At 43.7% G+C, this 144,179-nt stretch overlaps 2 protein-coding genes and 1 long non-coding RNA gene across 4 annotated transcripts; 1 reads left to right on the top strand and 2 right to left on the bottom strand.

Annotated features, from left to right (window-relative positions):
- Positions 1-33,611: 33,611 nt before the first annotated feature.
- On the bottom strand, positions 33,612-82,303 carry CDC5L (cell division cycle 5 like). Its single transcript, XM_048845727.2, has 16 exons — positions 82,132-82,303; positions 77,943-78,046; positions 76,834-76,995; positions 76,075-76,202; positions 74,853-74,952; positions 73,886-74,104; positions 72,307-72,451; positions 71,665-71,853; positions 69,867-70,015; positions 67,967-68,129; positions 66,273-66,437; positions 63,753-63,833; positions 63,087-63,332; positions 58,854-59,051; positions 40,047-40,259; positions 33,612-36,475 (listed from the first exon to the last, which is right to left on the bottom strand). The coding sequence occupies exons 1-16, from the start codon at positions 82,174-82,176 to the stop codon at positions 36,371-36,373; spliced, it is 2,412 nt and encodes an 803-aa protein (XP_048701684.1). The 5' UTR covers positions 82,177-82,303; the 3' UTR covers positions 33,612-36,370.
- On the top strand, positions 82,230-118,734 carry LOC142071500 (uncharacterized). Of its 2 annotated transcripts, none has more exons than XR_012667540.1 (2): positions 82,230-82,342; positions 84,835-84,988. It is a non-coding gene; the product is annotated as an uncharacterized LOC142071500 (long non-coding RNA). The 2 variants fall into 2 exon arrangements; XR_012667539.1 differs by lacking the exon at positions 84,835-84,988 and adding an exon at positions 118,372-118,734 and having other exon boundaries at positions 82,259-82,342.
- LOC125634668 (uncharacterized) lies at positions 83,215-94,888 on the bottom strand. The gene is made up of 3 exons (XM_048845725.2): positions 94,751-94,888; positions 90,040-90,690; positions 83,215-88,958 (listed from the first exon to the last, which is right to left on the bottom strand). The coding sequence occupies exons 1-3, from the start codon at positions 94,791-94,793 to the stop codon at positions 86,362-86,364; spliced, it is 3,291 nt and encodes a 1,096-aa protein (XP_048701682.2). The 5' UTR covers positions 94,794-94,888; the 3' UTR covers positions 83,215-86,361.
- Positions 118,735-144,179: the final 25,445 nt, after the last annotated feature.

Raw genomic sequence — 144,179 nt, 5'->3', positions numbered from 1 at the left:
AGAATTGCTGTACCAGCAGTGCCCTGTTAGTGTAGATGCAGGATATACTGACAGAAGGAGTTTTTCTGTCAGCATAGTAATGCTGAACGCCATCAACTGTGGTGACAGAAGCACTCTTCTGTTGGCGTAGCTGCCTCCACACTTGGATTTTTGCCGGCATAGCTAGTCAGCTAAGGAGTGGGTTTTTTTTTTTTCCACAGTCCTGACTGACAGAGCTATGCCAACAAAATTTTGTAGTGTTGACCTGACTGAGGAAAACTGAAAAAGCCCAAACTGTGCAAACAAAACATTGAAAAGAAAATATTTATTTCAAAAATTTGAGATAAAAAATATTTGCAAATGTTTTGAGTGACTAGAACCCATGGAACGAAGATGACGTCAAAATCTCTGAAAATGTTCACAGTGGTTTTTCTATTTATTGACCAGCTCTAGTTATGTTTGTAAAATGAATAGAGTAAGAACACTGGGGCCTCTAGGCGCTACCACAATATAAATTATGATAAGAAAAGACAGATTTCAACTGAATAGATACAAGTCATAGAATTATAGAAATGTAGGGATAGGGCACCTAGTCCAGTTCAGGGTGTTAGGGGGCTTATTCCTTCACCCACTTACTTCCCTGGTCCTTCTCGCATGAACAGAGAGCAACAATACCCAAAGTCCAAAGGTGCAAACAATTCGATGTTTAGTGGGGTGAACTTCCAGCAAGCATGATTCCAGTTTCCTTCCTTAGTGTTCCCTTTCCAAGCTCTGACACCACAGAGCCTTACCTGTGTCCCTGTTCCCATTCCCCCCCTTAGCAAAACATGATTCCAGTTTCCCCACCCCCATTCCCTGTTCCCATCCCCCCCACACACACTTCCTGATTGACTGCAGACTATATAGTAAAACTTGAGTTCTGCTTAGCTATACCTTAAGCAATCATTTTCCTGAAATTTAACTAACCAATCCTAACATATTGTAACATGATGATGTAACCAATTTATATCCCACCATCTTAATTAGTTTACACCCAGCAAAAATTAATTATACAGCAGACAGAAATATTCACAGATCCAGACAAAGACCATGCAAATAAACAATAGCAAAGTGGGAACTATAATGACAAAACAATACAGAAGTGAGGATTTCACATCCCAGCTATTGATAAGTGAGTTCTTGCCAGACAGGATTCTATCAAACTAAGTTTCCTTTTACATCTTCTAGGCCCTTCCCTTTCTCTGGAGGCGATAGGCAGTATCAGGACAGGATTGTATTCCTAGCAGCCCAATAGCACCTGATTTCAGTATGACTGGTTTGGAATGTGAGGATGAGACCGGTTGCTTCCCAGTTTAGGGCTGGCTCTGCTGCTTAGCCAAAGCCCTTAACCTAAGAACAGGGCCTCAGACTGTCACAGTAAGAGAAGGACCTTACACCGGCAGACGGTGATTTTGATTCTTTCTTTTATACCTCTATAACTAGCTAAGTGATAAGAATACACCTAAATTCTTAGAGTATAGGCCTTTACCGACAGGCCTGAATATCTATATCCTAACACAGGGGTGCCTTTTTACCGGCCATAAGGGCAAGCAAGTGGGGGAGGAGGCAGAGAAGATCGGGTGTGGGGGCAGAGTCTTGGGGGGAAGAGATGGCACGGTAGCAGGGCCTTGGCGGAAGGAGCGGTGTGAAGGTGGGGGCTCAGGGAGAAGGGGTGGCACGAGGGCAGGGCCTTGGGGGGAAGGGGTGGGGTGGGGGTGGGGTTTTGGGGAAGCGCAGCATGGGGGCGGAGCCATGGTTCGGGTGCTGGTGACTCCCCTCACTTTTAGGAAGCCTCTGTCATTCCTGGTCCAGTCCCTTTCACTGAGGCAGGTCTAAGTATTAACTAGTATTAACTATTAAGTCATTTCTTATTCTAAATACAGAGAAATATCACAGTATGCCAGATGCTAGAATGTTGAGTTTTCAGTGGCGACCCCTGTTTAATGCCTTGATAGCTAGTGACAGCTCAGGTTAAATGTTGCCTAAGCATTCTATTCTAAAGCCCTGCTCTGAGTTGCTTCTAACTATCCAAAAATTCCCCTTACTGGCCTGATGTGTTCCACAGCTAAGCCAAGATGTTCAAAAACAGAGGAAAAAATTCTTGCTCCACATTTTGAAAAGCTTTAGAACTGAAATGGCTGGGTGTAGGAAGCTGTTGTTTGACAGAGAAATAGCCCTTGCTGAGAAGAAGTGCTTTTGAAAGCTCCAGTGAAAAGTATGTTGTGATTAGGCTAGCTTAGGAGACTTTGAAAACCTCTGAAACCCTTCATACATGCGCAGTAAATTTTAACCGGAGCAATGAGCTGAAGGGAGGTCAGGGTCTATTATGCATGAGAGTGCAGTTAGCTGGAGATCTCTTCAGGTGAGCGCCCTGACCCACAGAAGCACTCGCTTCATTTATTATTGGTATTGCATGGTGCTCAGTGATCCTTTGCCTCTTTACTTATTCACTTCTATTATGTATAAGGCATCTTGTACATAATATAAGCGACTTTTATGGATTCTCTCTGCGCATCTTGTTTTACATAAATGAATTTACTCTGCATGTTGTCATTAATGCCTTTCCTGGGCTTTCATGTCTTATCTGGTGTAAACACAATAGTTAATACACCAGTACACAACACTATTGCTTAGCCATACCATAGCGAAAGGTGCAGAAATATTTTTGTAATACATTGTGCTATTTAAGGTCTAGACTGTGATTATGTCATTAATAACTCTTTCATGAGGCATGCACACCAGAGGGAATGGAATTAAGGTTGCACATGCAACTTTAACTTTGCATTTCCTTGCTTTTCTGTGCATAAAGTAAACTCTGGCTGAACAGTAACATTCTGTTACCAGGTTTCAGAGTAACAGCCGTGTTAGTCTGTATTCGCAAAAAGAAAAGGAGAACTTGTGGCACCTTAGAGACTAACCAATTTATTTGAGCATAAGCTTTCGTGAGCTACAGCTCACTTCATCGGATGCATACTGTGGAAAGTATAGAAGATCTTTTTATACACACAAAGCATGAAAAAATGGGTGTTTACCACTACAAAAGGTTTAGATAAGGTTTAGAATAGCTTTAGATAAGCTATTACCAGCAGGAGAGTGGGGTGGGGGGAGAGAAAACCTTTTGTAGTGGTAAACACCCATTTTTTCATGCTTTGTGTGTATAAAAAGATCTTCTATACTTTCCACAGTATGAATCCGATGAAGTGAGCTGTAGCTCACGAAAGCTCATGCTCAAATAAATTGGTTAGTCTCTAAGGTGCCACAAGTACTCCTTTTCATTCTGTTATCATTTAGATTAACTTAAATTGAGCTACGCCACTACACAGAGGAGGATCTGGCCCCACATAGTTTGCATATATGCACACAGGCAACTGTAGACACCCACATATAAAAACATATCCACATATATTATTCACCGTCACTGATCAGTTTATATTCATAGACAATCAGGAACACATGCACACACAAATTCAATGGAACCCTGTTTTACCCTTGATAAGTTAAAAAAGTCCAAAAGAAGCATAAATTACATGTTGTTTTCTCGCTTTGGAAAATGGTCAACAGCAAAAATGGATTAAATTTCAACGACTTGGCCTTCTTTATTCATACAAAATTCAAAAGAATTAGAGTTTAAATGAAGAGTCTGAATAAAACTCCATATATTTGTGTCTATGAAATGCAGTTCTTTTTAAGAAACAGACATCTGATGCCCTGACAAAGCTTATCAATGGAAGGGGAAGCTTTAATGGCACCCGTGGGTATGCATACAATTAAAGTGGAATTTGGTCTGGTTGACAACACAGCAATTCCAGCTTGATATATCCCCTAAGAAAGCATCCCCATCTCATCACAGATTTGGCTTCAAATTGCAGCATGAAAATATGTCCAATCAACGGGTTTAGTAGCAAAAGCAAAAATCTCAAGGAATTCAGAAATCATAAATTTGTTAGTCTCTAAGGTGCCACAAGTACTCCTTTTCTTTTTGCGAATACAGACAAACACGGCTGCTACTCTGAAACCTGTCATTATTAGGACTGCTTTCCAGATTTTCTGTTTTCTTTTGTTTTAATTCAGTAAAGGAAGTGGAGGCAAATAGTTTAATCACAACCATCCCTTGGGGCAATTTAGAATCATTTTCTCATTAGGCAATATGATGTGCAGTATAACTAACGTTTACTCAGATGACAACTAGAAAGGCCTGTGTAGGCACTGCAGTGAAATGCACTCTCCGTTACCATGAACAGTTGTGTGGGAATAAGCTCGACTCCTTGCATTTTGCTCTTTTGTCGGTGGGTGTTTGGAAAATGCTGCCTTGTGGTCAAACTGTCTTCTAAAAATAAGTGAAATAAAATGGTATATATAGGGGAACTCCAAGATTGTTAGGCCCCCAGGGAGCCTGATTACACAAAGCAGAGGGCGTGAAAGGCAGGAAGTATCGGGGGAAGGAGGAGAAAATAAAAATACAAGAGGTAGAAAATATGAGCTATACAAAGTGAGTGACTTTAGTGGGAGAGATGCATCCAGGTGCGGCAGTGATGGGCACAATATAAGTATGTCGATCGGTGGTGCTCACCTCCCCCCACAATCAGTAACGGAATCTGGCCATGTCCCCTCTTCCCCCCTCCACTATTGCCCAGCCAAGGCTTCCTCAGCAGTGGCGCTTGGGCTGAAGGCAGAGCTGGGGTCGGAGTGGAGCTGTGGCTGGGGCGGGCAAGGGAATGAGGGCAGAGCCAGGCTGGGGGCACAGCAGGCAGCAGTGTGGAGCTGTGGCTGGGGGCAGAGCTGATCTGCGGGTGGAGAGGGAGTGATGGTGGAGCAGGACTGGGTGCGAAATGGGGCGGAGCTGATCTGGGGGTGGAGCAGGGCTGGAAGAGTGACACTCCCTTTCTGCCCCCCCCCCATGGGGGCTGTTCCTGGCCCCACTGCATGCCCCCCCCCAAAAAAGTTCCTCTGCGCCCCCCTATGGGGGCATGCCTCACAGTCTGGGGACCACTGATGTAGACAGATAGGCAAACCAATGGACAGACAGTTGGATAGACAGGCAGAGAGCTAAATGAACTGGCGTGGGGTTGATAGCCATGTGACTTCCCTCTAGTGGTAGCTCTATGTGGGGGGTGTTAATACTTTGACTTCCATTTACAGTGATAGGTATCGCATGGGGTCCAGTGGTCTATCCTCCCATTGTCTTTGTTGTCAGGCATATGGTGCATTAACAGTGAGGCACCCATGGAACTCTGGCACTAGTTGGGGCACATACCAGGCAGATGGGGGCCACAATGGAGTACTTGGTATGAGGGGCAGCACCCAAATGATTGATAGAATTGTATGCGGCCTCTTAAGCAAAGCCAAGACCTTAGAAGTCATGCAGGTCACTGTATGCAAACGTTCCTGTCACTTGGCCTGTTCATTTACAGACTGGAAGATCCCTGCAACAAGTTAGCTCAGATGGGGCTGTTAACTAGAGCTACTTCACAGGGGCTTGTGAAGATCCTTTTTCAGATTCATCCGCTGATGGGTTGACCCGCTTCAGTTTCACTTTACTCTTCAGGGTTGAAACAAAGCAAAAATTCACAGTGGAACTCCTTCCATGTTTGGTTTAGTTTTGGCTGGAAACCAAGCAAAATCACTTAATTCTGACATGGTTTCCTCCAGAAGCTATATTGGTCCAGGTTTGGTTCAGACTCAGTCATAGCTTTTATCCACTCTATAGTTCATGTAAACTACAGGAAGAAACTGAAATGATGTGATTATATGTGAATCCTCAGGTCAACGGTTTTGAAAAAGAAAAATCTTTCAGTTCATTTGCGTGTGTGTGATGAACGATGTACCAGAATTTGAAATGCTCAGTAAATTAATAATAGGAGAACTGCTCTGTTCACCCTTAGCACCATAACCAGTGTTGTTCCCCCTGGACCTGTGAGGGGCTGATTAGGGGAGGCAAAAGATAACCAATGGCTCCCCGTTCCTAAGGAAGAAGATAGCAAGTGTGTGTAGTGGGGTGAAATTTCAACATGTCTCACATACTTCTTTGAGTTTGGTTTCTGTTTCTGATCTCATAGATGTAGGAAGGGCTATAGCTCTTGAAGGAAACAGAGACAAGGAATAAACACCTTTTGGCTGAAGCTACAGGGTGGGAGTGTCAGAATGTGATGCAAATATGCCCTGAGTCAGAGTGAAATCCAGTGGCTAGAAGTTGGAAAGTAGATCTATTCACAGAGGGAATAGGCAGACAATTAATTATCCACTGGAACAGATTATCAAAGGAGGTGGTAAAGTCATCCTCACTTGGAGGCTGTAAATTGTGACTGGATGGCTTTCTGAAATGTGCTCTAGTTAAACCACAAGTTGTTGGACTTGATAGAATCCTCTTAGCTAGTTTGGAAGAATAATAACCTGCATTGCATGAATCACTGGGTGAAATTCTATGGCCTGTGTTATGTAGAAAGTCAGACTAGATAATTGTAATGTCCCCTCCGGTCTTAAAATCTATGAATTGCATACTCCAGCTAGCATAATCACTAGCCATCACTAATCTGTCACTCATCCACTAATCTTCTACAGTGGCCTACTAGATACAGCACTGGCCTGGGACCACTGCCCCTCATACTGGCCAATATTGTTCACTTGTACTCCAGCTGTCTATATCCACCTTTTGACTTATACTTAGATTGAAAGCTAGTTGGGCCAGGGCCCATCTTTTCTTCTGGGTTTGTAGAACACCTAGCACAGTGGGTCCTGGTCCATGATTAGGGCTCCTAGGAGCTACACTAATACAAATAATTTTCTATTAATTATTATATTATGATTATGTATTTATTTTATTTATTAGATCTGCCACTGGCCTGCTGGATGATGTTGAGCAAGTCACTTAATCTTTCTTTGCCTCAGCTTCCCCATCTGTAGAATGGGGTTAATGAGATGTACCTCCTTTATACAGTGCTTTTAGAGCTACTGGTGAACAGTGATGTATAAGAGCTAGGTCGTTTTATACCAGGAGTGGCCAAACTTACTGACCCTCTGATCTGCATATGATAATCTTCAGAAGTTGGAGAGCTGGGTGCACCTGCTGGGGCTTGGGGCTTCAGCCCTGCAGCAGAGTGGTGGGGCTAGGGTCTTTTGTCCTGTGAGGAGGAGGGTTTTGGGGCTTCAGCCCTGCAGGAGGCATCTGCTGCCACTGATAACCAAACTTCCTGGAGCAGACTTGGTTGTTTCTAGGAGTTCAGCTAGCTGGTCTGGAGAGGGGAAAATCTTCTCTGAAAAGGCCTCGCTATACTCAAGAGATCCTGTTTCATTTCTGAGCCTATTTCATAGCTAGTTTCTATATTTTGTATACAGAGAACAGCACTTTGGTGGTTCCAAAGCACCATGCAGAGCAAAATCCTTCAAGCAATTGCATCAGCACAGGGCACAGTTGCCAACTTTTGTGTGGTACATAAGCACCCCAATTTTCACAATAAGCCAAAAATCAAGCTAATCACATTTCAAAACAAGGCCAAAACAAGCCAATCCCTAAGAACCCCAATGTGATTAGACCCCCCTTGCGTGCAGTCTGGGACTGTTGTGGGCCCGCTGTGCACCCCTAACTCTCTCCCCACTTTATCCCCCTTTACCCCTGCTTGCCAGAAGCCGATCAAAAGAAAAAAGCAACAAGCAACAAGCTACTAGCAAAAAACTAGCCAACAAGCAACTCACAAGTCAATTAAGCCAAAAACAAGCCCAATAGCTACATTTTTTTCCCCGTGGGTTTGGCATGTCTGGCACAGGGGTCTTTGTTTAGAATAGAACAAGTTTGCCAGCATGTTGCTGGAAATAAATCAGCACATTTTAAACCAGTACAGATGGCAAAAATCTTGGTCTTGGATTATAATGAAAAGTAAAACACACAGTTACCTGCAAGCATGCACCTAGGTGTATAAACGTTGTGTAGCTTGCTGGAAATGTTACCCAGCAACATATAAATTAAGAACCTGCTTATCATAGAATATCATAGAATATCAGGATTGGAAGGGACCTCAGGAGGTCATCTAGTCCAACCCCCTGCTCAAAGCAGGACCAATCCCCAACTAAATCATCCCAGCCAGGGCTTTGTCAAGCCTGACCTTAAAAACCTCAAAGGAAGGAGATTCCACCATCTCCCTAGGTAACGCATTCCAGTGCTTCACCACCCTCCTAGTGAAAAAGTTTTTCCTAATATCCAACCTAGACCTCCCCCACTGCAACTTGAGGCCATTACTCCTTGTTCTGTTGTCTGCCACTACTGAGAGCAGTCTAGCTCCATCCTCATTGGAACCCCCCTTCAGGTAGTTGAAGGCTGCTATCAAATCCCCCCTCACTCTTCTCTTCTGCAGACTAAATAAACCCAGTTCCCTCAGCCTCTCCTCATAAGTCATGTTTTCCAGTCCCGTAATCATTTTTGTTGCCCTCCGCTGGATGCTTTCCAATTTTTCCACATCCTTCTTGTAGTGTGGGGACCAAAACTGGACACACTACTCCAGATGAGGCCTCACCAATGCCAAATAAAGGGGAATGATCACGTCCCTTGATCTGCTGGCAATGTTCCTACTTATACAGCCCAAAATGCTGTTAGCCTTCTTGGCAACAAGGGCACACTGTTGACTCATATCCAGCTTCTCGTCCACTGTAACCCCTAGGTCCTTTTTTGCAGAACTGCTGCCTAGCCATTTGGTCCCTAGTCTGTAGCGGTGCATGAGATTCTTCAGTCCTAAGTGCAGGACTCTGCACTTGTCCTTGTTGAACCTCATCAAATTTCTTTTGGCCCAATTCTCTAATTTGTCTAGGTCCCTCTGTAGCCTATTCCTACCGTCCAGCCTACCTACCACTCCTCCCAGTTTAGCGTCATCTGCAAACTTGCTGACGGTGCAATCCATGCCATCCTCCAGATCATTAATGAAGATATTGAACAAAACCATTTAATATTCTCCTTCTGCCCTATGAGACAGAAATTACTTGCTGAAAGGTTACACGCACACACACACAGAGCCTCACTGAGGGTACTTCCACACTGCAACCAGAGGTGTAATTTCTGGATAGGGTAAGCACACCCATGCTAGCTTTGCTCAGGCTAACACATTAAAAATAGCAGTGTGGTCATGGCAGCATGCTGAGAACAATCCCATCTGAGACCCTCACTGTGTACTCGGGCGACTAGCCCCTCCTGCTGCTCTCCCTGAAGTGGCCACACTGCTATTTTTAACATGCTAGCTCAAGCAAAGCTAATGTGTGTGCACCTCTGCCTGAACTGGAAATTACTTCTCCAGCTGCTGGGTAGACACATCCTCGGTGTCAAGTCTTTGCTACAAAATGGCTGCTCTAATCCACAAGAAAAGTTACCATCCTAAATGACATGCAAACCAAAATGGAATTCCTATGTGGACACAGCCATCCTGTCCCATGTATTACTCTGGATTTCCTCGGGCATCACTGAGATCAGAATCCAGCCCCAAAATTTTAGGTCAAGCCATTTCCAATCACGAAAGAGATTTTCTGAAAGCCTCTAAGGGACTGAGGAGCACAGTTCCACTGCCTTTGATGGTACTTGTGCACCTAAATCCCTGGGATGCCTTTGCAAATCTTTCCCTAAACAATTTATATCATGATTTTCCAAAGTGGATAGTCTCCAAAATAAATGGTTTGAGTTTCAAAAGCACAGGCACCCAGCAGCTCCCATAGAAGCCAGCAGGCACCGATGGGCTGGCCATACGTTTAGAAATCAAGCCACTGATTTAGACCTCTAATTATTGACTCTGGCGCCAAACTGTAGGCAACTGCTTTTCAAAACTTTAACCCTCACTACAGCTCTCTGGGGGCAGGTAAGAACTAGCAACCTCAGTTTGTGGCTAGGGCAGCTAAATCACCGAGAAGTGAAGTGGCTTTTTCAAAGCCACCCAGCAAGTTAACATTAGAGGCTGGCTTAGAATTGAGGCATTGCTGGCTCATAGCCCCATACTCAAATCTCTAGACCATGCTGCCTCTCAGACAAAAAGCAACAGGTTAATATAGAAAGTGGCCCAGTCACTCGCCATTTCTGGAATAAGCAGAGTTCTTAACCATGGAGCAGCTAGGTCCCAATTCAGCAAAGCACTTAAGCAGATGCTGAAGGTCCCAATGAAGTCAATAGGACTATTCATGTACTTAAAGCAAAGCACGTGCTTAAGTGCTTTGCGCAATTACAGCCACAGGCTTTCCCTTAGTTTTGAGTTCTGATATATTTAAGGGTTACAGAGTTGCAACCAAGTCATATGACCACAATGTATACAGAACCTCCTCCACTGCCTCTCTGCCATATTCAGTAACACTCCATTTCCTTGCCGTTAAATCTCAGATCCTTCATGTGAACTACGTCTGTATGTCATTAAAGGAAATGCCAGATCATTATTTTCCTTGCTGTATAAACAGAGCAAAGGTACTAAAGATAGCAGCAGACAATTTTGCAAAATCACATCTTTTATTCTAGGTTGTGGCTAGAAAAATGGCAAACAGGATACACTCTCTGGCTCCGCAATGGTCACTGGTGTCATGACTCATGAGTTATTTTTACTTTCCTTATAACAGAACATCTGGCTCTGGTAATTAATCTTATTTGGTTTAGCCAAATGCGTGACCAAAATATATTGCGTGCCATGTTTTTGTAGCCATTTTGGTCCCAGGATATGAGTGAGACAAGGGGGGTGAGGTAATATCTTTTATTGGATCAACTTCTAGTCGTCGAAGAGATGAGCTTTTGAGTGAAACAGAGCTCTTCTTCAAGTCTGGAAAAAGTTACCCAAGCATCACAGTTAAATACAAGGTGGAACAGATTGTTCGGCATAAGTGGTTCACACATGTTGCAGGAAACCCAGGGCTGGATTTAGGGGCAGGAGACCCAGGCAACCACTTGGGGTGCTGGGCTTGGGGGCCCTTGGCTCGGGGAGTTGTTTTTGTTGTTAGCAACAAAAGGGAAAAGAGAATGTTTGAAGTAAAAAGTTTCAGGTATTTCGTATGTGGATTTGTTTTTTCACTAACTTCCTAGAATGTTCTGGACTTTTGTAGAATCTCCTAGAACCTTCCGACTTTCTGAGAACTACATGTAACCCACACACCTTCTGGGTGTGGTGGTCTGTCCCATCTAGTGGCACCGAGACCACTTAGAGATTAATGAGTTTGCTCTACAGCCTTAGCTGATGGCCAGATGGCTTTCAGCTCATGCAGTAGAGGCTCATGTATTTAACTCCTGAGGTCCCAGGTTCAATCCCACGCGCTGACAACCGGGGTCTGTCTGTGTTACATACATTTTCCTTGAACCTCCTAGAATGCTGTCAGCCATGCCCTCGCAGGTATATAAGGGGTGTAGTGTCGCCAGTCAGTCAGTGAGATATAAGAACCAAATGAGGTTAAGTGAGAGCCCAGCTACGATATTGTGAACCTTGTTTTATTGTTTAATTGTGAAAATGTACCTGTGTTTTAAGACTTCAAGAGTGTAAGTAGTGACTAATAAAGGACATATTTAATGAGATGCTAGAGATCTCTATCAAATCCCTATCTACACAGCAATATAAAAGAAATACTGTTACTTCTTTTACCGTGCTTAACATGTAATGTTTGATGACTTTCTAAGACTGCAGAACATAGACTTTTGTTCTCCCTAATACTATCTGTTTTCCCCTGTAGAAAATAAAAGATGCCCCCAAAGAAGCCTTCAGGAGCTCAGTATGGGAAACAAAAGGCTCAACTGAAATCTAGTTTGCAGCAAGGAGCAAATTTTATGGGAAAATATCAACATAGACTGGGCTTTAGCAATTCTCCCGGTACAGACAAAATTGAGCGAAGCGTAAATGCTGGAAGTCCTATTACTAAGGAATTAGCAGACTACCTGAAGATAAGGAATGAAAATGTGAGGAAAGTGATGGAGAATCGGACAGTTGTCCTGGCAGCATAAAGGAGAGTGATGATATGGCCGACGATCCTAAACTCTACCAATATTGATCGTACAATTTTGAACAGTCTGGGCAACATCAAGGATATGATTGTGGCTTTATGCCCCATATTCTTCATAGTAATATTATTATGATCAGTATGGCATAATTATAATGTATTTTGTTCAAGGCATGTGAGATATCATTGGAAAGATTATAATTTACTAAATATAATTATCCTATTTGTATGCATGTATCATTTTTGTATCTGAAGTTAGGAATATTGTCTATTCATCTATTACAAATGTGTTTATTTGTGGGGAACGCCCACTAGACAGAATGCAATCAGTCTAGATTGCTGGCTGGAAAGGGCCATTAGGAAGAACAGGTCTTAAAAGTTGCTAATCTCTCACGGGGGGAGCTTTCCTAGAAAGTCTTTCTGGGGATTCTGCAAACAGCCTTTGAGTTATGGCTGCAGGGTCATGTGATCAAGTCATCTGATACTGGACTCCATGATAATAACTAATACTTTTCCACTGACTGGGGTGGGGGTGGGAATCACACTGGAAGACAAAGGAGTCCCGCCATATGTAAAACCTATTTAAGGCAGGGGAGTGACATAATCTTGGCTCATTATTCACTGAATCTCCCCCAAAGATGACTGCTGTAAACATTTAAGAAACAAAGACAGAATGAGGGGAGAAGGACTGAGCCCAGGCTGGAAGGTCGTCTAGCCTGTGAATGAAATATCTGAAGTTTTAAACTGCAGGCAAGTGCAGCTGGCTTTCAAGAGTCACTGCAATCTGCCTAAAAAAGTTTCTCACCTTAAATGTTGCTACTTATAACCAGTTTCTTTAATATCTTAAGCTTAGATTGAATTTTGTTTTATTTGCTAGGTAATCTGCTTTGTTCTGTTTGCTATCCATTATCACTTAAAATCTATCCTTTGTGGTTAATAAACTTGTTTTTGTTTTCTCTAAAACCAGTTTGTGGAATTCATAACTGGGGGGCAAAAGCTGTGCATATCTTCCGCCACATTGAGGGAGGGGCCGAATTTCATGAGCTTACGCTGCACAGTTCTCTGTGCAGCACAAGACGGTACAATTTTGGGTTTACACTCCAGAGGGCGTATGCACTTGAGTGCTGGGCAGTTCCTTAGCTGAGCCTTCCCATGCAGAGCTGATCTTAGCATCTGTGTGTAATATAGGTGAGGCTGGGTGCATCCCTACCTGTGTGTGTGCTGGTAAAGTGCAGTCTAAAGCCTGAGGGAGGGCTTGGTTGGCTTGCCTCAGCAGTATAGTGTAAAGCGAACCCAGGCTGGTGGGTCATGCAGGCTCAGTGGTACCCCACTTCCAAGTGGCAGCCCGGGGGGAAACCCGTCACAATGATGTTTCCAGTAAATGAGCAGAAGCAACGCTTTTCAAAGTCATGCTGTGAAAGAGGTACTTGAGAATGGTGAGAAACTGAATCGGCATTGGCTAGTTTACTTAAAATCAACTGACAGAGTTCTGTTTTGTTGCAAAATATTTGACAAGAATGCCAATTCATTGCCTGCGCTTTTCAGGTACAACGAGTGGCATAACTTAGCTGATGCTCTGAAGCAACGTGAAAAGTCACTTAGCTATTTTATGGCCTCCTCCAAATGGTCGAGTCCAGGCTCAAGCTGAATAAATGCATAGACGCAGAAATCCAGCGTATTATTAATGTAGAAACCCAGCATTGGAGGAATGTGCTCGAGCGTCTGATCGCAATTACCCTCTTCCTTGCAAAGAATAATTTGGCTTTCCGGGGCTCATCAGATAAGTTGTTCACTGAACATAATGGTAATTTCTTCAGTTTGGAAGAGCTCCTAGGGAAATACGACAATGTCATGCATGAGCACCTCTGTTGAATAGTTCGTAAAGAAGCTATGGGCCATTACTGCAGCAAAACAATTAAAAATGAATTGATTGACCTTATGGTGCTTGATAACATATTGATGCAGCTCAGCAAAGCAAAGTAAAACGCCATAATAATGGACTGTATTCCCAACATTAGTCACAGTGAAAAGATGTCATTTACAGTAAGATATGTTGATGCTGAGGATGGCTGTATCCACGTAAAGGAACACTTTATCTGTTTCTGGTCTGTGGATGACTCTATTGGAAAAGGCCTAACAGAACTGTGTATGAACATTTTGAATGAGAATAAAATAAAGCTTCAGGACTGCCGCGACCAAGCGACAATGGTACGACCATGAAGAGAAGAAACAGTGGCTTCCAGGCAAGGAGCCTTGTGATGAATCCAAGCACTTTCTTCGTGCCTTGTAGCTGCCATTCCCTCAACATGCCTCATACTCTCTGTGCCCTACCAAAACCAAGTCATAACAAGTGCTTCATTGCAAATCACATGTGGAATGGGGGTTTTCAGCAGCATCTACCCGATTTAGGAGCACAAATACAGTTGACTCATTTAAGTGCTCCTAATAGTCCCACCCATTGTGAATTTTTGGCCTTTTCTCATCAGATAATTTTCCATGAACAAACCAGCTCTGTAGATGGCCGGATGATTATTTGGTGCATATTTATTAGCAAATAAGACTGGAGTTTTTAAGGAGTCAAAAGGAGTTAGGCACCCTAAATCCTAATGAAATTATGCCCCCAAATCCCAGTGCACTCTCTTGAAAAGCCCAGACTAAATCTTGCCATCATGTGATTTGTTTTGCTTTAAAGTGGCAGAACTTGAAACCAGAATTCATTCCCACTACACTTGCTCTTCCTCTTGACTATATTTAGATACATAGATGTACTTAAAAATAGTATCATTAAGGTGAGGACTAGAACAATAAAAAACATGGACTCAACAGAGACACTGGTTTTATGGCTCACTACAACAATTTGTAACCTACTAACCCTCCTTTGTCCTAGGACTGCCTGAGATGTTAATTTCCCACTTCAGTTTCCTCAGGGCCAGCCCTAGACCAAATGGTGCCCAAGGCGAGGAGCATGTTTGCCCCCCCCCCCGCCCATTTGTTAAAATCTTGAATACCTTATTTTTTATTGCATTTGTAGCCCATTTCATGACTTTGATGCACGATTTGGATGCATGATTTATCCCTGTCTTATAAGACAATATATTTGTACACTAGCATCTCTAAATCTGTATTTATTCATGCCATATATAAGCAAATACAAAAATTAGTTTCCTCTAATCTTATAAAAACTTGTTAATTTTAAGAATAACTGAAATGTACAAACAGCAACTAATTGAACTGTGCACCAACATTGGGTGGACCAGTATTAAATATCAACTAGCCAGTAACACTATTTAATTTTAGAAATGGAACAGGAATGCTAAGTTGTGTTGTTATGCTAATGATGTGAATGCATTTTTTCTCATAACTACACTTGTAAATTCAGTCATTCACTGAGCCCGATTCAGCAAAGCACTTTACTACATGTGTAACTTTAAGCACATGCGTAGTCTCATTGAAGTCATTTGAGTCACGAAGTGAAAACCATGACTAAACCAATAACTAGGCATTTAGCAGCACATGGCCACTCTCCTAACATGTCTGTCTCTCGGACTGTGAGCTCCTAGGGGAGACACCCTGCCTTCATCCTCTAGCTTCTGGCAGTCTCTGGTTGCTGAAACATCTCTGGAGGCAGGTTATCCAATAATTGCCTGCTGCAGTTTATCGTTTCCCCTTGTGCTGGCTGTTCCGAGAGACAGGATGCTGAGCTAGACAGACAAGTACCTTGATCCAGTGTGGCAGCTCCTATGTTCCAGGCTCATCATCACACAGGGAAACTTCACATCGGACAGACAGTTACCTCTCTAGCTGTGGAGTAGATGGCCACCATCGCATCTGAATGCCTCACAATCTTTAACATGCTCATCCTTAAAACACTCCTATGAGGCTCAACATTGCTCTTCTCCCTTTTACAGAAGGGGAACAGAGACACACCAAGACTAAACATCCTGCCCAAAGTCACACAGGAAGTTTGTGGCAGAGCAGGGACTTAAACACAGGCTTCCCAAGTCCTAGGCTTGCACCGTATCCACTGGGCCAGCCTCCCTCTTTAAGAGCCAAGGTGCATCTCAGTTGGGTACTGTCCTGTGAACCTTATGAGACCTAAGTGGCAGGCAGGCTGGGGGTTTGCAGGCCTGCTGTAATATCCTGACTACAGCGTGAGATAAAGTTGCAACTTCAGAGGTGGAGAGGGAATATGGTTGACCACATTGCCTAGGCCCTTCATAGAATTTTCTCTACAATACACCGGTACTGTACTTTGGAGATGTTCCCTCCTCCTCCACCTATGGAAAATGTTTGCAGGCAACATATAGCAGTATCAGAACATTTCCTATTAATGTGGTGTATACATTCCCTCCATTCTCCCCTCTCCTGATGATAGCTATAGGGTTGGCAACTTTCTACTAGCACAAAACCAAACACCCTTGCCCTGCCCCCGCCCCACTCTTCCTCCAAGGCCTTGCTTCTTCTCTGAGGCCCGGCCGCGCTCACTCATTTCCCCACCCCCGATCGCTTGCTCTCGCCACCCTCACTCACTTGCTCATTTTCACTGGGCTGGCTCAGGCGGTTGGGGTGCGGGAGAGGGTGAGGGCTTCGGGGTGGGGCCAGACATGAGGAGTTCAGGGTGTGGGAGGGGGCTCCAGGCTGAGGCAGTGGGTTGGGATGCGGCGGGTATGAGAGCTCCGGCTGGGGGTGTGGGCTCGGGGTTGAGGGGTTTGGGGTGTAGGAGGGTGCTCCGGGCTGGGACCGAGGGGTTCAGAGGGCAGGAGGGGGATCAGGGCTGGGGCAGGGGTTGGGGCGTGGGAGGGTTCAGGGGTGCAGGCTCTGGGCGGCGCTCACCTCAAGCAGCTCCCAGAAGCAATGGCATGTCCCCCCTCTGGCTCCTACGCATAGGCATGGCTAGGCGGTTCTGCGTACTGTCCCATCTGCAGGCTCCACCCCCGCTGCTCCCATTGGCTGTGGTTCCTTGCAATGGGAGCTGCAGCACTGGCGTTTGGGTGGGGGCACCACACGGAGCCCCCTGGTTGCCCCTACACCGAGGAGCCAGAGTGAGGACATGCCACTGCTTCTGGGAGCCGCATGGAGCCAGGACAGGTGGGGAACCTGCCTTAGCCCTGGCCCCTGCTGTGCCGTGAGACTGGACTTCTAATAGCTCAGTCAGCAGTGCTGACCAGAGCCGCCAGTGTCCTTTTTCGACCAGCTGGAAACTGGTTTTATACGTAAAGTCTCTCTCTCTCTCTCTCTTGCCTCCCCTCCAAAGGAAGTGAAGTAGGATGCTGATAGTGACAGCCACATCAAAAGCTTGAGCACCACTTTGCTCCCAGTGTGGGCACCTTCTAAACCCAAGGAATCCCTCCTTGGCAGTCCTTCAGGCTTCAGCATGGCCAGTGGTTGCATTATAAGCCTCCGGGAACCCTGCGGCTTTCTTTACTACATGCCCAAAGTGTGCAGTTATCTTATATCACTAACTACATACCCTGTCTTGGATTTCTCCTTTCTAATAGGACAGTGGGCTATAGCAGGCTCATCCAGTGGCCATACAAGTCCCGTTTAGTAAACATATCTTGGATAGCACAGTTCATCAAAGGGCCAGCCAGGCCCCTGTTGTTTTGTGTGGGTTGGGTTTGCCCTTTTGTCTTGTAGGCCAGAGAATGTAGTTCACCCATAATTTCAGTGGGCAGTGAAAAACAGATGCCTTCCCAGACACTCTCCAGTCACATGCATAGTTCATCATGCAGCATAGAGACTTTCCAAGTATTCTGTGTCATGAACTGGTTTGGAAGAGCAAGATCTTCGCTTGGAACCTCTAAAGTACATCTAAACAGAGTGGGTGGGATTTTTAGTAGCACTTAAGGCTCAGATCTTCAAAGGTATTTAGGCATATGGCTCCCTAGTCCGAATGGCAGTTGTGCTCCCCAGCACTAGAGTGTTGTTGAAAATCTCATCCATTTTCTGTGCTAAACAGCATGAATCTAAGCACTTCCCTCTCAACATCCTGGTCTTCCAGTCTTCTGGTTTTTCAGAATGTTTCATGGCGCCGACACTAGAAAAAGCCCCCACAACTGCAGCGTTCCTTTGCGTTCTCTGTAAGCAGCGTTTAAGGTATTCCCATAGGAGCAGGGAATGCTGGACTCCTGTGACTCCTTCGATAAGTTTTCTGAGTGTCAGAAAATCAAAGAGGAAGGCTGCAACACTAGTGAATGGAACAGAGCTAGAAGGTGCAAAGGGGCTGGTAGTCCTTCAGTACACCCAGGTGACTCTCCTAGGAAGCGTTTGACTCCACTGAGGTGAGGAAGGTTGGTCCAGTGGTTAGGGAATTAATATGGAACTTGGGACACCCACGTTGAATTCCCTGCTTTACCACAGACTCCCTATGTAACCTTGGGCAAGTCCGTTAGGTCCAGAATCTAGATGATATTTAGGCACCTAGCTCCTATTGATTAGAGTTAGGTGCCTAAATACCTTTAAGGAACTAGGCCTTAATCTCATACTACAAGAGGGGTGAGTCATAGATTCCCGGGCCAGAAAGGACCATATGATCATCTAGTCTGACCTCCTGTAGAACACAGGCCATAGAACTTCCCCCAAGGAATTTCTAGACTGGAGCATATCCTTCAGTAAAACATCCAATCTTGACTTAAAAATTGCCAATGATGGCATCTCCACCACAACCCTTGGTAAGGTGTTCCAATGGTGAATTATGCTCACTGTTAAAAATTTACACCTACCTTACAGATGTGTTGCAAGGATACAGTAAAGACTGTGATGTGTTCATATGCCATAGAGATGGCAGCCACGTAAGTACCATAGTATAGCACTATTCTTTTTATGCTTCTTACGATACATGCTGTACAGTGCTACAGAATGGAATGATGAAGGACCAGCATTATTGCAGCTCAGCCTGCCAGGAGTACTCTGCAAATACTGGGCTCTCAGAAAAATACTGAGTGAATATGTGATCCCCCCGCCTCCTTCCACCACCACACACACATACGCTGGCAGGACTTTGTTTAATCAACTCCAAGTCCTGGAACATTTTATGAACAAGGATTCAAGGGACCAATCAATCAAAGGCTCAGGTAGGGCATGTGCTGAGCAAATATGCTGATAACATTGGCAGCAAAACTAACATTTTAAATGCAAAGTAGACATGTTTGAAACGGTTTCAAACCTTGAAACTGTGTTATAAAAATAAATTACTGTAGTGCTTTGGTTCAACAGTTCTACCCACCTTGCTGCAGTAAAAGGCCATCTTTTGTGAGAGGAGGGATCATGAATTAATCATGCTAGTCTACATCCTAGTACTGTAAGGCGGCCATACCACCGTCCACTGTGATCTTCTTAGATCTCACAGGGTCCAGCCTGGCCAATGTTTTGATGGGAAACCGCAAAGGAAAACCTGGTTAGGCACACGGTCAGTTAGTCACTACGGGCTGCTCTCCTCTCTACACCAATGCACTGTGTTACTGGAGGTTTTTCAGCTGAGACGTACAACGTAGATCCCAGCCATGTTATTGACATGTGTGTGTGAGGGGTGATTTCCACCACAACATGGCCAAATTCTAACCAGGCTTTTTACAATGTGTCTACCTAACTTGCCCAGTAGTTCCATCTGGATCCCGTGGGCCAGATTAGCTGGTGTAAAATGGCATAGCTCCGCTGAAGCTAATGGAGTTATGCCAATTTACACCAGCTCACAATCTGGCCCTGTAGTCATCTTCTTGCTCTAAACTGTTGCCCCATGTCGCTGTGCATTTTCCAGCAACTGTGTTCTACCTGGCTGGATGAAAAGTTGATCCTCACATGTATCGTGTATAGCCGTGTGGATAGTAAAGCACCTGGGGATCCTTTCAGCTAAGCTTAAGCATCGTAGACATGCGAGGGCCCCTCTAACAGAAGACTGTATCCTTCAGGGAGGTTAGGTTCAGCAATGGCTATTAGCCAAGATGGTCAGGGATGCAACCTCATGCTCTGAATGTCCCTAGTTTTGATTGCCAGAACCTGGGAATGGACAACAGGGGCTGGATGGCTCACTCAAAAATTGCCTATTTTCTGTTTATTCTCACTGAAGCACCTAGCACTGACCACTGTCAGAAGCCAGGCTACTGGACTAGATGGACCAGTGGTCTGACACAGTATGGCCGTGCTTATGTTCTATTCTGCTCTTGGGGGCGAACTTGACATTATTATTTTACAGGGGCAAAAATGATGTTGGCTGCCAATAGAAGTGGCCCCTGCCCTCAAGGATTTACAGTGTAAACATCAGGCCTGATGTAACAGAAGGGATGGGAGTTAACAAAGCTGTTGAGTGGGGATTAGTAGAGGCATGTCAGTGGTAATGAGCGTTTGCTGATCACACCATTACTCAGCAAAGGCTAATGGAATAAAATTAAGTGACAAAATGCTCTTGTTGGTACATTTCTTCTAGGCTCTGTGGTGGAAGTCGGTCTTCAGCAGGCATTTGAATGCAGAGTGGGTCTGGCTTCATGGCTCAGCACTGGAGAGGTGTGCGAGGAGGGCAGGATGAGAGGAGATGAGAATCATGGGTGAAGCAGGATGTGGGAGAGCAATTCAGTAAGACAAGGCTGTCAGTAGCATCACTGGTATTAGGACACTTCATGCTTTAACAAACTGAGTGCTCTGTCCAGAACATTCAAGCTGGAGAGGACCTATTTTGTCTTCTAGTCATTGGTTGTCAGATTTCCCAGTATCTCTGGGATTCTTGCCCCTATTGCCAGGTGACTGTCACCAATACAGATTTTGATCACCTATACATAGAATCGTATAAGATTAGGATTGGAAGAGACCTTAGGAGGTCATCTAGTTCAACCCCCTACTCAAAGCAGGACCAACCCCAACTAAATTATCCCAGGCAGGGCTTTGTCAAACCTGACCTTAAAAACCTCAAAGGAAGGAGATTCCACCACATCCCTAGGTAACCCGTTCCAGTGCTTCACCACCCTCTTAGTGAAATAGTGTTTCCTAATATCCAACTTAGACCTCCCCCATTGCAACTTGAGACCATTGCTCCTTGTTCTGTCATCTGCCACCACTGAGAGCAGTCTAGCTCCATCCTCTTTGGAACCCCCCTTCAGGTAGTTGAAGGCTACTATCAAATCCTCCCCCCCCCTTCTCTTCTGCAGACTAAATAAACCCAGTTCCCTCAACCGCTCCTCGTAAGTCATGTGCCCCAGCCCCCTAACCATTTTCATTGCCCTCCGCTGAACTCTCCCCAATTTGTCCACATCCCTTCTGTAGTGGGGGGCCCAATACTCCAGATGTGGCCTCAACAGTGTCGAATAGAGGGGAATAATCACTTCCTTCGAGCTGCTGGCAATGCTGCTACTAATGCAGCCTTCTTGGCAACAAGGGCACACTGTTGACTCATATCCAGCTTCTCGTCTACTTTAATCCCCAGGTCCTTTTCTGCAGAACTGCCGCTTAGCCAGTCAGTCCCCAGCCTATAGCAGTGCATGGGATTCTACCGTCCTAAGGGCAGGACTCTGCACTTGTCCTTGTTGAACCTCATCAGATTTCTTTTGGCTCAATCCTCCCCTTTGGCTAGGTCACTCTGGACCCTATCCCTACCCTCCAGCGTATCTACCTTTCTCCCCAGCTTAGTGTCACCCGCGAACTTGCTGAGGGTGCAATCCATCCCATCATCCAGATCATTAATGAAGATGTTGAACAAAACCAGCGCCAAGACTGACTCCGGGGGCACTCTGCTTGATACAAGCTGCCAGCTAGACATCGAGGCATTGATTACTACCCATTGAGCCCGACAATCTAGCCAGCTTTCTATCCATCTTATAGTCCATTCATCCAATCCATACTTCTTTAACTTGCTGGCAAGAATACTGTGGGAGATCGTATCAAAAGCTTTGCTGAAGTCAAGATATATCACGTCCACCGCTTTCCAAATATCCACAGAGCCAGTTATCTCATCATAGAAGGCAATCAGGTTGGTCAGGCATGACTTGCCCTTGGTGAATCCATGTTGACTGTTCCTGATCACCTTCTTCTCCTCCAAGTGCTTCAAAATGGATTCCTTGAGGACCTGCTTCATGATTTTTCCAGGGATTGAGGTGAGGCTGACCGGTCTGTAGTTCCCCAGATTCTCCTTCTTCCCTTTTTAAAAGATGGGCACTATATTTGCCTTTTTCCAATCCTCCGGGACCTCCCCCGATTGCCACTTGTTTTCAGAGATAATGGCCAATGGCTCTACAATCACATCACCCAACTCCTTCAGCACCCTCAGATACATTAGATCCGAACCCATGGACTTGTGCATGTCCAGCTTTTCTAAATATTCCTTAACCTGTTCTTTCACCATTGAGGGCTGCACAACTCCTTCCCATACTGTGCTGCTCAGTGTAGCAATCTGGGAGCTGACGTTGTCTGTGAAGACCGAGGCAAAAAAAGCATTGAGTACTTCAGTTGCAGACAGAAGACAATTGCAGACAGAAGATGCCTCCATGAAGCCGGTTGTGTGTGACATCAGGGCTGAAGCAGGAGATCAGTGGCAGCCTTAAGTTACAGTTTCCTTCCTTTTGCTGGATTGCATCTCAACTGTCAGGTTATTTTTTTCGCAGGTACATGTGCGTGTGTTTCATTACAGCGCCTGCTTAGCTGTTCTTTCCTTGAACATCCTCCTAAGACACTCAGGCACACGGTGCCAAGCTGCACTCCGAATACATGAGCAAACTGCTTCCAGCTGTGAGCAGTGACAGGCTCCAAAGCTGCTTGTGCAGTTGTTGGGGGCTTTCACTCCCAAAGCCATAGAAAATCCAAAGGATGGGAGGAAACGGGAGGAGAAAGGACCAAGCCATAATGCTGTTTTCCATAATAAGCAGTTGTTTGAGCATCACTGCAGGTTGCTTTGGGAAACTGCAACAGCCAGGGTACATAGCACCAGCCAACAGGTTAAAAGAGTTAGTGACAAATACAACTGATCAGGCTCCGTCTTTCACACAAGCACTGGGTAGGGTGTAATAGCTCTTGGCCGTGTGGCTGACTGACCTAGGTAGGAGAAAGGCCACCCAGCCTATGCAATCCATTTTCATCTCTTGTAGCAGATCTGGCAGAAGCAGCCCTCCATTTTCTATACCAACTCATGGGACAGGACTTGTGTGTCTCTTTCCACTCAGCTAGTGTTCAGGCCTGTTACCGACTAGGTTTGACTGGCTGTCAAATAGTATTAGGCTCTATAGGATTCAGTTCAAAACTGCCCTCATTTTTTTGAAGCTCTTCTTTGGATTTGCTCCAGCCGACTTCATGAATGTTGTGCCTCTACCCTCCCCTTGTCTGGCACTGCCCCTTCTGTCACTTCACCCTGGCTGGCCAACCATGGGGGGAAAGCCTGACGTATGGTCTTGTGGACCAGGTACTTGCTTGAGACTTGAGATACCAGCCCCCTCCCCCACTTCGTTGAGCAAATCACCTCATCTACCCTGTGCCTCAGTTTCCCATCTATAAAATAGGTGTAAAGACTTCCTACCTCAAAGGGTGCTGCAAAAGCAAAATCCATTGTGAGGCAGATTTGACCCAGATTTCAAAATATATTTAGAACCTAAAGATGCAGAGAGGTGCCTAGTGGCTTTTTCAAAATTACCAGAACAGGTGAGGGGCCCAACACCCATTGAAATCAACGGGAGGGAGGTGCTAAGCTGCTCCGGCATTTTTGAAAATCCCACTAAGTGCCTCCCTGCATTTTTTGGCACTGAAATATGTTGGAAAGTCTGGCCCTTAGGATGCTACAATGTAGGGGACATTATGAGTACAGTAACTCCTTGCTTAACGTTGTAGTTATGTTCCTGAAAAAAGTGACTTTAAGTGAAACGCTGTTAAGCGAATCCGATTTCCCCATAAGAATGAATGTAAAAGGGGGGGGGGGTTGGGTTTAGGATCCAGGGAAATTTTTTTTTTTGCCAGACAGTAGAGTACAGTACTATAGTTGGGAGGTGCCCCCGCCTTACCTCACACAGGCACAGCCCACTGGCACTGGAGACAGAGGCAGGCGAGGAGGTTGACGGTGCTGTAGGCTTGGAGAAGCAGGTTGCACAGCAGCAGCGGCAGCTTCCCCTACTCTGCAAGCACCGGGGGGGGGGGGGGGGGGCTCAACCCTTGGTCCGCCCACTCCACTCCTTCCCCCAAGCCCTCACCCTTAACCTGCCTCTTCTCCCCCTCCCCCCCGCCCCACTCCTTCCCCTTTATTCCGCACGCCGCGTCCTCATTCCTCCCCTGCCTCCGGCCCACAGCAATCAGCGGGCTTGCGGCATTCGGGGGGGGGGGGGGGAAGAGGGGGGATACAGCGCGCAGGTTCCCCCTCCCGCCCTCACCTCCTGAACGCCACAAGCCCGCTGATTGCAGGAGGCAGGGGAGGGAGGTGTGCCGTGTCCTCGCTTCTCCCCCTTCCCTCCTGCCCGCAGCAAGCAGGTGGCCTGCAACGTTCAGGGGGCAGGAGGGTGGGGGGGAGGAGCGAGGACTCGGCGCGCCTTCCCCCTTCCTCACCTCTCTTGGTGCCTTTTTCTGCCTGGGACGCAGAGTCAGGTCCCCCTCCCCTGGCATGGGGAGGCTTAGGCACTTACTTCATTTCCTGGGAGAATGAAGCTCCTGTCACGTTCCACACAAAACAAGGCACGGGGGCAGAGGTGGAGTAGCAACCCCCCTTACAACTTTCAGCCCAGGGGTTAGAGTCCCCACGTGGAAGACCCAAGTTCAGTTCGCCCCTTTGCTTGATGGGAAGAAAGGATTTAGAACAAGAGTCTTCCACCTTTCAAGGGAGTGATCTAATCACTGAGCTAGGAGATATTCAGAGGTGGGACTCCTGCAATCTCGCCTATTGAAGCTGTTGCCCATTGGACAAATAATTAATGAGTGATAGGGCCAGAGAATGACACTATAGCCTGGTGGTGAGGGCACTCACCTGGGACTTGGAAGCCCCAAGGTCTAGTCCCCTGGCTGTAATGACTCTTTAATTGGTAAATAAAGTGGAAGAGCTCTGCTGGAGTTGAGTGCCTACAGCCGCTTAGCCCCTTCTCCTGATATACCAGAGACAGAGAGACCCATGCTTCATTATAGCCAATAGCCCACTGGTTAGGGCACTTGCCTGTTATGTAGGAGTCCCAAATTCAAATCCTTGCTCTGCCTGCTTTGGAGCAGAGCCTTGAACCCAGCTCCTCCAGCTGTTCCCCGCTACCAAACAGTGTGCTGCGATGGGTCACCCTCCATTTCTCCTGCTGAAGCTGTTCCACTTCCTATAAATAATGAAATGCTCATTGGGCCAGCAAAAGGGAGAGTTTGACTCTACAGCCTGGAATGTGGGAAAGGCACCAATACACATTCATTATTTATATAAAGTGGAACAGTTCCAAGAGGGGAGACCTGCCTCCAAACCCCTACTAGCCTGCTAGTTACAGCACTCACCTGAGAGGTAGGAGACTTGGGTCCAACTCCCTGCTCTGAATCAGGTGAAGGGGGGATTCAAAGCAGAGCTTCCCACCTCAGTGCCCTAACCAGTGGGCTGCTGGGTAACACTCACCCCCTCTTCTGCAGGGCCCTGCCGGTAGGTCTGCTCTGAGCATGCCACTTCAGGGCCATGGCTTGGGCTAGCGCTCCAAGCAGCTCAAGTGCAAGCAGGACTTAGGCAGGTTTGCACACGCCCATGGGCAGAAACCTCAGCCTCGAAAAGGTGAGGTGGCAGCTGTGTGGTGGTTTTGAGAACATCTGTGGCAGCTATACACTGGACTGAGTCTCCTACGTATTTTTGTGAATTTGGCTCTGTAAGTTCACACAGGGCAGATCTGAACCTGGGCCGCATGAGCCCCAGGCTACCAACTGAAGCACTGGACCATCCTGCCTGTAACAGAACAGCTGTGTGAAGCAGGCCCCACCTGCATTGGAACTGGGACAAAGCACAGAGAGCTGAACATTCAGTCAGCCTTCAAGGAGCAAGCTAGGAGGTGGGGGAAGCACTGGCTCCAGTTCATGCATGTATATCAGCCAAGGAAGGACTGAAAGCTGCTGTTGGAAGAGCCAACATGACTCTAAACTACCAGGCAGTAAACTACCCCTCAGCAACTCACCTGAAGGCATCCCCTGGAGATGGACTGCTCATCCTCCAGGGCTTCCCCCACTTAAACTATATCAGCTTACGTAGCAGATGTGCTAGACGTGTTGGGCTAGAAGTGTTGACAATATACGTTACTGCATCAGTATGGTAACACCCTGCATATGTTAGCAGTCCGGTTTTTTAAAAACTGCTTTCCAGCTCAGGTGAGCTCATTCTTTTAGCTTGTGTGCGCAGCGTAAGCAAAACAGGCTGGTGTTGGCTTTAGTTTCCTCCATGAGTTGGACAGTATCCATGTATAGTTGTGCCGTTCCTGGAGCAAACATGCTCTAAGTGAGCAATTATACCATGTGCTCACCAGCAAGCTAAGTGTTTCACAAGACAATAAACAGGTGCTGTGAATCTCCGTGGTTCGCTACTCATGCCTCCTCTTCATTTATTCTCTTCCCATAGGCCAGAGCCTAACCTAATGTACATCAGAACACTGGAGTCAATGGAGCTATGCTGATTTACACCAGATGAAGATGCAGCCCCATGTGTTTATTCGGGCGTAACTGCAAAGCAGGCAGAAGGGAGACCTTTCTTAAGCTGCAGGATCATTCTCTCTGTATATTTATTAACTGTCATTGTTCTTTTCTCTCTGCCAGGCTTGCCCCACAATTCTCCTCTCCCTTGGTGATCACAGCAATGAAAGAATCATATCATAGAATCATATCATACAATATCTGGGTTGGAAGGGACCTCAGGAGGTCATCTAGTCTAACCCCCTGCTCAACGCAGGACCAATCCCGCTTTCCCAATATCCACAGAGCCAGTTATCTCATCATAGAAGGCAATCAGGTTGGTCAGGCATGATTTGCCATTGGTGAATCCATGCTGACTGTTCCTGATCACCTTCCTCTCCTCTAAGTGCTTCAGAATTGATTCCTTAAGGACCTGCTCCAGGATTCTTCCAGGGACTGAGGTGAGGCTGATTGGCCTGTAGTTTCATGGATCCTCCTTCTTCCCTTTTTTAAAGATGGGTACTACACTGGCCTTTTTCCAGTCATCCGGGACCTCCCCCAATTGCCATGAGTTTTCAAAGATAATGGCCAATGACTCTGCAATCACATCCGCCAACCCCTTTAGCATCCAGCCCCATGGACTTGTGCTTGTCCAGCTTTTCTAAATAGTCCCGAACCACTTCTTTCTCCACAGAGGGCTGGTCACCTCCTCCCCATGGTGTGCTGCCCAGTGCAGCAGTCTGGGAGCTGACCTTGTTCGTGAAGACAGAGGCAAAAAAAGCATTGAGTACAAGAACACATAGAACATTTAGGTGGCTGCCGCATGCCGATGGTTTGTTCTATTAAGAATTCTGAAGAACAGTGTGATCAATTTTTTAGAGCTGTGGGACATGAAATAATGTCTCTCCTCCTTCGCCACCATGCAAACTGCTCCCAATTTATCTCAGTTTCCTCCTCAATTTAAAAAATGACGATCTGGCATTTTCTCTTTTCAGCTAAGAATACTATTAAAGCGCCAGGCAAAAGGTAATGAAAATCTTTGGCGTTTAGACTTTAGATGCTTCCCGAAATCAAACACAGCCAAACCAACATACAAGACAAAGACCAGGTGTGTACAGCCTTAGGGTACGTCTACACAGCAAAAACACAAAAAAAACCCCAAAACACCCCACAGCAGCAAGTCTCAGAGCCCAGGGCAACTGACTTGGGCTCATGCTGTGTAACTAAAAATAACAGTGTAGAGATTTGGGCTTGGGTTGAAGTCTGGGCCCTGAAACGTGGTGATGGGAGAAGAGTCTTAGAGCCCGGGCTCCAACCCAAGCACAAAATGCTATTTTTAGCCCTACTCAGTTGACCTGGGCTCTGAGACTTGCTACTGTGGGTTTTTGTTTTGCTGTGTAGATGTACCCTAAGGCTGTACACACCTGGTCTTTGTCTTATATGTTGGTTTGGCTGTGTTTGATTTAGGGAAGCCGGAAGGCGACAGGGATACCTTCCTGGCTTTGCCTGTAGTCTTTATATGCCCTTTGGTTTGAAATCAATCTTCACTAACATAAATATATGATCATCAGTCACGTTTATAGCTACCTAGTCTTTCTAAAGATATAGCTATGGTGGTAGTCTTGCCAACATCCTGTGACAATTACACTATGCTAATCAGGTTACATGTATAGTGCTTGCATGGTGGTTCAAAATTATAATGATGAGTTCTACTAAGACCCTGTGCATCAGTGGAAGAGTTAGCTAAATATTTAGTGAAACAAACAATTCAGTCGGTGCCTTTGCATCTGATGTGCGAGCAGGAGATTTATTCCCCTTGAACGGAGTTAGTTCTGGCACAAGATCTTGCAGGAGATCAAGTTAAAAGAATTCCTTTTTAATTTGGTGAGCTGTTGGCCTGGCTTATGAAACTATTAAATATAAGTGACTATCTATCTTTTCCCTCTCTTTACAGAAAGACTAATCAGATATAAACAGGGTGAAATCTTGGCTCCATTGAAATCAATGGCAAAGTTTCCATGCTTACAATGGTTTAAAATGTTATAGGCATGATGATTACACAAAATGGACCCCACATGTTTTTTTTTTTTTTAAGAGCATTTTTGTCCGATCCCAAGCAACATTCACCTGTAGCATATACTTGGCAAGGGATCTGACATATGATCTGACTAAATAAGAAATATAGTCTCCATTTCCATGCATCACAATTCATAAATGCTATCCATGTACATAAATGATCTTAAAAGAGGTACTTGAGTTTCCTTTGAGAAATCTTTAAGTAATTTGAATACATCAGAACCACTGTTACAACCTGTAAACGTTAAAATGATCTAATGAGCCAAGTCCCATCTAATCCGAGATGTGGAAAACCTTTGACTTTAACTTGAAAGGGAGATTTCTTGAGAAGTCCAACCCTGGCCCAACGACAGCCCCTAACAAATCCTGAGCCAAACAAAGGAAAGAAAGGAAGACAAAAAGCAACCTTGAGTTCAAATATGAAGCTCGAGAGTCAAGTGATCATTTCTCACACCTGTTATGCATTTTACTATCATGGATGAGGCACTGGTAAGTATTATGAGCCATCCACAAAATTAATTGTAAGAATATGGGCCTGGAGGAAAGGCTACCTCGGCTTTAGTGTGACGTGACTGTGCTATGCACCGCTACTCATCTTTTGTTAAATATTTTCAAGTCACTAAGGACTCCGTTCAGCAAAGCACTTAAGCACATGCTTAACTTTAAACACATGGAGTTGTCCCATCAACTTCAAGGGACTTAAGCAGTGCTTCAGTGCGTTACTGAATCAGGACTTTGCTGAAGAGGGACTGATTTGTTCATGCTTAAAATTAAGCACATGCTTCAGTGCTTTCTTAAACCAGGATCTTATGCTCTCCATACAGTCCATATGAGCTGTGCCATTGATTTCACTGAGAACAGGACCAGTCCCAAAGTTGCTAATAAATAGCTTTGAAAGTCACAGCATTAGAATGATAGAAGGGGGGAATCTGGAATCATTTACAGGGACCATGAACTGCTTTTGCTTTTAGAATTAATACCTGGCTATTTTTCAGCCAGCATTTCACAAAACTAAGACAATGGGGAAAATGCTATTTGATACTGCACTTTTAAATCCTACTTGCTATACAGGTGCTGCTTTGAACTCACAGCATGGGGGATAACTCCAAGCATTGGATTTTGGAGATGAGTGTGAGGGAGAGTAAGTCCAGGCCTTAATAATGCCATCCTGCCCGGCAACTGTGCTGTCTTGGGGAGTAAAAATCAAGCCAACATTTGCACACTAGAGTAAGTTATTACTGTAGGATTTGTAGACAAAGAAATATAAAGCATAAAAATCCATGTTTAGGCCACATTTTAAGGCACCTTTGAAAAGTGGCCACATTTTCAAAGGTGCTGAACTCCCTCAACAGCCACCATCCAGCCAAATTGGTGACGAAATATTGATTATGGTACCAACCAAATTTTGGCCTGCATGTTCTAGACTTCACTTACAGCTGCTAGACTGGCTAATAACTTGTAACTTGTCAAAATGATGGAAACTGTGTGGCTAAATGCAATGTTCACTGTGGAGAAGATAGATTTGCCCAGGCACCGATGGGAGTTAGGGACTTGCTTCATAGAATATGAAGGACTGAGGGGACGATGGATAGCTCAGTGGTTTGAGCATTAGCCTGCTAAACCCAGGGTTGTAAGTTCAATCCTTGAGGGGGCCATTTAGGGATCTGGGGCAAAAGTTGGGGATTGGTCCTGCTTTGAGCAGGGGGTTGGATTAGATGACCTCCTGAGGTCCCTTCCAACCCGGCTGTTCTATGACTTGATGCCTTTTGACTTTCAGTGGCAACCTAACTACCCTTTGTGCCTTGGAAAACCTGCCCCGTTGTCTTGTTTCTGAGCATGTTTAATGTGGTCATCTGCAGGATCCTGATCCTCAGCTGGTGTAAATCACCACAGTTCACCATTAACTTCACCAGGTGCCTGATCCAAAGCCCAATGAAGTGAATGGCAGTCTCTCAACAAACTTCAATGGGCTCTGGAGTAGGCCACAGCTGAGGACTGATCCTGTACAAAAATACCAAGCCTGATTCCAAGGGATGAAAAGAAAATCACTACACAATTGAATATTATGATATGGGGCTCCCTCACTCTCTCCTGTTGAAGTTGTTCCACTTTAATTTCACTGACCCAATTAAATTGTTTAATTAGCTTAGTGGTTGGAACATTCACCAGAGAGGGGACAGATCCCTGGTCAAATCCCTTCTGCCCCTCAAAAGGAGGGAGTTCAAGGGGTGATCTGGACAAACTGGAGAAATGGTCTGAAGTAAGCAGGATGAAATGCAATAAGGACAAATGCAAAGTATTCCACTTAGGAAGGAACAATCAGTTGCACACATACAAAATGGGAAATGACAGCCTAGGAAGGAGTACTGCGGAAAAGGATCCGGGGGTCATAATGGATCACAGGCTAAATAGGAGTCAACAGTGTAACGCTATTGCAAAAAAAGCAAACATCATTCTGGGATGTATTAGCAGGAGTATTGTAAGGAAGGCACAAGAAGTAATTCTTCTGCTTTACTTTGCGCTGATTAGGCCTCAGCTGAGTATTGTGTCCAATTCTGGGCACCACATTTCAGGAAAGATGTGGACCAACTGGAGAAAGTCCAGAGAAGAGCAAAAAAAATGATTAAAGGTCTAGAAAACATGACCTATGAGGGAAGATTGAAAACATTGGGTTTGTTTAGTCTGGAGAAGAGAAGATTGAGAGGGGGACATGATAACAGTTTTCAAGTACATAAAAGGTTGTTACAAGGAGGAGGGAGAAAAATTGTTCTTAACCTCTGAGGATAGGATAAGAAGCAAAGGGCTTAAATTGCAGCCAGGGCGGTTTAGGTTGAACATTAGGAAAAACTTCCTAACTGTCAAAGTGGTTAAGCACTGGAATAAATTGCGTAGGGAGGTGGTGGAATCTTTATCATTGGGGATTTTTAAAAGCAGGTTGGACAAAACACCTGTCAGGGATGGTCTAGATAATATTTAGTCCTGCCTTGAGTGCAGGGGAAAGGACTAGATGACCTCTCGAGGTCCCTTCCAGTTCTATGATTCTATGATCACTAGCAGCCAGCATGGATTTACTAAAATCAAATCATGCCAAACCAGCTTGATTTCCTTCTTTGACAGGGTAACTGGTTTGGTGGGTAGGGAATGCGGTCGACATCATATTTCAGCAAGGCTTTTAACACAGTCCCACATGACATTCTGATAAGTAAGCTGGATAAATGCGGGCTTGGCAGAACTACAATTAAGTAGATATATAAATGGTTAAACAACCTCAAAGAGTAACTATTAATGGAATGTCAGATCGCAGGGAGGTCTCTAGTGGGGTTCTGCAGGGATCTGCTCTGGATATGGTGTTATTTAACATCTTTATTAATGACCTGGATATAGGAATAAAAGCATACTGATCAAATTATCAGGTGATACAAAGCCACAGGGGGTTGCAAACACTTTGAAGAATAGAGCTAAAATTCAGAGGGATCTTGATAAACTGGAGAAGTGGGCTATAGACAACAAAATGAAATTCAATAAAGACAAATGTAAGGTGCTAACTTAGGGAAGAAAAACCAAATGCACAAATACAGACTGAAGGATAACTGGCTTGGCAGCAGCACTTCTGAAAGAGATCTGGGAATTGTGGGCGAGATCTGGGAACCTCAACATGAGTCAACACTGCGATGCTGTTGCACACACCCACACAAAAAGGAAATGCAATTTTAGGTTGCGTTAACGGGTCATAGTATGCAAGTCACAGGAGGTGATAGTACCACTCCACTCAGCACTGGTTAGGGCTCAGCTGGAGCACTGTGTCCAGTTCTGGTCACCAATGTATAGAAAGGATGTAGAGAGAATGGAATAAATCCAGCGGCGAGTGACAAAGATGAACAAAGGGATGGAATGCAAGCCATATGAGCAAAGACTGAAGGAACTGAGTATGTTTAGTTTGGAAAAGACATTAAGGGGGAACCTTATAGCAGTCTTCAAATACTTGAAAGGCTGCCACAGAAAAGGTGGAGAAAGGTTGTTCTCTCTCGTCACAGAGGGCAGGACAAGAGGCAACAGATTCAAACTACAAAATAGCATTTTTACATTAAATCTCAGAAAATGCTTCCTAACTGTAAGAAAAGTAGGACAATGGAACAAACTGCCTAGAGAAGTCATGGAATCTCCTTTACCGGAAGATTTAAAAAGAGGCTGGATGGCCATCAGTCTTGGATGGTTTAGAAACAACAAAACCTGCATCTTGGCAGCAGGTTAGACTACATGACCCTTGTGGTCCCATCTAACCCTGTGGTTCTATGATTCCAAGAGAGATGTGGGGCTTAGCACACATCCCTCTGGGCAGTGTCTCCTAACGGCTAGCTTAAGCAGCCCCCTGCCTAGAGTGGTGGCTTTGTGGACCACAGTCTAAGGCACCTAGCTCTCCCCGTCCAGTGCCTAGACACCTATCTCAGGCTTGTTGGGATCACAGTCGTGTTCCTGTGATTTTCTAGGCACCTCAAAAATTAGGTGCCATGACACGCAGTGGTGCGACACCCAAGCCCTTTTGTGGATCTGGGCCCAAAAGACAGGGAAAACAGTGAAACTGACTATACACAAAGTGCTGTCAAGGCAGGAAGCAAACAACTGAGAAAACCGAATAAAATTTCTGCAAACTTCTTTCAAATGCAATAACCTCAGATATGAATAACTACAGCAGGTACACACATTTCAGAGAGAAATGTGACTTTTCATGATGACTCTGTCCTTTAACTTGCCATCACAGAGCATACGGTCAGAGGCAGAAGGTTTGAGTACCTACTTGGCATGGAACTGTCAAGAAGAAATGCAGGAAACCTCAAAGACTCTGTTGCTTTCCTCAACAAGAAAGGGAAGAATCCCAACTGTGGTTGTGGTAAACCTAAAAGGGGTTTTGTTAAAATCTCCAGCTACTATACAACCACAAGAACTGCTGTATAACACACGATACGCATTACAAGATTTTCCTTTTATATATACACACCAAGGTTAAAATAACCAAAATGCAAGACTGATCATTATTTTCTTTATTCTTTAAAGACACTTTCTTTGATGCAGTTAAAAACAAAACAAAAACACACAAAAGTAAAGAAAATAATTTGACCTGTGTTAATACTTATGATGAGATCCCCACTCTAATGAATCTGTTATTGAAGAAAGAAAGATTTTGAAGGGCTGCTAATCCTCTCATCAATAATCAGTGGAGTCAGATACGGACTACTGATGCTTTTCCAAATTGCCCAATCCAGCAGTGAAAATGATGGCCACTGCTGATGCTTTAAACAGAAATCTGCACACCTAAGATCTTCATGCTGCCCTCCAAGGTTCTTCCCATAAGGGCTGCAATGTAATGGGCATGCTGTAATCAAGTAAATGTAGGATTTAAAATTACAGTAGAACCTCCGAGTTATGAACTGACCAGTCAACCACATACCTCATCGGGAAACGGAAGGAGGCAATCACAGGCAGCAGCAGAGACAAAACAAAACAAAAAAGCACATACAGTACAGCACTATGTTAAATGTAAATGACTAAAAACATTAAGGGAAAGTTTAAAGAAAGATTTGACAAGGTTCGGAAACTGTTTCTGTGCTCGTTTCATTTAAATTAAGATGGTTAAAAGCAGCATTTTTCTTCTGCATAGTAAAGTTTCAAAGCTGTATTAAGTCAATGTTCAGTTGTAAACTTTTGAAAGAACAACCCTAACGTTTTGTTCAGAGTTACAAACATTTCAGTGTTATGAACAACCTCCATTCCCGAGGTGTTTGTAATTCTGAAATTCTACTATATACACATTAGCACAGAGAACCTGCATGATCACACAGCAGTCTAATGGGGCTTTTCAGTGCTATCAATTAAATTTAAAAAGTCAGTTGTTTGTGGAGTACATGAACAAAAGAGCAAACAATTTTTTTTAAATCAGCAGGTATAGATAACTTGCATCCAAGACTTTTAAAAGAACTGGCTGAGGGGCTCCCTGGACTGTTAATGTTGATGTTCAATAAGTCTTGGAACACCAGGGAAGTTCCAGAAGTTGGAAGAAAGGTAATGCTGTGCAAATAGTTAAAAAGGGTAAAGACGAGGACCTGAGTAATTACAGGCCTCTCACTCGGATACAGATCTCAGGTGAGATGATGGAGCACCTTTTACAGGAATTCGATTAATAAAGAATTAAAGGAGGATAATATAATTAATGCCAATCAACGTGGGTTTATGGAAAATAGGTTCTGTCTAATCGGATAGCTTTTTTTGATGAGATTACCTGAAGCAGAAAAAAAAAGGGAAAAGGAACAAGGGATGTAGTTAAAAAATGTTAGAAAACAATATGAAAGTAACACTAAAAAACCCACGGGCATATACGTAATAGTAAAACCCAAATCTTCATCGTCTCAGATTAGCCAGAACAACAAAGAGAAAAAGATTTGGGATGGGATTCTGAGAAGTTGCTTGGTGTGTTAGGAACACAAGTCCCACCCTTATGATTTATAGGGAGAGTGTTAAGGTCAGACGGTTAGTAGCGCAAAAACAGAGGGTGCGATTCTGTGCTGAGCGTCTAAGAGGCGCAGTACAAAACTCGCAGCCCAGGAGGAGGAGGGCTAAGGCGGTTTCAGTAGTCCTGTCCATGATCTCCATAGCACTGTGTGCTGTGACCACGGCCCAGTTATACCCTCCTGCCCTCAACATGCAATCTATAGCTTGTGAGGGGGCCTTACAAAGCAGCCTGTGGCTGCCTTCCTCAGGTTCTTCCCTAGCTGGATCGAGTGCTTTTAGTACCCCTTTATGCTACTCTGGCCCTTTCACCCAGTTTATGGGGCCAAAATGTGGGTTAGGATCTCATCCAATAAATTAATTGTCAGCTAAACCAAGAGGAGATATACTATTACAGTAGGAATTTCAGAAGTGCTCAGAGCTGGCCTAATTCCGTTCCCCCTGAATTCAGAGGTAAAATTCCCATTGGTGTTGATGGGAGCAGCTAGGCTAATGCTGAGTGCTTTTGAAAAAAACCACCCTATTCCTCCGTGGGAAAGGTAAAGCTAACCTTATTTCTTCAATCCTTTTATGTATCCATATGACCACTGGATATCCAGATGTTAAAAAAGAGCATTGAGTGACAGATGCATAAAATAATTGGGAGTCTTTAGTTTTAGCTGGCTTGCCTGCAATAGCAGGGAACTGGACTGGATAACCCAGGAGGTCCCTTCCAATCCTATGTATATGTCCCCTACTTATACTACACATATGTCCTTACCGATAACATAGCTCTTAATTGTTTGACAGTAAAGTAAAAGAAAGGCTCTCTCATTAGCATGAAACAGATATTTCCTTTTCTTTTCTTTTTCTCAAGATTCCATTCCAAGTGAGAGACAAACATTTCTTTTTATATATTTCTTTACATTCCAGGTTTATTCAAGAGACATTATTCACAAGCACATATACTGCAGGTATATGTTTGGTAGATCTTAAGAACGGTAAGACACTAGGAGCATGAATCAGCAATAACCCTAGCAAACAACATGGCTAAAAAAATCCCAGTGTGATTTCTTCTTTTAATATCAAAGTCCTGGATGTTTAAATCCAAATCTCCAATACTGAACCAAGCCGTTCACACCTAGAACATTTGGTACAATGACAGTCCATTTACAAAAAACACAAGATGCAAAGAGTTGCAAATTTACCTATGCTTGATTTCTGACACATGGATGGCAAGATGCAGGAGAAGTATCCGTGCATTTGAAAAATGTGACATCGAACCACCAAGTAATTTTGTGCTTCAATATTTTGATTGAAAAGTCTCCTTATCCAGCATAAAGTCTGCGAATCTCTGCTGGAGCTCCTTCTCTCGCTCTTGCTGCCGCTGCACGTCTTCTTTTAGACACTAACAGGAAAACAAAATGTAACAACTGATTAGTTCTCCACAATTTACACTATATCACACTGAGTTAGCATGGGTTGTATTTTTCCTTGAGACCAGAGTGTTGTCTGAGATAGAAATGCTATTTGATTGGTTTAGAAACACAGGAATTGCTATCCTGGATCAGAGCTGTGGTCCATCTAGTCCAGTGTCCTGTCTCAGAGTGGCCAGTCCCAGCTGCTGCAGCGGAAGTGCGAGTAGCCTTACGCAGGTATGGGAAGATGTGCTCCCCACATTAGGTCTCCTCCTAATCCCTGGTTAAATTAGTTTAAAATCCCATGTCTTAGATTTAATGTCTCTTCCAAAATCTGTTTGTATTAGTTATATTTAGCTTTTTAACTCTTGCCAAGTTTTTGGCCTCAATGACATCCTGTGCCAAAGGAGTTCCACAGTTCAGTTACATTGCATGAAAAAGGATTTCATTTTATTGCCTTTGCCAGTTATAACTAGAGCCGACCGGAGGATGATGACAATTTTATTTTGCGGCAACTTTCAAGATTACAAAGTTTGCTTTCACTCCGCACTGGAGCAAGTTCAGAGTGATCAGGCTTTGTGTACACTTAAAATGCTACGCCGCTCTTGCCCTTCAGTGGAGGCACTCACTCGTGACGGGAGGGCTTCTCCCATCGCTGTAATTAATCCACCTCCCCAAGAGGCAGTAGATAGGTGGACAGAAGAATTCTTCTATTGACCTAGGGGTAGGGGTTGGGGTAGGGGTAGGGTCTATACTGGGAGTTAGATCAGCATAGCTACATCCCTCAAGGGCATGGATTTTTTCACACACCTGAGAGACGTAGCAATGCTGATGTAAATTTTCAGTGTAGACCAGCCCTGGGGTGAAAAACAGCTCTGAATCAGGCACAGCAGGGTCTTCCGCATCCCAGACCGTGCCAGAACCACTGAGCTATAGAGATTGCCCGTCTCTCTCTAAAGCTTCATCAAAACGGATATGTCTCCACAAAACCATTTTGGCTTTGACAAAATAGCAGATTCCTGACTTACTAGCTCTTGTATTAACCTAATGACAAAATTTTAAAGACCAGCCATTCTTATTCTGATTAACAAAAACTCTTCACAATTTTCCTGTGTGCACTATTAATTACAGTTTCCAACTCAAATGATCATTCAATACCAGTGGCTCCCAACCTATTGGCATACGACATTGGTTTGCCTGATTAAGATCCTGGCTGTAATGTCTCATGGCTGCCATCTCCCATTTGGTTGTGTACACTGCAGTCCACAATGAGAGCGGAGCTGCTGAAAAAACTCTAGCACACGCTACTGCCTAGAGCAGCGTTTCTAAAATGCGGCCACCGTGGCTGCATGTGGCCACTAGCGGATTTTTTTGCAGCCATGACAGCTTCTAAAGCAGGGGCAGGGACTGGGAGTGGGGAGCAAAGCAGCAGCCCCTCCCTGCAGTGCCCAGCTGTTGCTCCTGAATAGCTGTTACCAAGGGCAGTGAGATGTGCTGCCTTGGTGTTTACACTGGCACCGCCAGCAGGGATCAGCACCCTGCATGGTGCAGCCTCCTTGGAGACGAGTGGGGCCAATATGCTTGGCACCGGAGGCAGATCTTGTCAGTGGAGGCGGCTGCAGTGTTCGCTGGCCAGGGCACGTGGAGCCTGGGACTCCATAGGTGGCCAGTGAGTCCCTGACCCACCTTCCCTGGGGAGGGCTCTCGATGAAGGGCCTTGGGAGGCAGGGACAGAGAGATGGGTTTGTCAGAGGAGCCACCAGCAAGAGTTGGTGGCTGGACTCTGAGGCCACCAAAAATTTTGTTGTGAGAACCCCTGCACTAGAGTGCTCACAACTGAATGACTATGACCAGCTTTGGGTTCAGAGCAGATTCATTCAAGGAGGGGCACATAGAGCACCAGTCACCTGACCTACTAATATATGTAACAATATCTCTCTCAGAAATCAAAATCTGGCCACTTAAGAGCAGTAGAAAAATAATATACTTAAATATACTAATAATATACTAAAAAATAATGATACTTTTGAACCACAGGGCATACACTGTTCAATAAAACGGTGATGCATTTAGGACGGCAAGGCAGTGTACTCCAAAGATTTTGGATAAAATAATATGGGAAAAAGTGCAGGGAGTTGGCAGTTTCTTACATGAAATTCCCTACACAGGCATGTAAATACAGTTCTCGTAAATTGCCTTAAGTGAGACTGCTGATGAGACTTAACAAAACAGGGACAATTAGTGAACAATCAGCACCAGGTTTTTAAAGCACGCTGTAGAAAAGTAACTGCACAGAAGGGTGATGTATGGGTGATGTTCCACATTTCCTTCCCCCGAATGACTTCCAGATAGTTTGCTTTGTTGTAAAACAAAAACAAGGTCTTTCTAATAGCCAACACTGCACACACAGCTTGGTACCTGAAAATGAAAGTGGCTTCTTCCCGCTTCATATATCTTCTCCTACCATAAGCACTTGGAATTAAACCTAACTGTAATTTTTATTTTTAAATACAAGAGGGAGAAGAGAATACAGCTGCTGTTCTGTAGTCAGCTTGACCAGCTCAGATCCTATATGAAGCCCATATCTTCTTATCCCTATTTCCCATTTTTCCAGTTATATGCATAAGAAATCAGATATTAATTTGAAAACAATGCATTAGATACACTATCAATTTAAGTCATTCAATAGTTTAGTTTTTGAAACAGACCAGTGATGCTGGATGTCAACATTGAAAAAAATCCCAAAACAGAGTTATCATACATTAATTTGCCTCTGTAAATGAGTATCTACATTCCAGATAGCTACATGACCTTGGTGCTTTTAAATGACATACAAATGTGAAGGTCAAGTGTCTTCAACCTCTTATAAAAATATCCTCTCTTTTCAAACTGCTAAAGTTATGCTGCTTGTAGTAAGCATGCCTTTTCATGTGAAAACAACCTTATCCAAACTGGACCTTTTTCCTTGTGTAGAAATAGGTGAGGAAAGCAGGAACCTAATTTCCTAGGATGTTATACTACACAGTAATATGCTCATCCTGATATGGTTCCTCTACCACTTTTTCTTATTTAAACATGACCACAGCCTTATTACTCTTTGTTAAGACTAACATATAAAGAGATAACAGGCCTATCTACAGCTGGTGTAAATGGTCATAGATCCCATTGACTTCAGCAATGGATCTCAATATATTAGAAGAGTCAACTAAAAATAACTAGGTAACATAACTTCTGCTAAATCAAACAGTTTGTGTTGTATGAGATTAAAAAACCAAAACACAATAAAATAAACAAGGGTAGGAAGAAGCAACAATAAAAAGATCAGCCTCAGCTTTAACATGGCTCAGGATCTCAGATACTACAGTGATGGGAAACAGTGTAAGAACCTGGATAGTTACACAGAAGAAAAGAACTTGACATTAATTTAAAAATATGCATTATTAAAAAATTAATGTAGCCAACAAGCAGCAACAGCCCATGCAAATTTAACACTGTTAAACAAACACTTCTCTGTTTCTGTGCTCCTAGACGATCCACTGAAGTGGTGTTTAGGAATCCTACCTCCAGTCTCCTGGGAATAGCAGCGTCTTCATGTTTCTTTAACTCCTCAAAAGTACGTAACTCCAGGTAAGCCTGTTCAATCTGGTCCCACAAATCATTTAACTGTTTCATGAGTCCCATTGCCCGAGACTGGTAACCACCAAGCAAAATCTTCATCTTCTTTTCCATCTTGGCAGCCCTCTTAGCTTCTGTTGTCATATGACCTCTGTTTATCTGTAGAGAAGAAACCAATATGTGTATTATTCATGCAGAACAATGCTAAATCTTTTTATTTCTGAAGTGCACTGTAGGATAAGTACCTTCTATAGTGCAACAACCCAAGACAGACGAGACATTATTGTACTAAAACCTCAAAGCAAGGAGCAGATTTTCCTACTGTAACAACCCCATGAAAACGGAAGCATCATTACAGTCTATCAGAGTACAGCTTTAGACAAAGATTATTAAAAGCATTGTGCTGAGTGGGCAGCAAGGCCACTATACAATGCTTATCATGGCTACATACCAATTCCCAAGGGAATAGATGGGAGAGAAATCCCTACCCCTACTATAGAAAATAAAATAAAGGAGATTAATATTTTCCTCTTTTAAAATATTACATACTTTACCTGCAAAGGCAGCCAAAACCTTCAATCTGGCTCCCCTTACCTCCCTACCCCCACTATGCCCCATTTAACTTGCTCTTCTGCATTAAAAAAACTGAATGAAGAGCCTTAGAGCAACTCCCAGTTCATATTTCTGTAATAAAAGCACAGTTAAAAAACCACAGTTGCCCCTGCAAGAACACCACCACCCTGCTGTGGTGCTTTTCATCTGTGGATCTCAAAGCAGTGTAGAAAAGTGGGAAAGTAACATTCTCCCCTATTTACAGAAAGAAAAGAGAGAGAAAATGATTTGTCCAAGATCACCCAGCAGGTCAGTGGCAGAGCAGGAATAGAACTCTAATCTCCTAATTCACAATCCAGGGCCACATGCAGCTAACAGGGCGGGGGAATAGTAAAAGGGAGGTACCAACACACGGGGCGACTGGTACATCAGAAAGAAGTGGTGATCTCTCTCTGAAGCATCATTTTGGTGAGTGCCAACAGCGGGGCTCTGGGTCATGAGAAGTGTAAATGGGGAGAAAGAGTTAAATATATTGTAACCGCCCTAAATATATGAAAGCAGAAGAGAAGAGACTGTTTATACCCATTTTCCCTATGCTTTCATTTCCTCTTTGTTTAGTGGAAAGATATCCTGCCTAATCCCCTGCCCAAACTGGACTTTAATGCTATTCTAATGAAATTTTATATGCTAACAGCATGCACAACCACACCCCCCGCTCCAGTTGTGGCTCAATGATGCACTAAAACGAGAGAAACAAATCTGCACCATGGTAGAGGCCTGCTAGTTACCAGAATTGGATTCTTATTCCTGGGGTCTTGCAGTGAGCACTTTACATTGCTCCATGGTAACGCCTTGCCCCAAGAGAGTCCTGCCCAGGCCTCTAAGCTATTCGGATGGTAGCCACAGTTCAGAATTAGGGTTTTCAAATGACAAATGCTAATGAAAAAGATGAAATCCAAACACCTGCCACCTAGGACATTATATATGCAGAGGAGCAAGCACAGTAATGACAACTTTTACCATTGGAAATGAAAGGGATCATAACCTGTCACGTATTGTGAGATATATGTCTGCCAGCCACAGATAGTGCTGAGAGAGAGAGAGGCACCTTGCTTATCTGGGCAATATTAATCGGACTGTCAAAGTTTTGAAGGTTTGTTAATGCTTACACTCCTAGCCCAGCTCCAACTGATAGTATCAAAGAAATGCTCTGTGTTGAATCAGCAATCTATTAGCACTATGAAATATCACTGAACAGAGTCTGGGAGAGGTGTAGCATTTCACATCTCAATTTATGGACATATGGATTTACTTATTTTAGGCTATTTTCATGGAATACGTCTTTTTGCAGAAAGCGTTGTGCAAACAATTCTAAATTTAATAACGGGTAAAAGTCCATCTTCTCAAAATTTGGCTTCCCAGTACTAACGGTGCATCAAACAGTGCAGGAGATGGGAATAAATGATTCTTTTAAGCTGGCAACACGATCTGTAAATGCTAAATTACAAGTTCCCAACTCAAGCAGCAGTAGTTAGTGTGGTCTATTTTCTTTTAGAAATCAAGTGCTGTGTTGGTAAATATCACAAAGTCACGATTAACCCTGATTAACAAAAATGCAGAACACTGCATTGCTTTGCGCTAAGTCTACCCTCTGTTCTCCCAGTGCATGATGCAGTTTATTGTGTATGAAGACTGTAAGCACACTGGGCAAGGACCATTTTTCTAAGAGTTCTGTAGTGTGTCAAATATACTCAAATAGACACCTACATCCACACCAATCAATCACAACCATTATAGTCACATGATCCATGTTAGGACAAAGCAGATATTAATGTCAACTCCTGTAGAACTCAACTTATTAACGAGTTTTACCCTAGAACTAAACGTGCGAATTAGAGCCTTTAACATACCAGTATTTTAATAGGCAAAATACAGAAAAACAAGGGGATTGTAAGGGTGGGAAACTGTTAATGGGACAAGGGAGAGAGATTTACACTTCTGAGCTGCCTGGCTTGCTGGTAGGGGTTAGACTGAATTGGACTGTGGCTCTTTCCCATGTATGTTCAGGGTATCAAGAGCAGCAGTTTTCAAACTTTTTCAGCTGAGCCCCCACTTTGAGTTACAATTTTTAGTTGCACTCTCCTCCCCCAATCCAGACAAAAATAGACACAATACCTGCCCCTCCTCACTACCATGGTCTCTGGGGGTGGAGCCTGCGCTGGGCACGGAGGCTGCTGGGAGCAGAAATCAGCACAGCCACTGCAGATGCTGACACTGACCCACAGGCTGGGAGACCCACTGAGGTGAGTCAGGGGGTAGCGGGAGCTCCCTCCCCAAGCTGCCTGGCATCAACACTTGCCCACCCACCCCAGGGGGCACACCCCCCGGTTTGAAAACCTCTGATCAAGAGTATATGAAGAGGTGCTCCTTTCTCAACATTTGTAAAGATCTAAAGGGAAAAAAAAATCACAAATAAAGAAATGAGTCCCTAATCTTCCTGAGGTTACTTTATGACTAAAAAACTATGTAAACTTTAAATGTGCAGATGGTTAAATATATTATTACTTCATCAACAAATACAGCGACATAATAAATGGATCATTTTTCTGATTACTACTACTGAAAAACAAGTCTGGAATAATTTATGCTTGGATGCCACAGCATGGATAGATGCATATGTAGGCAGAGAACTCTGATATAATGAAACTCTACTTTTGGCAAAGGAGAAGAGAGTACCACATTGTTTCATTGTATTGCAGTGCACAAAAGCCAACCTCCACTTACTATGAAGTTGCTCACAGGAAGAGGCTGGAAAGGACTTCACTATAAGAGAGGAGGATTGGATAGCAGGACCAAGTGTATAATCTGTGCTTTATATAACTTCCCACTAAAACGCTGAAGACCACAGTCCCAGCAATAACAGCCATAGCTGGCCCCACACAAACAAATCCTCCTAATTCTAACACTTGATAAAGGCTGAAGTTGACAAAGGGCCCAGGGTACAAAGTAAAAAAGGGATTCAAGTGAGATTCTTACTGAAAATACAAGTTAGATCTCAGTCACCCATAATCCAATACTTTGAGATCTTCCGAAGGTCAGAATTGAACTCATAGTCTCCACTTCCTTCTGAATACAGATTCTCATTCTCACCTACATATAGATTCTCAAGCTGCCATTTATCGCATGCTTTCTGCACTGCTTCCTGCTTATCTAGGTAATCATAGACACTCCTCCCCTCCCCTCCCCCCCCACTGTAATATCTGGTGCCTCCTAAATATTTAAAAACAGAAACAATATATATTCCTTCCTTCCTAGCCTGTAACCAAGAAACTGGAGCATTCCTCACCTTTCCCTCTTCCACCCAAACTAGAAGACTTAAGGTCCTTGTGGATGGGTCAGGGACGAGGGGGTGTGTGTGCGTCTCAACATTTTGTAACAAATTCTATGTATCAAAAATTGCTGACTGCTGCATTAATGCCAAGAACTCCATATAATTTTAGTTCAAGCTTCATAAAATGTGTTAAGGCTCAGATACCTGGCTCAAATTCAAAGCTGTTAAAGAGGTGTGTTTAAATGCATTTTTTCATTAAAACTGATAAATGGATTTCAGTAAAGTCTGACAACTGTTTTCCTCGTGAAAATAACAGGAAAATTAAAAACACTTGAAGGATTTCTCTGTTTAGTTACTTATTTCCTACTGCTTCTGGGCCAATTTTGGTCATGCTGCCTGATGCACCCACTATCCTGGAACAGAACAATGTGCACAGACATGGGCAAAGTGATGCAATATCATTGGATCAGGGCAAAACCTCTGTATATCTTAAAAAGACACAGGAACCTTCCCTTTCCAGCCCCTGTGTACTATATTTCTCTCTACAGATGTGCAGTGGATCCTTTGATAGCAAACCTGGAGCCACCTACAAAAGCAGTTATCAGGGAGGCTTCAGCTGCGATCACTAAATATCAATATTCAACCTTTCCCTCTACCCCAAACTCCTGGCGCATGGTTCAGGGAAGGAGAGACCAGGAGTCAGTTCTGTGTGACAAAGGTAGGGAATGGGAGGGTATCTAGAATTAGTATGTGTTAGGGAAATGGAGATTTCATGTAAAAGTAGGAGGAGGGAAAATTGCTATGTGCTCCAGACAGGGCTGCAATCATATATTCCTAGATTAATAGATTCCAAGGCCAGAAGGGACCATTGTGATCATCTAGTCTAACCTCCTGTATATCACAAGCCATAGAACTTCCCCAAAATAAGTCCTAGAGCGTATCTTTTAGAAAAACATTCCATCTTGATTTAAAAATGGTCAGTGACGGACACAACTTGCTTGATAACTCTGGAGAATCAGGGTGTCACCACAAAGCTCTACCAGTATGAAGCACTTATAACCCTGTACCACATGACACTGGAACATGAGTTAAATTACACCGATATTTCAAATGGACCCACGTGGACCAAGACCTCCAGCATCTCAGGGTCCTCTGCTGCTGGGAGCTCTTTCCATGCCAGTGTCAGCAGTCAGCTGTAGACCAAACAAAAGGTCACAAGAATTTATTTTTTTAAAATAAAGTGTTTTTTCTTCCACACTCCTCGTATTCACAAATGACTGTGCCATTTTTTTCTGCAATAAATCAGTTTTGAGCAAAGGCCAAGTATGGAAAGTTTCAGTCCAATATATGAAAACTTCATGAAGTGATTGGGAAAGAGGGGGGGTTATGCAACCTTAGGTTTCTGTGCCAATTCCCACTTTAACAAAACAAAGCAGAGTCCAAGGATTTCTTGACTGGACGTACGCTGCGCAAGGATGAGGGGGAAGGATAGTCTTGTGGTTGAGGTACAGGACTGGGACTGAGGAGTTCTGGATTCATTTCTCACCTCCTCCATACACTCCGTGTGTGACCTTAGGCAACTTGCCAATAGCTCCAGGCCTCAGTTCCTCATCATCTTTCCTTCAAGCATCTTTTTGTCTGTTTTGCCTATTCAGATTGCAAGCTCTTGGGGTAGGGCCCATCTCTCACTACCTTGCTAGCAGAATGGGGCCCTAATCTCAACTGAAGACTCTAGGGCAGTGGTGGGCAACCTGCGGCCCACCAGGGTAATCCGCTGGTGGGCTGTGAGACAATTTGATTACATTGACCGTCTGCAGGCACTGCCACCCGCAGCTCCCAGTAGCCACAGTTCACCATTCACTGGATGGGAACAGCGAACCGCGGCCACTAGGAGCTGCGGGCAGCCGTGCCTGTAGACAGTCAATGTAAACAAACGGTCTCGCCAGCAGATTCCCTGACAGGCTGCGTGCGGGCCACGTGCCGCAGGTTGCCCACCACTGCTCTAAGCTCTACTGTAATAAAACAATAATGGTTTTAAATAATCAATTAAATTGATTTTCTTTAATTGTTCGGGGTAGGCTTTTGCTGCCTCTTCATTGGCGGATGCAGCTTCACCAGTAGTCTGCACATTTTTGAGGTTGAAGCGGTTCCTAAAACTGTTAAGCCAACCTTGGCTGGCTTTGAATTCCTTCTCATCAGAAGGCTGTTCCTCTTCGGCGAGAGGCTTGAACAGCGCATAGAGGCTAAGAGCCTTGTCTCGCAACGTGTTGCCATCGATAGGCACACGTTTACAGTTCATGTCTTCCAGCCATAAGTTTAATGCCTTTTCAGTCTTCACTAAAGTCTTATCACACATCTGGCTCGTCACCTTAGCAGTTATTGGAGCACTTGATGCCACGGCTTGACGAATTTCTCTCTCTCAAATCTTGATGGCACGGATGCTAGATTCGTTGCAGCCATATTTACGCACCACGTTGGAGACCGACATACCGTCTCTCAATAAGTCCAACACAGCCAGTTTTTCCTCCAGCATTGGAACAGATCACTGCTTCTTCGGTTGAGCACCAGGTGAAGTAGTTAGCTTGGTTTAGGGGCCATATTTTATGAAAAATACGTACAGTATCTTTAAACACTAGAATCACACTCAGCGCGGTGAGATGCTCACTATGAGAGGCACATAGGAACTGAGACCAACTGACGGAACAGCAGATTCACATCTCCCATCTCATGCTCACTCCGGGGCATATGCTCATTGACTGGAACGGTGGGCGGAATCGCCTGCACTATTTACAGGTATCTTGTTATTTTTCTTTTTTTTTGCCGAGCGCATATAGTTGAATTTGTGTAAGTTAAATGCGCGTATCATGCGACTCACCTGTACTGTATTCAGTAAAGGCATTGAGTTTGACATCTCTCAAAAATTATGTAAAGTGAGATTTAATCCTGATTTACTCAGGCATCTTGATTTTTCATAGAAAAATTACTCAATAAAAATCCAATCAAGTGAGGTATTACTGTATATAATTATATCCCAGAACTGAAAACAGACCAGATGTACATAACTCAAATGAGAAAAGGCCAGCTAACATTTTATGTTCCTATTTAATCCAACAATCAGGAGGCTTAAGGGTGAACCACTATTTTTCACTTTATTATATAGATTACATGCCACTACTGTTTATTAACACTTGTAGCAGTCTGTCTCCTGAACAGTTTGGCCAAGATCACAACTAGTAACTCAACAGCAGTCTATGAGTGAAATATGTTGCTGGAGGTGGGGATTCTTATGAGCCTCCTTCAAGTTTCATAATACATTTTGATAGGATTTTTTTTAAAATAAAGCCAATACAAGATTTATATAATGTTACACCCTTAACAATACGGTCCCCTGGCTGTTACCAACACACAGGCTCATAACTTTCTCTGAAAATGGTGACCCAATTGGCTAAATACTGGATTTATTTTATAAAAAGAAAAAATCTGTAGGAGCCAGATCTAAGTTAATTAGCAATCTTTATAAACACTAGATTCATTTAGCTCACATCTCCTTTTAACATCCCTATTTGGAAATTACCTGCTATAATTGCAGTACACTAAATAACCCGACCCATCATAATGGTTGATCCCAATAAAGATAAACCTAGAGAAGAGTGATTTTAATAAAGAGGTGTTGCCTTGGATTCTCGCTCTCTTTTTTAAACTTTTTTGAAATCTTTCCCCTCTTTAGTGTTTAAATTCTCTCATTCTCCCCACAACTCAATACCATACTGTAGGCCAGCAGTTCTCAATCAGGGGTCTGTGGCCTCCTGGAGGTCTGCAAGCCCTTCCAGGGGGTCCATGGAGCCCCACCACTGAAACCTGGTTCCCCAAGCCCCGGCGCCCCCTCACTGGGCTGAAGCTGGGAGTGGAGAAGGGCTGAGGCCCTGAGCTCTCCCCCTGCCCCTCCCTGACTGCAGCCAGGAGCAGAATGGGGCTGAAACTCTGAGCTCCCCACTTCCCCGCTGCTGCCGGGAATGGTGTGGGGCTGAAACCCTAAGCTCCCCTCCTCCTCCTGTTGAAACCAGGAGCAGTGCAGGGCTGAAACCCTGAGATCCCCACCCCATCTGCTGCTGGTGCCCGGGGCTGAGGCTGCTCCTCAGCTCCCAGCCCCCTTTGACTGCTCACGCAGTCGGTCAGAGCTGTCGAGGTGGCTCCAGGCCCAGGAGAGCCCTCAGGGAGTAACCACCAGCATACAGCCCCAGACAGGTGGGTGGCCTGCTGAGGGGAGTCGGCAGTGGAGATGGCGCTCCCTGCCTAGACCCTGCTGTGCAGAGCTGGCCATAGCCCCACTGGCCCTGGTCCCCGCCCCCCAAAATAGAAGTCAAACTACGCCAATGCCCAAGGGTTCCCACCGCTGGTCCAGAACCCCGAGTTCGCCGCCCACTGGCTGGACCCTGGAGTTTTTCCTATCACATTGAGGGAGGGCCTCAGGGAAAAAAAAAAAAAAAGGGTTGAGAACCCCTGCTGTAGGCAACGTTGGTTTATGAGCCTTTTACGACAAACAAAAGGTGTCTGGGGACTCCATGCTTTGGCATTCACCTTCACAGTCAACACTTTTCTAGAGAACAGCACTACTCTGACTGGAAAGAGAAATCTCACCACTCTGCCAGAGCACAGTACACATGCTACAGCACGCTGGTCTGCCAAACGAACAGGAATCAAACCATTCTTCCTGAACATGAAAACAACAAGGAGTCCGGTGGCACCTTAAAGACTAACAGATTTATTTGGGCATAAACTTTCGTGGGTAAAAAACCACTTCTTGCATCTGAAGGATTGAGGCAAATAGGTGGCCTCAAACCATTGATCATTCTGATTCTTGACAGACCAGAAAATAAGCTAATGTTTAATGGATAGTGTTTGTGAAATCCTTTGATGATCTATGTCAGTGCTAAGAAGGGTTATCTGAATTCCTAATCACAGATTTCTACTACAAATCACCTTTTCAAATGTGTAAGTTCTGTTTACCTAAACCATACCAGCTGCAATGGTTTGAGCAAAGAGTCCCCACCTCACTAATAGCAGCTGATTAAGCAACCTGTAACTGCTAGCCATTTTACCTCACATTTTATATATTTTTTTGACTGCCAATTTCCAGTGCTGTTTGGATTCTTGGCATATCATAAAGGATTCATGAGCAATGCCCCTGCTGAGCACTGACACAAATGAGTCCACCAACTGGGTAAAAGTCTGGTGCAATATAGAGCAATTCTCAAACCATTCACACATTATGGCCTCTCAAAATATTAACCTTTAAATGCATGAAAGGCAGCATGGCTATGGTTTAATGGACTAATTAGGAGATGGAAATACAGGACATCTACATTCCTTGCTCTGCCAGTGATCACTGTGTGATCCCTGCAAGACCACCTCTCTGTGAACTCATTTGCCCCTTCATAATATATAAGGTAGCATCTTCCTCACAAAGGTGCTGAGGATTAATTAAAGTTCATGTAGTGCATGGAATGTGTAAAAGCACTTTGCAGGTGCTATTGTAAGTCTTTCTCCCTCAAGGGGCAATATTCTTAGCTAGTTTCCAACAAACTCATTTGTCTAGCACCAGTGTCCCAAAGGTTAAAGTCCTAGAGAACTGCTCACTTCCGAATAAAACCAAATTTCTCCCTCATAGGCAGACTCCATGGTCCAGTGTTGATCAGTTCTTTAACAGACATCCTAACCCTGAACATGCTTGTGGAGTGGGGACCTTGTGATTGCAAGGCAGAAACTACAGGGAATGGCAAAAACAAAACCAAGTCTCAAATCTGTGACTTCATCTGAACGTGGAGGGCAACTGATTTTATTCTAGACCCCGGGAAAGCTCAGATAGATTCTAAGGCCAGAAGGGACCACTGTGATCATCTATCTGACCTCCTGCATAACACAGACCATAGAACTTCCCTGAAATAATTCTGGTGTGAACTAGAACAGATCTTTTAGAAAAACATCCAATCTTGATTTTAAAATTGCTAATGATGAACAATCCACCGCAATCCTTGGAACATTGTTCCAATGGTTAGTTATCCTCTCTGTTAAAATATACACGTTATTTCCAGTCTGAATTTGTTTAGCTTCAACGTCGAGCCATTGGCTCATGTTATATCTTTGTCTGCTAGATTAAAGGGCCCATTAAAGAGTTTCCCATGTAGGTACTTACAGACCGATCAAGTCACTCCTTTAACCCTCTCTCTGCTAAGCTAACTAGTTTGTGCTCCTTGAGAAGGCACATTTTCCAATCCTTTAATCATTCCTGTGGTTCTTCTCTCAACCCTCTCCAATTTTTCCAATGTCCTTGCTTGTAGCATAAAAGGAAGAAGAGTTCCATAACTACTCAGTGCTCTGGGTTTCACACGTTCACATTCTGAATGGAAAGGATGTTACACTGAATATATTATAAACAGGAGTAATAAAACTTGGCCTTTCTGTAGCAACTTCCAGCCAGAGCTCTGTGAATACTTTGCAAACATGGAGTTGCACAATACTGCTGCAAGGTAGGTGTTATGCCCATTTTAAAGACTGAAAAACTGAGGCATGGAGAAGTTAAGTGACTTGCTCAAAGCTATGCAGTGAATTTTTGGCAGCACTGGGCCCAAAACTCAGGACTCCTGCCTCTAACCACAAGAGTCTCCTCCCTCCCAAGAGAAAGTATCTTCTTATTGTGGGTGTGTCTGTTGCTAAGGAACATTATCACTACTTCTGACCCCTTTATTGCCTCCCCTCCACCTATGTTGCTGGTGGTTGCTTTGTTCCGTTCCTAGAAGGGCAAGAGAAAGAGGAACCAGGCTCCTATCCAGCCTATATGGCAAACATTTCAGATTTATTAGTACAAGATGTTTGCCCATTCAGCTATGGTTCCTTTTTCCTGAAAATGTGTTTATATTACTGGGAGACATGGTATCTCTGGGATTAGTCTAACCATTTGGGATGCCCATGATTGGCATATGCCTTCAGCAGCTATCATGTTAAACATTATTGTCAATGTATAACCATCATCAGATAACATGGAAAATGTGCCAGTTCTTCCTTAGTTTGCCTGATACGTAGCTAGGTGTGTAGACAAGATATCTGGAGGCTCAGGCCTTTAATGAACCTGTGGCCTGAAGAGAGGTGTGATTTTCTGCCCCCCAACTATTTCTCAGTAGATTTTATTCTCTACAGGTATGCAGACACTCTGCACACCTAGGCAACTCTATACCTGTTGCAGTGATACCTAAGGTAGAAATTTGAGTACAAGCTTTTATGGCTGTTACCACACTATCAGCTATTTCTCAGCCTTTCCCTCCTTGGGTATCACCATATTTTAGCCACCTGATAAACCAGATGAGACTGAAAGATCATGTACTTTTTCCCTATCTGTACTTGGACAATGAAAGGTCATTCCTATTTAAAAAGTGTCCTTTTCCCCCTTCTACCCTAACCAACATAATAATACCAGATCTGAAAACCCACTTGAAGTTTTAAGCTTTAGGGAAGACAAACCGGAGACAGTATTTTGTGTATGTCCAATAAAATAAGAGCAATTGAAGCATCCACTAGCACAGAGCATAGCATGTAATCCATAAAGTGAAACTAGGGTTTTCCAGTGAAACTGAATTCAGTCAAACTTGGCTGTGTAGAGGAGCAAAAATGGCCGCCCAGTCTGGAAAGTTACCATCTTTCTCATTCCTACCAAGTTCAAAGTAGCAACCAACAAAGAGAACTAGCTAATGTAGCCTCAGGGCATTGTGCTTACTCAGCAAAAGATACATTTGCAAATCTGACTGTGTGGAAAGTATAACTTACTGTACTTTGTGGATACAATGTAACAAGAGTTTCCTCCCCTACAGACTTTGAATAACATTTATAATTTAGCAATTAACCGAAATGACGACATAACTACCACAATGGAAATAAAATATTTATGTGCTGCAAGCCAACATTATGAACTCTCTTTCTTCCAAGACAAAGTAATGCTGGCAGAAAGAGTAACTTAGTTCTGAACTAAGAAGGAAAGAAGCTAACTTGTTAAAAAGATGCTCCTGCCATCTCTCATTGCACCTTAAGTGGTATACTTTTCACCAGAAAGTTACAATCGATGCATTAAGTCTAAAAATATTCTGCTTGAAAAAGGAGGGGGACAAGGTGTGGTATTATTTTGTCTGTACCGCTTGCCGAATACCAGTGTCACATACCTGTCACATCAGAAAATTCCAGTTCCTGGTGCCACTAGCCAATATACCAATATTCTAGAAAGAAGGGAGGGAGGGTGGGTAACCTTATAGTGAAAAAGAGCAGGACTGTGGATCAGAAGTCTCAAGTGCTGCTGCTGACTTCAAGTGACACCTTGGTCTATTAATGGCTGTGTGCCTCAGTTTCCCCATTTATAACATGATAATAGTACTTATTTACCTCAAAGGGATGTTGAGAGGCTTTATTCATTAATGCTTGTCAACTGCTCTAAAATCCCCAGAGTGAAGTTTCACACCACTGAAGTGAACAGTATTATTGAACCAAACATTCCAGCATTCAAACTATCATCATCATCAGGCAGTTTTTCTTATTTCTCATTATTGCTGAACAGCAAGATATCGTATCCAGGCATAAGCAAAAGCCTTTCCATAATTAACCTGCTCCTCCTGCAGAGTTCAATCACTAATGGCACAATCTGCTGTTGGTAATTGCGCAATCAAGTTCACAGAGGTGAATGTCACCTCAAAATACACTTGACTATTGTCACTCAATCAGGCAGGCAGTGGAACCAGGCGGATTATAAGAAGAGGACTATTTATCCACACCATAAATCTAACTGGTAATTTCTGTGCAGTGAAGACAGAGCTAGGAATAGCTGGACTTTGTTATATTAGAACTGTGGTGTATTAACAGGCCCAGATGGAAATGTTACACAATCACCACCTAACCTACAGCTGCCTCTAGCCAGTACTGCTACGCCTACATTTTCTCTGCATGAGATTTTAGTTCAGTCCTAGGGTTTAAAGGCAGCCCCAAAAGCTGACCATCGACAGATTTTGCTGCTGGCAAACTCAAACATCATACAACGTTTACTCATCTCTCAAGGAAGAGAAAAGTACGAGCAAATATTTTGCTGTATTAAAAGCGAGGCTGGTAACTCCACCTATACAGGTTTCCTGACATGTCCTGTTATAAGACTGTGTTCAGATGATTATATCTTTTGCAAAATGTAAACTGCTCGGTCTGATATTGTCCATGGTGGGTCTCTGCCTCAGGCTGAATTTTTGTTGTAAAATTTCTGCCATTTCAGAAAACGGGGCAAGGGAAAAATACGTTGTTTTGCCCAAATTCTGGCAAGGTTTTCTTCACAAAAGCTCTAGCATCTCCATGCTTTGGAGCTGGGACTTGAGATTTGGCAGGGAATTGGCCTTTGGGTCAGGGATGTGCCTTTTGCCATACCTGTGAAAATCCATCCAAATTTGGCCAAGTTATAAACCTTTGAAAAAACCCACAGTTCCCACATTCTCTGTTGAGACTTCCATCTGCATGGAACATGCTCCAGTCTGGGGCTGAGCAAGACTCTCTCTGCAATTGCCGATCTGTGTTGCAGGCCATGGTGGATCTGCATCTGCGTTTGGAACCTGAACTAAGAGCAGGGAAATTGTCTCTCCTGTGCTGTCAACGCTCCCCACCTCTGGACTCAGGCAGACTAGAGGAAGCTGCCTAATATGAATACCGAGGGGACAAGAACCAGACCTGTATGGGGATGGGGAGGAATAGATTGGGGCAAGAAGCTGGGGGGTTGAAGACTGGGACTGACTGGGCAGGGATAATGGGAGCCAGGGAGGAAAACAGGTGGAGAGGGCGAAGGTAGGAGCCAATAAGTTTCAGTGAAGTGGCAGGATGGGGGTAGAGGTCTGAGATTGGGCCAGGTGGGAGAAGATTGGCCCTAGTTAGACAAAGACTTGCAAGGGAGGGGAAAGGAGTGTCACTCAGATTGGACAAGGAGCTCAGGGAGTGACTTTGTGACTGGGAGCCAGCGGGGTCAGGAAACAAGCTGGACGGTAGCAATGGAAGAGACACAGATCCAGATGAAGAACCAGAAGGGGGGAAATGGGACTGGGACTGACTTGGTAAGGAGACTAAAGACAACGAAGTGGTTGGGGGCGGGTGGCAATACGGAACGACTGGGCACGGAGTTGGACTGGGGAAAGACAAGGACTTGCTGGGTAAGGAGCCTGGGATGAGAAGCCTGAGGAGTGAAGACAGACTGGTAAGGAGAATGGGACTCAGAAAAGGAGTTATGGGTGAGAAAAAGACAGGACTGAGACCTGGATGGGTTGGAGATGATGGGGTGGAAGAGTGAGTGCCCACTAGAGTACACTCCCCTCCAGAACCTGGAATGGAACCCAAGTTTCCTGAGTCTCACCAATAATCTGTGAAACTCACTGGCAAAGTGTCCCATCCCCCTCTAAAGCTGGTTCACATAAAGGAAACCATCTATTGTTATGAGTTACTAGGAACAAGTGATGGAGATCAGTGAGTTGGATTTAAAGGTTCCAACCCTGGGACGACACATCAAGAGGTCAATATAATGCAACATAATGGAATTTGAGGGTTTGGGATTTTTTTTATTTGTTTGTTTTTTGAAAGACTAGGAAATTACACACACAAAAAGATGTTAAAAGGTTGCAAAGTCAAGACTCAAAAATTAGGAAATGCCGGAACTAAGGTTTCCTGTGCCTTAATTCAACTCCTTGTACGTATGCATTATAATACAGTTCTTAATTATATAATCACATATTATTTTTTTTCCACAGGACCCTGCCTCATTCTGTGCACAGGATGGACCTGTTCTGGGGATGAATCAGGGTTGCATAGTGAAGGAGGCTGTTGTCGGTAGGGCCCCTGTCTCATCTGTTGTTGCAAAATTTAGAAGGAACATCGGGAATGAGACAGAATTGCAGGAATCGATAGGATGGTCTTATGGTTAAGGTAGCTGAATGCTGCCCTGGAGAACTGGATTTTATCCCTGCCTCTGCCACAGGGAGAGTCCTGTCACTTAAATCATACTTTTCACAAGCGGTCACTAGTTGTGTGTTGCTCATTTTCCGGGTGCATGACTTGAGACCCTGAGGTCTGATTTGCAAAGTGCTGAACACTCACAGCGCAACTGAAGCAATGAGAGCTGTACTTTGAACATGTGAAGTGCTATATAATGCTAAGTACTCAAAAATAAAAATCAGGTCCTAGTCACTTCAAACTGGGCCCCAAAATTAGCTGAGACTTTTGCCCTTAATCTCTAGACTTCAGTCCCCCATTTGTAAAATGGGGATAATAATAGCCGCTCATCTCATATTAATTTATGTTCACATCTCATATGTGAACATAAATTAATAAATATTTGTTTTGCACTCAGATACTACAGCACCTCAGAAAAGCCCATGATGAAAACAGAAAGTCTGTCTTCAGAGCAGGGTTTGAATAGCGTGTAGTAAATAAAGCATGGGGCCACACATTGACCAACAAGGAGAAAAAATATTGAATGGCTGTTCATTAAGTGAACACCATCCATCGTGTGCACTGATGAGCATGCAGAAAAATAAATAAGTAATCATGTAATTAAAGACTGTATAGTAATGCATGCATAGGCACCGGGGGCCGAACTAAGTTAGAAGAGGCATCCTTCATTCTAGCACTTCCTAACTTTTCAGTGCTTGACTTTACCTTAAAGTTGTAGTTTTGTGTGTGTAGTACTTCATTTTAATTCCAAAGATTATGTGTATTTATACATAAATTAGACAGAGTCCTCAGGTTCCAGGCAAGATGCCAACACGCCCTTGTCGCCACAAAGGCTGGGTGCTCCTGACCGAAGATATACTTTACTGTCACTGCATCGCAGCATAAAGCAGTATGCGGAGCAACAGTGCACTCTGCTGGAAGACACTGAACATAACCAGCATTCCTGTATTAATGGCACATGAAGGGAATGGAGGGATTGTCCACACTTGAAATACTACTGCAGCCCAACTCAGCTGCACTGCTGTAGCGCTTCAGTGTGGACACTACCTACGCCAATGGAAGGGATTCTCCCATCCGGCATAGGTAATCCACCTCCCTGAGAGGCGGTAGCTAGGTTGAAATAAGAATTCTTCAGTTGACCTAGTGCTGTCTAAACTGGGGGTTAGGCTGGCTTAACTACATTGCTCAGAAGCATGGATTTTTCACACCCCTGAGCGATGTAGCAGGGTCGACCTAATGTTTTAGTGGAGACCAGGCCTAGATAATTATAGAGTTACCTGGAGCTGAACAATTTGCGGCCTAAACATCTACCTCTTCCTGAAGCAGAACTGTCCTTGGGATTAGCTTCTTGGTTTGCACACTACACACAGACGCAAGGCACACTTACTTAAATTCACTGAGTCAACCTTGCAAAGTTCAAATCCAGCCTTCTGACCTACCTTGCATGCTGCTTTCTTGGTACCAGTGGTTTGAGGGCATTCACTACCAGCAACAATAGATGTGCTGATGAAGAATTTACATAAAAAAGAAATCTTCCTTTTATCATGGGAAAATAGGGTGCCTGCATTATTTAAAGGGACACCGTTAGGCTTAAAATTGTAATTGTAATAAATCACGTTTCCTTGAGTGTTACTGATACTACACAGTCTTTCAAAATAATTTTAAGCAAATCTTATTTTACACTATCAATGCTGTGTACTTTCTGCACTTATTATTTGTATGCATCAGTTTGTACAGCAACAAAGAGGAAGAAACAGTCATTGTCTAACGGCTCTAAATAGAAAAAAGCAATTAAGAGGGATGGAATGAAAGGAAGGTTATAGCCTTCCATATTAGGGGAAGAAGGAACCTGCAAGAGAACAAAGTAGCAGGAGAGAGAGCATGAAGGCAAAAGAAGAAAAAAAATCAATGGGCTAAGGAGACAGATATAGGAATAGTTGAGAAGACATGTAGGTGAGAGAGGGAGAGGAGTTATGCACAGCCTTGAAGCAGAGGACAAGAAGCTTTCATTTGATGCTGAATGTAAGAGTAAGCCAGTGGAGGGATTCAAGGAGGGGAGTAATCTAATCTAACAGGAGGGCAATGAAGAAGATTTTGGCCCTATGTGATTACCGTTAAGTCTGTGCTTACATGTTTTGCTGGATTGGGGCCTGTGATTACAGCATTTTGTATGTACCTGAAGTGAGTGAGATGACAACAGAGAAAGCTACTTTGTATAACTCTGACAACTGCAGAAAGAGTAGTTTCACTTTCTGCTTCCCAGGCCCTAGCGCAGAGGTGGCAAACTATGGCCCGCGGGACCCTCCTGCCCAGCCCCTGAGCCCTTGCCCCGGGAGGCTAGCCCCCTCCGTTCCTCCTCCCCTGCAGCCTCAGCTCACTGTGCCGGCACAATGCTCTGGGCTGCAAGCTCCTGAAGCAGTGCAGCTGCAGAGCCTGGCCTAACCCAGTGCTCTGTGCTATGCAGTGGCGTGGTTGGCTCCAGCCTGGCGGCGCAGCTGGCTCCAGCCTGGCGGCGCGGCCGTAGCGCTGCCAGCCACTGGTGCTCCAGGCAGCGTGATAAGGGGGCAGGGAGCAGGGGGGATTGGATAGAGGGCAGGGGAGTTTGGGGCTGGTGGTCAGGGGGTAGGGGTACGGGGGGGGTTAAATGGGGGCAGGAGTCCCGGGGGGGCAGTCAGGAAGGATGGGGGATTGGAGGGGGCAGCGGGGGGCAGTCAGGGGACAGGGAGAAGGGCTGGTTGGATGAGGCAGGAGTCCCGGGGGGGATGAGGGGGCCAATCAAGAAGTAGGGGGGGTTGGATGGGGCAGCAGGGGGCAGTCAGGGGCAGGGGTTCTGGGAGCAGTCAGGGGACAGGGAGAAGGGCTGGTTGGATGGGGCAGGGGTCCTGGGGGGGGCAGTCAGGAATGAGAGGAGGGGTTGGATGGGGAGCCGGGGGGGGGCGCTCAGGGGTTCAGGTTCCAGGGGCGGTCAGGGGACAGGTGTCACGGGGGGGCCGTCAGGGAACGGGGGGGTTGGATGGGACAGGAGTCCCGGGGGAGGGGGAGGCAACAGGGGACGAGAAGCGGGGGGGGGGGGGGGGGGGAGGAGGGTAGCGGGGATGAGAAATGGGGTGGGGGGGGTGTAGCGGGCCATGCCTGGCTGTTTGGGGAGGCACAGCCTCCCTTAACTAGCCCTCCATACAATTTCCGAAACCTGATGTGGCCCTCAGGCCAAAAAGTTTGCCCACCCCTGCCCTAGCACAATGCTGCAATATTCAGGCTGCAGACATCTCAGTGAAATATTGAAATCCAATCAAATTATTTTCAATGAACTGTTTTTTTCTCTCTCTCTCCTTTCTTTTATGCTGAACTTGCTGAAGAGGTGTTTTATTTTTATTTTACACTTGCACATAAAACCTAACCTACATACCAGGTCCAGAGGACCCAACATGCATAAAAAAGTCTGACGTTTTCTGTTTAAATGGACTGGAGTCATTGGGATCCACACTCTTCCCTCCATTTCTGGGTCACAGGCACTCATTGCCCCAGGCTGTCACTGAATCTTGTGAAGCTCTTGGCCTCAAAGAGCGACTGGATGTTTATAGGGATAACAAGAGAATAACCAGGCTTATAATAGTTAATGCTAAAAAAACTTGTGGAAGTGAACCTGAAGCAGGAGGTTTTATAAATCCATCCCCTACTATTAGGGGAGAAACGAGGACAGCAGAGCATCTTTTGATGCTCCAGGAGAGCTCCTTGATGCTCTTTTCCCTGCAATCCCATCTGTGATAGCTGAATCAATGATCTAGTCATCTGTAAATCAGTCAAAACAATGAAAGCTGGCATTAAAAAAAAATCAAGTGAAAAAGCAGAAAAATGATACTCACCTCAAGCCTTTTTTCAAGTGATTCTATTCTGTCTTTTTTGCTGGCCAAGTTAGCTCGTGTGTAGCGGTTCTGTCCTGGTAGGTATAACACCTGGCTATAACATTCTTCCCACACCTGGTTATAAGCCTCACTTGAGAGCTCTCCATGCCCCATTCCTTGCTTTACCACTTCCATCTCTTGTGCCAGTAGATCCTGGGCCTGTTGAAAATTATGAGAAATTACAATCACAAAGTACAGACAACGAGAAAACTCCTCTTGTTGTTTTCAATCCTTTAGAGTGCAATTTTCAGGGGTAATTTCTCTCTCCATACAAAAAGGCCACTTTAGGTTAAGCTAAATTTGAAATTCAACACAAATGCATTAAATTATAAATGAAACCTAGGCAATGGGGCTACTTATGCTGCAGCTATTCCTCATTTCACATAATTTGACCAAACCCAACAATCTGAGGTACCTAATAAAGCAGAGACAGGTTGAGGTGTCTAGCACTGATGCAACGGGCTGGGGGGGGGGGGGAGTTAAAAGTAAATATCTTAAGAGAGGGAGAAAGAACAGCTGCTTCAGCACATGCCTAAGGAATGTAAAATACCATCACTTTCTAGTTTCTTTTACTTGCTCTCCTTAGCACAGCTTAGAAAATCTATTCCAGCAGGAACGGATGATCTGTGCTCCATACAATATGGGCTACAATGCAAGAAAGACTACTTTGATTTCAGCTGAAGAAGATACAGCTTGATCTTATAGAAGGATCTGAATGTTCTACCATTTCCAATCCAGTTTATGAAGCATCTTAACAATGAGGAAGGAACTGAGAAGAGGAAAGGACTCACGCTGCTCCCCCACAATCAAAAACATGAGAAAATCCATCTGGAGCGCGTATGCCTCCAAAAGAGACCTATGGCACAAGTCCCAGTCTGTTGAAATGACACCAACAAGAGTCATTTAGACATTAAGATCAAACTGACAAGTAGATTTCAAGAGCTCCTCTCACACCCACAGAGTGGTGCGACTGTTCTTGTGACAACATGAAGTTTGAGAAATAAAGATTACTGCCAAGGTTTTCAAGAGTGACTAGTAAACTGGGGTACTTTAATTCTGTGGTGTGCACCTTGACACATCTTACAAGGGCCTGATTTTCAGAAAGTGCCAAGTACCTGTCTTCTGACAATTAGACCCCTTTAAGGCATATCAAGTTGGACATGACAAAATGAGGCACTAAACTCACTAGTCATTTTTGAAAATCTTGGCCTATTTCAAAGTAAATATTAAAACAGAACATTACGAAAAAAGTAAGAAATCCAGAGCTCCAGCACTCCAGCTTCAGGAAAAGCTCTCAACACGTAACTCAACATAATCTGATGGCATTTACTGTGGGACAGGAACCCCCTGCATAAAAGACAGAACTCTAAGGCTCCAAGGCTATCAAAGATCTGGAGCTCAATTCGTTGATCTGTTATACCAGTGTAACTCCTTCAACTTCAAATGTATTTACACTGACAGAAAGCTGGTGTAACGGCGTGGTGAAACCGACTGCTGGCATTAGCATCAGGTCTGGTATACATAACAAACACATAAGGGAAACAAAAACTGCCATGTGACACATACTATTGACAGAGTCATAACTACACCTTTTTTCTTACAATATTACACAAATGTAAAAGGCAAACTCTGAGTTTTCAAATGTAGTGATTCACTAGATAAATCACTGAACTTCAACTATACTTTATAGCAACACACCATCAAGAAGGCTACTTGGGTACTCTGAAATCATCTTATCTGGTGAATCTAACGAATAGCTAATTAACCACACAAGGCCGTAGCTCAGAAAGAAAGAAAAGGAGTAGCCCTAGTGTTATTAATATAGCTAAATCCCACAAAGGGTAATGTTTTTGCTAGTATCAATTTTCTGCCTTTGAAGAATTAGCCTATGTGGCTGTGAAAGCTACTTGGCTTTCACAGCTTTATTAGCTCAGGTATCACGGTGAGTATCATTAGTAGCCCTTTCCACGGAAGGGCAATCACTGAAGAAATGCGGTACCTTCTGGAGGAGGAAGTGGAAAAAAAAAAATCAGAAAAGCTATCACCACCTCACAAGGGACCATTCTTACTGTCCACCATACCTCCATGTGAAAGTGCAATTTGGATGTATAGAGGATACTACTCACATGTGCAGAGAGATTAAGCCAGACAGAATGGGAAACAAATTCTGTCTAAAGTTAAGAAAATGTCTAGTGAATATATGGAAAATTTCCAGACCAGGAGCTCTATTAAATTGTGGAATATTCTCTAAGGGAAGTGATAGCAGCCCCAACTCTTGTTACACTTAAAAAAATTCTGGACAAAGCGCTAAGATAATGTAGCCTAGGAAACAAACTGATATTGGCAGAGTGGCAAAGTATGTGATCTAACTATATTTTGCATCTACTTAATTTCTACTAAGAAGAAATCTTCAAGTGTAATTTTTAATTTAATAACAAATTGGAAGTACATTCTGTTCAGCATTGTTGGAGTTGGACAAAGTATAGCTCTTGAATGATGGGTCAGATATGGGCAGGGAAAGATATTTCACATTTATACATCTTTAAAGATGTTTCCAAGTAACCAGGGATCTAGGTGCTAAAATACCACAGTGATGGCACAGTCTAAGAATCTAGACAGATTTTGTACAGAATCTACCAATGAACAAGGCTTATACACAGTAGTACAGCGGTTGTCCTTTTCATCCATTTTGATTGCCATAAACTTTTGGGCTGTAAGGTCTCCTGTGTAGCTGCTCTATACTGATGGGAGAAAGCAGCATAATTAAACTACCCCCAACAAGTGGCAGTAGTTATGTCGCTGGGAGAGTGTCTCCCACCAACATAGTGCTGGCCACACCATTGCTTCTGTCGGTGTAACTTATGTCGGTCAGGGGTGTGTTTTTTCCACAGCCCTGAGTGACATAAGTTTTACTGACAGAAGTGCTAATGTAAATATAACCTTTGTTAAAAGTTACTGACACATTCACAGTGGAGACCCCCTCAAGGAGCTAACTCCACTGCTTTACTTCTAACCTGTCAGTCACTTGGCTGTGAAGTGAAACATCTGTAGGTACTTAATAAATGAACTCCCAGAACCAGAGATCTTGATATATCACTTTGGGCATACAATGCAAGTGAGAATGGAGCTCTGAGGCCTGCTGCTTTGTTCCATTTGTAGCCAATTCTGCCTTCATAGCCATGTCCAGCCAGCTATGGTTTAAGTTCAGTTGCTATAACTGAGGATCATATTGATGTAGAGCAGCAGACTTGGCAATGGATAAATCAAATGCTGTAGGCCTATAGCTGGCTACAGCTAGAGTCTATTTAGAAGCTGAATGACTAGATGGGAAAGGGGATCGAAAATGCTTTATTATTATTTTCCACATGATAGTTCACCCTTCTATAGCATCTTTCACATGAGGATCTCTAAGCACTTTCCAAATGTTACAAAACAAACTAAACACCCTGTGACATAGGCAATGGATACTGGAAGACGGTGAGGTCTGCATGAGTCAGAAGGCTCCAAATTCTAATCCTGGCTCTGCCACTGACTCACTGCACGGCTTGGGAAATTCACTTCATCTTTCAGTCTCAGGTCTTCCGGTGTGCAAAATGGGTAATACTCTCAGGAATTTTGTGAGCTTTAGTTCATGCCTGTACAGTGCTTTGAATATGTAAAGTGTCATATAGAGAGTTACGTATTATTATTATTATTATAATACATAGATTTGCTTCCACCTCAGCAGTGACAAAAAGAAACAGTTATTTGACAGCGCACAGGAACACTACACAGCCAGTAGCAGATGGGAAGTGAATAATATCAGATCCAATTCAAACTTTGGCGTCATTTAATTTCATGGAATGGACTGTTATCAAGATGTAATTTGGCAACAGGAGTGGCTATAGAGCTCCTACTCTTACTAACAGACAGGTGATGAGGACCACAGTTCTACGTTACATCCCAAGGTCAGCACCATCAACCGCACACTGCCTCCCAACACCATGCTGGAGCACTGGCTCAGTTATAACCCCCAGGGGAGAGTGCCACCCACTGCATCATCAGTAACATCTCCTGCAGCACCTACATGCTGCTTGGAGGTCTCCCACTAAATTTAATCCAGGCTTGAGCTTGTTTTCCTTGCAAGATGACAAGGATCTGAAGCACATATGTCAGTAATCCTGTGACACACACTTTCAATGGAAAGACTCTTACCTTCTTGAGTTCCTCTTTGGAGTGCTTCTCATAAGAATTTTGTTCGAGGTACGTAATATGCTCCGCACTGTTCGTTCCAAATCCTGGGCCTTTCCCCTTTTTACCCCCAGGCTGCTCTCCATATGGGTGATGCAGAAGATCAAAATGAAGCATGGTGATCATCTCTTTCTTTATTAGCTCTTCACTTTTCTGCAAGTCTGTTAGAGGAGGCTCTACATTCAAAGGTCTCAGAATCGTTTCATTTACCTAGCCAGAAATAAAATATGTTCAGAAACATTATGCATTATTGTCATGTTAGCCAAAATATATTTGTATAATGCACACACTATAATATTGGTATTTAAAACTGAGCTGTATGTAACAGATGATTAAAGAACTTTGTACCAGCACAATAATCTAAAAACCAAATTTTGTTTTCAGTTACGCGTATGTAACACCCACTGATTATATCCACATGAAGGCAGAAATTGGCCACAAGATGATGAAATTAGCATACTGAAGGAATGATTTTATTCTTTCATGATCCAGCTTAGTTGTATTATGCCTCACAGTAGCTATTGTTTAAAAGCGAGCCAAACAACTATTATAAATGTCTCCTTTTTTCCAATTTTTCCTTTAAATGCCATTTTGATCTTACACCATCATTAAGAAACTTCTCTTACTTACTTCTGCGGGCCTTGGCAGATCCTTCTGAACAGCTTTGTGCATCCGCTTTAGCTCCTTTACACGCTCTGCATCTCTAATAGCCTAAACAGATATTTCAAATGTTAGTCCAACCACCACAATACAGTCTGATGCTTCCCAATAATACAGGAAAGATGAATGCCACTAGACTACTGCAGTAGAGGTGGTATTATTAGTTGCGGTTTTTTTTATAGGAATAAAGGCTACAGCAAGAGACTGTAAGAGAATGGAGGAGAGCTATTATGGCCAACTGACAGCTTACCTCCGATCCACTGTACTAGACAGAACTTCGGGCCTCAGCCAAAGCTCACAGAATTCAGTGGAAAGATTCTCATTGGCTTTCCTGGACTTTGGATCAGGCCCTCAGAGAAGATACCCCAACCTTAATATTCTCCCATGAGGTCATCCTTTTCCATACTCTTTGTTCTTTAGAAATTCCTCCTGCCCTTTGGTTTCAACCTCATGAGACACCTGCTCCACAATCCCATGTGGTCCTGGCTCATCCAGACTAGGCTCCTTACCACTTCCTTTCATTCTACTGGCAGGCCCCCACTTCTCCCTTCTATTAAATCAGGGGACTGAGCCTCCACTTGAATTACAATAATGGAAGTTTAAGAAAATAATAAGGGGATTCTCACACTTTCCAACACACAGGGTACAAATAAAATGGAGAGGTAGCACTGCCTAAAAACTCAGGATTGGTAGCCAGGATCTCCTAAGTTTTAATCCCAGCTCTGCCACTACCTTGCCTCTTAAAACAGGACACCAGCTGGCCCCACATGGATGTGCAAGAGGAACAAAAGATAACAAAGTGACTTTGCCCAATGTACTTGCGCAGGTGGCTGCAGGATACTAGAAGGGTTGAGGAGGATAGCAGGCCTTGTCTGCTGCCTTAGGGACCAATGGCCATTTATTCATTATTATTGAATAATAATGTCCCCTTCTCCTCCAAACACTAGCCAGAAGAGGGGGGTGTATGCATGCAGGCGAAAAGCACTAGCTACACCTTTCCAAAAGTATAAGAGCCGTCTCCTCCGAGCACCTTCCCTCCAATGCCAATAGAAGTATTGTTTCTTTAAAAGCACAATCCCTCCAAGCACCAGGTCTTGGGCAGTGCCCCTGACCCCGGACCCTGTTTTCCTCACCTACAAAATGAACATACTGCTATTTATCCCAGCATTTACACCACATTCACCACCACTGTATCTGAACACCTGCTTCTCACGGAGAGTTGTGACTGTTACTTGTGTCAAGTATCGGGGGTAGCTGTGTTAGTCTGTATCCACAAAAACAACAAGGAGTCTGGTGGCACCTTAAAGACTAACAGAAACAGCAGAACTAAAATTCATTTGCAAATTTAACACCATTAATTTGGGCTTGCACAGGGACTAAAGCAGCTCTGCCTCTCCCGGAATTGACACCTTCTCATCTATTACTGGGAGTGGACCACATCCAGCCTGACCGAATTGGCCCTGTCAACACTGGTTCTCCACTTGCGAGGTAACTCCCTTCCCTTCATGTGTCATTATATAATGCCTGCATCTGTAATTTTCACGCCATGCATCTGAGGAAGTGGTGTTTTACCCACAAAAGCTTATGCCCAAATAAATCTGTTAGTCTTTAAGGTGCCACCAGACTCCTGACTGTTACTTGTGTAGCTCTTTGAAGTTGTAAAGCAGTAGGCAAGTGGGAATTTTGCACCCAACTATATTTTGAATAGCAATCCTCATTTCCTTGTGATCATTTCTACATAAAGGAGGAGTGCATAGCATGTAATATTAATAGGCTATAGGACCTTATGGAATGGAATATGAATTGTATATACTTGATTTCAGTGGGACAGCCTAGCATTAACAAACATGGAAAACGTTCGTCACACATGAATAAAGATTCAGGCTTCATTTCCATCTTTTGTTCACTTGCCAACATATAGTGAAGGGCAAAGAGAATTATTAAAATATTGTTTTAAAGGTACACACTGAAAGTAAATTTCTAATTATGTTCCTAAAATTAATACTCCAAAGAGCTTAGAAAAAGCAAAAAACAAGGTGCCCAATAAAGGCGCACATCCTTACTATATTTCACATGTGATATTCTGTGGTTACCATATTAGATTCTGAAAGAAAACCTGAATAGACAGTTTTTAATTTAATTAATGTGCATAAAGTTAAGCACATTTAAGTCTTTACAGAATCGGGACCTAAAACTGTGACTAGGAAAAAAAATATTTCAGGAAAAATTTATATTTATTATCTCTTTCCTTGTGTTAAGATTAGGTGTGACTTACGATACTAGTAAATTAAAAAAATTTTCAACAGAAGTGTGATTTTTAACTTGAGTGTGTTCCTTTAAATATTCTAATGTTACCCTAATGCAGGTAACATGTACGTTTTTTCTAATTTTCCTCATATAACCCATTGCTTTAATTAAGTATGTATCTTGAGCTACAGGAAATAACATACAGAGTAGAGAACTTTTACTGATTTCACAATGTACTCCCACCTGTTTGCGAGCATCCACATCAGCAGCATCTTCTATATAGGTATCATCTGTTTCATGTTCCTCAAGTTCCTTCTCTGCATTTTCCGGTAAAACAATCTCAAAGTCATTCTTTGGGGCAGGAAGACCCATAAGCCCTAGACGCAGATGCTCACGAGACTCTCTTTCCTGTTGAAAGTAAATCAAGTTTTAATCATTCTGAATGCACAGACATTTATATTATTTGGTAGATTTTCATTTTCCTTGGGTACTAATAAATACAGAGAAAAAGTACACAGATTTCATCTGGTGATTTTAGCTAGCTATGCAGTCAACTTAACAGAAAATGTAAGTAAAAACTTAAAAGCAAGTTTAACAAATGAAAGATGAAGGTTATTAATCCACATTATACAAAAGACAATGACTCCAGAATTCATGCTCTACGAATAGTCTCCTGAGGCCTGTGGAAGGAAGATGTGCAGCTTCCCTGAAAACAGCTTGTGAAAGGTGCAAGGAAAGGGATCCAGAGAAACAGCTATTTAGTGTAGGAGTATAGCACAGGAGTGGCTCCTCTTTTCTCACTGTCAGTTTCAACATGACACTAGAAGTTCAAGATGACAGGCACTTTACGAAGTTACTCATATAGCGAGTTGTTGCACAGCCTGGATATAGGGCTATCTGTGGAGAGTTGTCTAACGGGAACATTTCTCTTCAGATATCACTGCTCTAGAATTGCAATGCAGTGGCTTATAGATATGGCAATTATGCCAGTAGGGTAATGGCAAAAGCACAAGCATCTCTGGAAACCTTCGGAATCTGAAGTCTCTTGCTGAACTTCCGAAGTCAAGAGCCAAGCTTACCCTTGAAAAGGACGAGATGGCACTGAGACACTTGCAAAGACCTCCAAATAGACTTAGTCCTTTAAGCGAAGAGAAAACTTCAGATTCTGGACTACAAGAGCTATTTCCTTCAAAAGAACATGCCAAGCACTTTGGACTGGAAATCCTTTGTTAGCCCAAAGAGAAACACCGGTGCCTATAGTGGGAGATATCCAAAACCACAGTACAGGCTGCAGAATTTGCCACATAAAAGGAGCTCCCAAGGCAATTCCTATGTAATTCTGTGCCCTCTTACACCACATCTATTTGGCAAGATTCAGCTGGCAGAATAGCCAGGAATGGAAACATCTGTTGACAAAGGTGATGAAAGAATCTGGACCAGATTGCTACATTACTGGGCATCTCAAGGGCTACAGCTCTTAATGGGTAAACCTTAAAACCGCTCTACTTCAATTTTGTCAACGGGGTACACTGATGAGAAAGTCCTGTACCTAGAATTGGCGGCCAAAATATGAGGGATTTGAGGGTGGAATGGGATTATAGGATAAACGAATCTTTTCTTGGGACTAAGTATTTCCTGTTCCACTTCAAAGACACAAGTGGGACTGAGGTCTAGTTATAGCCAAATGTCTTTATGTGGTGGAGCGTTGGAGCTCTTTGACTGGGCATATTCAAAGCTGTTTTTCTTTTTCATGTGTGGTGAGATTTTTGCTTTTAAAGTGTATTCTTGATGTGATGAAAATGCAGAGATGTAATTTTATTAGGTCATGAATATTTATATGTAACTGGTAATACAAATTCTGTACAGGAGATCAACATGAATTTCAAATCCCAGGAAGTTAATAGAACATTCTTCTCTTCCTCACACGTACTACTTACCAGCTGTTTTGCATAAGACGGATCATTGTAATCTGCCATTCCCTCTTCTGGATTGATGTTCAATTTATCTCGCAGGGGAGTCCTACCTGGAGTTGCTCCAACCACTGGTTTAGGAGTTATTCCACCACGAGGTGTCAAACCTTCTGCTCCATGAGATGGAGTCCTATAGAGTTAAGTAAAGGCACATTTGAACTTTTAATCAAAGGGCATCAGCTCTGAAAGAGTTTGAATGCTTTTTTGCATAGTAAGATACAGCTAAACTGAGCCACTTTTCAGAACTTTTTGTAAGACACACAATCTGTGATGATAGCTTAATAAAAGCGGTTTCTTTCATAGAACAAACAATAATGGAGAATGCGCATGCACACACAGAGAAAATCTATTACTGATCCAAAGCACCATATTTAAGATGCAACGTTAAAAATGCTATAGCCTTGCATAAATGTATTTAGAAAGATACTGCAGTTCTCTTTGGCTTGAAAGGATAGGGATTTCTTAAAACACTTCACATGTCAGAATGGCAAAGCCCATTTAACTTAGCCTATTGATTTTATTTAGCCCAGAGAAAGCTTTGTTCTGGTTGCATAGATGAAAAACACAGCTTTCCATGGGTGCCAAAAAAATTGTTACAGGCTTGAATTTATTAAAGTAACATATTTTTTAACTTAGATTTTTCAAAGTATTGTTACAACTAAAGCCCCCATGTATTCTGCATGGGTTAGTCACAACAAAATGTTACAAATTTCACAGATTACCACAGAGTAACACTGAAGTACAGGAAACATTTCAGTTAAAAGGGCTCTTAGATGTTTAAACTTGCTCTGTTGAGAGAATAAATAATAATAACATCTAACCCATCTTAAAACTGTTAACATGAAGGTTCTGCTTTGTTATATTGCTTCTTTTAAACAAAAAAGACGTAGAATACTGTTTCTAACATAACAAGCCCACATTTTCCATCCAAGATTTTGGATGTGAACACCCACAATGCATGAAAGTTAGGTGGCTAGAAAACAACCCTATTTGCATGTGCAGATCTGATCTTCAGTGAATGAAAAACTTGAACGCAAAATTAGATTACACACACACACACGCCGGCAACTGGATCAGCACAGGCTGACCTTTGCACTTGTGTTAAGCTGCGCTGACTTCAACAGAACTCTGCATAAAATAAAGACCTGCTTGAGTGGATCCAATTGTGGCTTCTGGATAAAAAATTTTAGGGAACAGACTGAGGTTATTTTTGAAAAGTTGCCACAAGAATACCTATGTACTTCATTTGCCTCTGCTTCCTCAAGTACGATGAACAGAAGTAAAATTAAAACTTGAGTTGAAAAACTTCAGCCACAAAATATACTGAGTCTATGGAATTTTCCAGTTCTACGGAATATGGCATTTGTGGGATATATGTTTATTTGGGACCTACTGTAAGAGTCAAACTAACAATTCCACAATGTTTGGATTGGCTGTACAAGAATTATATTACATACATACACAAACACATAAACATGGCCTATAAAATATTCACCTCGGCTTTTCAAAGGTTCACAGAAGTTTTAATCAAGTGTCTCTCAACAGCTGACACTCAGATGCAATACTTTGGAAACGTTAGGATCAGATATTACATAGAATGCCACTGTCCATTTTAAATATACCAGTTAATTTGTATTGCCATAGCAGCCAGGAGCCCTAGTCATGGACCAGTACCACATTGTGCTAGACACTGTACTAAAAGATGTGAGGCTCAACTTGACAAAGATGATAAGAAGAAAAAGAAAGTGGTATAATAAGGGCTAAAAAATCAAACTAGCATTTGCTGTAGGTCAATAATCAAATCCTGTTATTTAAAATATGTTAAGAACTTCCACTCATCCCACCATCTCTGAATAGTTTGCTTTACCTGAAGGGTGTGGAAAGCACTGTATTCGGAGTCTGAACAACTTGTCTCTGGGGTGTCACTCCAGAGAAGTCACTCTCATGGAGGGGGGTATTAAGACCACCTTTCAGGGGGGTGTCTACGTTCGTCAAAGCCATCAAGTTCTGGGCTTCCTGTGTGACAGACAATATACAGAGCACGTTACCAGGATTTCCAAAATCAACCTCTGTTGTGCAAGTTTAATAGACCTAGTGTTAAAAAATAGGTATGAATGCTGAATAGTCATTTAAATGTCAAAGTATTTTGTTGAAGTTGTTAAAAATTTCCTAATTTTAAGAAGAACACACTGGCTACTTACATGTCTTACAACAGAGCTGAGTATTTTAATCTTCCTTAGTTGCTACAATGAGGGAGTTGCTTAATATTTCAGTTTCCTTCAATCTGGGTAGATACCACCGCTAAGATTTTCAAAAGTGATCAGTGATCTCTAACATGTAATTAAAGACACTTTAAAGGCTCTGATTTTCAGAAAGTGCTGTTCTCCCGCGCTCTGAAAAATCAGGGTCTTTTAAGGTGTCCAAGTTCATCCAAAAATTATCAAGACCATAAGGCCATGTCTAGATGTAATAAATTCACTTCTCCAAGAGGCAGTAGTTATGTTGAAGGAAGAATTCTCCCATTGACCTAGAAGTGTCTACACCAGGCTTAGTTCAGCCTAATTATGTTGCACAGGGGGTGAGATTTTTCACAGTCCAATGCGATGTAGTTAGGTCGACTTAACTTCGTAGGGTAGACCAGGCCTTAGTCACTTTTGAAAATCTGGGTATATGCCTGAAATGAGTCAAGAACATTTTCTTCTCACAAAGATTTTGTCCTTTTGTCTTAAAGAAATCAGACAACCCTAAAGGTTAACACAGTGGACTAAACAGAGTCACACAAGAACTGTAACTACAACACAATGATAATCCCTCTATTCTAGTATCTTGCCTCCAAAAGTGCCTTATATGTCAGGTTTGAGGCAGATGGTCACTTCCACCCCACGCTGAAGTACCTAATCACTTGGGGGGAGATGATACAGGAATGGATGGCTGGTTGGGTCAGTTCCTGGGAGAAGCGGGGGCCCCACAGGGTTCCTGCCTTGGGTGACATACTGCCTCCCACACAGCACTGATGCAGCTGGAGAGTAACCCGTTGGTCTCAGCTGACAGCAGCACCACCTTGGCCCCAGCCTCAGTCCCAGCTACTGGCTCAGCACCCTTGACTTCCTGCAGCAGCAGATCTCCACAGTGCTCATGGTACTGGTGGACCTAGGAGTGCCAAGATTTGCCCCAGGCAGCAAGGCCCCCTACCCACGGCCTACACTGCCCCTGCTCGCACTAAAAGAGGTACCCATTCTCTCTGCCTGCGACCCTAGCACCTATTAGCCCTGCTCTCTTCATTCCAGGGCCCCTCAGGTCGTGGTAGGGGGTGTCGCAGTGTCAATGGGTGTTAAAATTCCCTAAAATATTTGCAAGTTTTATTTTAGCTGCTATGATTTATACTCTTTTTGAGCAGAACTGTGAGATAACACGAAAGGTGCTCTAGGAAATCAAATTACTCCTTTTGATACTCAGACTCTTATTATGACTATATTGATCAAAACCCTTCTACTTTATTACTTGTATTCTTATAAGCTATAGGATTTTCACCTCTTTGTGTTGTCTTACTAAACTATGGAGTGGCATAACTTTTTTTCCTTCGCTTAGGGAGGCTTGCTATGACAAAGTCTGAGTACCCTCACTCTAGTATAACATAGAACTTGCTCTATACATTTATACTTTACCTGCAGGATCCTGTCCTGTGCCGCTGGAGTTTTGGGCGTTCTAAGGGCAATGCTGTTGTTGGTGACATTGTATTCAGACAAAAGGGTGCTGGAAGCAGAGTTAGTAATTCCAGATTCTTCAGCTGTTTGACGTGCAATCTCGCTCGCCTGGCCTACTTTCACTACTTCCTCGAGTTCTGTATCTGAAATCTTTCAAAGGAAACCAGTATCAAACAACGAGTTACATTTGGGAGAATAAAGTTCATACTTGCAGGTATCAAGAATTACATACCAAAGGAAAAAGGTAACATTTTAAGAATACTCTCCTCTCACCCAGCTCAAACAGATACTCTACTCCTACTTAATGCACTGGCTAGTTGCTTATTCAATGCATTTTAAAAAATAAACAACCTGTCTGCCATGTATGACGATAAAAAGGTGCGAGACTGAGAGGTCGAAAGGTACGGTACGTGCAATGGCAGTGCAGTGCTGCCAACGTATGTCACCTCTAACCTAGGAAAAGCACCTCTATGCCCGTTTGAACCTTGGTCTCTGCAACAATTGTGGTATGCTAGGTACAGAACTGTGACCATTCGACTCATTTCACACAGGCCACCAAACATCAGACAGATGGTAACAGTTTGCCTCTGATCGACAATTTACCTGAGGTGCTGGAAGCACTAGTTTGCTTCTTTTTTTAGTAAACTCTGACACTCCACTGGTCTGAAGAATAGCTGAAGGCAAGTCAGATTCTTTCTTCCGTTTCATATGCTGTTTGTCTTTTTTGCGCTCTCTTCCTTCCTTCTCCCTGTCACAATGGACAAGAAAGTCATTTAAAACGCTCAGAACTGATCAGCAAAGCAAAACTGGCAATTCAGAGAGAGACAGAAAATCCTTTGCTCTAGCTGGTGAAGGTGGGATATGCTGTAACAAAACATATTTCAGGAAGAGGTAGCAGCTTTGTGGATCAGAAGTCAATTGATAATACATGGATTGAAAACCATGCAATAAGAAAAGGAATGTCACATCTGTAAATAATGGGATTTAGGAAACAGCTTGCTACTTCGGCTGCAGTTAGTAGACATCCATTGGTGCTCGCCAGCATGCCAGTGACTGCAGGAAGAGGGAGGAGCACTGAAAAATGCTAAGAAGCCCCAAGTGTAAGCAAGCAGGAGCTGTCCTTCCTCCAACAAGTGGTAGGAGGAAGCCAGGGAGCGATGGGAGCTTAGGAAACAAGGCTCTGCCCTTGAAGGAATAGTAAAAGAAGCAGCACATGAACTCTTGCAAGGAAAGTTGGAGGAAGAGTTAGTAGAGCATGGAGCCAGGTTTGAATCTGTATATTACACACACTTTTTTAAACAACAACACTGGAATTAAGGGCTATAATTCCAACAAGAGTTTCTGGTGAAGCCACTTGAGTTTCCTTCTCATGGTTCACAATCACATGACGCTCTTGCTGGAATTGCAGCTCTGTAATTCACAGCTGTCTGCTATTTATGCTGTATACAATGGATTGCCTAAACTAGGAAATATTAAAAGAAAAATTAATTAGATTAGAGCTAGTAAATCAAGTTGGACGGATTGTTGGATCTGCTCACTCAACAGGGAACAGTTGGCAGAAGTAACTGGAAGTGAATTGTGGAAGTACAAACAACAGCATGCTGGCTAGCTCTGCTGTTCCATTTGACAACGTTTGTCGCTGCTCCAGCAAACATTTTCAGAGACAATTTTGTTAAATAAATAAAAAAGGACTTGAGCTGATTCTAATAATAATATAATCACATGTGGCAAAATGGCAATAAAACAAACAAATGAAGTATTGCCACGACATGTCAGAGCTGCTCTTACAAGCAATTTAATAAAGCCATGTTTTGTAGGAAGAAAAATCATCATTCCTCTGATGAAAACTAAAATGCAATTATCTTACTGATGTAAAAATATGACAGAGTTGGTGATGCAATGGTTTAAATTCCTTAAAGTCTTGAAATTCTTAGGTTCAAAAGAGCAAAAAAGGAGTTCGGGAGCCTCATTCTTGGGTCCAGTCAACATTTTTCCACATTATTAAACTGACACAAAATTCACCAAGACAAGTAATCATAAGAGACCTAGAACTGAAGAGAAGCGGCCTGCAAGTCAGAATCAAGGTGCACTGGCATATGCCCAGTGAGGAACACACTTGTCCATACCAGGCCTCTGTTACATGAGCACTAAAAATTACTCACAAAATTTAAAACAAACTTACGATCTTAATTCTCCATCCAGGTCTTGCTGACGTAGCTTCCTGAAGTCCGCATCCAGTGCCTGGTAGTTTTCCTCCAATGTATCATAAAAGCCAGGAGCAGGCTTCTTTTCAAATGGGATTTCTGCATTGTAATCCACTCCTCTCTTCTTTTTCCTTTTCTTCTGGATCTCTATCCCCGCAGCTCTAAGTTCCCTCCTCTTCTGGAGAGCAGCAAGACGTCTGAGGAAACACAGAAAATGCTACTTAATTCAAAGTTAATGCCTCCTGTACAACAGTCACCTGCTAACATCAGATATTACTTAGGGATGAGATATTATTTATAAAATGTGATGGACCATAATAGCACTGACATTATTAAATGTTTATATTCCAGGAGCACCCAGATGCCCCAGTCAGGCTGCAGACTCATTATGCTAGGTGCTGTGCAAACACATCCAAAGATACGATGACACAGCCCCTGATGCCCTGAAAAGATTACAATCTAAACCCCTGATCCTGCAAAGACTTAAGTAAGTGCTTTAATTTGTACATTGCATGTAGTCCCAGTGAAGTCAATCTGAGTAATTCTATTGCATCAGTGTAAGCACACGCAAGTCTTTACAGGAGTGGGGCCCAAGAAGACGAGCAGCATATGAAGGATAGGGGAGAAGGGTACACCGTATCCTGCTGTTATATACACATTTGCAAATCATTATTTTTTAAAATCACTCTAACTAGATAAAGCAACTAATCACTCTAACTAGATAAAGTGGCAACTAATCGCATCTTTCTTTCAAGCATCATCAGCTTGCTCATTTCTTTTTGGCATCTCAGTAGAGATGGGTCTTGAAGAGAAGCTGAAAGAGGAGAGAGCAGTGGCTTCACAGATGGGTTCAGGAAAGGGATTCCATGTGAAAGGGACAGAGGGAGAAACTAAAAACTTAAGAGACAACAGAGCAGACAAGTGGAAGGGATGGGGTGTGTCTACCTAGCTTCTTCCAGCTGCTTCTCTCTTGCTTTTCTCTTGGCCTTCTTTCCCTGAGTATTAGCCAGACGTGCTCTAGCTTCAGATAGCATTTCAAGTTCATCTGCAAAAAAGTATAGAGAAAGAAGATTACCAATTTTTCACATTATATTGGGGAGCTGGGGGTTAATATTAAGATCAGAAGAAAACCTTTAGAAAGCTGCCAGGATCGGTGTGCCAGCATGGATTCCCCATGCCCTCTACATTCTCTCTTTACAACGAGCACAAACAACCAGATGAACACAAGAGATCAAGCCACCAACCAGATGAACCAAACAGATCACAAGAACATTCATAATGTTGGCAATATTTCACTGATGTACGATGCTGTTTAAACTGAAATCAGAATATTCCTAGTAAAAGGGAGATTGAGCACAATAATAGAAAACAATTTAATTTATATTTAGGCCTACACAATAATGATGACTGACCTATTATTATGATGACAGGAACATGACACTTGAGAAACTATTACTATTCAAGAACAGTCCTTATTCAATCTTCACCCGGGGCACCTTCATGGACTCCTACCCCTCCTAACAGTTAGTCTCAAATATTACTGGTGTAACACACAGAAGAATTTTTACTGGTACATTTCAGTAATGATTCATCTAGGAGACATTATCTGGTGTGAAGACACAGAGAGGAGCATTACCAGTGGAAGGGCAGTAAATAGTAGAAAGCCAGGCAGTGAAATAAAAAAAAACACCATCCAAGGAAACAGGTGATAAAGAGACAGAAGAGAAGGAGGGGAGCAGATCCAAAGGAGGAAGGCGACCATATGAAATTGGGGGGAGGGATAGCTCAGTGGTTTGAGCATTGGCCTGCTAAACCCAGGGTTGTGAGTTCAATCCTTGAGGGGGCCATTTAGGGATCTGGGGCAAAAATTGGGGATTGGTCCTGCTTTGATCAGGGGGTTGGACTAGATGATCTCCTGAGGTCCCTTCCAACCCTGATACTCTAAGATTCCATGAAACTGAAGAAAAGAAAGAGGAAACCTGAAAGACGAGAGTGAAACAGAGGACCTGAGGCAGAATACAAGATAAAGACTGTATGAGGAACAGAGATAGGAGCCTGAAAAAACAGAGAGAACAGAAGAGGCAGGATGATCAAACAAAGGCCAAAGGAACTGCAAGAGACTGAACTGTTAAAAAATACGGATACATGTAACATATTCTTAATTTACCTTCATCCATATCAATAGGATCTGGCCGGGCTGGTTTGGTTTCTGGATTTGGATCAATTTCTCCTGGTTTCAGTTTTCGAGGATCATCTGCAGTTTCTTCCTCATTGTCTCTCTGAGCAGCTTTATCCCTGCAAAGATGTACCAGCATGTTCAGGTGATATGACCCATTTTATGAATCTGGGGAAAATGAGCAACTCTCTCCTGAAATCCCAAACCCCCAAAAAAGCCCAAGAAATGTAAGCTGGTAGCTCACAGTAAATATTACAGACATTTACTAACTGCAGAGAAGAATTATGAAATCATTGAACACTAATATTTAAGCTACCAGAACAAAAGCATCACAAATTAATAAAAACAACCGAAAGAGAGGCAATGAAACATGCAAAGTGGACAAGTCAGCAGTAATGAGGGTGACAGGAGTGAACTCATCTGTTGTGGGTAACAGCTGTACATGGAAAGATATTGATAATAGAGAACTGCTGCACGACGGGCCTGCTAGCAACTCCTGCCAGGAAATGGGCCAGTCATTTCTCTCTCTGCCTCCCTCCAGACCACCAGGGACCAGGAGCATTTCCCATCAAGCTAGGTAGCCCAACCAAGCAGCCTACAGAAGGCCCAAGTCAACTGGAAGCCCTTCCAGCTGCAGCAGCAGGGAAGGAGAAGAGAATATGTCCACACAGCCAGCAACCTCCTGATGTCTATGTAACAAACTATAAACATTTTCATGCTATTTATGTTTAGCAAAATAGAGTCACTTACAACAGAAATTCATAGTGTTCCAAGCACTGCGCAGCTGTTCTTCCAATGATTGGAGCAATGGTCCTCCACTGGGTTGGCATTAGCTTGGCCAAGTGTAATAGTTTCTCCTCTTCTTCCCGTGACCATTCTGTTTTTTTGATACTTGGGTCCAGCCACTCGTACCTGTTACATGGTCGTAAAATTAAAGGAGGGCATTTCTGAGACAGTTTATGACAATTCAGTTGTGAGCAAGTCATATTGCTTCCACACACCATTATGATAGGATTTAGAATCTCATCCTGGATATATCTAATCTATGGTATTCAAAGACATGTATTATAGGTAGCACTTTTATACATAGAAAGCTTTATGTTTTGTTCTCATTTGTCATACAGATCTTCCCATCTCTCCTCATCCTCACTTTTTTTTGCCACAAGACAGGATTCACAAAACTAGCCTTTATTAGTAATGTGGTTTTACATACCATTTTCAAATGGTTACAAGAAATGGTGGAGAACAATTAAGGTCCCGATACTGCAAATACTTAAACACACACTTAATTTTAAGTATGCATGTAGTTCCATTAGATTATGCTTCCACTAAGTTTAGCATGTGCGCTTCAGTGTCTGCAGGATTGGGGTCTAAATCTCATATGGATTTGTTAGTACATGTGTGTTAATTTTAAGGGTTTGGGGTTTTTTGGTACACATTCAAATCTAGTACTGGAAAATAAAAAAAGGGGAGGCTAAACTGAATGGTCTGAAAGCCTCTTTATATTAATACAAAGAGCTTATTTAAAGTGAATTTTCTTTGTGCAGTTTCTTTCTGACAAATATCTCGTTAAAATATGTAAGTCAGACTACAAAGTGATTATTATGAACTTAATTTTCATAATGATCCTGTATCTTCAGTTTATGTGATGTCACTGATGTCATCCGTAAAGTGAATGGCTTTCTATTTTTGCTCATGTTACTTTCAAGGAATACAAGTTTGATATCTGCAGAAGATGACATCAAATAAGAATCATCTCTCTCTCCCCTGGACCTGAACCACTGACAAATTCTATAATAACCTTTAAATTCACACTAACTACGGATCTCGCTTTCCCATTTACTGTGTTCTCTACTTACCATCTGGCTTTGCATTGCTTTGCTGATTTTCTGTGCAACAAGGAAGCAATACGAGACCACTGGTTTTTGCCATATTTCATCACAGCTGCTTTAAGAATTTCATCCTTAAAACAAAAAGAATTCTTATTACAATGGGTCATTAGAAAACTTTATCAGAGATGAATGCTTGCTTTGAGCTCTGTGAGGAGAGATGGAGGAGAGGGTTTGATAAGGGTGGTGGCCAGGTGGGAAGGGCAAAGTAACCCTCTTTTCCCCAAAATTTTGCTCTCATCGAAGGTGAGTGAAGATTTAGGGCTGTTTCACCAATGTCATTAATGTTACAGTTGACATTTAAAATTACTATAGCTGAAAGAGGTTATCAAAAGAAAATTATTACCATTTACTTTGGGTATTTGACAGCACTTGGTGAATGGCCAGTTTCATCGTTTCTCCTGTACAGTAAGTTTCCAGGGTTGTGTGAATCCCTCACACAACAAGAGTGGTGAGAAAATATTTTTAACAATAGGACATTGTAAAAGCATGAAAATTGGGGCATATATGGCACCTAAAACCACTTTCAACTTTTATTAAATTGAGTAGATTTCAAGTTGATGATGTCCCTTTAATTGGAAGTTTCAAGTTTGCGATGGAAATTGAGCCAACTGGCTAAAGAACAGCAAGCTTTGAAAGTCCTAAAAGAAGAAGTCAATAACAAGACAAGCACTTGGTTGCAGATCTGGTCACAGCTAGAACTGTTTATTTTTTTATATTTGCATCCTAAACCTAAGCAAGTTTCTGTTCTTGTATAGTCATTTAATACAATACATGGCAGATTAACAGCCACTTCCTAGTCTCAACTTTGTTTGGGGATAGCGATCATTATGATATACATGATGTAGTGCACGTGATGTGTAGTATGAACAAAGTGTTGTTAGGAACACTTGTTTTTGTGACAAGGCAACTGTAGGCACACTTAATTTTACAGTTTAATGGCAAATATGTTACCTAGGAGTGCTAAAAGTTTTTGTACCAAACAAACAATGGCATATGAAATCTATTTATGAAATATCCCATTTGCAGGTGTTTCAACTGAAACAGCTGCAGATCCTGAGAAGACTTCAAACAGAGGAAAGAGGATATGATCTCCAAGTGTCATGAAATCTTCACCACAAGAATTCAATAAACATCAGCTCCATTTTTCACAGGGTTACCTCACAATAAAGTGTCCATTAGGGCTGACACTACATCACTACACTACATCAGGGCTGATACTACGTCACAAGACAAGGTGTGCACCATGACTTCCTGATGGCAGGTGACATAGTGAAGATAACGTCAAGACACTGGAATGCAAACCTGTGTTGAGATAGAACAGTTTTGTCTCAGAAGACAAAGTTATAGAAGCATCAATCCCATGAAAGAGAAAGAACTACATGTTCCCAAACCCAAACTTCCCCTCTTCCACAGAAGCCTTGCATTTCACTTTTATTAGAATAAAGTTAGAACCCCCAAATTTAGGAGATTATGGGAAGAAAGTTATGGACCTGTTGCAGACTATTCTAGCACGGAAACCATAAAGTGCATGCACTGGTACTGTGACCAGAGATGTGAACAAAAGCTGAAAAGCTCAGTTACCCTTTGAAGTTTTCCTAGGATGAGATGGCATCTTTTTCTAAGGGAAAGTCCACACTACTGCACTACATTGGCACAGCTGCACCGATGCAACTGTGCCGCTGTAGTGCGACTGGTGAAGATGCATTATGGTGACAGGAGAGCGCTCTTCCGTCAGGATAATTACTCCACCTCCATGAGAGGCGGAAGCTATATTGGCGGGAGAGCGTCTCCCTCCGACATAAAGCAATGTCCACACTGCGCTAAGTCGATGTAACTTATGTTGCTCACGGGGTGTTGTTTTCACACCCCTGAGCAACCTAAGTTACACTGACTTAAGTGGCAGTGTAGAGAAAAGCACATGGAGTGATCAAATAAGTGATCTACCAAGTGCTCCACAAATGCTTATTATAGCCCAGTCTATACAAGAAGAGTATCCATTGCCAACAACAGACATTTGCAGTTAAACTATGTTCCGCACCAGTTTAACTGCACAAAGTTGTTCTTCATAGTGTACACAAGTCTTCAGAGTGCATTGTGGCTTTAATCATAGGCTGCTGAGTTTTGGTTTGGGATACTACCGGGGAATAGATATATATTTTTAAATGAAAAAATCTTCTCTCTATATTTATCATACTTCCATCTCTTGCTGCAAGAGTCCATTTGCTACAAGTTAGCACCACAGCAATAACATTGATAAGATGTACAAATAATCACTGATCATTTTTTGCATGACCATCATGTAGCCACACATGTTTACTGTGAAACAATCACCAGAGTACAACACCAAATACAAGCACTTGCTTCGGTGTCATCCTGGTAAGACTCTAGCTTCTGTAGAGCCCTCAGAGGAGATGCATTCTTGAGGTCATCATCCTTTGAGAGGATAAGGACAAAGGGGAGAGAATATCTCTGAAGGTCTGAGAAGGTAGGAGAATACAGGCCTTGCCAGATGGAGGGAAACGTTTGTGCTTGTTATGTCAGGATATGACCCAACTTTAGCTAATTGAAGGACCACATAATTACTTTGTCAGAAATGCTTCTTACCACAGGAGATCAGCCTATACTTTTCCTCACCCTTCCTCATAGGGAGAGATAAAGCATTCTACAGAAAGAAACACTTTCCAGCACACAGGGACCCATGTGGCTCTGACCCCCTGGCCATGCGGAATACTCTGAACCCCAGCAGAGAGAACAGCTCCCAGCACACAGGGCACATGTGGACATGAGTACCCTACTCATACTGCACACTGGCGACCCAAGCCTGCAGAGGAACTGGTTCCCAGTGCACAAGGGGCCTGTCATAAATATAAAGGGAAGGGTAAACCCCTTTGAAATCCCTCCTGGCCAGGGGAAAGCTCCTCTCACCTGTAAAGGGTTAAGAAGCTAAAGGTAACCTCGCTGGCACCTGACCAAAATGACCAATGAGGAGACAAGATACTTTCAAAAGCTGGGAGGAGGGAGAGAAACAAAGGGTCTGTGTCGCTGTCTATATTCTGTCTTTGTCGGGGATAGACCAGGAATGGAGTCTTAGAACTTTTAGTAAGTAATCTAGCTAGGTACGTGTTAGATTATGATTTCTTTAAACGGCTGAGAAAAGAACTGTGCTGAATAGAATAACTATTTCTGTCTGTGTATCTTTTTTGTAACTTAAGGTTTTGCCTAGAGGGGTTCTCTATGTTTTTTAATCTAATTACCCTGTAAGGTATCTACCATCCTGATTTTACAGGGAGGATTTATTTATTTCTATTTACTACTATTTTTATTAAAAGTCTTCTTGTAAGAAAACTGAATGCTTTTTCATTGTTCTCAGATCCAAGGGTCTGGGTCTGTAGTCACCTAGGCAAATTGGTGAGGCTTTTTACCAAACCCTGTCAAGGAAGTGGGGTGCAAGGTTTTGGGAAGTATTTTGGGGGGAAGGACGTGTCCAAACAGCTCTTCCCCAGTAACCAGTATTAGTTTGGTGGTGGTAGCGGCCAGTCCAAGGACAACGGGTGGAATATTTTGTACCTTGGGGAAGTTTTGACCTAAGCTGGTAAAGATAAGCTTAGGAGGTTTTTCATGCAGGTCCCCACATCTGTACCCCAGAGTTCAGAGTGGGGGAGGAACCTTGACAGGGCCCCTGCCCATTTCTGCACACTGGGGACCACTGCCAGCACACAGATGCTCATGTGGATCTGAGACCCACAGCAGTGCTGTACACTGTGAACCCCAGCCTGCAGCAGAGCCAGCTCCCAGCACACAGGGCCCAGGCGGGTCTGTGCTCTCTGCTCATACTACACACTCGGTACCCCGGACTGCAGAAGGGACAGCTCCGAGCACACAGGGCCCAAGCGGATCTGGGCCCTCCCCGCGCTGCACACTGGGGACCCTCAAGTGTTAAGCAGGCGGGGGGGTGGGACGACGACGGCGGGGTCTCGAGAACCCGAGGCACATAAACGTATCTCGGAGACCATGCTGGAGACACCATCTGCGCATGCGCAAGACCCCCTCCAGCCCCCCGTTTCAGCGCATGCGCTCCGCTACCCCTTCTCGCTGCCGCGCAGAGGCTCAGCCGCCGACCCTGCGGGTGGGCCCCAAGAATGGAAGCGGCCCCTACCTCGGTGTTTCGCCACACGCCTCCTTTGATCATGATCCGCGGCATCTTGGCAGCGAAGGCGAGCGGGCTGCAAAAGAAAAGAGACGACGGCGGCGCACGAGAGACACCACTAGTCTCTCCGCGCTACGGGCGGTTGAGATTCTGCGCAGGCGCAGTTCGGACAAGGGCGCAGGGAATGTGACAAAACTCCGAGCCGACGCACAGTTAGTCCGTAAGTCGGAGCTGTACGCATGCGCATTGAGAGGGGACGAGGCTCCCGCCAGTCAAATTGTAAAAGCTGCGCGTGCGCAGCTCTGAAGGTGGAGGGAGGGGAAGAGACGAGCCGGGCTGGTGTACAGGGCTGCTCAGGGGCAGCCGGCATGGCTGGGAAGTATTGCCATAGCGCCATCTGGCGCCCGGCGGTGCTGCGGACACGGAACTCCGCCGGCTGGAAGCAACCTGCGGGACCCGGGGAGGGGGGAAGGAGACCCGATCCAGTACGAGCGAGATTGGGGGAAGGAGGGAGCGGGGCTGGGTGTGACCCTGGAGGTGAGACAGCCTCCTGTAATGCGGCGAGGGGGGCGCTGGAGGCGGCGTGTATGTGGTCTAGTGAAATCAGCGGGATTATTTGCTTGACTGAGTTAAAAATTTGGTCCTCTAAATATTACTCAAGTTGAATACAGATTTGCTTGACTGAGTTAAAAATTTGGTCCTCTAAATATTACTCAAGTTGAATACAGCCTGTTTTAGAATCAGTTACTAAACAGACCATGCATTTAAGTTCGAGTGATTAATGGTTGTTTACAAAAGACCATCTTTAGTGGTAAGAAACAAATGAGACAGAAGAGGAACATTTTCTTCACATACATCGACAGTCATGTACCCTGAAGGCCTTTTATATGTATGAAAATGTAAAGGAATGTATTTCATTTGTTTCACAGAGACCTTCAAGGGTACCTTGTTCCAAAAAGGACCATCATTTTTATATAGATTCACAATCTTTTCCTTGCTCTTACCTCAAAGCACATACCAAACAATGTATATTAATATTCCTCTTGAACACTGAGCTCTAATACCAAGAAAAAACATAGGACAGCCTTCACCTCATTGTAATTTTTTAATTATTTTTTTAAGCCAAATGCCTCCATTGACAGATAAATGAAGTGGTATAACTTATTACATGAAATGATGTAATTCACCTACACCCATTTACTTTTCACAAAGATGAATTTTATAATACTCTATACTCTGGAAAAGGCACAATGCAAGGCAATAAGAATTGTGGTGCACTGCATACAAAAACAGGACTAAAGTGTAAAAATCTGTCATTACCACATTTTTCCCAGTGGAGAGGCCATTCACTCTTCTGCTGTTTCAACAAGGTTTAGCTAGGTAAGATCAAAAGCAGTAGAGCATGTGCAGTTACACCTATAGAGCACTAGGGGCCCCCCATAGTATAGTACGTAACTTGCCCTTTTAAAGTGATTTTTGCTGCTTTCTTCAGCATTTGTGACTTCAATTATAAATCAAATTAAGAAAGCTTTTTATGTTTCAGACGTAGACTCTCCAGCATAACACACTTCTGTGCTATATTGAAATATCAGGAAAGATAGGCCATCTTAATAGAGGTTTTCACAGCTTGATAGGAGCCAAAATGCTACAGCATTAAGCATTGGTAATAAGAAAAACTCAACAGAAAACCAGGCACTTTTTGAAGGAGGAAAAAAAAAAAAAGAGCTAAAATATCTTTCAGGCCAAACTGTGCCCTATTCAGAGGCTATAGAAGCAGTTTGATGGGAGCCTAAGGGCTGCTCCTAATTCCGTAAAATGGAGCACACTGCAGCCACACTCTTTGGTAATATGGAGACCACCACCCTCTCCTCAGATCAAGAGAACAGCTAGTGTTGGAAACCTATAGTTTCTATACTACACCTCCATATTAATAAGGAAGACCACAAGATACATTTGGTAGATGTACCAGATCTCACTGTAGGTACCCATACTTCATACTCTCTTGTTTTCTAGCTCTACTTGTTCTGCAGTGCAACTTTCCTGTCTTGTGGCTTCGAAAAGATTAAAGAAAGGGATACCAAGAATCCCCTACTTTAGAGAGTTTTTCTTTTAATTTCCCAGTCTCTTAATCTTTTGCAGTAATTGTAACAGATGCTAGGCACAAAGTTCTGCCATTACAAATCCCCTGGGGCAAGTAGTGCTGGGGAAATCTTAGCATCATACATTGCAGATGCTCAAGTAACACCTACTCTTACAGCATGAAATAAAAAGCCCAATTCCATTCTTAGGTCTCCCACTTGCTGTATTTCTACTAAGTTGTAGCTAGATACTTTGTTGACCTAGCTCTTTGCTTGAGTGGACCTTGCACATGCAATTTTAAAGAGACAGTATAACATGATTTAATGAAATTCCTTTGAGGCAGTATATCAAAGTGTTAAGTTAGATTAATTTACCAATTTTTCCTTCTATTAACATCTTTAACATTACCATTGTGTTCCTTATATTTGAAGGAACCATAGTAATGTTATCTCCCTACAAGGGCAAAATTAAATATTTTAACAGCAAACACTGAATTTTATCCACCTTTGACATAAAGGGAAATTTTAGGATTTGAGACTAATGTTAGGAAAACACATTTTACAAACATTAAACTGTTTAATACAAATTGCTGAAATATACATACTACATATTTCTCTTATTTGTCCTTTGTAGAGGGCTAACAGAGGAATCTTCAAAAGATACAAGCGGCACTGAAAAGTATAAACTTGAATATTTCTGAAAAATATACCAGCATTTTGCCAAATGCATTTAAATCAACGGAGTAATTTCCTTCATCTAAAATAAAGAAAAAAGTTTGTCACAATCAGACAGACATTTGGAATAAACACTTCATTGATAATGACCTGTAACAACAAAGAACGTACGCAAACAAGCGGCTCTAGTAAAGTCTCCTTTAAGGAGACAGTTTAAACTGTAGGGATCTTAATAGATCCACAGCTTTTCCATCAAATCCTCTTAATGAAGGAGATTTTCTGATATGCAGCAGAACACTTGGAAAGCAAACATCAAATGGTAGGTTGGAGGTATCCATTATTTGTATCTTCTACTTCCTACTTCATTTCTTGCAAACAGTTTGGAACTTATCTTGCAAAGTGCTTTGAGGGGGTACAGTATTTTACAGGATTAGGCCTTTGAAGGACAGCAGTACAAAACTTTAAGAACATTTCTACTCAAGAGTCCAAATCAAGAGTTAAGCCTCAAAAGCTACTGATGCAGCAGCACTCATCAATGCTGAATCCTTATTAGTAACCTGTCTTCTAGGGTGTTCACACACACACACACACACACACACAAACATGCCCACTCTGTTTCTATAATCAATTATTGTAACTAGTGGTTTTATAAGTCATCCTCTTGCAGTATTAGGTAGGCATGGCAATATCAGTAGTTGCAGGAGGACTAATTTTTAACTAAATTTTTGATCTACAGGTTACTGATTTGTAAGAGAAGAATTTGATTTAAATTCTTTTCAGAAAGACATAGCATATTTTGGTTGTAAAACCCAAGTGAGTGGGACAGGGAAGATCTTAGTGTAAGGGTGACCCAGCAGTGGAGTACAGCCAACGTAGGAGCGCTGACATCAAACCCTCTCCTTGCTGACAGGACAGTGGTATGACGTTCGCTTACTGAATGGATGAGCATTAGCAGAAGTTTGTCTGAACATTCCAGTCTGAGCTAGTTTAAAACAGCCCCTTGTGACTTTTATAGGCCAACATAATTTAGAAACAGCTCTGAGGCTTCTTTAACGCAGTAGTGGAAGTAATGCTCATAGCAGTAGGGCAGTGTTTTATGTCAGCATTCCACACCATCCCCAGACTTCCACTCTATACACTGTGAGAATACCCAAGAGTCTGGTCCATAATCATTACCATGTCAATTTTACCTAGTGCCAGGTGAAGGCATTTCATATAGGTGGGATACAGGGCAAAGAGGAAGAAATTGTGCTCTTCTGCCAAGGTATAAGTTCAAACTACTGCAAAACTTCCTAGATCCAAGCTTGTAACTCAGGAATTTTAACAAATCCTGGTTTTATTTTCCAGTTTTTAAATGCTGTTTCTTATGTTTCTCTAAGAGATGTATGGTGGAAAGTGTTACACTGCACTTTTGGCATTTGTACATTTTTTTTATCCTTGTGTTTTTACATGTTTCTCTAGAGCACATTTATCCATGGTGGAAAACTCACTTGTTGCAGCGTAACTTTAAATGAGTTAGTAAGTGGCGCTTCAGGTGGCTAGAAGTGCGGAAAGCAAGAGCACACTGGTCACATTTGTATGGCTTTTCACCTGTATGAATTCTCAAATGCTGCTTAAAGTTTCCACTATGGGCAGTAGCATAGCCACACTCTTCACACTTGTATATTTTGACAGGTAGCAGTGATTGCGCTTTGACTTTGCTACTAACCAGGTTTTTTTCATCCGAGTGTGAAGCCAAATGCCACTTAAGGGACTGCCATTTGTCTGTTGAATAGTCACAGTTCCTACACTTAAGGCGTTCTATCTTTAAATGCACAAGCTTGTGTCGATTTAGATGACCTGAAGTACGAAACTTCTTCTGACAAGTGTCACAGCTGTAGGGCTTTTCACCTGTATGAATCCTTGTGTGTAGTTTGAGGTTGCTTAAAACATAAGTGATGTAATTACACTGTTCACACTTGTAAAGTTGTGGAAGACTTTGTGATGGTAGAACATGTTCATTTTCTTTGCCCTCATGAACATCCATCTGTTTCTGAAGGTTTTCTGAGCTGCATATGGAACGAACACACTTTAAGTCTTTTGAGGAACTAAGATCTTCCCTTTTAGGGCACGTGCCCTTATGTATTTCACAGTGCAGTTTAAGATTGTCTGAAGTGCTGCCCAAATAATGGCAGTGGCCACTTTCATGACCTTTCTTTATGTGCATAAGACTATGTCTCCGCAAATGGCTGGAGGTGCGAAACATCTTGTTGCACTCTTTACACTCAAATGGTTTTTCACCAGTGTGTATTCTAAAATGCAGCTTAAGGTTGCTAAAAATGTAAGTGGCATAATCACATTGTTGACACTTGAACAGTTTGTGAGAAGTCCCAACAGGAGGCTGTACATCAATACACTTAACATTTTCCTCAGCCTTGGGAGCCTTTGTAACAATCTCATTACATTCTTGAACTTGTGAATGAGCGACCTTCTGAAAAAACAGATGCTTCTCTTTGCAAAACACTATATCACACTGCTCGCTCTTGTAAATACTGAAAAGAGTTTCTGATCCAGTCCTCACAACAGGCAAATTGTTGGTTCCCTGGCTGCTTTGGCACATTGTTTTGCCAGAGCATATATTCATATCCTTCTCAAATTCATTCTCCTGTTCAAGTTCTGCTCCTGAAGCCAGCATTTCATGTTTCTCATTAAGCAGGTGATCATCCCATTTATTGTCAGAACCAGAAGAAACCCAGTCCTTTTGGTAATCGTTGTCATCTGTACATGCTTTGCTTTTATTGTATTCATTACTCTCATTTGCAAACATCTCATCACAGCCTTTAACTTGGCTATGAAATTTCTCATGAAAGCAGAGTAGTCCTTTAGTGTAAAATACTAAGTTACACTGATCACATGTATAGCTCTTTGGAGGACTTTTAGTTCTCTTCCCCTCGACAGGCAAGCCAAAGTGTTGCTGCCCTTGGCACAATTCTTTGGCAACATGTATATTTGTGTGTCTCTTTAAGCCACTTGTGCTTGTGAATGACGACTGGCAGAATTCACAGGAATACGGCTTAGCCCCTGTATGAATGTAACTGTGTTTCACCATACTTGCAAAATACAGTGAAAAAAATGTACAGAACCTGCATTTGTACAGTCTATAGCCAGCATGCCAGTACATGTGATTTAGCATATAGGACAAGCTAACACAAGAATAGTTACACTGGGGACACTGATAAGGCTGTCTGCCTTTATGTCCCTTCATATGATAAACAAAAAGTTTAGGATCTGGTGAAGCAAAGAGACAAATTTTACAAGAAAAAATAACTGGAGCATCTACAGTTTTACAGTCCCTTTCAATTTTGATGAAAAATTTCTCATACTTACTTTCCTTTTTTTTATTCGCAGATTGTGTTTTTGCTGGGGTCTCCTTCCTGGCTTTTTCAGTGTTCATACTTCTACCTTTTCTTGTCTTTTTCAACCTGGTCATTTTCTTATGAAATTTAAGATGGCGTTTAACGTTGACAGAAAAGAAAAAGCTTCTTTGGCAAAAGCAGCATTTGTGAATTTTTTTATCTTGATGTGCTGAACAAACATGTTTCTTTAGAGTATTTTTACTTGTACACACAGAGCTACAAAACCTGCATTTCAGATTCAGTGTCTTCTCATTCTTGTAGGTAGAACAAAATCCCACAGAAACAGCTTCACTGTTATGCGCATTACCTAGTAGGAATGTCTCTTCCTGATGCTTTACATTTGGGTGTTTTATAATCACATGAGAAAAATCACAAACTTCTCGCTTATCCATCTCCCTGGGAGATGGAATTACAGACTGATGAATAAGCTCTTCAGAAATATTTAATCCAGGATTATCACAAGCATTCATTGCCAAGTCCCCTACATCTTCTAGCAACTCTCCTGCTGTAGAAAAGTCACCATTAATACAAGTAAAAAAAATACTTTGGACTTGCTCTATTTCTTCTACAGCATTCAGATCTTCAAAGTTGCTATCCATTCCACAATTCAGAGTTTCATCTGTAGAGCCATTTCTCTTTCTTGTTCTGTCATCAGTTTTATTCTTTGCCTTCTCTAAAGGGACAGTACCTAAAAATGTAAGAAAATACATGTGATATGTCATCTAGTAATCTACAGCCTGGCATGATCTCAGTAACTCCCATCCAAGTTATGATACGCTAAACAGAGAAAACAAAAGAGCCCCAGTGATAAAACTGGAGAATTACTGACTGCCAGCAGAATTTATATTCAGAGTAGGGAATGTAACTCACTGATGCTAAAAAAGGTAAAATTATTTCCTTATATAATTTCACTCAGCTGTATTAGACGTGGACCACCACAACGTAACTACTGGTTCTCCCAGAGTATTCACCAACAGCCATATCTTCATAGCCCTTACCTCATCCTTATTGGTGAGCAAAGTTAAGTGCTAAATTAGGGACTAGAGGTATAAATAATGTATGGGAGGTGCCGGGCAAGCTTTCCCCAACAATATGGACAGAACTCCCAACCTGCAATACACCTCTTATTTTAGTCCTGGCCTATTTGTGAGCACAAACTGCTGGTTGGACAAAGTCTGTGCAGAAATTTTGTGCTGGGCATGAGAATGAGACCAAGCTCATTTTCATTCACACCAGTAAATCATGTACCACGTTTCTCCATACCATCATATAATGAACACTTCTGTGGAAAGGTCTTGAAAATGTACCTAATGCCTACTAGTCTGACGACTCAGTTTACTAGCCAGGGTGGAAAAATGCCTGTGCCACTATGGTGCCCCTCCACTCCAAATTAAAGGAACAGAAGAGCTGTGTACCATTATAACACTGGCAATCATCTTTCTATTTCATAAATGTACTGTGTGCACGTGCCTCTACTGGGGTGGTCAAGTAGCAGAAAAAAAAGTCACTGGGTATATCAAATTCCACCATTATTAATTTCTTTCCTATAATACAATATGGGAAAGATAAACCCTAACTTTATCCTGAGTTGTCTTCAGTGTACTTCCTTTCTCTTCCCCCTTTCCCACTCCTGTGTTTTGTACCTCTTTCTTTTCTCACTTCTTCCCCAAATCTCTCTCAATACCATACTTCTGTTTTTTTAACATTAGCTCATGACTACGTCCTTGTCCTTTTCTCTCTCTCTCTCTCTCTCTCTCTCTCTCTCTCACCTTCAGTCTCAACACATCTCTCTGCTTCTTTACAATGGAGTGCTGGCTGGTACTCTTGATTGCTGTCAGAGGAACCGATTGCAGAAGTCTCATGTTCCTTTCCATCTTTAAAAATTGCTCCTGGAATCAGCTGCCTATTTGTCTCAATAGTCAGACCATCTCTACCCTTATTGTCACCACATGAGAGAGGAAGAGGAACCTTTTGGCAATTGATGTCATCCTTGCTTTCGACACATCCATTTACCTCTCCAGGGTCCATTCTGGGAGCTGAAAGGCATGACACATCATTTTGGCTGGGTTTGCTACTGCCCAGAGCATATTGATCACTTAAAGAAATTTGGGCTGAATTTGATTTCTCAGACACACTCAGAGTAACCTGCTCTTCCTCTGGACATTTTAGAACATAATCTTCATTCAAGTGGGGCTGCACCTGACTCCTTAGAACATCACCACCACTTGAAGGCACCTGCTTTTCCTCTTTGCCTTTTTTTGGGCGATCACCATCATTCGAAGTGGCCACCTCTTCTTCTTCACTCTTCAAAATATCATCACCACTCAAAATTGCCTCCTCTTCGTCTTCACTTTCTAGAAAATCATCATCACTCAGCACAAAGATCGTGATGGGAAGGTCAATTTCAAAGACATCAGACTCTGAAAACAGACAAAAACCGTATTAGTGCTTTTTAAAAAAAACCAAAACATTCTCTTCAATGTAGAGTAAGACAGAGGCCCATCTACATAACCAAAAATTGCATTGTTATTTGGCAGTTCCAAGATCTACTGCCCACAACATTTCTAAGACACCTTGTTTCCATACCCATGCTTTACAGGCATTGCAACCACCAGCAGAACACACAAATCTCTGAGCACATCTCAGCCCAGCCTGTAGCTGTGTCAATGCAGGCCACACCAGTAATCTACATAGTGTGCAGTGTTACAGCTACGTCTCCCAGCTCCACTCCACAATGCAATCCCCATCAGCAGGCATAAGAACAATTACTATTATTTGTATTACAATAGAGCGTAAAGGCCACAACTGAGATCAGGATCTCATTATGCTAGGCACTGTACTCATATACTTGCACGCACTACGAATGTAAACTAACTTTGGGGCAGACGATCTAAATGTACAACATAGACAAAGGGTAGGAAGGGAAACAGGCACAGAGAGGGAAAGCGATTTGCTCAAAGTCACGCAAGAGGGCAGTGACATAGACAGGAATAGAATCCAAGTCTCCTGACTGCCAGTCCACTGCCCTATTCAGTAGGCCACACTGCCTCAAGCCATCAAGGCTCTCACTGGTCTTGGCTCTGCTAAAGAAATGTCTGGAGAGAATATGAAAAATAAATTATTAAACATAAGCTTTAATAAATATAAAAACAAAAGAAAAATTTTTCTTCTCTTCTAAATTAAAAAGTGTAATTTATAAGCATCTACATGAAGAGCTCTGTGTCCTATGTTCTTATAAAAATACAAAATCTAAAAAAAATCCCACCAACACACGTCTGTCTTTCCTCACACAGTTTTTTTAATTTCCTTTTGGGGAGGAGTGGCGGGGACAGGAAGGTGAGAAGAGGAATCAAGGGTCATCTTATCTAATTTAAATTCTTAACTCTTCAGGGAACAGGAATTTTGTGTTCCTTTTTGTCTGCAGAGCACCATGCTCAGCTACAGCACTGTCACAACATAAGAACAGCCATACTGGATCCAACCAATGGTGCATCTAGCCCAGTATCCTATCTTCCGACAGCGACCAATGCTTCAGGGGGAATGAACAAATAAGGGCAATTAATCTAGTGAGCCATCTCCTGTCGCCCAGTCCCAGCATCTGGCAGTCACAGGCTAAGGGACACCCAGAGCATGGGGTTACATTCTTCATCATCTCACAGACTTTAAGGTCAGGACCATCATGATCATCTGTCTGACCTCCTGCACATTCCAGGCCACAGAACCTCACCAACCCACTTCTGTAATAGACACCTAACCTCTGGCTGGTTACTGAAGTCCTCAAATCATGGTTTAAAGACTTCAAGTTACAGAGAATCCACTACACTATTTACACTAGTTTAAACCTACAAGTGACCCATGCTGCAGAGGAAGGCAAAAAAACCCACCAGGGTCTCTGCTAACCTTGCCTGAGAGAAAATTCTTTCCCAACCCCAAATATAGCATTCAGTTAGACTGAGCATATGGGCAAGACCCACCACCCAGACACCTGGGAAAGAATTCTCTCTAGTAACTCAGAACCTTCCCCATCTACTGTCCCTAATAGCCATTGATGGACCTATCCTCTGTGAAATTATCTAATGCTTTTTTTAACCCTGTTATACTTTTGGCCTTTACAACATTCCCAGGCATATTGTGAAGAAGCACTTTCTTGTGTTTGTTTTAAACCTGCAGCCCCTTAATTTCATCAGAAGATTCCTGGTTCTTATGTTATGTGAAGGAGTAAATTACACTTCCCTATTCACTTTCTCTATACCATTCAAGATTTTATAGACCTCTATCGTACACCCCTTAGTCTTTTCCATGAACATTCCCAGTCTTTTTAATCTCTCCTCCTATGGAAGCTGTTCCATATCCCTAATCATTTTTGTTACCCTTTTCTGTACCTTTTCAAATTCTAATACATCTTTTTTGAGATGGAGTGACCAGAACTGCATGCAGTAGTCAAGGTGTGGGCATACTATGGATTTATATAGTGGTATTATCTCATCTTTGGTCTTATTTATTCCTTTCCTATTTGTTTCAAACATTTTTAGCTTTTTTTTGACTGCTGCTGCATATTGAGTAGATGTTTTCAGAGAACTATTCACAATGACTCAACAACCCCTTTCTTGAGGTCAGAACAGCTAATTTAGATCCCATCATTTTGTATGTATAGTTGGGATGTTTTCCAATGTACGTTACTTTGTACTTAACAATGAATTTGTTATTGATCTTTGTTCTATGTTAGGACTGCTTACTGCAAACATATCTGGACACAGTACAGTAACTCCTCACTTAAAGTCATCCCAGTTAACGTTGTTTCGTTGCTGATCAGTTAGAAAACATGCTCGTTTAAAGTTATGCAATGCTCCCTTATAACGTCTTTTGGCAGCCACCTGCTTTGTCCACTGCTTGCAGGAAGAGCAGCCCATTGGAGCTAGCTGGTGGGGACTTGGAACCAGGGTGGACCAGCAGCCCCCCCATCAGCTCCCCGTTCCCCTAAGTTCTCTGTGTCGCAGCTGCACAACAGGCTATCAATTTCCGGGTAGTTCAGCTGTCCCTCCCCCCACTGCCATGTGCTGCTCCTACCCTCTGCCTTGGAGCTGCTTCCAGGAGTCCTGCTTGCTGTGCGTGGGGGTAGAAGGGGGCTAATGTCAGGGTGTCCTCCTGCACCCCACTTACCCCATCTCCATAGAGCAGGAGCGGGACACGACAGGGCACAGGGCTCAGGTCCAGGGCACAGGTCGGAGGGAGCTTGCCAGCAGCAGCTGCCTCAACTTGTTGATCTACTTAAAAAGGCAATGTACTTAGAGTGGGGTCAACGTACTTAAAGGGGCAATGCAAGTTTCTCTCTCTCACTCTCTCACACACACACAGTGTAGCTCTGTCTTTCTCTGCCATGCTGTCTCCCCTCCCTCCATTCCTGCTGCCTTGTAGAGTGTGAGGCTATATTAACAACTGTGTTCACCCTTGGGGGCTCAGCTGAGTGCTAGTTCATCGTTTAGCAGTAAGGCATTCCCTGGGAAATATCCCACCCTCTGACTTCACCTCAACCAAGAGTCACAATCATCATCGCTGTGTACCAATATTAAATGGTTTCTTTAAAATTTATATGATATATAGTCTTTTGTTTGGTGAAAAAAATTTCCCTGGAACCTAACACCCCCACCCCTTTACATTAATTCTTATGGGGAAATTAGATTTGCTTAACATCATTTCACTTGAAGTCGCATTTTTCAGGAACATAACTACATCATTAAGCGAGGAGTTACTGTAATTAGTACTACGAAAATTTCGGTGGATCCCTTAGCTTGCAGAACCAAGTCCCTCACGTCATTCAGCTTCATCTTGAGTGTTCACACTGTCGCCCCTGCAGGGCTTTGGGGGTCCTTTGGCATCGCTCCCCTGTTGTGTGGGACACAACATCCCAGGTTTATTACGTAGGAATTCAGGTGACAATCAATCAGTTTAACACAACCGCTACTCTGGATTTTGTTCCAGGTTACAAACCTCATTTCCCGATTCCAAGCGTAAGGCTTTGGGGTATCGCAGCGGACAGCGGCGCTCGCTTCGCCGAGGCGCTCAGGCGCCGGCGACTCAAATGGCACCACGGCTACTGCTTGGGCAGAACGGCCGGCGGCAGGGCCACGCTGCCCCCACCCGGCCGGGCAAGCGGAGCTCGCAGGCCCCCGCCGGCTCCAGTCCCCCGCCAACCCTCCGGCGGGCGGAGGGGAGCCTCGTTCTGAGCGTGCCTCCCGCCAGGCCCGGGGCGGCCCAGCGGCCCCCGCCTTTGTCCTCTCGTCCCAGCGGGGGTTGGGCCGCCCCGCAGCTCAGCCAGGCCGGGGAGCCCCAGCCGGCACCTCGCCCGCCCAGGGCTCTCCGCCTCGCCTCGCCGCCCCGACGCCCCCGGCCCGGCCCCCGCCTCAGCTGGAGCCCAGCCGGCCTCCTCCCGCTTCCAGATCCGGCCCGGAAACCGGCGGCTCCCGGCCACCAGGCACCTACCGCCGCTCCCTGCCGGCTCCGGACTCAGCAGCCCCGCCGACATGGCTCGGCCGGCCCGCGGCCTCAACTACCGCCTTGGAAACGTGCCACTACGCGTGCCCTGGGCTTCCCGCGCGCAGGCGCGTTCGAGGAGCGACGCCTCCGCCCGCCCCTTGTCAGGGAGAGCTTTGCTGGCGCAGGCGCATGCGCGGGGGAGGGCCCAGGCTGGGTAGCCTGTGCGCAGGCGCGGGGCCGGAGGGGAGGCCGCTGGCAGAGGCAGCCTGCGTGTCGTGGTGGAGGGCGCGGCGGCTGGTCGCGCTGCTGGGTGCGCGCCCTGCTCAACGTAGGGGCTGGCCCGCGGGCAAAGCCCACAGCGGGGATGCAAGGGGCAGAGCCCCCTACGCTTGGGAGTCTGGAGGGCGAGGCATCCCCCCCAGGAAGAGAAAAAGTTAAAAATAAGGGCACGAAACCCGACTACAGACCTGCCTGGTCTGGTAAAACGATTCATGGAACCTAAGTGACTCCTTTAAAACAGCCCCACATTTCAAAGGGGACCCCCTGTGGCTCCCCCCCATAAGTTTCCCCTTTTGGGGTGACCGAGCAGCAACTATAGCAGTAGGGGTCTCCATGAACAGACTTTCCTGGAAGGACACCCATTGGGGTCCCCACCCCAAGGAGCTAGCAGCCTTGCCCACCCCTGCATTAGGAATCTCTCCAAGGAGGTGCTGAGGCACTCAAGGCACAGGGCTATATATGCCCTCCCAGCTGGACTCTACCCCCGCCCCCCCCAAACCTGAGCAAACCCCTCTGGCTGACGATCTAAAGGGCACCCAGGTATAGGGGCAGCTGCACTAGGGTAGGTGAGTCCCCAGCCTGAGGGGAGGGCGTGACCATGCAATACATGTTTGGAAAAGGGTGGGGGGGGGGGATAATCACAGAGGGACTGGTGGCACCTTAAAGACTAACAGATTAATTTGGGCATAAGCTTTAGTAGGTACCACCGGACTCCTCGTTGTTTTGTGGATACAGACTAACACGGCTACCCCTCTAATACAGAGGGACTGGAGTCTCAGTGGAGTGGGCATGTCGGCCGGGACCCCTGGGAGAGACCAGGACACAGGACAGATGGGGTGGGGCTCAGGGCACAGTTGGGGACAAGGAGGTGGGAGGGGCTAGGATGCAGGGAGCAGATAGAAGGCTAGGAAAATGGGCAGGTGGGGCAGGACACTGGAGAAGGGGACTGGACACAGTAGGGAATAGGAAAGACTAGGAAAGGGGGCAGCCTTTTTCTTCACTACTTTGGTAAAACTGTACTAATCCCATCAATTTGCACAATGTTGCCCTAGATGTGTCCAACTCTTGTTTCTCCATATAAGTAAGATATGCAGACCTGAATTTGACCAACAGAATAATTATTCTATGATTTAGGATTCTAAAAAGCTAGAATCTAAGTGAGCTATGCCGAGCACATCTGTGAATGCCTTGGGGATTTTTTGCTTGTTTTGCTGGTAGTCTCAGCCATAAGCAGTTTTTTATATATTGACCTGGAAAGTATAAGCAAATGTTAGTTATCTGCATCGATGAAATATTTGTAAATTCATATACAAATGAGCTGCAGCCTTGGACTGTTAGGAAGTAGTTATTGGGGCTCTTAGGGTATGGTTTTCACAAATCAAGTAGGCCTAATTTGCCTGCACTATTCCTGTGATTATGCCTACAAATGGATATGTGCATGCAGAAACAGCCACATAGCTGCGTTGCTGAGGCTGTTGGATTCTAAAAGTAGCAAGACTTGACATTTCCTACAATTTTTTTTAAATATAAATCACATCAAAATGTTCAGATTCATAGAAAGTGCATTTCTCCTCTGAAAAATGAAATTTCAATATGGTGGCAGATGCAACAAGCCTTAAAAAAATAATTAGGGCCGTTAGTTGGGGGTGAAATCAGTATGCCAGTGACTTGCTCTGGAAATATCATTACCTGCCTCATGTGTTTTGTAGGTATCTTCTGCTTTTGATTGCAGCTTTTAAAAAAATCAAGATGACTTTTATAGGTATTATTATTCCAGAATGTTTTGGTTCTTAAGAATTGGAAGGAAATTGCAAACTGGAAGAGATGTAGGAAGTGGCCTCTGGATATAAACAGCATTTGGTATCTTCCACTGAAAGTAGGAAGACACAGAAACTGACTGATAGGAATTTAGTGCCATCTGATGTGTCTAATTACATACTTGGCCTGGCTGAATTACAGTACTTCATCTTTGAGCCTCTGCCATTGAGCAACTGCTGAGATATTTTTAGAACTGTTTTTCATATGATTTCCGTGTTCAGGAAGAAAGCAGCTATAATAATAATAATAATTAATAATGATAATACTTTGAAATCTCTGAGGAAACTCTGGCAGACAAAGATTGTGACTTGCCCAGGGTCCCAGAGGAGGTCTACAAGAGGCAGACATAGGACCAGTTATCCTGAATCAGTGATAGTGAAATCCTGAATTTGCTTTAACTGTCAGATCATCTTCATGGAACCATTCAGAATGTAATCCTTTAGTTATCACAAAACAGGTCCAGCACATGTTTTCCTGTCCTGATCTGGAATTGATCATGTTTGTCAGCTAAACCTTGTGATGTTTCTGGGTCAACTACTGTTGCTGAAGAAGCAGAATGTGGACATGGTATGGGATAAACGCCTGAAAAGGAAAATAAATAGTGTGATAGATTCAATCAATAATATAAAAAGAATTATACCTGTAGCCAGGAGAGAGAGAAATGTCACGATTTGAAAAAGCAAATAGAGTTTAAGGCCAGAGGGACCACTGGATCATCTACTGTGACCTTTGGTATGTCACAGTCCACCAAAGCCACCCAGCACCCTCACACTAAACCCAACAACTGAAATTAGTCTAGAACAGGGGTGGCCAGCCTGAGCCTGAGAAGGAGCCAGAATTTACCAATGTACATTGCCAAAGAGCCACAATAATACGCCAGCAGCCCCACATCTGCTCCCCCCCCACCCCGCCCCGCCCCCAGTTGTATTGCACAGCACCAGCACAATGAGACAAGGCAGCCCATCAGCTCTACCTAGTTCTGCCCAACCTGAGAAAGACTGGTAAAGGAGAGGGACCAGAGCAATCAGATGATGTCGCAGACCCAGAGATGAGCCAGAGCCCAGAGCACTGGGTTGGCAGGTTAGCCATGATAGCAGAATATCTATCTATGACTGACCTGCTGCCCAGAATCTCAAGAACATTAACAAAAGTCATGTTTCTGCTACTCTTACTATCCTGTCTCTTCACCCCCTTGTGTCTATCTGTTTGTCAAAAGCAGGAAAAGTAACCATCCTTCACATCTCGGAAATGAAACCTTTCATCACCACTAAAAAGGGTTGTCCAACTAAATAACGGACTCGAACTGATATCCTTTCTTCAAAAGGGAGAAGATGGGTGTTAGTTAAGTTTGTCTCATATAATCTTTTAATTCCAATTTTAAACAGTGTTATCTGTTTTAAACAGCTTTATAACTTGTTTTAGCTCTCCCACACCCCGTATTTTAGATAATACATTCCTAAGCTACTTTGGCATGAGTTTTAGTGTGTTTGCCATGCAAATAACAAACCAACATCTCTGTATACCCAAACCCCAAATCTTGTTTAATGTTGGACAGTGACAGGGTCATGTTAACACCTTTAAATCTTTGGGCCTATATATTGCATCTAAATTAATAGCAGCACTGCACATAATGTGAATGGCTTCAACTCCGAGAATGTGGGGTAGGAATGAATGTGGAAAACTTTGGACTTCAGAGGAAGCCTCTGTTGAAAGCAGTTGAAATCCTTGGTTATGTGTATCTTGTCGGTATTTATAACACAATGATTTCAGTGATATCCTTTTCCAGAGACCAGCCCCTGCTCTGCGTTGAAGCCACACCTCATCTGTCAGCAGTGTTCAGAACCTAACTAACTTTTCCTGTCAGCTGCAAAGTGCTTGGCATGTACATCCCTGGTCTTGTAGGTAGCTCCCTCCTGTGTCGCTCTGAATGTTCTATGGCACTGAGGAGATATTCCATTAAAAGAATCAAACATGAAACCGGACCGAGTTTGGATAAAGGGTTTCTGTTTCTGTCTAATATGGATGTGATTAGTTGCACAAAAGAGTCAGAATAGTTTTTATGGATGCTCTTTAAACAGCTGGTCCAAACCTGAGAATCATGCAGCATCCCTACTCTTATTCTGTGGGGGGGGAGCTTTGCACCACCCTGCTGCATGGTTCAGCTCAGCTGCTCCCTGGTCAGGTCCCACATAGGCCCAGAAGAGCAGTCCTGCCAACTCCACCATTCCTCAATTGATCCTGCTGCCTCCGTCGCTGCACTGGAAATGAGCAGTCTAATAAATAGTAGACAGACAGATCATAGAATCATAGAATATCAGGGTTGGAAGGGACCTCAGGAGGTCATCTAGTCCAACCCCCTGCTCAAAGCAGGACCAATCCCCAATTAAATCATCCCAGCCAGGGCTTTGTCAAGCCTGACTTTAAAAACTTCCAAGGAAGGAGATTCCACCACCTCCCTAGGTAACACATTCCAGTGTTTCACCACCCTCCTAGTGAAAAAGTTTTTCCTAATATCCAACCTAAACCTCCCCTACTGCAACTTGAGACCATTACTCCTTGTCCTGTCATCTTCTACCACTGAGAATAGTCTAGAACCATCCTCTCTGGAACCACCTCTCAGGTAGTTGAAAGCAGCTATCAAATCCCCCCTCATTCTTCTCTTCTGCAGGCTAAACAATCCCAGTTCCCTCAGCCTCTCCTCATAAGTCATGTGTTCCAGACCCCTAATCATTTTTGTTGCCCTTCGCTGGACTCTCTCCAATTTATCCACATCCTTCTTGTAGTGTGGGGCCCAAAACTGGACACAGTACTCCAGATGAGGCCTCACCAATGTTGAATAGAGGGGGACGATCACGTCCCTCGATCTGCTCGCTAATTAAAAATGGTACGTATCTCAGTGAGAACCTTTCCTTTTGATCAGTGGTTCCCAAACTTGTTCCACCGCTTGTGCAGGGAAAGCCCCCGGCGGGCCGGACCGCTTGTCCACCCGCCGCGTCCGCAGGCTCGGCCAGCCACGGCTCCCAGCGGCCACGGCTCGCCGCAGATAGTAGAAAGTGGTTTGTGTTGTCGACTGCTTAGTACATTACAGGGACTGCAGTATTTCCTGTGAAGCTGCATGCACAGTGTACCATAGTCTTTGGTTTTGTGAAATTAGCAATACAAGTCTCTGGCTTTATCTTAGGGCTGTTAATTAATTGCAGTTAATATATGCAATTAACATGTTTGTTTTTTTTAAAGGAGTATTAATCGCACACCTCTGGAGACAGTGCTGACAGACAATCCTCGTAAATTACCTCCAATCTTTGCACTGCCATGGAATCAGATGGGAACTTGCTTCACAATGTTATCTTTGTTTTTATCTCTGACAAAAAGCTTTTCCAGCATTTCGGATGTGCACTACTTCACAAGCTCTGCATCCAGGAAAGACTTTTTCTTTTTAGCTAGTGTCCACATTATCCAAAGAGAAGCAGCTCTTGCTTTTTTCTGTACAGCTGCTGTTATTGTGAGAATGACTTTTGAAGTGTGATAGGAAGACTTCAGATTTTCAATTTTGTCACATCTTGCAATGCTGCCCAGAGTATAGGCTGCAATGCGTTGAAGTTACTGTGCTTTGATTCAAGTGGTGCCTCATGTTGATGACCTTACAGGCGGATACAGTGGTTTGGCATATTAAATAAGAACATAAAAACGGCCATACTGGGTCAGACCAAAAGTCCATTTAGCCCAGTATCCTGTCTTTTGAACTGGCCAATGCCACATGCCCCACAGGGAATGAACAGAACAAGTAATCATCAAGTGATCCATTCCTTGTCGCCCATTCCCAGCTCCTGGCAAACAGAGGGTAGGGACAACAAAATTGTGTAGTGTAGACAAGGCCTAAGGTAAGGGTGGATATTTGGACATACAGCCAAAAGAAGTAAATGGGGACTGGAAGTAGGACATGGAGCCAGAGTCAGGGGCATTGAGACAGGCATTGAGCCAAGAAGAGACAGGAGGTGGAAACATCCTGGGACAAGGACAGTCTGGAGGGGCCAAGGGCAGAAGGGTCTGTAACCACTAGAATTAAACATGGCACTTTGAAAACCTGAAACACTGGATTCCTGAGTCTCAACATTCCTTTGCTGGCAGTAGATTGCTTTGCCAGTGGGTGTCACAGCTGATGTCTCATCTCCCTTCTAGTGGCTGGCCCACAGAGGATGGCAACCCACTGCTGTCAGTTAGTGTGTTCATTCAAGTGGCAGAGATTTATGCTGTGAATCTAAAAGTTCTAACCCTGCTGACGAACCATGTGGTTCACATGATGGAATTTCTGGTATTTTCAATTTTCTTTTTTTTAAAATCTAGGACATCATATACAACCCCCATACCCCCAAAAAACAGTATGTTAAAAGAGCATTAAGGTTGCAATGCCAAGTATTGAAAAGTTAGGTAATTCCAGAATTAACTTCACTCATGCATATGCATTATGATAGTGTTTAATTACATCGTCTCATATTATTTTTTCTACAAGCCTTCTGACTTCTTCAGGGCACAGACTGGACAGTGCTTACTGTTATTCAGTATTTTGTTTTCTCCTCGTTGTTCATTGTGTGGCCCTATACTTCACGTACTGCACACCATACAAATGTTGCTCTGAACGCAGAATTCAGAGGGCATTTGTTTTTTGTTTCCTGGTGATTTTAGGCCTGATCCTTCATTCAGTGAGGTCTGGCCTAATCCCTGAATTGAATGGGAGCAGGATCAAGTCCTTTGTGGAATACTGACACTGCATTAACAGAGTTTTCTGCATTTCTTTTCTTCGGGTGTTTTCAACAAGAACACAAAATGTGCTTATGGAGTTGATGTAAAAAAAAAAGTAGAGCAATCCAGGTTGTTCAGGTTACAAACTTCACAATCTCTATAGCTGGTGCTTAAACCAACCACAGTCCAGAAAAAGATTGAAATCTCCTCCCTAACAGTGAAACCCTTAACAACAATTTGGCCCAGATTTCAATCCAGCTTCTATATTTGTTCAAACAGACGAGTGGGTAGGATGTGGTCTACTTCCGGAATGGTAAACAGGAAGCAATGATTTAGATACTGTCTCTGAGTCAGGGTAATTGTGCATCACATTGCCTGGCTAGCTACTCAAGAGAACCATGTTTCATTTCATGCATTGACCCCAATTTATTCCCTAATTCACAAAGGGCCCCTCACCTGTTGGTGTGAATTAAAAGGCATTACTGTTAGTGACAGAAGACATATCCTGTATGAAAGACTGTATAAACTTACCTACTGATGTGGATGGAAGTTCCTTGTCTTGAGAGGGAGTTTGTGAACCTGGATTAAGATGAGCAATACAAACAGAACATACATACAATTTGCTAAATATACACTTTACATTTAATAGAGGATGCGGGGTGTTTCAGTAAAAAAACCTACTATATTAGAACATTGGCTACTTTAGTGGATCACATATTTGTAGCTGGACTGCTGTGACATACTCCATTTCCGCTACACGCTGAAACCAGACAGAAGCTGTAGCTTGTGCAGAATGCAAATCCCTACTTTACATCAGTGCTCTGTAGTCTACGTTGACTGTCAGTATATTTCCAGGCGAATTTCAAAGAATTGATTTGAATCTAAAAAACCCTAAGGGACCTGGTTAACTAACCCACTGCCTGCCTGCTTGTGTCCTACTGTTGCTGTTGTGATCATAGGTTTAAAAGGTTGCAGTCAGGGCATGCTCTGTGAGGAGTCCTCAACTTTTGAGTGTGCCTTGGCCCGTGAGAGAGAGGATTGATAAGCCAGCTATCTGGGAAAGGTGGTGTGTAGGTTTGGCACTCTGTACCTCAAAGCAGCACCCTGGAACCCCCATATTCACCCCAGTCATATAATTATGATATATTTCATACAAAGCATGCCATGTAAGATATCATATGACAAGTCATGATCTGCTGAAACCCATTGTTCTATCAAAATATGTATCTCATTAGTGTATATGAAGTTATGAAATTTTGCTGTATGATTGTTACTGAAATAGGTTGAAAGTTTGAGAGTCTCTACTGCTAGTCCCCCAGTGACAACAGGGGGGGTGATCCTTGCCCAGGATGGTGTTAAGTGACTATTAATCAGTAGGGGAGTTGTAAACAAGGGATTTATAATACTGTAAGAAGGCTGCACAAGCATCACACAATGTGGGTGGGGGGAGGAGGAGGGGATTGCTCAACTCTGTGACTCAGCAAAGCCCACCAGGACATGTCTGGGTCTGGGCTAGTGTTTTCCAGGCACATGGACTGAGGGCATATAATGGGTGACAGTGGCATCATGCTTTTGCCTTTCTCCTCCCCCACCTATGCTGGAAGCAACAAGAACGCTGGGAAGAGCAAGGCTATGTCTACACTGCACTTTCGTCATTCAAACTTTTGTTGCTCAGGGGTGTGAAAAAAACCACAGCTCTGAACGACAAAAGTTTGAATGACAAAAAGCACCAGTGTGGACAGTGCTTCATCGGCAGGAGATGCTCTCCCAGCAACGAAGCTACCGCCCTTCATTCGGGGTGGTTTTATTTTGTCACAGGGAGAGCTCTCTCTTGGCGACAAAGGGTGGCTACGCTGCGTGCCTTACAACAGTGCAGCGGCACAGACTTGAACTGAGGACACTGGTCCCAGGCTTAAATGGGAAGCCTGTGTATTAAGAACTGTAACATCTAGTGGCATAAGAAAACTGCTTGACCCAAATTCTGCCTAGTCTAATAAGGTTTAAGATTTAGACTGTGCGCTTACCTTTTATTTTCTATGATCTCTGACCTTTTGTGCCTATCACTTAAAATCAAACTTTTTAATCAGTTAATAAATCTGTTTTATATTTTACCTAAAACAGTGTATTTTGGTGAAGGGTTTGGGAAACCTCAGCTCAGTTTACAAAGGCTAGTGTGTGTCCTCTCCACATTGAGGGGTGTGTGTGTGTGGGCTGGGTAATGAATTTACACTGGTTAGGCTTCTGACCAGGGCAAGATGGTATATCCCAAGACCTTGCTCTCCTCTCCCTCCCCGCACACTTCTCTCTGCCCCCTCCTGCATCGCTCGTTCTTACAGCTGGAAAAAGAGATGGGGCCATGGCTTCCTGCCCCTCCCCTGTGTTCCGGCATCCCTGCCATGGGTTTTAAAACACAGTAAGTGGCTGGTAGGACTGTGTGCTCTGCCTTTGTTTCTCCTGCAGTGAGTTAGCAAGTGAGGGTCATCACCCAAGTCAGAAGCTGCATTTGCTATCTTTTCTGGTCTTTTCTTTCCCCTTGTGTGTGTTTTTGACTTGGTTTGACGTCTAGGAAATAGGATTGGACTTTAACAATAGCAGCAACAAGAAGAGCTCCAGCCCATCTCAACTAACTTTTTCTCTTTTCCCAAAATTATTATTATCCCTTATTCTGTGATTCCACTGAAATAATTCCTGCATATTTCCATTCAGATCACTTCTTTCTGAAGTAGAAAAATGTATCTGCCAACAGTTACAAACAAGCCAAAGCCCATAATAAAACTGAAGCTCCACCATTGTTAGAAATAACAGGTTATTCTGAATCCATGTTGTTGGGCATCAGATCATTTTAATTACATGTGCGTTCACAGCAAGAATCATTCTCAGTGCTTCCAGATTCCTTCCACTCAGAAATTGCTCCTTAAATAAGTGTCTCATGGTCTGTACAGATTTCTTCATTTACACCATCAGACTGATCATGCAGCAAAGAAGCCTCTGGAGTTTCAGGTGCTGCCATGCCTGCATGTTCTTCAGCATCATTTGTTTTAAAAAAAAACCATCATCACTCAGTAAGCAGCTAGTGACAGGGAGAATTATTTCATCTGAATGGGCAGGGCAAACACAGACAAGTTCCAAGTGATAGTTTGTGCAAACAAGATGAATGGAGAGTTGCTATAACTGTAAAATCATATGTATTTGTTTTCAGCTATATTTAGGCTCTGATCCAAAAGCCCTCTGAAGTCAATGGAAAGACCCATTGATGACAGTAAATTTGAATCAGTCCCTCAGAGAAGTAAAGTGGATCGCCAAAGCTCATGCAGGAACTCTATGGCAGAGCCAAGCAGATTAGTTATGGTTGTGGTATAAATGAGTGCACAGATTATATAAGCGGCAAAGAGTCCTGTGGCACCTTACAGACTAACAGATGTATTGGAACATAAGCTTTCGTGGGTGAATGCATCTGACAAAATGGGTATTTACCCACGAAAGCTTATACTCCAATACGTCTGTTAGTCTATAAGGTGCCACAGGACTCTTTGCCGCTTTTACAGATCCAGACTAACATGGCTACCCCTCCGATACTTGACAGATTATATAAGAACAGAGTTCTCCCAGGGAAAGTAAGAGACAGAAGCCAGTGGGTCTGACTCCCTTATTACTTACACTGTTTTTACCATAATATAACTCAGTTGGGAACTGTGACACTCTCTACACCCTGGAGTCCCCATATTCACCACAGTCTTATAATTATAATATGTTTTGTGTAAAATATACCTTTAAAGTCTTGATCTGTTGAACACTGATATCTATTGGATTGTATGTGCTACCAGTGTATGTACAGTTATGAAGTATTGCTGTATGTGTCATTGATATACGTTGTGAGGTTCGGAACACCCATAACCAGCCTTTCTGTTACAACAAAGAAGTAGCCATCAATAGCCAGACAGCACTCTCCTGCCAACAAAGCTAATGCCGCTCGCGGAGCTGGAAGTATTTTGTCGGCAAAAGTGCTGACAAAATACCAACAGAGAGCGTTTACACACCCTGACTTTTAGCGACAAGACTGTGTTGACACAGCCTTGTCGCTAAAAGCTGCGTAGTGGAGACAAGCCCTAAAAGTTTAGGATTTAGAGAGCATGTTTCTATTTTTATTTCTTAAGGTAACTATCTCTGATCTTCAGCCTACCGTTTATAATCACTAAAAAATCTATCTTTCTGTAGTTAGTAAACTTATTTTAACGTTTTATCCTTATCAGAGAGATTTGTCTAAAGTGCTAAGGAAATCTGCTCAGGTTACAAAGGCTGTCCACTTTCCTGTGAAGAAGTGGTGAACTAGGTAACAAGCTTACACTGTCCAAGCTTCTGACCAGTGCAAGATGGTACAGTTCTGGGGTGCAAGACTAGGGAGCTGGGGGAAATTTGCTGGAGCCTCCCTATTAATGGCTCATGAGTGGCGGGGAGACCATTCATGTAACTCTGTTGGTTGTGACCCTGACTCTGGATATCTGTGTAAGTGCAGTGCCTGTCAGAGGCTTGTCGCTGGACATCAGCATCACAGCGTGAGAGACAACCCATGCTGGTGGGTTTAGGGGGCTCAGTGGTCCCACAGTCCAGGTTGCACCTGGGAACCCCATTACAGGAGGTAAAGGTTTATACCATTATTGGTAAAGCAAAAACCCAACCCCAAATCAAACCCATCCCAAATAGCAAACCAAACCAATCCCATCCCAAATAGCAAACCAAACCCAACAGCTTAATTTTAATTCCGTTCTACTCTGCACTAATTCAGCCTCAACTGGAGTATTATGTCCAGTTCTGGGCACCACATTTCAAATGTGGACAAACTGGAGAAAGTCCAGAGAAGAGCAACAAATATGATTAAAAGTCTAGAAAACATGACGTGTGAGGGAAGATTGAAAAAATTGGGTTTGTTTAGTCTGGAGAAGGGAAGGGGACATGATAATAGTTTTAAGTACTTAAATGGTTGTTACAAGGAGGAGGGAGCAAAATTATTCTTCTTAACCTCTGTGGATAGGACAAGAAGCAATTTTTAAGAGTAGGTTAGACAAACACTTGTCAGGGATGGTCTAGATAATACTTAGTCCTGCCATGAGTGCAGGGGACTAGACTAGATGACCTCTTGAGGTCCCTTCCAGTCCTGTGATTCTATGATTTTAGTGGAAAACTCAAGTTTAATTTTGGCTACAAAGCCATTTAATTAAATGCTGAAATGAAATCAGAACAGAATTTTTCTTACCCATTTTGCAACAGGACTGTAACATTGCAACTAGACATAACGTTAATTCAGTGCCCACTTAGGACCTGATCCTGCAGCCCGATCTGTGTGGATTATCCTACGTAGCGCCTGCTAAAGTCAATGGAAAGATTCCCATTAGCATTAATAGGTGTTGGCCTGGGCTGATAAAAAGAAGCACAGGAATGACCAGCACAGGTTGCTCCCTCTAAGCTGCACAGTTGGCTGCTAGTCAGGTACAGTGATGCTAGGAAGGGAGTCCCGGTGGCTGGTTTTAGTGGGATGCTAGCTTGGCTCTGCCTGTGCAGATTATATTGCAGGCTTGAGGTCTTTATCTTTAAAATGCCTGGTGTACTTTATATATATTGTTGTACACATACATTTATCCTGCACAATGGATGAAACACACACATTTAAAACGTGAAAGGCTTGTTTTATTGACCATGCCAACCTCATTCCCACTGATTTTCCAACAGCAGCAGTGTGTATCTCTCTGGCCTTTAAATCCTGGCTCCTCCTTCCTTCCAGAATCAGAGTCTTAAAGTACTAGAACGGTTTTCATAACAAGTCGTACATGCCAGGGTGATGGTGGTGATGGAGTTGCCTTTACTATCATATTACTCAAAAATTGCCCTGTTATAAAAATTATAACTTGCTCTTGAGTAATGAATATCAGACTAACCATGAATGTGCCTACATCATGGGATAGTGGAATTGGAAGAAGTATGAACAGCAGGATTTCTGAAGGACCCTCTTGACTTCTTATAGCTCTACCTTCAAACCTATAATTCATATACGGGAGAAAACGCAATTTTTGGACTCTTCTAGCAACTGAAGTAGGAATAGTCACTGCATATGGTTGTGTGCGTTGGGCAAGTGTGTGGGTGAGCGTTCCCTTGATTTCCCAGGCAGCCATGATAATACAAGCAATGAAGTGTATGAGAGATTTCATTTTTGAAAAATGTGCTTTGACAAAAAACCACCCAACAACCCACAGCTTTACATATGGAAGAGACTATATAAGACCCTATCTGCAAGAAGGGGGGAAAAAAATCCCCGAACTTTAATTCACAGTGAAGTGTTGTCTGCTCTCATTAATAGCTCAACATTTATCTTATACATAGGGAAGCTAATACGGTTTGAAAAAACAATACAGAAGGGGCTCTACAGTGTGAGAAATCTAGTTATTGCCAAAGAAAAGAGGCTATTCAAATTGCAGATTCATGGCATCTCTAGGACAGAAATCATGTCTTCCTATGTGTTTGTACAACACCTAGCACAATGGGCCCAATCCTAACTGGAGCCTCGTTGTTATTGCAATATAAATATAAAATAACACGGGGAATACTGCCCCTCATGCATCACTATGAACAGCAGTGTGCACTGCCATTCCGCACACCACAGGTAGATCAAGGACTTCTCTTTAGCAAATGTTGACAGCATAGCTCCAGCCCATCATCCTGAGTCTTCTATAGGAAAGATAATGTACCATTCCCTAGCAAGGCATGGAAATATGGTCTACAGGAAATTACTATAAGGCAGGGTGGACAACTGATTGAAAGGCGGTAATCAGAGGAGTAATTATTAATGGTTGACTGTGAAACTGAGTAGCCGTATCTAATGGGGTCCCACAGAGGCCAGTCCTGGGTCCAGTACTGTTCAAAATTTTAATTAATGATGCAACAGTAGAGTGGAAAGTATGCTTATAAAATCTGACAATGACATCAAACTGGGAGGGGTTGGAGTTTGGAGGACAGGATTAAAATTCAAAACAAACTGACAAACTGGAGAATTAGTCTGACATCAACAAGATGAAATTCAATAAAGATAAGTATAGTACTTTGCCCTTTGGAAGGAAAAATCAAATGCATAGCTACAAAGTGGGCAATAACTGGGTAGGTGGTAGTACGACTGAAAAGGATCTGGAGTATATAGTGGCTCTCTAATTGAATATGAGTCCATAATATGCAGTTACAAAAAAGGCTAATATCATTCTGGAGTGTATCAACAGGAGTGTCGTTTGTAAGATATGGGAGGTATTATCCTGTCACTTTATTCGGCACTGGTAAGACCTCAGCTGGAGTACTATGTCCAATTCTGAGCACCGTACTTTAAGAACGATGTGCACAAATTGAAGAAAGAAAAGGAGTACTTGTGGCACCTTATGAAATGAGATGTAGCTCACGAAAGCTTATGCTCAAATAAATTTGTTAGTCTCTAAGGTGCCACAAGTCCTCCTTTTCTTTTTGCGGATACAGACTAACACGGCTGCTACTCTGAAACAAATTGAAGAGAGTCCAGAAAAATGCTGCAAAAATGATAAAAGGTTTCTAAAACCTGTACTACGAGGAAAGGTTAAATAAAACTAGGCATGTTTAGTCTTGAAAAAAGAAGATGGGATGGCGGTATGTGGAATCTGATAAGTCTTCAAAATACATTAAGGGCTGTTATAAAGAAGACAGTGATCAGTTGTTCTCCATGTCCACTGCAGGTAGGAGGAGGAGGAATGGCTTAATCTGCAGCAAGGGAGATTTAGGTTAGATATTAGGGAAAACTTTCTACCTACAAGGGTAGTAAAGTACTAAAATAGACTTCCAGGGGAGGCTGTGGAATCCCAGTTTAGGAGGTTTTTAAGAACAGGTTGGACAGACACCTGTGAGGAATGGTCTAGGTATACTTGGTCCTGCCTCAGCACAGGGCACTGGACTTGGTGACTTCATTAGGTCCTTCCAGGCTTACATTTCCATGACCTAAAAGCCTAATCAAATTTTGCAAAAGTCACCAACTTTAGACAACTTGGGCTCCATTTTCAGACAGTGCTGAACTCCCACAGCTCCCATCAACTTCCACTCGAGTTTTGGATGCTCAGTGCTTTCTGAAAAATCAGACCCAAAGCACCTTACGTTGGGCAAAAACTGAGGCACCCAAACTGGTGACTTTTTTTATTTTTTAAAGAAGATTGGCCTAAAGAACAGAAATTTGAGCCAATGTTAGGTTATGCTGAGTTAGAGAGCTGTTATTTTGATCAGTATGAACAACAAGAGAGAATATGATCTCAGAAGTCCCTAGTGCTAATTCAAACTGTCAGTAACTTGAATAATATAAAAATAATTTGTATGAGCTGTTAATTAAATCATGACTTGCTCTAAAATGGAAAATTGAAGAGAGGGGAGAAAAAGTCTTCCTAAACCTAATATTCAGGAGCACATCACTGGGCTTTTTGCGTGACAAAGACTGAAACCCTTTAAGAAATCCTCTGATAGTAGTAGTCAGCTGGACTTAACACTAAAAACACTGCGCTTGTGGATTAAGCTACTGTTTCACGTTTTAAATCTTGTTGGTATGGTGTTCTCTTTTCACGCTGCCCCTGATCTTTTCTTCTTCTCCCAAACCTCACTAGAGCCCCAGTCCACAGGGAAGCCAAGATGCACACAAGATGCCTTATGACACCAAAACCCACTGATGTGGATTTGTGTTGTTTGCAGGAAGATGCTCAGTGTTATAGCAAGCAGCAGCTATGGATAGCAGCAACAGCTTCTTGTGTCTTCTTTTTTTTCATTACTTACTGACCCAATTTGATCTTCCTGTCATTATATAACAAGTTGGAGCTCAATTTAATGTGACTAAGAAGGAAAGTTGGTCATGTGGTTAAGACACAGAACTGAGAGTTAGGAGATTTGGCTTCTGTTTCTGATTTTTTAGTGAACTTCCTGTCTGAGCATGGGTAAGTCATTTTACTGTTCACAAATCACTATAAGCAGGCCCGCCAATGGGGTGGGGGTAAAGGGGGCAATCACTCAGGGGCCTGGGCGATTTAAAAGGGTCCGGGGGCCCGCGGCTGGCTGCCACCACTGGCAGTGCAGCGAAGTTAAGGCAGGCATCCTGCCTCCCCTCACTCTGCGCCGCTCCCAGAAGCAGCCAGAATAGGCCTATGGCCCCTGGGGGAGCAGGGGGGGTCTCCATGCACTGCCCCCACACTGAGCGCCGACTCCACAGCTACCATTGGCCAGGACCGGTGGCCAATGGGAGCTGCAGGGGTGGTGCCTGTGGACAGTGGTGCACAGAGACCTCCTGGGCCCCCCTGCCTAGGAGCCGCTGCCAGGAGGGTGTGCCAGTCTCTTTCAGGAACCACCTGAAGTAAGCGCTGACCCTCTGCCCCTCTCCTGCACCCCAACCCCCTGCCTCAGCCTAAAGCCGGCACCCCACACCCAAACTCCCTCTCAGAGCTTGCACCCCACACCTCCTCCCACATCCAAACTCCCTCCCAAAGCCTGCATCCCACATTCCCTCCTGCACCCCACAGCCCTGCCCCAGCCTGGTGAAAGTGAGTGAGGGTGGGGGAGAGCGAACGACTGAGGGAAGGGGGAATGGAGTGAGCAGGGGTGGGGCCTCGGAGAAGGGGTGGGACAGGGGCAGGGCCTCAGGGAAGAGGCAGGGCAGGGTCTTTGAATTTGCACAGTTAGACAGTTGGCAACCCTACTGGGCAGGCATGTGGAAGCCCTGGCCCTGCTGGAAGAGCGCTCCCAGCAGCGCAGCTGGCAGCTCGCTGGGCACCAGTCAGCACAGGTGCAGCACCGCCCAAATGTCAGGCTGACCACGTCTGCCCCGGTGCAGCTTGTGCATGCGTGGGGGCCCATTGACTGTTCTGCCCTGGGGCCCGGAATTGCTGTTGGCCAGCCTGACTATGAGAGCTTTGCATGGAAGTTGCTATAGAAGGGCAAAGTATTACCATAACAATGAATATTGTGATTATTAATCAGCAACATGGGTTGCTTCAGTTTCATACACAGCAATGAACTTTTTATGCAAAATTCATAGTCAAAATCAGCAGCCTAGGGAACACTTTTACTGACTCCTGAGAAAGTGTGGGAATTGTGGGGCCTTTATATGGTAACATTAGCAGGATCCATTCTTCTGAATTTGTACTTAATCTTCATCTTCCGGCAGTTCTTCTGTGCATATTCTGCATGGTACTGTGTCCTTCTGACATCTACCAGGCAGTCTCTCTCTCTGCTGGCTAGGAGGCCGACTTGAGGAATGTTTAGTTAAAGAAGGAATTTCAAGATCTAGGGATTCCCTTTTATAAAAGTACAAACAACTTTGCCTAATTTTACATCACAGGCAGATAAAGGTGAAGAGAAAACAGGGATATAGTAAAACACAGTATTGTAAATTGCCCTTCACAAACACTAATGAAATAAGCCTCATAACACCACTGTTAGCTAGGTAACTAGTATTAATACAGTAATAAAAGGAGAAAAATAGTATATGATCATATTTATCTATATCATAACATATATGAGAGGGGTAGCCGTGTTAGTCGGTATCCACAAAAACAATGAGGAGTCTGGTGGCACCTTAAAGACTAAACAGACTTTTCTGGGCATAAGCTTTCGTGAGTAAAAACCCCACTTCTTCAGATACATGATGCAGACCCACTTCTTCCATGCATCTGAAGAAGTGGGTTTTTTACCCATGAAAGCTTATGCCCAAATAAATCTGTTAGTCTTAGAATCATAGAATCATAGAATATAAGGGTTGGAAGGGACCCCAGAAGGTCATCTAGTCCAACCCCCTGCTCAAAGCAGGACCAATTCCCAGTTAAATCATCCCAGCCAGGGCTTTGTCAAGCCTGACCTTAAAAACCTCTAAGGAAGGAGATTCTACCACCTCCCTAGGTAACGCATTCCAGTGTTTCACCACCCTCATAGTGAAAAAGTTTTTCCTAATATCCAATCTAAACCTCCCCCACTGTAACTTGAGACCATTACTCCTCGTTCTGTCATCTGATACCATTGAGAACAGTCTAGAGCCATCCTCTTTGGAACCCCCTTTCAGGTAGTTGAAAACAGCTATCAAATCCCCCCTCATTCTTCTCTTCTGCAGGCTAAACAATCCCAGCTCCCTCAGCCTCTCCTCATAACTCATATGTTCCAGACCCCTAATCATTTTTGTTGCCCTTCGCTGGACTCTCTCCAATTTATCCACATCCTTCTTGAAGTGTGGGGCCCAAAACTGGACACAGTACTCCAGATGAGGCCTCACCAATGTCGAATAGAGGGGAACGATCACGTCCCTCGATCTGCTCGCTATGCCCCTACTTATACATCCCAAAATGCCATTGGCCTTCTTGGCAACAAGGGCACACTGCTGACTCATATCCAGCTTCTCGTCCACTGTCACCCCTAGGTCCTTTTCTGCAGAACTGCTGCCTAGCCATTCGGTCCCTAGTCTGTAGCTGTGCATTGGGTTCTTCCGTCCTAAGTGCAGGACCCTGCACTTATCCTTATTGAACCTCATCAGATTTCTTTTGGCCCAATCCTCCAATTTGTCTAGGTCCCTCTGTATCCTATCCCTCCCCTCCAGCGTATCTACCACTCCTCCCAGTTTAGTATCATCCGCAAATTTGCTGAGAGTGCAATCCACACCATCCTCCAGATCATTTATGAAGATATTGAACAAAACCGGCCCCAGGACCGACCCTTGGGGCACACCACTTGATACCGGCTGCCAACTAGACATGGAGCCATTGATCACTACCCGTTGAGCCCGACAATCTAGCCAGCTTTCTACCCACCTTGTAGTGCATTCATCCAGCCCATACTTCCTTAACTTGCTGACAAGAATACTGTGGGAGACCGTGTCAAAAGCTTTGCTAAAGTCAAGAAACAATACATCCACTGCTTTCCCTTCATCCACAGAACCAGTAATCTCATCATAGAAGGCGATTAGATTAGTCAGGCATGACCTTCCCTTGGTGAATCCATGCTGGCTGTTCCTGATCACTTTCCTCTCATGCAAGTGCTTCAGGATTGATTCTTTGAGGACCTGCTCCATGATTTTTCCAGGGACTGAAGTGAGGCTCACTGGCCTGTAGTTCCCAGGATCCTCCTTCTTCCCTTTTTTAAAGATTGGCACTACATTAGCCTTTTTCCAGTCATCCGGGACTTCCCCGGTTCGCCACGAGTTTTCAAAGATAATGGCCAATGGCTCTGCAATCACAGCCGCCAGTTCCTTCAGCACTCTCGGATGCAACTCGTCCGGCCCCATGGACTTGTGCACGTCCAGCTTTTCTAAAAAGTCCCTAACCACCTCTATCTCCACAGAGGGCTGGCCATCTCTTCCCCATTTTGTGATGCCCAGCATAGCAGTCTGGGAGCTGACCTTGTTAGTGAAAACAGAGGCAAAAAAAGCATTGAGTACATTAGCTTTTTCCACATCCTCTGTCACTAGTTTGCCTCCCTCATTCAGTAAGGGGCCCACACATTCCTTGGCTTTCTTCTTGTTGCCAACATACCTGAAGAAACCCTTCTTGTTACTCTTGACATCTCTGGCTAGCTGCAGCTCCAGGTGCGTTTTGGCCCTCCTGATAACATTCCTACATGCCCTAGCAATATTTTTATACTCTTCCCTGGTCATATGTCCAACCTTCCACTTCTTGTAAGCTTCTTTTTTATGTTTAAGATCCGCTAAGATTTCACCATTAAGCCAAGCTGGTCGCCTGCCATATTTACTATTCTTTCGACTCATCGGGATGGTTTGTCCCTGTAACCTCAACAGGGATTCCTTGAAATACAGCCAGCTCTCCTGGACTCCTTTCCCCTTCAAGTTAGTCCCCCAGGGGATCCTGGCCATCCGTTCCCTGAGGGAGTCGAAGTCTGCTTTCCTGAAGTCCAGGGTCCGTATCGTGCTGCTTACCTTTCTTCCCTGTGTCAGGATCCTGAACTCAACCAACTCATGGTCACTGCCCCCCAGATTCCCATCCACTTTTGCTTCCCCCACTAATTCTACCCGGTTTGTGAGCAGCAGGTCAAGAAAAGCGCCCCCCCAGTTGGCTCCTCGAGCACTTGCGCCAGGAAATTGTCCCCTACGCTTTCCAAAAACTTCCTGGATTGTCTATGCACCGCTGTATTGCTCTCCCAGCAGATATCAGGAAAATTAAAGTCACCCATGAGAATCAGGGCATGCGATCCAGTAGCTTCCGTGAGCTGCCGGAAGAAAGCCTCATCTACCTCATCCCCCTGGTCCGGTGGTCTATAGCAGACTCCCACCACTACATCACTCTTGTTGCACACACTTCTAAACTTAATCCAGAGACACTCAGGTTTTTCTGCAGTTTCGTACCGGAGCTCTGAGCAGTCATACTGCTCCCTTACATACAGTGCTACTCCCCCACCTTTTCTGCCCTGCCTGTCCTTCCTGAACAGTTTATAACCATCCATGACAGTACTCCAGTCATGTGAGTTATCCCACCAAGTCTCTGTTATTCCAATCACGTCATAGTTCCTTGACATCACCAGGACCTCCAGTTCTCCCTGCTTGTTTCCAAGGCTTTGTGCATTTGTATATAAGCACTTGAGATAACCTGTTGATCGCCCCTCATTCACAGTATGAGGCAGGAGCCCTCCCCTCACAGACATTCCTGCCTGTGCTTCCTCCCGGTATCCCGCTTTCCCACTTACCTCAGGGCTTTGGTCTCCTTCCCCCGGTGAACCTAGTTTAAAGCCCTCCTCACTAGGTTAAAGTTTGGTCTCCTTCCCCCGGTGAACCTAGTTTAAAGCCCTCCTCTTGAAGGTGCCACTGGACTCCTCGTTGTTTTTATAACACATATGCACATGGTGGCCAAATTAAGGTTACACGGGCAACCTTAATTTTGGTATTTCCTAACTTTTCAGTGCATAACTTTGCTATCTTTTTGTTCTTTCAGTGTAGTTATTTTTAATGTAACTTCTTAAGTTTTTTTAAACAATTAAAAATTGAAAAACCAAAAATGTAGTCATGTGGGACATCTCCATACCCAAGAGTCATCAACAAGGTTGGTTTTGAGATTCACAACAGTCCTCTACCACCTGCACTAATGGAATAACTGGAATAACTGCTAGCAGTAGAAGGCTATTCTTTTCTGTGCGCACCTGAATAAGGAATGGAGAAAATTTGCCAGTGGGTTTCTCAGCTATTTTACTAAATGGCAAAGAAATGTTGAGACTCAGGAAAAAAAGAGATCAGTTCCAGGTTCTGTAGGGGAATGTGCTCTTGTGTTTATAGGTCCTCCCTCCAGCCTCTCCCTGTCCTATTTTGCTCCCATCTGCCCTTCAAACCCCTGCCTACTCCCACCCTGTTGCTGCTCCTGTCCCCCACCCCTCCTCAGCTCCTGTCCCATTCCCCTTCCCTCTGGTCCTGCTCCTGTCCCCAGCTTCTGCTAATTTCCTCCACCGCACCACTGCCATCCTCCCCAATCCCTAGTTCCTAGCCCTCCCACATCAGCTGCTCCTGCCTCTACACCCTGCCCCACCTCCCCGCTGGTTTCTGCTCTTCATAGCCTTACCTCCCCCTCTCCTCTGAACTCCCAACCCTCCACCTTGCATCTTTTCCCTCACATCTCTGCATAAGAGTTCGGCTGCTCCCTCCTTCCCCACACGGCTGGCATGTCTGCAGGGGGCATGCCGAGAGCACAGGGGAGAGAGTCTGCTGGCTCTCAGTCACTATGTCCAGCTACTGTCCCCCAGCAACTTGGAGGAGCAATTGCTAGAAAAGTCCTACTCAGGCCCTGCAGTCCCAGGCTGGAGGATGTTGTCTCTCTGTGGGGATGGCCTCTGTGCAGTCCAGCGGCAGATAGGAGCTGTGAGGGGGTGGGACATGCTCAGTGAGAGAATTTAGCTGCCAAAGTCCAACAAGTCTAAGCTTCTACTGAGCACGTGCAGATTTGTCAGTGGCTTATAACGTAGCCGGATGTGGGCAGTTTTACATGGGAACACCACAGGCCTAGCGCTGGCACCAAGATGGGCCTCCCGGCAAGTTTTAGGTCCCTCTTCTGAAGCATGGAGGCACTAGAGTTTCTCAGCAGAAGAGGTAAAAGGATTTTCTGTACAGGCAAAAACGCTTTCCTGTTACCTCATTTTTGGAAGGGACTGAGCCATTGTAGCTGAAACTTAAGTTGTTGGTTGTTGTTTTTTCAAAGCCTGAAACAGGTACCCAGCTTGGGAAATTCAGTGGGAACAGCTTAAATCCGGCAGTTATAAGCAACTGAAAACAGGATCTTACAATGGAAAATGTAATAGACACCACAGGTTATTATAGGCAGCGCTACCTGTCTGGGTTTTTTTTAATTTTCAGAACTAACGGTTTAATGGAGAGTCATTAGCAAATCACTTGCACAGGCACGGACTTTTGTTTTTGCTGGTGGGTGGTCCTCCCCTGCCCCGGTGCAAGTGGCAGGCGGAGCCTAGGAGGGAAGAGGCCAAGCATGGGCAGGGCCTCAGGGCAGAGCAGCGGGTGGGGCCTCGGGGCAGAATGGTGGGCAGGGCCATGGTCTGGGCACCCAAAAAGGCCACAAAAGCTTAATCCAGCCCTGTGGGTGCTGAGCACCCCCCGATTTCTTTCGGTGGCTGCACAAGCCCCGGAGCACCCACGGAGTCGGTGCTTATGATCAGGTGTCACAAACATATTGTAGAAAGAGGTCAGCAGCAGATGTTAGGAAGAACAGCTGCCTGTGGATTGACAAGGTTAATGATTTTAAAAAGTCACCGCTGCCAAATTGTCAGTTGCTGGGCAACCCAAGATTGAAAAGAATGTTTGTTAAAATGTAAATGTCAATTACTCACCTTGTGTGTGAAGCTTACTTCGGGCTAATGAATATGTTAAAGATGCACTTTTTTTTTTTTAAAGCCACCATGGATAGAGAAGATGAAGCAAGGAGCTGTGGGCCAAATTCATCCTTGGTGCTTAACTCTAGTGAGGTACCATCAAAGACAAATTTGACCTTATGTCTTCCACCCCAACTCCCAATTATTTGTGTCTGTTAGAGTCTAAGCTTTAGTCCTGCATCCTGTCAGTCTGCTTTTTTTTTTAGTAATAGGCATTTTAGAAACATCTCAGCCCTTGACTATAGCTTATTTTTAATAAAATACACATGGAAATTCAGTACCAAAATGGTATATTAAAGCAGTCTTCGTACTGAAAGTTTAAAAGCACAAAAGTCAGGTGTCTGCACAGGCATTGCACATACAGTCAACTTCAGTGCTGACAATTCAACTCCATTTAGGGTAAATGAAGCTATGCCAGGCCTGCATCTGGTCACCTGTATATGAGTGCGTGGATGTGTGAAGGATTAAACTCCATTGCTGATGTAATAACCTGGTCTATGGATTTGTGTACAGGCCCAAAGTCCAGAGTTCGGTCAAGAGGTCAGAGGCCTAGCAATAGCTAAGAGAAAGCAGAATAACCAAAGGTAACCTTGCTTTTGCTAAGATATGCCTGGTCAGCACAAGGCCAGATGTTGGGGGCAATAATTGTGTCTTATTCAAAGTTGCAAATAAAACAAAAAAGCCCTGTTTCTGTTGTGTTCGTTTCTTCTGTAGGGAGATGTTCTTCCCACACATCCAACCTTGAGTTTATGAAAGGTTCAAGCATGTCAGTATAAGATATGGCCTCCTCCCACCTCCCTTTCCCAGGGATCAATGCCTGCCTTAAAACACAAATGAACAACTTGAAAGACAATCTCTATTGCCATATACTTTCACTGTTTCTTTGCTTTTACCCCTAGATATGTATCTGTTGGACAATCAAAGGAGCTACTTCATTCCTATGGACCCCAAACCAGAATTCAACATAATATTTTATACTAATACATTTATTAAAGTACTAATTAAATGTTAAATGTTAATTTGTCAACTTGAGACCATGGGTGGAGACATTATGTAACCTTTGACCATTGGCTAATGTGCTATCATGTCTTGCTGCTAGACCTATCTGGGGAAGTGGGACTGCCTACCCCGTCACTTTCCCCTGCCCATGGAAAATCCATATATTCCATTGTAATCAATTGATTGAATGTGTCTCTGAGCCTAATAAGCAAGGTGACGCTCCGGCAGTGCTGTACATAATAAACTCCTGTGCTTGACCTCTACACGTTATGGATTTATGTCCTTCAATGTGAAACCTGGGTGACTTATCGACAGCACCTCAAGAGTCTGGAGAGGTGCCTCCAATGATGCCGCCCCCATGATGCCTCCGGAAGATCCTTCGCATCGTGTGGAAAGACCGCCACACTGACGCCAGCATCCTCACTGAAACCAATGTGACCAGCATTGAAGGAATGACCCTCATGCATCCACTCCACTGGGCTGGACATTGTGTGCAGATGCCAGACTCTTGCCTCCCAAAACAAGTCCTCTACTCTCAGATCAACCATGGTCAGAGATCCTGTTGTGGTCAGAGGAAATGCTACAAAGACACACAAACCATATCTCAAGAAAACTGATGGGGACATTACAAGCTGGGAGGAGCAAGTCACCAACTGACCCCAATAGCAACATATCCTCCGTCAGGCAGTGGCCTGCTTCGAGGAGAAGCGCTTTGCCCTTGAAGCTGAAAAGAGGGAGAGAAGGAAGGAAAAAGAAAGAACTTACTCCCAGCAGGCAGCTGACCCTCCGGGAAATGTCTATACATACTGTGGGCAGATCTGTGGTTCCAGGATTGGACTGCTGAATCATCTCAGGACCCATATGTACATCCATGGTTGAGATCATCCTCGAATCAAGGGATCACTGATGATAAGTGCAAGAATGTAACGGCATATACCAGCCCTTTAAATGATCCAACCAGATGCCTGATCTATGTACACTTGTATTTACACTACACAAAATATGAGGGGAATAGGGGTGAGAGGAGGATGGTTGAAACTTACTGGAAGTCCCAGACATAGTATTTTGGAGGAGTAAAGCCAATTCCTAGAGACAGAATTGAGGGTTAACGTCCCATAGGTATGATAGGGGAGAAGGCACAATTTTGGGGGCCAATCCTGCCTCCCTCCTTTGTGGCAAGAAAGCACTATGCAAAGAATGGACATGATTTAGGGCGATATGCCTCTCCTCCACACCACATAGACCAGTACCATGATGGAAGCTTCCCGCCATCCACTAGCCATTCACCCCAGTATAGCAAGCAACACAAATGCTTCTTCAGCTTTGAGATTGGAGTAGCAGCCACAGAGCAGTTATACTGCTGTGGAGATATGTGGGGGAGGAGGAGATTTCTTCTGCCCCAACTCCAGAGGCACTCCTTGGCAGTGTATAGTCTAGCTGCTCAGCGTGTGCACTGAGGCCTTAGGCAGTTCAGATCTCTGTTGTTTTAGGCTGTTTCCAGACTCAGAAAGACAAAACTGACCTTTGGTTCAGAGATGAATGGGCTTCTTCATAAAAAAAAAAGGTTTACTAAAACGGAAAGGTTATATTAAGCAGAAATTGACAGAGAAGCCCCTTACTGAGAGTGAAAAATTTGAGAGACAAGGTGGGTGAGGAATGTCTTTGATCGGACCGTCAGTTGGTGAGAGAGACAAGCTTTCGAGCTTACACAGAGAAGCTCAAAAGCTTGTCTCTCTCACCAACAGATGTTGGTCCAATAAAAGATATTACCTCACCCATCTTGTCTCTCTAACATCCTGGGACCAACATGGCTGTCAACACTGCATACAACAAACAACAATGGAAAGTTTCATATTCGCACATGGATTTGGCTATCCCCAACATATAGAGAAATAAAACATGTTTACACTGAAGTCCCTTACACAGCTCTGGTAGTGTAAAGAGGCCTTTTTATGTCCCCTTTAAGGTCCTTTTACACTGTTAAGTGCTGTAAAGCGGCTTAAATGTAAATGAGAAATCAGGCCCAGTCTATGCAAGCCAGTTGAGTCATGATCAGGTCTTTTCAGCAAAATGTTGCATTAAGTAGCTCGTTATGCTGAATGCTTTTAAGCATTACACACAGGCCTGTATGTTTACTGGGCCCAGTAGTCAAGAGAAAGAAGATGGACTGTCAGCTGGGGAAAGCAAAGAAACTTTTTGTTTCCTTGCTTAAAGCTAATTTTAAAAAAATGTCACAGGCTTATTTTCTTCTCAGAAATAAATAAGGCAGAAATTGTTTACTAATTTCTGTAACATGGTTAATGCAGCATAACGATGGACTCCAATTTACACACATTCTGCCTTAATGAGACATGGTGATGTGTAGCCTGGTATTGGACAGCATGGCTAATGCATAAAGCTGCTTATTTCTGTGTAGGGAAACACAAGAAGTGGCTTTTACTCCATTTATTTACAGTAAGCTGACTGTATAAGGCATTTTAGGATTGATATCTGATGAGAGGGAAGTTAATAGGGCTAATAAATAAAGAGCAGCCACATGAAAACCTGCTGTACTGACTCTATATTTAATTTACTTTTATTATAACAAGCATTTCTATATCGCCCTTTGTCGAGCTTGTTAGCTGCACAGCGACCCCTCTCTCATCTCCCTCAGGTGTTGGGCCTTAGGGTTAGGGTTACTTTTCCTGGGATGGAATCATGATTCTCCTTCTCTCAGACTGGGCCTTGGGCTGCAGTACCCTGTCTGTCACAGGTCCAGCTAGGTGCGGTACATGCAGTTCTTACCTTCCCTACTGGCCACAGTCTCCTGGATATGGTGATCGAAGTATTGTTTAACCTTAATAGGCACAAAGCCTAACACCACAGAAAAAGGATTTTAAAACAGTCGACATGGATTTTGTTCCCTATGAGACCCAACTGGGTGATATTTGTAAAGCCTTATAAAGACTGAAAAAGTGCTACGTGTTGGCAAATTGGCTCAACAAATGCAGTGTAAATTTGAGTGCCAGCCTTTCTTTGTGATCTGTCTAGCCTGCACACGGCAGATGTGTCTCTGCAGTGACTCCAGGCACATAGACATGAAGCGTTCAACGTGCTCACACAAGATATATAATATAGTCCTTGCCTATGTTCCAAATTGCTGTTCAGCAGCATATACAGACTAGCTTGGGGCTTGTCCTCAAAATATCCTTGATTCATCAATGGCTACCAAGAGAACAGCAATTGACATTTACATAAACTCCACAAACTCAACAGTGAATATAAACAGGATTGATGTCATCCCCCGCTGAAATGCAGCCACCTCTGGGTAAGCAGTACATAGCAACTCCATGCAGCAATTCCAGCAAAAAGAAAATGAAAAGTATGTTATCTAAACCGAGCTACAATGGGAATTTCAGGTAGGTAGAAAGTACATTGAGCAACTGGAATGTATTCCAGGATTAATACCCTACTCTTAGAGTGCTGTGAAATTTTTAATCAGCAGAAGAGATCAGGAAATCAGTTTTGTTACACCAAAGGCAGCACTTAGAATCATAGAATAACAGAGTTGGAAGGGACCTCTGGAGGCCATCTAGTCCAACCCCCTGCCCAGAGCAGGACCAATCCCAACTAAATCATCCCAGCCAGGGCTTTGTCAAGCCTGACCTTAAAAACTTCCAAGGAAGGGGATTCCACTACTTCCCTAGGTAACACATTCCAGTGTTTCACCACCCTCCTAGTGAAAAAGTTTTTCCTAATATCCAACCTAAACCTCCCCCACTGCAACTTGAGATCATTACTCCTTGTCCTGTCATCTGCTATCACCGAGAATAGTCTAGATCCATCCTCTTTGGATTCACCTTTTAGGTAGTTAAAAAAAGCTATCAAATCCGCCCTCATTCTTCTCTTCCACAGACTAAACAATCCCAGTTCCCTCAGCCTCTCCTCATAAGTCATGTGTTCCAGACCCCTAATCATTTTTGTTGCCCTTCGCTGGACTCTCTCCAATTTATCCACATCCTTCTTGTAGTGTGGGCCCAAAACTGGACACAGTACTCCAGATGAGGCCTCACCAATGTCAAATAGAGGGGCACGATCACATCCCTCGATCTGCTCGCTATGCCCCTACTTATACATCCCAAAATGCCATTGGCCTTCTTGGCAACAAGGGCACACTGCTGACTCATATCCAGCTTCTCGTCCACTGTCACCCCTAGGTCCTTTTCCGCAGAACTGCTGTCTAGCCATTCGGTCCCTAGTCTGTAGCGGTGCATTGGATTCTTCCGTTCTAAGTGCAGGACTCTGCACTTGTCCTTGTTGAACCTCATCAGATTTCTTTTGGCCCAATCCTCCAATTTGTCTAGGTCCCTCTGTATCCTATCCGTACCCTCCAGCGTATCTACCACTCCTCCCAGTTTAGTGTCATCCGCAAACTTGCTGAGGGTGCAATCCACACCATCCTCCAGATCATTAATGAAGATATTGAACAAAACCGGTCCCAGGACCGACCCTTGGGGCACTCCGCTAGATACCGGCTGCCAACTAGACATGGAGCCATTGATCACTACCCGTTGAGCCCGACAATCTAGCCAACTTTCTACCCACCTTGTAGTGCATCCATCCAGCCCATACTTCTTTAACTTGCTGACAAGAATACTGTGGGAGACCGTGTCAAAAGCTTTGCTAAAGTCAAGGAATAACACGTCCACTGCTTTCCCTTCATCCACAGAACCAGTTATCTCATCATAGAAGGCAATTAGATTAGTCAGGCATGAATTGCCCTTGGTGAATCCATGCTGACTGTTCCTGATCACTTTCCTCTCCTCTAAGTGCTTCAGAATTGATTCCTTGAGGACCTGCTCCATGATTTTTCCAGGGACTGAGGGGAGGCTGACCGGCCTGTAGTTCCCAGGATCCTCCTTCTTCCCTTTTTTAAAGATTGGCACTACATTAGCCTTTTTCCAGGCTTCCGGGACTTCCCCAGATCACCATGAGTTTTCAAAGATAATGGCCAATGGCTCTGCAATCACATCCGCCAATTCGTTTAGCACTCTCGGATGCAACGCATCCAGCCCCATGGACTTGTGCACGTCCAGTTTTTCTAAATAGTCCCGAACCACTTCTTTCTTCACAGAGGGCTGGCCACCTCCTCCCCATGCTGTGCTGCCCAGTGCAGTAGTCTGGGAACTGACCTTGTTCATGAAGACAGAGGCAAAAAAAGCATTGAGTACATTAGCTTTTTCCACATCCTCTGTCGCTAGGTTGCCTCCCTCATTCAGTAAGGGGCCCACACTTTCCTTGGTGTTCTTCTTATTGTCAACATACCTGAAGAAACCCTTCTTGTTACTCTTAACATCCCTCGCTAACTGCAACTCCAGGTGTGATTTAGCCTTCCTGATTTCATTCCTACATGCCCGAGCAATATTTATATATTCATCCCTGGTCATTTGTCCAGTCTTCCACTTCTTGTAAGCCTCTTTTTTGTGTTTAAGATTAGCAAGGATTTCACTGTTAAGCCAAGCTGGTCGCCTGCCATATTTACTATTCTTTCTACACATCGGGATGGTTTATCCCTGTAACCTCAATAAGGATTCTTTAAAACACAGCCAGCTTCCTGAACTTCAGCACCCAACGCCACGCAGGGGCTGTAACGACGGAATCAGAAGTGGCCCAATGGCTGGAGCACTGGACTGGGACTCAGAGTTTATTTCTAGATATGCCATTGGTCTGCTGGGTGACTTTGGGCAAGTCACTTTAACCTCTTGCTGCCTCAGTTTCCCCATCCGCAAAATGGGACAAATTATACTTCTGTCCTTTGTAAAGTGTTTTGAGATATATAGCATTTTTCATCAGTATAAGAGCTATGTATTAGTATGGTCTCACCTGGAATGGCTGAAGGCTACACACTAACTGAAACCAGAGAGAAATCCATCAGTCTGAACCTTGCAGTTTCTAAAATATGTGCTAAAAATGTGTGCAAAACAAGTTACTCTACAGAGTTCCCCTGAGCTCTGTTTACATCTCCTGGAGGAAAAGCAACAGTGTCTCATCAGAGCGTGCGACAGGCAGTCCTCCTGGGAAGAAACACCAGGTAATGGCTTGAGACAGTTCAGACAAAGGCCACAGAGGCTACGTAAATGTCCTACTAGCTCCTGTCCTTAGCAAGCTCCTTCAGCTCAGCAATATTGAGAAAGACATAAAAAACAAAAAAGCAATGTGTGCTTGCGTGGCTGATTTTCTGCAGAGCCACCATTAGGCTATGCTTTGTTGCTAAGTAGCCTTTGAAAATGTAATTTCTTCTGATCGAACAAGTCACCTCATTAATAGTCCTATATAATATGAAGTCCTTCCTACTCAGTGAAAGCTTCAATCACTTCTATTGTTCTACCCAGCAGTCATTTTCACAAGGCAAAAATGATGGATGAAAACATGTTTTGCACTTATATTAATGAAATCTGCTTAAAGCATTCTATTTTTTTGTGTGCTTCCTGTTAATCTCAGAAAAAAAACCTGTAATGTCTAATCGAATGTCCCTTGTGTATTTTTCCTGTATTTTTTTTTAAAGTACTAAATTAGGATGGAATAATCTAAATTTGAAGGAAAATGTGTAAACAAACAAGGATCGGGGAGATCTTGGCTTTATTTGGTGTAAATGGTTCCCTGCTTGCAGAGCTTTAGCTTTACCTTTTTCCATTATTTCTACTTTCTTCGGCAGTGATTTTTTTGCAATGATTATGGCGCAGCCGTGGTCAGGCTGTAGTTAAGAGTTGAAGCCTCGCTTCTTCTGATTATGAGCCTGGCTTCAACCTTGTTGCCCTTCCAAGTTTCTGAAAAAGAAACCAGTCCCACTAAAAGAGAGACCGGGGAAATTATGAAGATACAGAATAAACAGATTAATAGAATATCAGGGTTGGAAGGGACCTCAGGAGGTCACCTAGTCCAACCTCCTGCTCAAAGCAGGACCAATCCCCAATTTTGCCCCAGATCCCTAAATGGCCCCCTCAAGGATTGAGTTTACAACCCTGGGTTTAGTAGGCCAATGCTCAAACCACTGAGCTATCCCTCCCCCCTAAATGCAAATGGGGAGTAGAGGGGAGAGGAGATTGGATAAATAGTCCCAGTATTGGCCTGTTTGTTTCTGTTATCTTTTCCAATAATCCCAGGCCAAATCACTATTTATAGCATCTTCCTTTGGCCACATCACATCTGAATCCTGTTTCACAGAGAGGAAAAGATACACCCAGCCTTAGTATTTCATTTGTTCAGGAAGATAGACTGAAGGTAGGGTGCCTAACAGCCCTGTGTTCCTAGCGACATGGATTCAGGCTGGTAACAAGAGGCTGGTCAATATCCAGCTGCAGGAGAGCTGGGCATTGAAGATCTCAGAACTAATGTCACAATTTACACTTTGAGCTCTACTGAAGTTACTTATTTAGCCCCCATTACCAAAGTATTTAGGTGCCTACAGATGCAAATAGTGACTAGTGGGACTTTAAAAAGTGTCTAAGTAGTTTAGGAGTCTAATTTTCATTGAAATCAATGGGAATTAGGCACCTAACCTGCCCTCACACTTCTGAAAATCCCACTCGAGGCCTATCTGCCTCTTTAGGTGCCTAAATATGTTCTGAAGAACCTGATCCCAAGCAACTTGCCCAGGGTCATCCAGGAAGTCTGTGGCAGAGCAGCAAATTGAACCCTGGTCTCCTGAATCCAAAGATAACCCCTTAATGACAAGAACTCTCTCAAATAATATGGCAATGGGTGTGATGGACATGCATCAGCTCTGAATACTGTATGTTGCCCTGGTTATTGGGAATTTTACTGTATGACCATGTTGGTTTAGTTAATGCATGCTGTTGGAAGCCACCCTGCTACTAACACTTAAGAGGGATTTACTTTTGTTCTACTTCCCAGCCCCTGCTGAGCTCAATGGATGAGGGCCTTGTCCACACTACACCATGAATTGGCCTATGTTAGGTGGATGTACAGCCATCGCAGTAATTACTGTGGTTTTTTTCATGTCCACACTCTCTTCCTTCTGTTGGTGGTGCACATCCTCACCAGGAGTGCTTGCACCAATTTAAGTTGGGCAGTGTGCAGAGCTGACAGCTCAGGCTCCTGGCGCTGGACTGACAGCCTGGGCCCCCCATGCAGTGCTGACAGGTGATGTAAATAATGCAGTGTCTACACAGACATTGTGTTGCTCTACCTACATCAACCTAAATGCTACACCTCTCGTCCAGGTCGAGTTATTAGGTCAGAGTAGTGGGGGATTTACACTGGCAGAAGCCATGCTATAGTGTAGACACTTACAGAGTTGATTGATTTAAGCTGCCTGATGATGTCGTAACTCTGTTGTGTAGAGCTGGCTTAGTTTGTCTCCTACTGAACACAGGGGAGCAAAGAGACCCTAGACTAGACACTCCCTTGAGCAGGGAGAGAGAAAGCTAAGGAAAACAGACTGACACCCAGAGGTTAGAGGTGACTGGGAAAAGGAGGCTTGCCTAGGGTCTTTGCCAAAAGATGGCAGGATTCGAGGTAAGACATTCACATAGACTGTTTGCAGTGTTTAGCTGTGTTTGTCCTGGGCTATGAGAGAGACAAGGTGAATAAAGTAATATCTTTTATTGGACCCACTTCTGTTGGTGGAAGGGACAAGCTTTCAAGCTACAGAGCTCTTCTTCAGGTCTGGGGAAGGAAGCAGTGTCTGAGCTAAATACAAGCTGGGACAGATTGTTAAGCAAAAAGGGGTAATGCATGTTGGAGGCAGTGACTTGAAATGTAGTGAGCAATTGGGAGTTAGATTGTTCTGCATAAAGAGTTTGAAAGTTGGTAATTAAGGGTAGCAGGCAGTGTGGTGTGTTATAAGTTGGTATATAATGAGCCATAAACCCAGTGTTTCTATTAAGTCCATGAGTTTTGGTGTATAGCAGAGTTATGAACTTATGGTGCAAGGCTTGTACAGGTTTCCTTGAAGGACAAATATTGAAAGACCAGTTATTAAGTGGTCACTTTATGAAAGTGACCTGTGTGATATGATTTTTTTAATCTTTTATTTTTCTGTGTAAGTTTGAGTGCAGTGATTATGTGGGTGAAAGTTATGGGCAGTTGATGCACTGGAGGAGGTATACCACATGGTGTGGTAAACACATGTAGGACCTAAGAATCTTGAAAGGTATTGATCACCATAGCAGCAGGACTGCAAGTTTTGCATCTGGTGGGCTGCAGGGTCTGGTACTGCCTTGAGTTGGTGGGTCCTGGTCTGGGGGGCGCTTGAAGCAACTCTGAACCAAGTTTAAAGTACAAAGGTCTGATTCCCCACTGCATGGTCAGCTTGTGGGGTCAGTGAATGCAGAATGAAGTGCTTCCATTCTGACCAGATAGCACTTACAGTTCTCAGGTTGGCCACAGTGAGAAAAGAAAAATTTGTGCTTGCTAGTTATTCTTCATGCATTATAGTATCTCTTCTATCATCTCCCCCAGATGCTCCTGGGACAATCTGCCAAAGGAGATTGTAAGTGTCTCATTGAAACAGGCAGCTCAAGCCACCATAAAAGGTGATGTAGCTTCAAGGACAGGAGAAGATTCTGGAGGCCAGAAAGAAGAGGATTTAAGGATTACCACCATTTTTGTTATATTGGGCGTGATTTTGAATCATTTAACCTTTTATTGACAAAAAAATAATTGTTTCTGCCTTTCAGTTGCCCAGATACGGGAAGAGATGCCTGGTATTAACAAAGGAATGTGCTTCTGCACTGCTAATGCAACCCTGCAAAGAACGCTCATACACACAACAAAAAGGTGTGAACTCATTCTTCCCACCCTTTTGCTCAGTGTAACGTGATCCTCAAAGCCCGATTTGAGCCATTTAGGGAATGTAACATTGCCACTGGGAGGAGGGATTCCCAGTCTAGGTAGACAGACTTTTGCTAGCTCAGCTGGAGTTAGCATGCTAAGAACAGCAGCACGTGGATACTGCAGCACTGGCTGGCAGCTCAGACTAGCCACCAGAGTCCAAGCCTGCCTGACCCCCTGAATTTAAGCTTGGCTAGCATGAACCAATTCCAGTGCTGCAATGTCCACACTATCATTCGTAGTGGGCTAGCTCAACCTACTGAGCTCCCGGGGGCCATTAGTAATGTACTAGCACCAGTCTGTTTACTCCTGCACGTAACCACACTGCACTGTAGCTATACCCTTAAATGCTTATTAAATCACAGCATTCTTCTTTAAAATTGTCTGTTAGAATTCTTTGAGGGTGTCAGCAAGCATATGGACAAAGGCGAACCAGTGGATGTAGTGAACTTGGATTTTCCAAAAGCCTCTGAAAAGGTCCCTTCCCCAAAGGCTCTGAAGCAAAGCAAGCAATCATGGGATAAGAGAGAAGGTCCTCTAGTGACTCAGGGCTTGTCTACATTTATCTGGGGATCAACGTGAGGCGATGGATGCATCGGTGGTTGATTTAGCGGGTCTAGTGAAGACCTGATAAATCAACCACCAATCACTCTCCCGTCGACTCCTGTACTCCACCGGATCAAGAAGAGTAGGGGGAGTTGATGGGAGAGCGTTTCCTGTTGACATAGCGTAATGTGGACCCTGCGGTAAGTAGATCTAAGCTACGTCGATCTGAGTTATGCTATTCACGCAACTCAAATTGCGTAGCTTAGATCGAATTTCTCCTATAGTGTAGACAAGGCCTCAGTAACTGGTTAAATAATAGAAAACAAAGGGTAGAAACAAGTGGTCAGCTTTCCACAGTGCTAACGCAAAATGACAGATGTAATTCAGTGTTGATAAATGCAAAGTAATGCACATTAGAAAAGAAAAACTTAACTACACATATGAAATGCGGTCTAAAAATAGTGTTACTACTCAAGAAAGATCTTGGCATAATTGTGGATGGTTCTCTGAAAACATTTGCTCAATGTGTAGTGGCAGTTAAAGCTACAGCATGTTAGGAATAATTAGAAAAGGGATAGATAAGAGAAAATATCATAATGCCACTATATAAATCCATGGTACCACCCACACCTTGAGTACTGGGTGCAGTTCTGGTCACCCCATCTCAAAAAAGATGTTCGAATCAGAAAAAATGCAGAGAAAGGCATAAAAAAAATTAGGGATTCATATGAGGAGCGAGTAAAAAGACTGGGACTGTTCATCTTAGGCTAGATGACTTGGAGAGGGGAATATGATAGAGGTCTATACAATCATGACGGTGTGGAGAAAGTGCAGAGACAGTGTTATTTGCCCCTTCACATAACACAAGAAGCAGGTGTCGCTCAATGAAATTAATAGGCAGCAGGTTTAAACACAAACCAAACAAAGTACTTCTTTACACAATGCAGAGAATCTGTAGAACTCGTTGCCAGGAGTTTTGTGAAAGCCAAAGCTATAAACGGGGTTCAAAAAAGAACTAGTTATGTTCATGGAGGATAGATCCATCAATGGCTATTAGCCACAATGGTCAGGGATGAAACCCTTCAACCTCTGACTGCCAGAAGCTGGGACTGGATGGTAGGGGACGGATCACTTGGTAATTGCTCTGTTCATTCCCTCTGAAGTTTATGGCACCGCCCACTATCAGAAGACAGGATACTGGGCTGGCTGGACCATTGGTCTGACCTAGTATGGTGGTTCCTGTTTTTAAGGAAATTAATTGCTTAACCTGTGAAAGTGTAGCATTAAGGTTGCATGGTTAAGGGAGATTAAGTTCTAAACAGCACTGTGAATTCATGGCTGTTGCACATTCTGGACAGTTGAAGTTATTAGTTTTAACATAAAGAGGACCGGTTCAGTGGTTATAGCACTAACCTAAGACTTGGGAGAGCTGGATTCAGGTCCCTGTTCTGCTGCATACCGTCTATATGACCTAGGGCAAGTCACCTGACATCTGTGCTAAAGCTCCTCATCTGCAAAATGGTGCCCTCCTTCACTGCTGGTGTGAGAATACCCACATTAAAAATTGACTTGGATACTATGGTAATAGGGCTACATAAGATAAGATAGATAAGTATATTCAGCTATACTTTTAAAGAGGAATTCATAAAATCATGAGTCTCTCCACACAAAAAAAGAAAAAAAAGTCTCATGGCATTAGCTTTAAATCACGAGATTTGAAAATCTGATACATTTGGGGTTCTTTGCCTTCTGGATCTTGATCTTTTAAGGTTCAGACATTCAAGCTTTTCTCCATAATGAGACTTAGAATTTCTCTCTCCACCCCCACCACTCACCAAAACTCTCCCCCACCCCCCAACACATACATCCCAAAGCTGAAATTCTGCTGTAATCACAGAACTCTAGGAACTGGGGCTGTAAGAAACTCCCACAAATATAGTGCGATTTGGCAACACATAGAATAGAAAATACTCCATGGGCCTGATTTTCAGAGTATCCACAGCTCCAGCTGAAGTCAGAGAGACTTATGGGTGCTCAGCCTATCTGAGCAGAGCCTCCCCATGTGAAAGGAGGCTAAGTTCACATTGTTTTAGCGATCCAGTTTGTATTATGATGGAGCCTGGAGCCCCCCCAACTAAGATCAGGGCCCTATTGTGCTTGAGAGAATCCCTGCCCCAAAAGAATTTACCATCTAAGTAGATAAGGACAGATGTAGGGTGGATGAAAGTTATCATCCCATCTGAAACATGGGAAATTGCCCAAGGTAACAAAATAAGTCTGTGCCAGAGCAGGAGATTCAGGATTCAGTCTTTTAAGCAAGATATGATCCTTCTCTTTAGGCTAAATTCTGCTGTTACTTCACTGTAATAAGTGGATAATATACAAGCAGTTGTGTGGGACGGGCCTGAGGGGAAGAAGGGGTGTGTGTGGGGTGTTTTTTGAACGATCTCCTGATGACTAGTCTGAAACATTTAAAACCCTAGGGAAGGTTTAAGTGGTTAGAGGGCATTATTTGACTCTTTTCCTTTATTAAGCTAAAAGCACACCCACCTAGTATGTGATAGCCTAAAGTTGCACTTGGCATTTCTAAAGCCAGATGATTCTTTTCATATTTCTCATTAAGTCCTTTTCTATGGAAGAACAGAGACATAAATCTATACCAGCAAACAATATCTGAGCACTGTCTGAACACAGAAAGGAAGGATTAGAAGCTATTGTGTGCATGGGAAATATATTAAATATTGAAATTAACCTACCAGTCCCACCAACCAAGAACAAAAGAATGGTGGAACATATTAGTTGGTTGCAAGTTAATTCTGCTGATGACAGAGGGGCTGATCCTCCTGTTCTCACACCTTGAGATCATTTACACCTGTGCAAAGTGAGCATAAAATGCTACCATATCTGAAAGCTACAATTTACGTCCATGGTGCACAGGTGGAAATGGTGCTAGCCCAAGGTGCTAGGCAGTAATATTCAGACGGAGCGTATCTTTCAAAATAGAGGTGTGGGAATAGATATATAAAGTAACTGAGCACTCACAGCTCCCATTAACTTCAGGAGAACTACTCAAATTGGTAAGGGTGACAAAACTGGTGGTCTAAATAGCTGCCCTTTTAAAAGGCCGAGAGCTAGCCTCCCTTTTTCTTGTGTGTCCAATACGCTGACAGAGACAGGAGATGCTCGTTCCCTTTGGGATCAGTGTTTCTGCAGAATTTCCTACTCCTGCTGTGCCTGGGGATCAAGAATTGGCTCTCTCTCTTAGGGGACACAGGTACACCTCCAGCTCTGCAGCATTCTTAACCCTTGCTGTGCCTGGCATCCAAACTTGTCTTTTTGGGGCATGCATGTACCTCCATCGTGCTCTTTAATGAAGTTTTCTGTCAGAGGACACCACTTGCTGCATGAAACATTTCAGCTCTGATGACGATCCGTGTCCCCTGTACCACTCCTGCTTTTCAACGGGCCATACTTTGCGGGAGGGAGATTTTGTTTGCTGGACACATTGCTCAGTAACATGTAGGTCTCTAATACTTACATGGAGCCAGTCTCAGCATAAGTGGGGTAGGAGAAGAATTTTGCCCCATAGTAGGTGATTTGTAACCACTAAGTAGTTCCATGATTTTTGTTTGTGTGTTTACTGGCTTTTAGTTATCTTGTAAAAGGGCTAGCACCTCAGCTATGCCAGGGCATTGCTCAGTGCAGCTACAGGTACGAGGGCAATTTTACATCACCTTTAATACCCAATACCTATCCAATACTAGGTTTGACACCAGTTTGACTCAACATAATTTAGAGCTGAGGGGGGACGGGGAAGAAGAAAGACAGGGATAGCTAGAGTGTATCAGCATACCAAAACATACCTCCTCTACAGGTGACAGAGAGGGTTGGTCTTTCTAGAGAAATCCCCATGTAGCCAGTTAAGCTACTGGATTTAACAAGGGAACAAGATCTGGAACTATATTTCTTGAAACAAATTCAGTCTCAGAATCACAGCAGACTTATTCTTCCCTTCCTAGATGGAACTAAACTAAGGAACTAACTAAGATTTGTAAATAAATGAACAGAACTCACATACTAAAACAATTACATTTGTTCCTTGCTTTGTCCCTCCATTTCCTCCCAGGTCAAAAATCGAACCTGGTTATTTTGTCTATTTTACAGCCAACAGGAAATGCTTTGTAATTCCCCTCATTTTCCTGCTTCTCAATCAGGTGGGGAAAAGGCTGCTTGTTATATTTTTGGGCTAATGAAGACAACAAAATGGGCTGAAAGGACAAAGGATCCAGTGGAAAGTTATAGACTAACATTTTCAGGATCCTGATTCTTCTTGGATCCTTCTCTAATTTGCCCAGATGGAATGTCCCCAGCCTGAGAGGTTATGCCTGAATGGGTGAAAAAAGCAAAACACAAGACGATGCAACACATTTTTGTAAACCTGATGGTCACTGGAGGGATGAAGGGTCTCAAAGCAGCGAGTGGGCGATGCTGTTGCTAGAACCTCTAGAGCCCTTCAGGCCCATGTAGCTTTTAACACATTCTCATTGGGAGTGGGAGGAAGGGAAGCGGTTTCCTTGAAACTTAAAACTAAATGGAAATTTAGGGCAAGAATTAAAAATAAGGAGTCATTACACAAACTTTTGGGTGGCAGTTTTGTAGAAAAATACATTTGTTTTTCTGCTAGGTTAGAGGTGTAAGGGCTTTACTTTGTAAAAATAAAAAATGGAAGTGGAACTGTCAATAAAAACAGCTCTAGTATTACAACTATTGGATAGTCAGACTTATAAAATTGACATCCAAACAAGGCCTAGGAAGAGTTCTATTTCAGGAGTTGGAAGGTTATGCCATAGCATATGATTTCAAACATACTACAAATCAAGTCCAGGTTGCCCGCAATCTAATGGGCTAGTTGAAAATGGTGTTCAAAGAGTAAAGAAATGAATAGCGATGTATATTTGCCATTAAGTTATAGAACATCACAATTACAACAAGGTTTATCACCTGCAGTTAAGCAGAAAGCTTAGAAACAGATTGCTTATTGGTTATCCTTGTTGAAAAGGATAGATATACCTATTAGTCAAATTGACATCAAAAGAATTATGATGGTAGTTTAGCTAAACTACCTTATTTAAAACCAAATTATAGCATACATATCTATAATGGTGGGAACTGAGCTCAGAAAGCCACTGTAATAAAAGAGTTAGCATAAGAATGGCCATACTGGGTCAGACCAAAGGTCCATCTAGCCCAATATCCTGTCTTCTGACAGTGGCCAGTGCCAGGTGCCCCAGAGGGAAACGAACAGAACAGGTAAGTATCAAGTGATCCATCCCCTGTTGCTCATTTCCAGCTTCTGGCAAACAGAGGCTAGGGACACCATTCCTGCCCATCCTGGCTAATGCCACTGATGCACCTGTCCTCCATGAATTTATCTAGTTCTTTTTGGAACCCTGTTATGGTCTTGGCCTTCACAACATCCTCTGCCAAGGAGTTCCACAGGCTGACTGTGTGTTGTGTGAAGAAATACTTCCTTTATTTGTTTTAAATCTGCTGTCTATTAATTTCATTTGGTGACCCCTCGTTCTTGTGTTATGAGAATTAGTAAACAACTTCCTTATCTACTTTTTCTACACCAGTCATGATTTTATAGACCTCTATCTTATCCCCCCTCAGTTGCCTCTTTTCCAAACTGAAAAGTCCCAGTCTTATTAATCTCTCCTCATACAGAAGCCGTTCCATACCCCTAATCATTTTTTGTTGCCCTTTTCTGAAGCTTTTTCAATATATCTTTCTGAGATGGAGCAACCACATCTGCACACAGTATTCAAGATGTGGGCGTACCATGGATTTATATAGAGGTAACATGATAGGACAGAAACTATTATCTATCCCTTTCTTAATGATTCCCAGCATTCTGTTCACTTTTTTGACTGCTGCTGCACATTGAGTGGATGTTTTTAGAGAACTATCCACAATGACTCAAAAATCTCTTTGAGTGGTAACTATGTACCAGTTCATCCCCCATCTTGTAGTATTAGCATCTGTCTTCACGCCCTTGAAATAAGTAGCTATAATATGCTTTGTACTTGCATAGTGAATTAACCTTTTCATATCGCATTTCCATCTTTTCCACCCTGCTTCATGTGTACTGCTTTGGGTTGTTAACATATTTCAATTAATATTAGTGCCTTTCACATCGTATCTGAAATGTGCAAATCTCATTTGCATGTATTATGTATTGAGGAGGTTATTTTCCATTTAGACCTGACAGTGGTGTTGCATTGGCTTATACCAGGTTTGAATTTGGCCTGATTGCTCACTGCTTTGCACCTTGTACTGCCATTTACTCCAGTGCAACGGGAGCGTAAAGTGGGTGTAAAAAGTTAGAGTCACATCATATCACCACTCAGCCTCAATTTTCCCATTTATAAAAGGAGGATTTTGCTCCATTAACATTTTTAAACCCCTTCAAAATTATTGGATAGAAGATCTATAGAACATTACAGTCAATTGTCGTAAGTCTTTACTATTTAACTGATGGTGATGTAGGCGTGGACAATTAATAGAAAGAATAACTAAGTCAAAGTTGCTGTGGAGGAGAGTGAAAGAATAGCCCTGACATCCTCTGACTGTACAGCACGTACTTGATCAGCATGGTTGTTAGCAGAACAGGTCCTTAATTTGCATATGGGATTCATGCAGTGAATATGTTTACAGGTACCATAACTTCTGACCTACTGAAAGTGACTTTGGTTGAGCTTTTGAGCAGTATCAGTTCAAATGCATTTGTCTTGGGTCTAATGATGAGAGAGAGGGTCTTGGAATATTCCTTTGATTTAGCTTTCCCTTGATAAATTCTTTACACACACAAATCCAGTCACTATCTTCTCCCACACAAATCAAGCTATTTCTCTTATAGGAGGAGAAGGAAGAAAGGTATTTAAAAATTGACAAAAAAAACCTGACAGGTGCTCAAAATACAGTTATGTGGATCAAAGTTTTCCAGTCTTATATTGAAAGTTATCCTAACTCACACAGACTTAACCTAAGTGACTTAGGAGCCTGTATTACACAAGAGGTCAGACTAGATGAGCATAGCCTTGGAATCTATTAGAATTTTACCTGTGCTTTGTATAAATTTGTAAATAGATTTCTTCAGATATCAGAGGGATCTTAACAGAAGCTTGGTTACGGATTGGTATCAGAAATAAACCCAAAGCTGTACCTAGCCAAAACAGTTTTAAACTTTGAGATAATCTGTCTCTGGCTCACTGGACTGGCACAAATTGTAAGCAAGACAGTTGAGTACTGAGCAATTAGGAAGCTTATCTTTATGTTGAACTTCATTATTTTTAAGACACAAATTTCTCCTCATTAGTCCTGATTACACCCTTGTGTTACTCTAACCAAATTCCCCTCTTTCTTTGGTGTTTGGACATATAAAGTCATGGGGATAAATAGTGGGGGGAATCTGCTTGATGTCTTAGATATCTTTACACAAATGCAAGGAATATGGGGAACAAAACAAAGGACGGGAAGTATTAGTTCACAAGCTAAGGTTATAACTAATTGGCATCACTGAGACTTGGTGAGAAATCTCATGACTGGAACATTTATAGCTTGTTCAGGAAGGGAAAAGAGAGAGGAGGTATTGCATTATACAATAAGGCTAAGATTTTGTCACGATTATTTTTAGTAAGTCACGGACAGGTCACAGGCAAACAAACAAAAAATTCACAGAGCCCGTGACTTACTAAAACAACCATACAGGCTCCAGCCACAGCGTCAGCTGAAGACGTTACGGAGGTCCAGTAAAGTCACAGAATCCGTGATCTCTGTGACTAAATCTTAGCCTTAATCGTCAAGATTATGTACACTTTGAGGGCCAGAAGTAGGAGATAAGTAGACAAGTTGAAAGTCTCTGGCTAAAGGTAGAAGAGGAAAAACAAACTGGTGCAACATCATGGTATGTGACTATTTTAGACCACCAAATGAGGAAGTGGAGTCATTTCTAGACCAGAAATATTAAAAACAACCCCAAGACCTGGTAGTAAATTCCCAGGTATCTGCTGGAAAAGTAACATTAAACATCTTGTTTTGCTATAAGTTCTCGGAATATGTTGGGGACAGCTTCTTGTTTCAGAAGGTGGAAGTACTAACCAGGGGGACAGCCATTTTAAACTTGATTTGACAAAGTGGGAGGAATTAGTTGCGAATCTGCAGGTTGAAGATAATTTAGGTGAAAGTGATTGTGAAATCATGGCAGGTTTCAGAGTAGCAGCCGTGTTAGTCTGTATCTGCAAAAAGAACGGGAGTACTTGTGGCACCTTAGAGACTAACACATTTATTAGAGCATAAGCTTTCGTGGGCTACAGCCCACTTCATCGGATCATAGAATGGGACACACACACGGTAGAAGTTGCCATACAACTGTAAGAAGCTAAATTAGTTAAGATGAGCCATTATCAGCAGGAGGAAAAAAACTTTTGTAGTGATCATCAAGATGGCCCATTTAGACAGTTGATAAGGTGTGAGGATACTTAATTTAGGGAAATATATTCAATATGTGTAATGACCCAGCCACTCCCAGTCTCTATTCAAACCCAAGTTAATGGTATCTAGTTTGCATATTAATTGAAGCTCAGCAGTTTCTCGTTGGAGTCCATTTCTGAACCTTTTCTGTTGCAAAATTGCCACCTTTAAGTTTGTTACTGAGTGGCCAGAGAGGTTGAAGTGTTCTCCTACCAGTTTATGAATGTTATGATTCCTGATGTCAGAGTTGTGTCCATTTATTCTTTTGCTTAGAGACTGTCCGGTTTGGCCAATGTACATGGCAGAGGGGCATTGCTGGCACATGATGGCATATATCACATTGGTAGATGTGCAGGTGAATGAGCCCGTGATGGTGATTAGGTCCTATGATGGTGTCACTTGACTAAATGTGGACAGAGTTGGCATCAGGCTTTGTTGCAAGGATAGGTTCCTGGGTTAGTGTTTTTGTTGTGTGGTTGCTGGAGAGTATTTGCTTCAGCTTGGGGGGCTGTCTGTAAGCAAGGACTGGCCTGTCTCCCAAGATCTGTGAGAGTGAGGGATCATTTTTCAGGATAGGTTGTAGATCTTTGATGATGCATTGGAGAGGTTTTAGTTAGGGGCTGAAGGTGATGTCTAGTGGCGTTCTGTTATTTTCTTTGTTGGGCCTGTCCTGTAGTAGGTGACTTCTGGGTACTCTTCTGGCTCTGTCAATCTGTTTTTTCACTTCAGCAGGTGTGTACTGTAGTTTTAAGAATGCTTGAGAGAGCGCTTGTAGGTATTTATCTCAGTCTGAGGGATTGAAGCAAATGTGGTTGTATCTTAGAGCTTGGCTCTAACAATGGATTGTGTGGTGTGTCCTGGATGGAAGCTGGAGGCATGTAGGTAAGTATTGTGGTCAGTAGGTTCCTGGTATAGGGTGCTGTTTATGTGACCATCGCTTATTAGCACAGTAGTATCCAGGAAATGGACTGCTTGTGTGGCCTAGTCTAGGCTGAGGTTGATGGTGGGATAGAAATTGTTGAAATCATGGTGGAATTCCTCACGGGCTTCTTTTCCATGGGTCCAGATGATGAAGATGTCATCAGTGTAGCGCAAGTAGAGTAGGGGCATTAGAACAACGCTTCCTTAGCTCTCATCCCCTAAGTCAGCCATAAAAAATGTTGGCATACTGTGGGGCCATGCGGGTACCCATAGCAGTGCTGCTGACTTGAAGGTATATATTGTCCCCAAATATGAAATAGTTGTGGGTGAGGACAAGTGTTGCTTCTGGTATGCGGTCATTTATTTAGCTTCTCATCTGGTAATATAAATTGCCTCTGCTTGTCTTTCTGAGGTGCTGGGGCCATGGGTCTGCTGTGTTTTTTCTTATCAAGAGTTCACATTCTTGAGCCAAATGCCATTAATCCTCTGACAGTAGCTTTTACCTCTCTTCAAACCTGGTATTTTTCAGAAGCCGATGGCATATGTCATGTCTGGGATAACTTTGGCATCTCTGTTCCCAGTACAAAAAAGGATGAGTGCTAACCTGTGGCTTAGGAGACTCAAGTTCAATTCCCCCCTGTGCTACAGGCAGGGCCAGCTCTAGGTTTTTTGCCACCCCAAGCAGAAAACAAAAAACCCCAAAAAACAAAAAACCCCACACCCGGAATGCTGCGCCTAGAATTGTGCCTCCCCAAGCACGTGCTTGGTTTGCTGGTGCCTAGAGCCAGTCCTGGCTTCAGGTCAGGTGGCTCTCCTGGCTGACGTTGACCAAATCATTTAACCTGTCTGCTCCCTCAGTAGCACTTTCCTGCCTCACAGCTGTGAGGATAAATACACTATTGCAAGGTGCTCAGATACTTTAGGGGGAGTGTATACAAGTACCTGAGGTAGGTTATTTGTATTACAATAGTATCTAGAGGCATCCTGTTTGCAAGGGCACTGAATACACACATACAAATAGATTGTTGACCCTGTAAATTCTTCACAGGAGGGACTAACAGGTGAAAGAAAGGATACAAAACACAAGAAGATGGGTAACTGAAGCACAGGTACATTAAGTGACTTGATCAAGGTTGCAGAGGAAGACTGTGGTAGAGCCAGGAATCAAACCCAAATCACCTAAGTTGCAGGTTAGTGCCTTAACTACAAGGCCATCCAGCCTCTCCCATTACTGACATCTATGCAGGTTGAGCTTGTTAACTCTCTGGTAGAATTATTGCCCTGAGTATATGGTCTGCTGTGTTGAATTTCTGGCGGAAAGTCTCTCTCGGATGATGTTAAATACATTATCACATCAAATAAAATGCCCAGAAGACCAAAGGCAGGGAATGGATAGGTTTGCAGACTTCTCATGTTTGTCCTTTGACCTCTAGTGGAGGTCATTGTACTCACAACCTAAAATTAGACAAGACAAAACAGACTGGAAATGACTACAAGGGAAGTGTAATGGAGGAAAGGCTCAGGGTAAAGAAGATGAACACATGCTAGCTTCGATGAGCTTTGTGTGCAGTTTAAAGGCACTTTATATCCATTTCTTAATGGGGAAAGGGGGGGTGCTACTAGATATGCTAATCACTATCTTACAGGCTCCACCCATGCTAACTTATAGCACAGTTAGACACCTTATGGTGGTAGCAGCTACTGTGTCAGAGAGAGGATACCAGACTAAATGAACCACTGATCCTCCGATACAGTAGTTTCTAGGGTTTGTCCCCCATCATGGGGTTGCAGAGCTGGACTCCAGCCCAAGCCCCAACATCTACACTGCAATTTTTTGCCCCCTCAGCCTGAGCCCCCATCAGCTAACCCAGGCCAGCCGCAGGCATTTTATTACAGTGTAGACATAGACTAAGTACAGTTGCAAGGAGAAATCTGTTACTGCTAAGATCCTTCCCGTATGCGGTTAACATTTGGAGACAGAAGACCACAAGAAGAACGTGCAAATATTCATTTAGAGCACAAAACAAACTGAGTTTGGTGGTAGCTGCCACCCTTTGATATCTGCGGAAAATGAATTTAAATCTGTGCACTGGAACGTTCAGGGAGAAATGAAAGTCTTCTGACTACTCATGTGACTATGTGTGTGCGCAGGCTATTTTGAAAACAACTTCAATTCTGGTGACTTCTTTAAGTGGTCTTCTGTTTATAAAAGCTTTGGGTCCCTCACTGAAATGCTCCACCATGACTTTGGCAGCCAAATCAATTGAGTGAAGATCAAATTATGAAGATCCAATATTGAAAGGCACCAACACTAAGCATCGTATCCTGCCACCAATCACCCGAGCACTTTCCATGTAAAATAATTTGCAATAGCAAGTTCCCTAGTGAACTTCACACAGTTTCTGGCACTTTTCCCTTTATGGGGTCAAAACCATGCTTGGGTAGGGTTTATTTCTGCAGGTTGGAGGGAATAAAAGAGTGTTCAAATGGTGTACATCTCTAACAGGAAGGTTTTGCAATGTTTCCTTAAGATGGGCAGACTCTGGATTTGCCTGTTCTCCTCTGGAAGATTGTTCCTGTCACAGTGCAGCCCCACCTGGAGCACCCTCCAGCATCAGGCCATAGCAGAATGGAAATCTCCCTCAGCTTCCCTTCTTCAGAGGGAGCACCATGCAAGCTCTCTTGATTCACTAATATCCTCCTGGGAGCCAGTTTATTACCATAAATAGTACAAAGAATCCATAACGAAAGTCCCAAACATAGTCCATTTCTCACATCCCATGGATATAATCCTTAAAATCTCACATTCTGTTGTCCATCAACATAGCTCATACCATGCTCCAGCATCTTTCAGCACCACCCAAGCTCTTCTTTGGCCTTCTCCTGTCTTTTTTTTAGGACCTTCAGCGCTTACAGGTGGAGGGCAACCCCACTCTTCCCAGTTGAAACTCCATAGCCTCTCAGCTGGGGATTCATCCTTACCAGGGGAGCATCCACCATTCCCCCAGGCCCTCAGCCCACTCCAGCTCTCCAGCCTGGAGGCATCAGTGCATAAGCCCCTCAGCTGCTCCCTTGCTATCACATTTCAGGGGAACTGCACTTGTATTTCCCCCTTGAGGCCACCCACTCTAGGATCCTGGCTCTCCAGCCATCTACTCTCTTTGGCAGAGACCTGTGTCTCCATCCTGACTGGGGTTTTTCCAGGCTGCACAGTTCCCTGCCTACACTGAGAGTTCCCCAGCAAGTCAGATGGCCCAAGCAGGCCTGCTTTCCCCACTCCTCAGACGCTATAAACAGCATAATTGCCCACAGTTATAAGTGCCCACACTTATTCTTCAGGTAAAAGCATAACAGAGAAAACATCAGAATAATAAAAGAACCTACATGTTTGCAAAAAGCTTACCTGAGATCACCCTGACCTCAGGCTCTGGCAGATGTCAGTCCTTCCCAACCTTCCCTAAGGATTCCACCCCACCCATGGGCAGACAGTCCTGCCCATTTGCTGGATCAAAAAGAAAGCCCCTGAGTCAATTTAAACTCAAGCTATTTATTCAGAAGTTCTATCTTTGTCTGTTGGTCTCTGGAAAATTCTATTGGACTCAGCATAGTGAGCCTCTCCCCGTGGTAGTACCTCTCTAGAGAGGTTACACAACTCGGGTGACTTTGCCTTATCACCCCCCACTGTTCATAGTTCCTAGAAGGCTGTGGTCACCCTCCTCCACATAATTACACACAATCCCTGGCCCACAAGGATACATACACTTAATGCAGTAAAGTTTCCCCATGTAGTCAGGAATTGCCACATCTGCTTCAGCCCTCTCTGGTCCACAGCTTCAACTTTTCAGCTTTGAAGTCAGCAGGCAACTCCTGCTGCATTGGGGATATTAGCTAGCAAACCACTCTTGCTGCTCTTCAGCGTTCCCCAGGAACCAACTACAGCTTCCTTTGGGGACTTCCTGGAGGCTTCCAGTCTCTGGCAGCTCTCACCTGCCACTTTCTTGTTCTCAGGCAGCTCTCACCTACCCCTTTTCCTAACTGAACCCTGGACTGGCTCAGTCTTTCTCCATTTATATGACCCAGGTGATTGGAGGTCAGCTGATAGTCACAGGTGTGTGGGGGCAATTCCTCTGTTTTGCCTGCAATCAGCAAGGGTATTTGTAAAAGAAATATTTTAAGCAATAATCTGCCACCCCAAAAGGGGTAGAAACATGTTCTTTTTGTCTTTCAGAAAATCAGGAAAAGCTGATGCCAGCTGAAAAGCAACCCAATACCATGAATCTACTGTCACAATAGAAATTGTGTTCTGTGTTCTATGTTTTGTCTTGTGTTTTGTCTTGTTGCTAGCACTGTTGTGTGTTTAAAAAAAAATACTGAAGACCTGCAGGAACTTAAAAATAAATTAAGCTTTCTGTCCCAGCTACAGGACAGCCTGATATAAAAACAAGTACATGCCAATGTAAACTTGGTCCAAATTGGTCTGGGTAACCTAAAAGGCCGATGGAATCTTTAGTAATGGCTTAATACTACCACATGGCTTATCCATAAGAAAAAAAAATATTAGAAATAGGAAACTACACAGCCATAGCTATGGGATGCACTGAAATGCAGATACTTGCACTAGCCACTTTGGAACACAAAATGTTCTGGGTCATATTGGGAAATATTAAGGGTTTGATGCATTTGTTAAAAAAGAAAGAGATTCATGAGATTCTGTACAGGAGAGCATCTTTGGTCTGATCCTTGAGTAGCTTTAGGGTTTCTTGATGACAGCTCTGCTTTAAAAGGACAACTTTGTTTAAAAAGGGTGTGAGGCTTGCATCAGTTGAGAATTAAATATATAGGTGAGTGTCACCAGAATACTGTAGGCAGCTGAGAACCCAGCATCTCACTCTCTCTCCAGTGGTGTCATGGGGATATTAAAGAGAAGAGGGGATAGTACAGATCCCTGTGGGACCCTGCAGATATGAGCCTTTGGAGAGGAGGAGCAGATACCTGTCACTCCACCTGCTTGCTCTTCATGCATGGATACCTGGATTCATATCTGGTAGAGTCCCTTGAGGGCAGTGCCAGAGGCTAGGCCAGTGGTCCCCAAACTTTTGAAGGTTGCCCTCCCCTGCCCTGCCCTGGAGGTGCGGCCAGGAGCAGAGATGTAGCTCGGGAGGAATGCGGACGGGGTAAGGGGGCCAAGGCTGGTGTCACAGCTGGGTGTGGGTCTGGGGCCAGGAGCAGGGCTGAGGATGGGGGCTGGTATGGGGCTGCCCTTCCCTGAGTCCCTGCCCCTTCAAGGCCCCCCCCCGCTCACTCCATCCCCCCTCCCTCCATCGCTCGCTTTCCCCCACCCTCACTCACTTTCACTGGGCTTGGGCAGGGGGTTGGGGTGTGGGAGGGGGGTGAAGGCTCCGGCTGGGGGTGCGGGATCTGGGGTGGGACTGCGGATGAGGGGTTTGGGGTACAGGAGAGGGGTCCAGGCTGGGGCCAAGGGGCTCAGAGTGCAGGAGGGGATGTGGGCTCTGGCTGGGGGTATGGGCTCCGGGGTGGGGCTGGGGATGTGTGTGTGTGTGTGTGGGCTCCAGGAGGGAGTTTGGGTGTGGGAGGGGACTCCGGGCTGTGCCGCCGATCAAATTTTTACTGGCCCGGTTGGTGGTGCCAACCGGAGCTGCCAGGGTTCCTTTTTGACTAGGCAGTCTGGTTGAAAACCGGATGCCTGGCAGCCCTACTGGGAGCGGAGCTGTGCCGAGCCTAGGGACAGGACCAGATGCAGGGCTGGCAGCTGGGGATGCAGCTGGGGGTGGGACCAGAGCAGAACTGGGGGTGGGGAAGGGCTGGGTGGTGCTCCCACCCCACCCCCACATTGGGGTTGGCCCAGGCCCTGCTG

This window comes from Caretta caretta, chromosome 3, assembly GCF_965140235.1.
Source record: "Caretta caretta isolate rCarCar2 chromosome 3, rCarCar1.hap1, whole genome shotgun sequence".
Classification (NCBI taxonomy): Eukaryota; Metazoa; Chordata; order Testudines; family Cheloniidae; genus Caretta; species Caretta caretta.
Note: the sequence above shows the minus strand (reverse complement) of the source record. Positions and strands in the feature narration are given on the sequence as shown.

Excerpts from the sequence above, each read along its gene's own strand:
- CDC5L (XM_048845727.2), bottom strand. The coding sequence starts at position 82,176 with ATGCCGCGGATCATGATCAAAGGAGGCGTGTGGCGAAACACCGAG. Across the intron at positions 63,333-63,752 it reads ATCTGCCAAGGCCCGCAGAA|GTAAATGAAACGATTCTGAG; the intron begins GTAAGTAAGAGA and ends ATTTCTGGCTAG. Across the intron at positions 36,476-40,046 it reads CTATTCCCAGGAGACTGGAG|TGTCTAAAAGAAGACGTGCA; the intron begins GTAGGATTCCTA and ends TTTTCCTGTTAG.
- LOC125634668 (XM_048845725.2), bottom strand. The coding sequence starts at position 94,793 with ATGTCGGCGGGGCTGCTGAGTCCGGAGCCGGCAGGGAGCGGCG. Across the intron at positions 90,691-94,750 it reads GGAGCCGGCAGGGAGCGGCG|AGTCTGATGTCTTTGAAATT; the intron begins GTAGGTGCCTGG and ends GTCTGTTTTCAG. Across the intron at positions 88,959-90,039 it reads GAGATGTGTTGAGACTGAAG|GTACTGTCCCTTTAGAGAAG; the intron begins GTGAGAGAGAGA and ends TTACATTTTTAG.